At 59.0% G+C, this 139,464-nt stretch overlaps 2 protein-coding genes across 5 annotated transcripts; both read right to left on the reverse strand.

The window, feature by feature from the left end:
- Positions 1–3,473: 3,473 nt before the first annotated feature.
- On the reverse strand, positions 3,474–7,047 carry FADD (Fas associated via death domain). 2 transcript variants are annotated; one of them, XM_044260008.1, is made up of 3 exons: positions 6,709–7,047; positions 4,362–4,658; positions 3,474–4,268 (listed from the first exon to the last, which is right to left on the reverse strand). In XM_044260008.1, exons 1-3 carry the CDS (start codon positions 6,992–6,994, stop codon positions 3,787–3,789), a joined length of 1,065 nt encoding a protein of 354 aa, XP_044115943.1. In that variant the 5' UTR covers positions 6,995–7,047; the 3' UTR covers positions 3,474–3,786. The 2 variants fall into 2 exon arrangements, with proteins under 2 accessions (XP_044115943.1, XP_044115944.1); XM_044260009.1 differs by having other exon boundaries at positions 4,179–4,658.
- Positions 7,048–19,160: 12,113 nt separating this feature from the next.
- ANO1 (anoctamin 1) lies at positions 19,161–97,775 on the reverse strand. Of its 3 annotated transcripts, XM_044260010.1 has the most exons (26): positions 89,592–89,701; positions 77,895–77,993; positions 76,996–77,147; positions 75,623–75,677; positions 72,707–72,758; positions 70,378–70,443; positions 69,843–69,898; positions 68,026–68,067; positions 63,326–63,390; positions 62,439–62,573; positions 58,569–58,729; positions 47,146–47,228; positions 45,224–45,235; positions 44,569–44,640; positions 42,247–42,321; positions 41,217–41,291; positions 39,159–39,360; positions 38,920–39,031; positions 38,058–38,115; positions 35,871–35,971; positions 35,114–35,259; positions 32,548–32,700; positions 27,975–28,027; positions 25,938–26,122; positions 22,344–22,449; positions 19,161–20,728 (listed from the first exon to the last, which is right to left on the reverse strand). In XM_044260010.1, the coding sequence occupies exons 1-26, from the start codon at positions 89,682–89,684 to the stop codon at positions 20,486–20,488; spliced, it is 2,652 nt and encodes an 883-aa protein (XP_044115945.1). In that variant the 5' UTR covers positions 89,685–89,701; the 3' UTR covers positions 19,161–20,485. The 3 variants fall into 3 exon arrangements, with proteins under 3 accessions (XP_044115945.1, XP_044115946.1, XP_044115947.1); XM_044260011.1 differs by lacking the exon at positions 45,224–45,235 and having other exon boundaries at positions 42,247–42,324; XM_044260012.1 differs by lacking the exons at positions 42,247–42,321; positions 45,224–45,235; positions 70,378–70,443 and adding an exon at positions 97,653–97,775 and having other exon boundaries at positions 89,592–89,924.
- Between the last annotated feature and the right edge of the window lie 41,689 nt (positions 97,776–139,464).

Genomic DNA, 139,464 nt, shown 5'->3' on the forward strand with positions numbered 1-139,464 from the left:
AGTGTCCCCGCAGAAGGGCAGCCCCGTCTCTGTCAGCACCGTCGGTGACTGTCCCGTCTTCCCGTGAGCACACGCCGTCCCGTCTGCTTGCCCGCGGGCCCGAACACAACACACGTCACGTGGCCAGAAAGCCGTGGGCAAGGTGACTCAGTTGGGATCGCGGAAACACAAACACAAAACTGAAACGGACGCGGAGAGCCGGCGGCTGAGGAGAGTCGGGGGCTGTCGTCAGACCTGCTCCCGTCTGGGGGACGACGGAGGGCGGGTCCTTGAGAGAAAGGATGGGGCTCCGTGGGGGAGGGGCAGGAGAGGATGTGGGTGGGCGGGCTGGGAAGGACTGGCTGTTAACTATGGGAGGGAGCCCCGCGGGGAGGGGGCTCAGTCTGCACCTTTGGCAACTGGGCGGATCGTGGTACCAAGCACAGAACCGGATGTGTGGGCCACGGGCAGAATAATGCCTGACCGCCACGACGCCCATGGCCTGATCCCTGGATCGGCGAACGTGCACTTACGAGGCAAAAGGTGTGGCCCCTTGGCAGCTGACAGTAAGGGTTTGGGGCTTCAGGGAACCATGTGGCCACACTGGCCACCTGGCACGTGAGGCAGAGGGCCTGGCTTCCTTGGGTGCTGAGTGGGAAGCGGGTTCTAGGAGTGCGGGGACAGGGAGAGCGGGTCTGAGATGCGGGGGCCAGAGGACGAACCGGCAGGAGAAAATGTCCTGCAATCATCAAGACAAACATCAAATGCCCCAGAGGAGATGGGATGGGGGAGGGTCTGCCTCGAGCCTGCCCCACTGCAAGTGTTTGGAAGGGTCCGGAAGGGCCTGTCAGAGCTCTGTGTGCGCGCATGTCCAGAGCCCAGCAGGGCTGGCTGGGGTGGGAGGGCAGAGGGGGGAGGGTGTGAAGCCGGGAAATCTGGGGGGTCCTGAAACCAGGGAGCTGGCTCTTTGTTCCAGGAAGCACTTGACCAAACCCCCCTTCGTTGGCCTGAAAGCATGCACAATTGGGCCTTTCCCCACCGTCATTCTCGGGAAAAGAAGAACTAAGGCAAAATGTGCCTCTAACTCAAACTTTCAAGTAAACCACAGGACTCGTGTGCAAACTTTACTGGAAGTACACATTTCAAGAAAAAGTCTTACAAGAAAATCTAAACGAAACACGAATTGTTTTTCCGGAGGTCACCACGGGAGATCCCTCTAGAAAATGCAGCCACTCTCCGGTCCAGGGCAGGGCGTCACTGGTCCCGTCGCAAAGGTCCTAGTTCCACTCACCTGTCAGTCAGACCCGTCCCAGAACACCTGCTCCCCCGGAGCTGTGCTTCAGCTCAACGGTGGAGAAAACGCTTAGACGTGAGGGTGACAAGCAACATCTCGGGGCGGCCTGAGGCTGGCCCCACTGCAGTGAGAGCCCGAGGGACAGAAGCTCCGGGGCTCTGGGCAGAATGTCACTGCTTATTCCAAGGTGCCTGAGGAGCTAGCTGCTACAGGCTTGGGCAAGCACTTGAGATTTACCAAAATGTCCCTTTTCAGGGGAAGCCACGAGGGGCAGAGTCAGCGGAGGACCCCATGCTCTGTGCCTCGCTGGGGACACTCCCACGTAAGTATATCTGGGGAACAATGAAAACACATTATAGAAAATGTAGAAAACACAGAAAGTATAAATGTCTTTAAAAAAACCATCATTTGGGGAGCCTGGGTGGCTCAGTGGGTTAAAGCCTCTGCCTTCGGCTCAGGTCATGGTCCCAGGGTCCTGGGATCTCACCCCACATCAGGCTCTCTGCTCAGGGAGGAGCCTGCTTCCTCCTCTCTCTGCCTGCTTGTGATCTCCGTCTGTCAAATAAATAAATAAAATCTTTAAAACAAAACAAAACAAAACCACCATTCTCCAGCCCTTGCCGTGCATCTTTCCATTTCCAGGGTCCATGTAAGTGTTTGCGTTTTTACTGTATGCTTGCGTTGACTTTTGTCACACGTCTCCTTTTGCTTCATGAACAAGGGAAACTGTGCTTCCCAAGGGCAGGCTGCGTGTCCCACTGTCGTGGCTCCGAGCCCGGTGCCGTGCTGGCGAGGGTGGAAGCCTCCGGCCCACAGATGTGCGAACTGGCCCAACAGACCGGTGCCTCCATCTGGCTCTGAGCCAGCGTCTCTGGGGACAGCTGCTTGTGCGCGCGCACCCCCATCACCAGGCTCTATGGCTCCGCCCTCATGTGGGGTGGCAGAGGGGGCCACCTCCAGGCCCCGGCCAGCGGTGGCAAGCGGGCGGCGAGCAGAGCCTAGCCACACAGGGTGGAGACACTCCTTGCCCGTCATCTGGAACTCAGGTCCTGGCCTCACGATCGAGGCTCAGGTCTCGAACCCAGTTCCCGGCCTCGCGATCCGCGTGGCTGCTCTGGGACCCTGCTCCTTCTCCCTCACCATGTGGCCAGGAGCTGCTCTCTGTGGAGGTCAAGGATGTGAGTGCCAGGGGAGGGGAGTACCCGGTGCCTTCACAACCATGGGACTGAGAGACGGGCCACAGGAACAAGCTGGTGGCAGAGCTGGGGACCAGGCCCTGTCTGCTCGCTGCCCGTGGGTGCAGAAATCACAGGTCATTAAAGCCTCTATCACAACACGTGGTGTGAGGGATGGCTGGGGGGTCTTTCCGGGTGTGAGAGGCACATGGGGGGATGTAGGGCACAGGTCAGAATGTTCCACATTCACCCTTTCAGTAGCTTATCTCATAAGCCAGGAGGGAACGGGAGACTGCTGATACCTGCCTGTGTTCCAGAAACACGGACATAGCTTTCAGCAAACCTACTTCCCAAAGCGGCCCATCAGCCAAGCTCCTGACATTCATTGACAGTGCTGTCCTGTCTACTATCCACAGAACTAGCTCGGCCCCAGGGCCTGCAAAGCAGGCGCGATGGCTGGCTGGGGGCATGGGGTAAGGACACGGACAGCGCGTGACACAGGGCCAGGCCGTGCCAGTGTGGGCCTGACACGGGCTCAGTGCCTCAACAGCACCCTGAGCTTATGCTCTGCTTAATGCCTGGATTTCTGGTCCGGAGCTTGAGGTCCACAGCTCTCATTTCCTGCGGTGGCCCCAGCCCTCGCCCTGCCTGGCATCAGTACGGACTTGCTAAAGGCGTGCAGGGACTCCAAGGCTGGTCTGTAGCTTAGCAGGACAAGGCGGCCAGGACATGTGGGGCTCTCCCAAGGTCACAGCCGAAGGCCTGAACAAGGGACAGCCACCCAGCTCTCTGATGCCGCTCAGTAGCAGGTGGGCTCAAAGCTGGCAGAAGGTGGCCTCTAGCCGACCAGTCTGTGGGGCATGAATGCTCCCCTGGTCAGCGGCTCCCGGAGCTGTTAGGAGTCCGGCCACCCTGCTCACCGTTCAGCCTAAGAGAAGCGGCCCACGGTACTGAAATCGAGCACAATGGGACTTTCAAGAATATGAGAAATGAAATAATCCTCAAAAGGAATGTAAAATTCTGGGTCATGGAGCTTTCCACCATAAAGGAAAAAGCTTTAATAGGATTACCGTAAAAGCAGAAAGACCACTTTTTAAGATTACAGGATCCTGTTATCAGAATAGTGATTTTGATACAAAACAGTAAACTGTGGCATCATAGAAGTCATAGTATTTCTAAGAACTCCCACTGGTGAAGCACCGAGGGCACCCACCGCCCGAGCACTCAACGAGCCTATCTCGCAGGCCGTTCTCACGAGTCTTACTATCCCCCCCCGGACACCCTCAAGGACCATGAGCCCACCAGGGACCTCCACACCGCCTGCCCTGCTGTACAGGTCTAGCCGATGACCTCAAAGCCTCTGGCCAACTGTGGCAGCAACAGAGTGACCCAGTGGTCACCGTGTGGGCTCTGGAGCCCGACAGCCTTGGCTCCACCCCCGGCTCTCCCATTGCTACGGACTCTGTCCAGCCGCGGACGGCACACGGCCCCCACCTGCTGAGTAACCGCACTGAGCACCGCGGACGCTGACGTTCCTTCTACCTGCTGGGCGTGGATCCAAAACTTCCTCGTGCAGGACCATCTCAGGGGACAACAGACTCTCCCTCTCAAGGGCGATCCTGAGGCACGAATGAAAGGAACTGCACGGCGGCTGAACTCCGCGGGCACCACTCCGTGAAGCCAGCCATGGCTTGAGCGCCGAGGTCCCTTGTCCTGGCTCCCTGCTAGGTCATCATAGCACCGGCATGTGGAAGGCACTTGGTCAACTTTGGTGGTGGTGGGGGGACCCCAGTTCGGGCTGCGTGGATGCCCTCGGGCCCCTGGAGAAGAGCAGCTGGGTCACCAGGGGCCCCCCATGGCAGGCCCATTCGAATCCCAGGACGTCAGAGACTCGGCGGGGCTTCTGTCCCCACCTCTACTGCTCGCGGTCTGGCTCTCATTCTCCCGGGCCTGCTGATCCTCCAGGACGAGGTCGGCCACCAGGTTCAGCTGGCAGGCCCTGAGCGCCCTCACCAGGTGGGACACCGTCGCGTCCTCCCTCTGGGCGCTCTTCCAGACTCTCAGCGACTCCCTCACCTGCTCAGTCAGGTTGCGGGGATACTTCTCCTGGATGGCATCGATCTTGGTGTCTGACACGTTAAGGTGCCGGGCCAGTCTTCTCCAGTCCCTCCCCACGTTATCACAGACGATGTCAAACGCGGCACGCAGGTCTGGGGGAAGAAGAAAAGGATTTACCAGAGGTTTGGGGGACACGTTTGGGGACGAGTAACCCCATATTCCCAAAGCGCTTCTCAGTGCTGCCCAAGTGCTGGGGACACGAGAGGCCCTCCTGCAGAGGCTGGGGTCACGCAGCAGCAGGGGGCCAGGTGAAGGTCAGAGAAAGTCTGAGGGGGGCCTCCAGTCCTGCCGCCAGCCCACCCCATTGGCCAAAGAATGTCCCGAGCCACCACATTCTGGAAGACGTGGAAGGATGCTGTCCTGCAGCCTCCAGAGAAAGCCCGGCTCTGCTGACAACTTGACCTTTGATTCTGGCTCCGGAACTGCGAAGGAATCAGTTCCATGTCACTTCAAGGCCCCGAGTTGTGGTCCTTTATATGGCAGCCCTGGGGCACGAAAACACCCCAGTTCTTATTTTGGAAGCTGCCTGGACTGACCACCAGTGTTTGGTCCGTGGCCACCGTGTCCTCATCGGTGGAAAGGTCACGACTGAGACCAGCAGGTGGGGCACTACCGACCCTCACAGGTGGTTTCTGGAATGGAGGTATCGAGCAGAGAAGAAGGGCAAAATGCAGCTCAGAGGGCCCCAGCAAATGTGTGTCTTCAGCTACAGACCCCCAAGATGCTGTCAGCCTGTGTGCTGACTCCTCCGTCCCCTGCAGGTGGGCAAGCGGGCACTTGTGTTACTGTGACCAATGGTACAGAGAGGGAAACTGAGGCACAGGGAAGAGGACTATTTTCCTGATGACATGCAGCTAGACAACAGCACAGCTAGAAAGTGAAACCCTGACCAGCCCGGTGCCGGTCCACCTGACCAGGACGCTACCCGGTCTTCTGAGCGAGAGTAATACGGGATGGGCCCTCATCAACCCACCCCTACCTGGCGATCTCTGGTGTGCTCTCTTGCAACACACCATGTGTACACGCATAGACGGACGGATCTGTGGTGTGTGCATGGCCTTCTAAATGTATTATGTCCCCAATCTCCCCCTGCTCAATGTCCTTGAAAACGTAGCTCTTCTACGTCCTGTCCTATTTGCACGGCCTGGTGCGTGTGTGTATGCTCACACAGGGGTGTGTGTGAGTGTGTCTGGACAGGAAGTCTGAATCTGACTGATCCCAGGCAGAGCAGTCCCATCCCCATCTGCATCAGTAAGCACGAGTCTTTATGGAGCAACACCCGAGCTGCTACGGGTCTACCCTTTCTGACCTGGTGACCCAAGGGCGGATGCCAGGCAAGAGCTTCGAGCCTATGAGACGTGTCCCCAGAGCACTTCCCAGCACCCCTCCCAGGGCTCTGAGAACACAGGGCTGTGGCTGAGACGCCCTGCTCTGCCCAGGTCTCATTTTCACTCCCGGAGGCCTGTGCAAGCCCCAAGGGAGGGAGGAAAGAGGGGGTGCCTGCGCACAGGGTAGGAAGCCGCGCGGAAGGGCCTTGGTCAGAGAGGGGTAGGGCTAATCCCGCCCGCCCGCCGCGGCTGCCTCAGTTGGCCCCAGCCAGCAACGGGCCGCGCATCTCGGGCTCCTCACTGCAGCTCCCAGCCCCGGTCCTCCGGCCTGTAAGACACCAAGAGGGAGGGAGCGCAGAACCCCAGCACAGGGCTATCCCGAGGACTAGGCCGCTGGGCGAGAGCCATTCCCCGTTCTCCGCGTCAAGGACGCCAGTGGGGCGCTCCCAGAGGCGGAAGGAAAACGAAAGCAGCGGCGGCGCACCTAGCTCCCCCACCCAGGGGCGGTGCGCGACGCCCTCTCCTTCGGGGCGCCCGCGTTCGCCGCAGGCAGGGGGTGACGGAGCGGCGGCGAACTGGGGGTGTGCGCGCCCACGTCTCCCACCCCGCGGTGGGTTAACTCCCAGGCGCTCGGGCTCCCCATCTGCAAAGCGGGCGGCTCACCGGCCTCCCGCGAGCGTCCGGAGAAAATCCGCGCAATCGAACGCGGGGAAGGGCACACCCGGCGGACCGGCCGAGCTACCGCGGGGCGCACGGGCCCGGCCAGGCCCCCGGCTTCCCGGGCCCCGCCCCGCCCCCGGCGCCGCGCGCCCACCTCGCTCCTCCGGCGGGGCCCTGCCCGCCGCGCCCGCCTCGAAGGCGTCCAGGCGCTGCAGCAGGTCCTGGCGCCGCAGCGACACGAGCAGCTCGCGCAGCAGCTCGGTGTGCTCGGCGTCCAGCTCGTTCTGCTCCAGCAGCACCGCGAACAGGTCCAGGCCGCAGCGCACGCTCTCCAGCTTCCGCTTGCCCACGCGGCCCCGGCACAGGAACCTGAGCTCGGTCAGCTCGTCGTCCGACAGGCCGGTGGACACCGAGTGCAGCAGCACCAAGAACGGGTCCATGGCGGCGGCCGCCCGAGTCCCGGTCCGCCCCACCGGCCTCCCCGCTGCCGGGTCTCCGCGTCACTCTGCTCGCGCCGCCGGAAGTCCGCGCCCACGCCCACTCTCCTGCGGTCTCGCGAGAACTCCAGGACACGCGCATGCGGCCCTGGCCCTACTGTAGCCGTTTCCGCCCGGGAGGTGCCCGGCGGCCGCCTGGAGACGTTCCCGGAGAGCTCGCGACCGCCGGCTGGAGGGCTTCTGCGCCTGCGCCCTGCAGACTGTCTACCGCCCAGTGCGGTACTGTGGCCTCGGGGTCCGCGACCCAGGAGCGAGCCGAGAGCGGGGGCCTGCGTTCCCCGGGCAGTGTTACACCGCGGGTGCCGAGAATAAATGCATTTATTGTTAACATTGCTGAGAGTGCCTCTCGGCGCGGGAAAGGCTGGTCCGAGGTTTATCGGACCTTTGAGGTTTAACTTCATTAAAATTTCATTTCTCGGGGTGCCTGGGTGGCTCAGTGGGTTAAGCCGCTGCCTTCGGCTCAGGTCATGATCTCGGGGTCCTGGGATCGAGTCCCACATGGGGCTCTCTGCTCTGCGGGGAGCCTGCTTCCCTCTCTCTCTGCCTGCTTCTCTGCCTACTTGTGATTTCTCTCTGTCAAATAAATACATTAAAAAAAATTTCATTTCTCAAGCGATAGTCATTTATGCGTTCGCATGCCTTTAGTATCAAAGAGCGCCTGCTGTGTGCCAAGCAGTAAGTGCTGGGAACACATTTGGGAGCAAAGAGCGGAACTGTCCACCGGCGGGGAGTTACGTCATCAGCACCCGAGCTTACGTAATACAGATAAGAAAGTCGTGCCCTGGGCCCGAAGTTAGGAAGAGCCAGGGCACAGAGGATGAGGGGATGGGCGGTGCGGAGGCGGGGGCACAAACAGAGCGGGCGGTCAGAGCAGGCTTCACTGCGCAGGTGCAGGTGCGGGACCAGGTGCGGGATCAGGTGCAGGGGCCGGTGGCCAGGTGTGTGGGTGTTGGGGGGAAGGGTGCGGGCGGGGGCACAGCCGCAGCAGAGGCACGTGAAAGCGGAGGTTCCGGGGACAGCTGGAGGGCCGAAGTGTCTGGAGTCTCTGGGGTTGCCAGAGAGGAGAGGGGAGGGGTGGACTAGGAGGGTGCCTCCTGGGCCAGGTGCGGAACCGGCCTTGCGGCCCCGGCCCCTCAGAGGAGCCCCTGCAGAGTGTGAGCAGAGGAGGGAAGCCAGCCGAGTTTGCTTTAAAAAAAAAATTTTTTTTATATATATATGTTTAATTGAGACAATTCATGACCTATGTAACTTACCCGTTTAAAGTGCATTTCAGTGGATTTTACTATTATTCATAAGGTTGTGCAAGCTTCACCATTAGGTGATTTTAGAACGTTTTCATCACACGGAGTAGAAACCTGTTGCCTATTGGCAATTCCTTCCTTCCCCTCCGCCTCTTCCGCTCAGTCCCTGATAACAACTACCCTATCTTCTGACTCTCTGGATTGGACTATTTTGGACACTTCCTAGAAATGGGACCATGCACTGTGTGGCCTTTCCTGCCTGGTTTCTTTCTCAGGGCAGAATGTTTTCAAAGTTCATCTATGTTGTAGCATGTGCAGGTGTTCTGTTCTTTTTTAACGAGTCAGCAGCAGTCCACTGTTGGGAGAGACCCCATTTGAATATATCCAGTCGTCGGCTGATGGACATTTCAATTGTTTCCACTGCTCAAAACCAAAATTCAACGGAGTAAATTTGACGATCTTACTGGCTTTATTCAATGATTCATGAACCAGACAGCATCCCGCGTTGTAAGGAGAAAGTTCTGGGGATCTGAGTGTACAAAACAGAAGGTTTTTACAGGCAGAAGGGGAAGAAAAGGAAGTTTTCTAAGGAAGAGTGGATTGTTCTGGCAAGGTCTATCCTGCAGATCCCCTCACTAGTGCCCAGCAGGGAACCCCAGATTGTCTGGTTTGAGGTCACATTCCTAGGAGAGGGTAGGTAGACGTGGCAGGAGAGTCTTGGTGGTGGGGAAAAGTGACGCAATTCTGGGCCCCTTGTTCCTTTTTTAACAGTGTCTTTTGGCTGTTATGAATAATGCTGCTATGAACCTGGTGTTCCATTTTTAGAGGGTTACTCTGCCGCTGTGTAGAGGCTAAATAACCCTGATGGGAGATGAGGGTACTTGGACTGAGAGCAGGGGTGGGGATGAGAAGGGGACAGACTTCTTTTGATTTGGAGGTGTACGTAATGCAGAGGGACCGAGGACCCTTGCAAAGTTTGAGGGTGCCAAGAATGCAGGAAGTCCCCTGACTGACCCAGGTGGGTGGGTGGGTGGGGGGTCAGGGAGGACCTGGTAGAGATGTTGACTGCACAGTGGCATGCAGAAGACAAGGTTTTTTTTTTAAGATTTTATTTACTTATTTGACAGAAATCACAAGTAGAGAGGCAGCAGAGAGACAGAGGGAAGCAGGCTCCCTGCTGAGCAGAGAGCCTGATGCGGGGCTCAATCCCAGGACCCTGAGGTCATGACCTGAGCTGAAGGCAGAGGCTTAACCAATTGAGCCACCCAGGCGCCCCAAGACAAGGGTTTAGAACAGAGACCTGGGCAGGAGATGTGAACTGGGGAGTATTCAGCAGATAGATGGTGTGTGCGGTGGTTAATTTTAGGTGTCACTTGATGAGAATCTGTGAATCGATGCTCTGAGCGAAGCAGATGGTCCTTCCCAGTGGGAGGGACCACTGGTGGGCCCAGGTGGGCATCATCCAATTGCCCTCTGCTTGAGCACCATCCCCCACCCCACTTTCAGGCATTCACACTCAGACTGAACTACACCCTTGGCTTTCGTCGGTCCCCGGCTTGGACATCGTGGGACTTCTTGGCCTCTATGACCACTGGAGCCAATGCCTAGGATAAATCTTCTCTTGTATGGATCTCTCTATCCTACTGGTCTGTTTCTCTGGAGAGTTCTCACTAGTATAGTACTTAGAGCATTTGCAAGGTGAGGTCACCTCTGTGGAGGGAGCAGACGGAAAAGAGGGTCAAGGGCTGAGCCCTGGGGTGTCCAGCTGTGTAGGAGAACTGGAGAAACCTATGAAGGAGGCTGAGAAGCAGCCCCTCCAGGCAGGAGGTCAATGTAGGAGCCTCAGACCACACCCCTGCTGACGAACCCTGTTTCTTTGTCCCTTAGCACGTTTCTTGTCTCCTGATCTACCATATTCTTGGCTTCCTGCTCTGCATTTTTCACCCATCTCTCCTTCCAGAATGTGACACTTGGAGGCAGGGACTCTGAACCCCCAGAACACCCAATGGAGCTTAATAGGTGCTCAGACAATGTTTCTGAATGAATGAATCTTACATAAGGTGTTATTAAGTTGCATCTCCATTGGCATGGCTATACCCATGTCTGACCCACTGCCTTACTGTCTGAGGTCAGTCTGTTTACCCTCTTTCTTTCTTTTAAGATTTCGTTATTTATTTGAGAGAGAGCGAGACAGAGCGTGCACAAGCAGAAGGAGCAGAGGGAGAGGGAGAGAGGGAATCTCAAGCAGACTCCAAGCTGAGTGCAGAGCCCGACCCAGGGGTCCATCTCAGGACCCCAAGATCATGACCTAAACCAAAACCAAGAGTTGGATGCCTAACCATCCATACTGCCCAGGTGCCTCGTCTGTTTACCTACTTCACATGATCTCTCACAGAGCAAAAGCTTCCACTTTTATCCAGTTTTCTTTTTATGGGTTATGCTTTAGGTGTTGTGTCTAAGATCCCTTTGCCTACCTTTGGGACCCAAAGATTTTCTCCTCTATTTTTTTCCCCTAAAAGTTCTATAGTTTTCTGTTTCCTTCTGTGATCCATTTTGGTTTAATTTTGGAACAATATGTAAGGTTTCGGTGGAGTTTCACTTTGTTTTGTCTTGCCCGTAGGTGTCTAATTGCTCCAGCACTGTGCGTTGGAAAGCCATCCTCTTCCTCTCGGAATGTTGGTGCATCTTTGCCAAAAATTCATTAAGCACGTTTGACTTTCTTCTATGTTCCCTGTTCTGTTCCACTGATCTATGATTCTACCCCTCCCAATGCCATCCTTTGTTGATGCCATATAGGAAAACTTAATTTTGTGTAAAGCAACTCCTCTGACTTTATTCTGCATATCAAGACTGTTTTAGCTATTCTAGCCTCTGTGTCTTTCCATATCAATTCAAAAATAAGCTTGTCTCTGCCCAGAAAAACTTGCTGGGATTTTAACAGGAACTGCATTAAATCCATAGACCAATCCAGGGAGAAGTAACATCTTTCCCATGTGGAATCTTCCAATCTATGAACATGGTATGTCTCTCTACTTATTTGGGTCTTCTTTGATTTCTTTCATCAGCAAATTATCGTTTTCAGGTTACAGTACATAGTTTGTTAAGTGCATACAATAAGTATTTGGTTTTCTTTGGAGTTCTTTTAAATGCTATTCTAAGTTTTGCTTCCGGCACATTCATTCTCAGTATACAGAAATGAGATTGATGTTTGTATGTTGATTTTATATCCCAATACCTTGCCGAGCTCATTTGTTAGTTCAGGAGTGTTTTTGTGTTTGTTTATATCTTCGGGACTTTCCTAGGTAGACAATCATGTCATCTGCAAACAGAGACGGTTTTATTTTTTTACTCTCCAATCCATATGCCTTCTGTTTCTCTCCCTTACCATATTGCAGGGGCTAGAAATTCCCATGCTGGGCTGAATGAACAGCGAGAAGAGACATCCTTGTCTTGTACTGGATTGGAGTTGGGGCTCGGGGGTAGGAAGCTGTGGGCTTTTTTTTTTTTTTTTCAGATGTTCTTTATCAAGTTTAGATAATGCTTCTTTACTCCTAACTTGCTGAGAATTTTAGTTGTTGCTGTTGAAATCATAAACCTTTGAAGAATTTCGTCAAATGCCTTTTCAGCATCAAGTGACATGATCACGGGATTTTTCTTCTTCAGGTTCTGATGGGGTGGATTGCGTGAATCTTTCTTTCTTTTTAAAGGTACTTTTATATATTTGAGAAAGAGAGAGAGAAAGCACAAGTGAGGGGAGGGGCAGAGGAAGAAGGAGGAGAGAATCTCAGCAGGTTCCCCGCTGGGCTTGGAGACCGACATGGGCTCCATCTCACCACCCTGAGATCATGACCTGTGCTGAAATCAAGAGTCGGATGCCTGGAGCGCCTGGGTGGCTCAATGGGTTAAAGCCTCTGCCTTCAGCTCAGGTCATGGTTTCGGGGTCCCGGGGTCCTGGGATCGAGCCCTGCATTGGGCTCTCTGCTCAGCAGGGAGCCTGCTTTCTCCTCTCTCTCTGCCTGCCTCTCTGCCTACTTGTGAGATCTGTCTGTCAAATAAATAAATAAAATCTTAAAAAAAAATAAAAATAAGAGTCGGATGCTTAAAGGACTGAGCCACCCAGGCACCCCTGTAAGGATTTACCTTCGCATGTCTAACCAGCCTCTTATACCGGGAATAAATCCCACTTGTTCATGGCATATAATTCTTCTTCTATATGTTGTTGGATCTGCTTGCTAATATTTTGTTGTGGATTTTTACATTTCAGTTCATAAGAGTAGTTACCCCCCTCCATTGTTTTTGGTGTGTTTCTGGTGTCACAGTAAACCTGGCCTCATAAAATAAGTTGTGAAACGTTCCCTCCTCTTCTCTTTTCTGGAGGAGATCATGAAAAATTGACGTTAATTCTTCAGATGTTTGGTGGATTTCTCCAGCGGAACTATCGAGGCCTGGAGATTTTTTTTTTTAATTTTAAATTATGAATTCAATTTCTTGCATGGTTATAAGGGCATTTAAGTTGTCTGTTTCATCTTGTTTGACTTTCGGTAGTTGGTGTAGCTTTATGAAGAATTGCTTCTTTTCCCCCCTGAACTGTAGAAATCCACGAGCCCAAAGTCACTTGTACCATTGCCTTGTTACGTCTTAGTGTGGGCACCCACGCACATTTGCTTAAACCATACTTAATCTCCAAATAAGGACGATGAGGTCATAATTCCGCCTCACACGATAAAATGCATCGTGAGTCCGCCTGAAAACATGCTAACACCTTCCCCAGCACAGGAAGCGAAGGGCAGGAGGGTGTGTCCTCGTCTCCGGACACCGCACGGGTCAGTACTGTGACGTGAAAGGAACAGTCCTGCGCTCTCAGGATAGCGAGTCCATGGATCTTATGCACATGATAAGGGGGTGCGCGAGGAAAGAAAACAAAACACACGTGCAGACTCACAGGAAAATCAGGAGGAAACACTACACAAACTCACCCCTTATTTTTGTAGTGGCAGGAGGTCCGGGGTCAGAGCTGGTGTTTGGTGTTTGTAACCAGCTCCTTCCACTCCCCACCCACCCGCCCTTTGCCTTCTGCAATCACCCCAGCTGCGTGTGGGTCTTAACCTGGTGGAGTGACTTAACCCCTTCCTTCCTGGAGGGTCCGGGCCTGCCGGTCCTGCCTGGCAGGGGTCGTTGTGGTTTCCCATCGACCTCCACCCCAGGGTGCTGCAACTATGAGACACCCCACAGGACCCGCTCTGGTCCAGACACTCTTCCTTCCTTCCCCCACTGTGGAGCAGCGGTCCCATGTCCCCGTGGCAACAGGGTCAGCCTCTCCACCCCGCCAACACTGGACCTCCCTTCTCTGCCTGCTGGTTCCGGGGCGCCGGGTCCCCGAATGGCCAGGCGGCAGTCTGGCTTCCTGTTCGCCGGAGTCATGGCCGTGTCTCTGACGGAAGCCTCCTCCCTCTGCCACCGAGACCTCAGAGCTCAAGGTCGTGGGGGCAGGAAGCGAAGGTTCGGCTAGTGGGGCTCTAGGGGTGAGAGTGAGGGTGCCCCGGCCATTTCCACCCCCCGATTCCTGGGCCCATGAATCCTGACTCTGGAAGCCACGGCCCCAAACGTGGGACGCTCACTCAGAGCACATAGGGCCTTCGGGGGACACTGCCCTGGCCCCGCAGGGTACCACTCCCTCGCTGGGGCTGGAACCAGCCTTCAAAAGGCCCTTCCGCTGTCCTGTCAGCTGCTGCAGGGGGGTGGGCCACGGTGAGACCGGTGAGACCCGTGAGCGTGGACCCACGGCCCCACCTCTTTCGCCGTGGAGCGAGCTCCTGGTGGGACACGGGGACAGCAGATGAGGCATTCTGGAAGTCCATGATATCGTTTTGGTGGAGTCCACCTGGTTGCCCCAGGAAGGGCTCCATGTCAGGGTTCGTGTGGGCGTCCGCCGCTGGCACACGGGGCACAAAGTGGGGGCCAGAGCCAGGTGGGCGTTGGAGCATGAAGTCCCTGCTGCTGAGCCACACGTGGCCTCCCCCTCTGCCAGCACGGCCACTTTAGGCCGGAGCCCAGGGAACAGTGGCCGGGGTGGCTGGGGAAGGGGCTGCCTGGTACCCCCAGAAGGGGCCATCTACCCGCCTGATGATGAAAGACCGCTGGCGACCTCCCCCCGTGGTGGGCATTCACACGGGGCACAGATATCCACGTCTTACCTGTCCACACACCTCTTCCCCAAATTCCCATGTCATCATTTTCCTGGTCAGGTCCTTCCGAGTCCCTGATCGTCCAGCCGAACCCCTGGCCGCAGCCACGAACCAGCGTGTAATATCACGTCTGGCCGTTTCTCCTTCGGAGCACGGTGCGCCAGCAAGTGCATGACCCAAGTCCTGCCCCCCGGGGACTCCCCTCCACCACATTCTCCGGGGACGTCCAGGGGAGGGGCTGTCCATGCCGGTGGCAGCTCCTGAGCACGGGGCAGACCCATCGGACAGCCGGGCCAGAGCCTCCTCTCCCCGGTCAGCTGACCGGAAGGGGGCCCCACAGACGTACATGAATGTACAAATATCTTGTTGAGTCCCTGATCCGATTTTCTGTATGAATATCTAGACCCAGCATTGCTGGGTCATATGGTCAATCTGTTTTTAATGTTTGAGACGCTGCACCATGCTACATTCTCACCGGCCTCATCAGTAGTGAAGGAGATGTCCCCAGGGCTGGCCTGAAGACAGCTGACGGGCAAACACCTTGCACCTGTGCACACCTTGATTGTAGCCCAGCGAGGCCTGTGTCAGATGTTGGACTTATGGAAACATAAGAAAATACATTGTGTTGTTTTAAGCCCTTAAGTTTGTGGCCATTTGCCCCCAAAGCAACCAGAACATTAACACGGACCCCTCAGGCCACGCTTTTCCTTCCCCCTTGCAGCCCCAGCCGGCAGCCAGCAGAGGGCAGCAGCCACCGACGAGCAGAACTAGGCTCCCTGGTCAGCGGCTGGAAGCCAGGACCCTTGCTCAGGACTGGTCACCACCCGGTGAGGAGGGGTGACCAGAGACTGCTGAGGGCTCGTGACATTCTGAGTCTTGGCCACAGGTGTGTGTGGAAGTCCATTGCACACGTAGGATGTACAGTTTTCTGGATGTCATGCTGCAGTGAATGCGCTTGGGGGGCAGGGAGAGCTGGGAGGGGGCCAGCGTTGGGGGCAAAGAGAAGGGGAACGAGGATGGAACACAGCAAATCAATTACTTGGCAGAGCGGAGTCATCGGACCTCAGCATCTACAAGGTCACCTTTTTCCCGGGGATGCATCCCCGGCAGCCTCCTGGTGGGGGCAGCAGACACCAGCCCATCTGAGGAGGCCCGGTTAAAATGCCAGGGCCGGTCCAAGGCAGTGTTTCAGGCACTACCCACTCCTCTGCCAAGAGCTGTGTCAGTGAGCAGTGGGTGGGCACCTGCCCTGGACATATCTGTGGTCCAGAAGGCATGAGAGCTTACCTTCCATGTGCCCCCTTACCTCCTCCACCAATATGCCTGCCAGCTTGACTCTGAGGTCCACTCAGCTCAAAGGCAGAAAGGTCCAGTTGTCAGTCTGTTTGCCATCCTCATCCATCTGTCCTTCCATCCATGCACCCAAATATCCATCGTTCTATCTATCTGTCCACATCTCCTTGCATCCACCCACCCATCCATCCACCAATCCATTCATCCATCCGTCACCCACCCCACCCCTCCAGCATCCATCCATCCCGCCATCCACCCATATCTACCCAACCATCCGTCCATCCATCCACCCATATGTCCATCCATCCGTCCATCCATCATCCATCCATCCGTCCATCCATCCATCATCCATCCATCATCCATCCATCCATCCATCATCCATCCATCCGTCCATCCACCCGTCCATCCATCCATCATCCATCCATCCATCATCCATCCACCTGTCCATCCATCCATCCAACCATCCACCCACCCATCCATCCATCAATCCATTCATCCATCCGTCACCCACATCCCTCCAGCATCCATCCATCCTGCCATCCACCCATATCTACCCATCCATCCGTCCATCCATCATCCATCCATCCATCCATCCATCATCCATCCATCCGTCCATCCATCCATCCATCATCCATCCATCCTGCCATCCACCCATATCTACCCATCCATCCATCCATCCATCATCCATCCATCAACCATCCATCCATCCATCCATCATCCATCCATCCGTCCATCCGTCCATTTACCCGTCCACCCCACCCATCCATCCATCTCTCCCTCCCTCATTTATTCATTCTTTCAGTGCTTTCTGCTGCCTCCTCTGTGCCTGGCACTGTACCAGTGCTTCTGGCAAGAAGTTAGCCCTTCTTTACTTTGCCGGGGCTCTCACAAAGCATGAACAGGTAGATGAGTGTTGCCTGAGTAGGGGGACACACACCACTTGTGGTAAAGGGTTATTGTAAGGGGCACACAGATGACTCCTGGGAACATGAATGTGTGTGGGGGCTGGGGAGGTGGGCTCCCTGGACTAGAGGCTCTGAATCTGGCCTTGGGGTTGGCACACACCCTGTTCCCAGGAATCTCACAGCTGGTCCTGAATCCCAGGACTAGGACCTGGCCTGAAGCTTCTCTAGAAAGGCAAGTGACCCTAGGAGCCACAGTCACAGCTTCCCCCTTAGCCAGTGGGTGGGCACACTTGGGAGGGCGGGGGGAGGGGGGTTGGTGGACGGCAGAGCGCGTGCCCCATCTAAGCAGAGCAGCCACCACTGGCTCCAGGCACATGAGAGAATGGGACCTGCTGAAAAGCCGCCTGTGTCGTCAAATGGCTTGACTTTTTGAGAACATTCAAATCTGGGTTTATATGTAGATGTACCAGGTTTTTACACATTAAGTCAACTGAAAGAAAAATGGCCAACACTGAACCTATCAAATGGAGATTGTCTTGGGCTGGATGGAGCTCACGGCCGCCTACACCTGGGGAGAGAAGCAGAATCCCCGAGGAAGGTGCCCTCCAACCCCCACCTCAGCCTCCCCTCCCCCACAGGCCACTGCCCATCCCTGTCCTCTGTGCGTGGGCAAGACTCTAGGACCTGAAGCAATGCTCAGTATTGGGGGCCATGGGGCCAGGGTTCGAGAGACGGTTGTGTCGCTGGTTTGCTGTGTGACTGCCATGGAGCCCTGACCCTCCCTGGGCCTCATTGTTCCTGTCTGAGAGAGCAGTGCTGGCCGACCTGATGATCTCTGGGGGGTCCTTCCACGGCCAGATACCAGGTCTCTGTGACATCACCTTCGGTCTTCCTCTGCCCACCTCCCCCAGCCTCATCCAAACCTTATTATCGCCCTCCCGAATTTCTCTGACACCCCTCTCTGGTTTCCCATCCATCCAACTGCGATGTCCCCCGGCAGCGGCTATGACCTCAGAATGTGACTCAGACCCCATTACTGGGCTGGTTAAAACCACTCAGCTCCTGCATGGCATCTACCACCAAGCCTCAAGTCTTCAGGTAACCAGGGAACTCTGTGTGAGTTGGTCCTGGCTGGCCTGTCCACCCGGTCTCCTGCCTCCTTCCGCGCCCTCTCCCCTCCGGTCAGCTCTCTGTGCACTGCTGCCTCAGGGCCTTTGCACTGCTCTTCTGCTGCCTGATCTGTTCTGCCTTCTTCCAGGATTCGACATCCTGGCTCCTTGTTGCTCAAGCCTCCCTGGGCCTCCTGGACCAACCATGTCACACTCTGTTCTACTTTATCAGCATCTCTTTCTGCCTCTGAAACTATCTGGTTCTGGGTCTGTTTTCTGGTTAAGCATCTCACACCCTCTGCAGGAAGCCTCTGCCCTTGGGGAGGAGGGAATGGTCTGCTCTGTCCACTGCTACGTGCTTGAACACTGCATGAGTGGATGTCTACACGGTCTGGGTGCCCGTCTTGGCGTAGGTGCTCAGGAGCCCTGTGCCTGCGGGCAAGTTACCTCCCCAGGCTGAGCTGCTCATCTGTCAGATGGGCCCTCGTGGGCTTCTTGGAGGGCTCATGGAGAGGGGCGGTCCTGCAATGCTGCCCCTGGGTTCTGCCTGCATGTCTGGACTAAGGAAGCGGTTCCAAAACTTTGGGAGGACATCTAGGCGGCAGGTAACCAGGACATTGGGAGTTTGAGCTCTGCGGAGATGTTCCTGGGGACGCAAGAACGCGGGCACTAGGGGGCGCCAAAGCTCTCCCTCGTCCTGGAGGTGCGCGAGGCAGAACAGCCCCGAGGGGTTTCTAGGCACGGACCCCAGCTAGCAGGGCTGCCAGGCTTTGCTGGCGTTGGGTGTGAAAAGTATCTTTCTTTCGTGAAATAGTGCTGATTAGAAGTGGCAGTTTGAAAACGTGTCCCCACTAGCCCAAACGGAAACACTGGCAACCCTAGGTGTGTGCCCAGGAGGATTGGGGACGTTTTAGGTCCGTGGATTCCTAAGTGCCACTGGGCTGAGTTGGTGGGACCGGGGCGGGAACCGGAGGATGCAAGAGGAGGAGGGTGGGAAGGGGTGAGCACGACGCCTCCCCCCAGCATAAACGCAGGCCCGTGCGCGTGCACACACACACGCAGGTGTCAGGAAACACAGCCCATGCGTACACACACGTGCACACACGCAAGCACAGACAGGCGCATGCATACACACACTCACAGAGAGACGTGGACGCCTGTGATCCCTCCCGAATTTGCAGCTCAGCCAGGAGGCTCCGGGGACAGCCTCTCGAGCTTCCCGGAGTGAAGGTCACAGGGACGGTGTTCGAGTGAAGACAGGGGTCGTGTATCCAAATTTATTTAGTTGCAGGAAGGTTTAGTCACGGTCCTTGGTGAACTGGCATACATTCACTTTTTTTTTTTTTCCCAAAAAAAGAGTAGTTTCCATAAAAGGATTTTTGGTCATCACCTAATTTTTAATACAGTATTTATATACAAAAAAACCCACTTCCAACTACTTACTGTACAAGAGAAACTAGAAGCGTCAGACCCCACGACTGTAGCAAGCGCCTATGGATGGCGGTCGGGGCTGGCGGCTGGAGGGGATGGCCTCACGCCGACCGCATGTTCATGGCAAACGCATCTGTTTCTCCCCTCCCTTCAATGAGACATTTCTTTTTAGGTTTCTCTTGGAGCTCGAGAAATTTCAGACAATTGGTTAGTATAATGGCTGCAAATTTAGATCACTCCTGTCATCTGTGAGACTCGTTTTTACAAGCTTTAAAATGGTAACTGTCCCACAGTCACATTCCTGTAAGTAAAAATATAGAGAAGTATTACCAAAATAGAAGCCTTTATTAATAAAAATCTTTGGTAGTAACAGTGTTTTTTAAATTCCTCGCGATGGTATTTGGTTAACTAATAAAATAAACTCCTTCCACCTTGGAGCGACAGAGAAAACCCCTCAAATCCACCCTAAAATTGATTTTTTAAAAAAATCCCAATAAATATTCTAAAGTTGTGACTGTTTTCCCGATGCCTTAAGACTTCATGGAACCTGAAGCCATCTTTAGAAATGCCTCTGGGGTCCTCTCTCTTTCTGCTCATTTTCTGCCCACCTGCTTTTCTTTCTTCTTCTTCTTTTTTGTCCCACCAAGCAGATGAACAGTTCTGAGGCTGGGTCATGGTGGAGGGCCAGGTGTGGGGCTGATAGTGGGGACCCTGATGGTGCGGGTCACCTGTTGTCCTGAGGGACACCTGCTGCCCCAAGGTTCTCCAACAGTAAATTCTGAGCTCACAGGCCTCTCCTTCTGGCCAGAGGGTCTCTCAGTTTCTGAACTAACAGAAAGCAGATGAAAAGCCAGTTGACTTCTCCGACCTGGCGGTAGGTGAGTCTTCTGGAACCTGTGTCAACCTCATTGTTCCGTTCTCTCTCCTAGACGGCACGATGTTTATCCAATGCTTTGCAACACCATCTCGACTCTCTCTAAAGGCATCGGGCGGATTAGAAAAGACGCTTTCTGGAGGCCTCTGCTCACCTTCCATGGCAAAGGAGACCCAAGGTTCCCAAGGACTGTCTCTGCAAAGCGACCGTATTCCCGCGCGTTCTCACCCTATCCCCAGCGATCATTTTGATTAAACTTGAATACTAAAGATAAAAAAATTCCCTGCATATGGTTTTGTGCAAAAACGAGGAGAAGAGAAACAGAAAAAAGACAGAAGAATGTTGTCCTATCGGAAGGTGGTCTTCCACCGGCTGGGGGAGGGTGCCCAGGGGCAGCTACAGGGCACCCCCGGGGTACTCGGGGCTGTCCAGGCAGGCTTTGGGGCCGTGGCTGTTGCACGGCTCGTCCTTCTTCCGGTCCTTCTCCATCCAGGTGTCGAGCAGCTGCTGCTTGCCCTGCTCCTCCCGCATGAACAGCTCTACCATCAGCACCTTCTCCTTGTGCACCTGCTGGCTGATGTCCTTGGGGATGTCGGGGATGACCCAGTCCACGAAGTCGCTCATGAACATGACCAGGTTCTGGAAGGAGTCAGTGTGTGAGGGTGGGGAGGAGGACAGCAGGAGGTGCTGCTCCCCACCTCCCCTGTACCTGCCTTTCACCATACCCGTCTCTGCCGCCCCCCACCCCCGACCTCCCCCCACCCCCCTCCACTGCGCCCACCCCATCACTCCAGCCTGCGACCCGAGACGCCCAGTTTGGACTCCCTTGGCCTCGGTTCCCCCCAAGGTATAAATGAGGCAGGAAAGTGGCCAACTAGCCCTCCAGAAACCGTTGCTGACTTCTATTACGAACCGGAGCTCAGTAAGTGGCAACTTTCTGAATAATTCTGACTCCCTGGGCTGGGAAGCTTAAGAGATGATTGGATTGGTCACGCATCACCAAATACAGTAAGTATCAGGCTTTAAGGAAAATAGAATAGAAATAGCAAGAAAGCCGCGTGGAACTCGGTGTCTGATGATGCCACAGGCCCTTCTCCAGTTTGCAAGGGCTCCCAGGGCCACCCCGCAAGTCTGCTCCCTCCCTGGAGATATTTCTAGTGCACAGATAGCAAATGGTCGGCTTTTACAGAAGAACTGAAATCTATTTTTAAAACTTCTGTCCCGTGATCCCTTGTCAGCATATCTGGCTGTTTGTTACCTGGTGGACTGTGCTGGTGCCTCCCAGACCGCTTCTCCTGGTGGTGCTCCCAGCCCCCAGCTGTGGCTACTGAGGCTCACAGCTGCTTCTTTCAAGGGAACCCCCTCCCGCCTGGCTTTTCTTGGTCTGAACAGACTACGGCCCATGCCCAACCAACATGGGCAGACCAAAGGGGTTCTCTTGCATCCAGGTGGGCCTGGGTGTGTGCTGGGATAACCCACTTGCACCAAATCCTTGTCTCAGGCTCTGCTTCTGGTAAACTCAGCCCCAGACACTTGTTTCCAGACACTTGTTTGCAGATACTTGTTTGCAGAGTGTTATGGAAAGCTGACAGGTGAGGCAGCAGAGGACTGGAAGTCCCACCAGCAGCCACACTCTCTGTAAAGGGGCTTGAACTCAGTCCCTAGGATTCCAGGTGAAAGAGGTACCTGAGTAGAAGGGACTCTGACTGGGCCCATGTGGTTAAGGGGTGCTTCCCCAGCTCTGGGACCATAGCTGCTGCAGACAGCAGCCTGCTCCCCAGTCTTGGGTCCTGTCCCTTGGGAATCACTTTGGCCTCCGAGTGATTTGTTGTCCCCTCCCCAGAGACCAGGTGAGGCTGGGTGCTCTGGTCCCTGGCTGGGGGCTGGAGTCAGCCGGGAACGCACTCCCCTCCTCCTGCCTGTACTGGTCCTGTCCTCGGGTTGTCTCCAGCTACAGAGGTGGTGAGAACCACGCTGGGTCTCCCTTCCTCACTGTCTCCTTCAGTCAAGACCCCTCGTATCTAACCAGGCCTGCCTTCCCCCAGAGAGGTCCAAATCCCACTGCTGGTGCTGGCCCAGGCCTCCCTCTGCCCTCCTAGGACCTGTCTCTGCACAGGGCCCAGGGTTGCCAGGCCTCTAGGTCTCCCAACGCCCCTGACACGGGCCACCTCCTGCCTTGTGACCCCGTTCTGGGCTCAGAGGGCTTCCTCCATGCCCGCTTCTCAAGCCTCCCGGAAACGAGGGCCTGCCGCACCTGGAAGACGATGACGAAAGCCAGCCGGGCCGCCAGCACGGCCCAGAAGTCCTTGGAGATGTCGTACTTGTGCTCTGACCACGGGGGCTCCCGGTAATCTTTGTACCTGCAGAGATGGGCAAGAATCAGCCAGGGCTCGGGGGTCTTCAGGCAGAACCAGGGATCATTCCCGGCGCCCCACGTCCCTGAGCTAGCAGCAAGAAAGCCTCCCCCGGCCTCCTTCCCCTCTTCCCTCCTTATCCACACACGACACTCCGCGCCGCTCCCTGACGTATCAGCGTGGACGCTGCCCACTGACTTCCCACTGGGGCAGACATCCACCCCCCGGGGACCTCCCACTGACCCTCGCTCTATGGAAAGCAGTCTTCCTTGCTTGCCTGTCCACTGCCCTGCCAGCATACACTGTCCCCCCCACCAGAGTGCCCCGTCCCTGTCCCCTCCTTCTCAGAGTCCTGAGATGACCAATCTGTGGGAGCAGGGCAAGGATGACAACCGAGGTCCTATCTCTTCACAGTGCCCCGAATTCCAGGGGATGCTGTTGGCTTTAATGGGGCTGATCCTGTGTTATGCAGGAGAAAGCTCCCCAAAGCCATTAGAATAAGCTTGAGGCAGGGGCGGTTTCTGGGGTTGGGGTGGTAGTTCATCCCCGCTGGTCACTGAGGTCCAGTGGTGGGGGGACCAGAAGAGGGGTCATCTGGCTCTGGGGTCACAGCCCTGGCCTGACCCCAGAACAGTGACCACCTTGCTGTGTGTTCTCGTGCAGTGGCTCAGCCTCTCTGGGCCTCGGTCTGGCATCCTCTGAATCACAGGAGAAGCATTAAGTGAGTAGCTATTATCTTCCAGCTCCCATTTCAAGGGAGCACATTCAGGAACACGCAACAGAGAGGGCCCCTTGCCCACAGAACCTTACTTGTGGAGGGAGCTGGATGGGAGCCTCCGAGGAGCTGCTGGGTGCTAAGCTGCCAGACCAGAGATAGGATCGATCTCTCTGGGAACGATCCTATCTGGGTACCAGCGGCAGAGTGACATAGGACTTGTCCAACCTGCTCTGTGATGGGAACAGGCAGCCCCTGCTCTCCCAGCGTCAGACGCCATGAACACGCGCTCCTCCCTTTGCTTTCTGTGCTCATGGCCAGCTGCACTGGGACGCGAGGAAATATGTGTGAGTCACCTGGCAGACTCCTAGGCATCCCTCAAAGCCCGCTTAGGCCTGTCCAGAGGCCACCTCCCACCACCTGCACTGACCTCAATCAGAGACGATCTAACGTTTTCCTTGCTTAGCTCTGGTACCCAGCCTGCCTGTGCCCCTGGGGAGGGTCATAATGCCCTCTCCGGGGGTGGCTCCGGGGATTAGAGGAGAGAAGGCCTGCCTCAGCATAGACGTAAACGGTAGCCAGCCATGACTGGAGCTCAGCGGTGCTCTGCCTCTCCCCACACCCATCGCCCCAGGCTGGGCCGGGTGCTGCATCTCGTGCCACCAAGTCCTGCGAGAGGCACCTTGCGTGGGCGCAGCTGGTGAGGGCCCGGAGCTCCCAGACCTGCGCTGCCGGATCTTGGCCAACGGAGCGGGGAAGGCTTGGCTGGAGCCCTGATCCCAGGGAGCGGGATGGTCTGATCCGCGGTCTTCCGACTCCGCGGGGGTGAAAGCTACGAGACGCTTATAAATGGGTCTTGGCCGTGAGCCTGGCCTCTCCCCCACATGGCCAGGACCCTGGGCTGATGCATGGGATGGAGATGGAGATGGAGCTGCTTCCTTAGCCGAAGTCTGGGACCCAACGTCCGGCTCTTGGAAACCGAGGCTAACCGTGTAAATACCAGCACTGACATTCCAGAAGAAATTTCTAGTAAGAGGACCACATATCTCCTGTCTTCTTTGCTTGTAATTATTCATCCTCCAAAATGGATTTTTAGCAAAGTAGGTCAAGTGTGTACATTTAGCCCGAACCGTCGAGACGATGTAGGGGGAGCGTCGGGGCTGCGGAAGCAGAGGGGGTCTGGCGCAGAAGCCCGGGGGTGGGGGGGCCGCTTCTGCGCCAGCCTGGAGTGTGCATCTGCTGAAGGATGGGGGCGGGTGTCTGCAGGTCCCTTCTCTGCACTTCCGGCTCGCAGGCTGTCCCCTCTCCGAGGTGACCACACCGGAGTGATTTTGGGGCCCATTTAAGTGCACGTGGAAGTGTGCGGGCGGGTGGGATTCGGGAAGCTGGAGCCGGGCTGGCGTGCGGGCCTTGCCGTGTCCCGTACCCTATCGAGCTGGCAGACGCGGCTCTAACTCGTTCCTTCCCCCGGCTGCACCTGGGCCCAGGGCAGGTGCCGTCCCCGTCCTGACACAGAAGAGAGCACGGTGTCCTTGCAGTGGAGTGGCTCCAGCTCCGCGGGGATGCCTGCTGTCTGCAGTGCTGTGGGGAGCACCCGGGCCAGGACGCCTGCTTCCCTTTACCCCATGGCTCCGGGAGGCGGGGCGTTTTCCATTTCTTAGGACCGTCTTGTACTGCAAGCTGCTTCTGGTTGCTTAGTACCCTAGACACTAGCAGGTGCCCCCTCTCCCCTTTCCTCGGTCAGGGTGACAGAGATATACCAGCCAGCCTCAGGGAACCACGTGCCAAGGAGGAGCCAGCAGGCCTCCGAGCCAGAGGGACCGCGCTTCACCGCACGGGCTCTGGGAGGCGTATTTTGGTCCCTGAGCTCTTCTGTGTCCTGAACCTCAGCTGGGCTGGAACAGCTCCTGCAAATTCCCTCCTCGGCACTTTTGCCCACGCTGTCCTGATGTCGGAGTGACCCCACTGCGTCTACCCTCCACCTGGGCTTCCAACTACGATCCCCGCCTTTATGCTGATCTGTGCCAAGATCCCCGGATAGCAGGGATCGTGCCAGTCCCGGGTCCCCGGACCCCAACCCAGGCTGGCGCATGTGGTAGGGGCCCAGGGAATGGCCAGGTCTCAGCTCTGTCCCCCACGCCTGGCCCCTCCTCCATCTTTCCTGGGGAGCTTCCTGCGTACCCCATGCATCTGGCCAGCATGTGGGGCCCCACAGGTCTGGCCATCTCTGCTGGCCTGCCCAGCATCCAGTACCTCCTCCCCGAGTCAGAGCACCCCAGTTTCCTGAGGACCTCTTCATTCTCTAAGCATGACCCCACATCCTGGCACACGCCCCAGCTCTAGCCCCTACCCCCTGCCAACAGCACTTTATTTAGGGACGGGCATGTGATCCACGGCAGGCCAGTGAGAAACGCGACTTCTGCTGACTTCCGCCGCTGGGATGGCTGAGGTGACAGAGCGTCTTCACTGTCCACCCCAACACAACACAACCATGGAGGAAGGCAAGGCTGGGAGGCCGCACCAGAGCAGGGCCTGACGGCAAACTCTAGGCCTGGATCCAGCCATGCCTGAAGCCGTCCTTGCCTCCTTAACGAAAGGAACTCCTAAATGACTTCCCATTGGCCACCCTGGCTTTTTATTGTTTGTTCGTTTGTTTTTTTCCCTTGAAGCAAGCTTGAGATATTCTGTGACTTGCCCCTAAAAGAATCCTTGCTTGAACTAGGGTTTCCCCAGAAACCCACCACATGTGTCTTTTGGAAAGAAATGCTGAGAGCCATACCTGCAGATCTGCACCTCGTAGCCCAGGTCCAGGGGGTCATTGGGGGCCGTGCCGTTCTGGAAGTCGCTGACGTTGAAGGAGGAGAGGGTGTGGTTGACGAAGCCGTGCATGGTCCCATTCTCGCTGTACATGTAGAGGTATACCAGGCGAGGGATGAAGTCGGACGTGAAGGAGATGACGAACGCCTGGGCCGGGGACAGGGCGGTGAGTGCAGACCCCCGGCCGGGTGCGGGAGGGGGACATGCCCCGAGGGAGCCAGGGTGGCCTTGGCCCTGGGCTGGGGCCATGTGACACTTTGCCCATGAGTCGGCAAGGGGGCCTGGGTGCAGGGAACAGGACATCCCTGAGCAGGAAGGCGGGGGGGCCAAGTGCAGCCTCTCACTGGCTGTGTGGCCTCGGCCACATCACCTAACCTCTCTGGGCTCTGTGTGCCTCCCCTCCCTGGCGTACTTGAGGGGGTATGCGGGAGTGGAAGGAACTTAGTGAACAGTGAGGTTCGGACTCCAATCATGCTATCCCAGAGCCATCTCTGGGGACATCTGGTGTGCTATCAACACCAGAGCAGAGACTGGAAGCCTGGCCGCCTGGGGTAAGGTCCAGCCCTGCTGCTTTCTGGCTGTGTGGTGTTGGGTAGGTCGGCTGACCTCTCTGTGCCTCGGCTGTCTCACCTGTACGGCGGGCAAGGACAGTCCCTTCCCTGAAGGCTGTGTGTGCACAAGGGGTGGATGTGTGTAAGGAGTGTAGAAGGGCCTGGAATATTCTAGAGGCTCGAGAAATGCTAGCTGCCATTACTGCTGTTGCTGGCTGTCCCCATGAGAGGTCCAGCTGGTTTCCAGCTGCTCACATCACCCCTGTGCTCCAGACGGCTGCACCCCGTTCCCAGCTCGCCCCCTCCCCCATCAAAATGTGCGCTACTGCCTTGGAGCTCTGCGCCCACCAGCCCAGGTCAGGAGGAGGGGCTGTCGCTGCCTAGTGTGCACGCTCTGCCCATCGCGGCCTTTTAACAGGGGTTCCAGAGCCTGGACTGGGCAGGGGGCTGCCCCCGGCAGGGGACGCAGTGTCCCAGGGCTCTGAGAGTCTCTTCGCCGGGGCTGAGTGTCACCTCCTGTTCTGTGCGGGCCGGTCCCCAGACCCACAGGCCCAGGCTGTGTCTGCTCCTGGGAGTGGCGGCCCGTGTGTGGAAGTCAGCTTCTGGGGGCTGGGGCTCAGCCGGCAGGCGGAGGGGTGAGGGTCACAGGCTGGGGACACCGTGGACCTCCGAGGCTGTCTGACATTTGTTCTCACGGCTGGGGCTCAGCCTTGGCTTTGAAGCATGTGCGAGGGACCCCTAGACCACTAAGCCCAGGGACATCCAGGCCTCGGAAGAGCCACGCAGTCCTGGATGGGCAGCCGCAGGGCAGGTAGTGGGCTGGATCTCGTGACAGAGTGGCCCCTGCCCTCCTGTCCTGCAGGGGCGGGGCAGGGGCAGGAGAGGCCGGGAGGGCGGCACTGTGTGGCAGGAGTGTGTGGACGAGGGGCTGAGGAGGGGGGCGGCCCAGGCAGGAGGCTGGGCAGGGAAGCAAAGTCCTCAGCAAACTACGTGTGTGCAAGAGGAGGCTGGTGGGCTTCTGCCCCTCGTCTCCGTGTTTCTGCATTTCCTGAGCCTTTAAAGAACAGGCACGTATTTCATATAAAGCAATAAAGGTAACCTCTAAAAATAAGAGCAGAATGATTGCTAAAGAGTCTCTCTCTCTCTCTCTCTCTCTGTCTCGTATCCTCAGGACTCTGGGGAGGGAGCGGACTTAGGGGCCCGGGTGGGCGTGGCGGAGAAGTCAAGGTTATAGAAGAAGGTCAAGGACAAGGTGTCATTCCCACCCACAGTTCGTCCCAACCCCTCCTCATGACCAAGGGACGTGTCTGAACAGGAGATGCTTCCACCAGTCTGGGTGGCACCGAAGCAGGAGCCAGAGACCCCACGTGGCTTCCCCGGGAGGGGCGTCCAGCTCTGTGGCCCCCAGTGGGTGCTCCTGGGCAGCAGAGGCTCCCCATGTCACTTACGTTGATGATGACAGCCAGTTTCCCAACGCCTCTGAGAATATTGTACCAGATTCCTGGGGGGAAAGAGAAGCACAGTGTCGGGCCGGCTCAGCCCGAAGCTGTCAGGACCCCGGCCAGCAGGCGAGCGGGGCCGGCTTGGTCCTCTCCCCGGTGGTCAGATGTGTGGAACAAGCAGACGTTCTAGGGCTCGGGGGGAGGGGATCCCGGCTGACGACAGTGCCTCGGCCACTCCTGGCTCCGCAGGTGTTCAGAGCCAAACTGTCACTTCTCCAAGGGGCGCTTCGAATCAGCCGCTCCCTGAGCGGTTCTGCAGCCCCTCCCCTGAACCCGAAACCTTAGACGAAGTCCCCAGAGGGACAAAGATTCCATTTGGATGCGGCTCCTGCCCAAAACGGTCCATACAGGAGTGGAGACCAAGCCCGGGAGGCTTCCGTGTCCTGCACCGTTGCTCCGGGACCGAAGACGAATTCAGGGACAGGTCCCTAAATGTATGTCCGGGTCCAAGAGCAACGCCAGGGCCCTGGGCGGGGGATGCTGGGGTCATGACCTGAGCATAATGACTTGATGGCCGTGAGGCGCGGGACACTTCCTGTCTGCGTGCCCCCCGTTTCTGCCACCTCGGGGCCTAGCACTGCCCCCAATGCCCGGGGAGCAGGGGGCTCCCCAGACAGACACATGGTCCTCCACTGGCCTCCCCAGCAGAATGAGGCCAGCAGGGCCCGGCGAGGGCCTTATCTGAGGGCCCCTGCGGGAAGCAAAGGGGGCCTGCCCCCTGCCCCCTGCCCCATGGAGAGCCACTGGAGCCGTGAGGACACGTCCCGGGTTCTGTCCGTCTCTCCACGAGAGCAGTGGTTCTCAAGCCTCCTTCCTGCTGGAACACGCGGCCCACGCGCTGGTACCAGGCCGCCCCGTCGGGCTCCCCTCAGGAGTGCCAGTGGGGATGCAGGGAAGGGAATGGTCCTCGCAGGGGAGACGCTTCCGTACGAGGTCAGGCTTCCTGGGCTTCTCGCCCGGCTGCTCGGCAGGGGAGCCCCTCTGCACCTGGCGCCCGGGGAGGCTGTGTACCGCACATCCCTGCTTCTCTCCCGGGCCTCGCGTGCGCCGTCTGGCCGCTGGCGATTGGCACTGCTGGGCCGACGTTTGCTGAGTGACTGCAAGAGCGTAGACAGCCCTTTCCCCCTGGGGCTGTTGGTCCCAGGCCCCGGCTGCAGGATGGAGGTCCTGGGGCCCCGGCCGGGCACATGGCTGTTTCGTCCTGCTCACGCGCGTGCTGCTTGACAACGCTGACTGGTGTTTACAGACCACGATGGCACATTTTTTGAAAAGTCTGGACTTGCCGCTGCTTCGGAAAGAGCCTCTATCCCAAAGGGCGACCTGTTTCGTTGGCTACAGTGGCGCCCCCTCCAGGCCAGGCCATGCACTGTGGCTCTGTTGTCCCCTCCGGGCACTCACTCACCCCACCGGGCCTCCTGGCCCTGCAGGGTCTGGGTTTGCGACCTCCAAGACCGGGCGCTGGGGCCTGGGTGAGAGCCCGGTGAAGGTGAAGCGTCCGGGGCAGGGGGCTCCTAGGGGAGGCGGCGGCCCGAGGAGAGGAAATGGGTCTTGGCCTCACTGCCCAGGAACAGGCCCGTGGGTGGAGGGAGGGGGGTGTGGGGAGTGGGAGTGACCAGTTTGGGATGCCGGGTGGGCCGGAGAGCTTCTCGGAGCCCAGGACGGAGCCCACCGTACAGGCCCCGGGGCATCTCTACGTCCAGACCCGAAGTCCCGTCGGACCCCACAGCAGAATCTTAGGGTCTTGTACAAAAAGTGCCTAACCAGGATGCCCGCCCCGGCCCTGGGGCTCAGCCCCTCTGGGAGCCTTGGCCTCCCCTTCTGTGTTATCGGGACGCACGCCACAGAGCACACCACGCTCCAGTGATCTCCAGGTACGGAATGAAAGCCTTCAGGCTCCCTGTAGGAGAATCTCCAAGGGGGAAGGGAGACACTCCAGGGTGTCCCTGCTGTCCACGGACGCCACAGCCCATTTCCAAGGATGAGACAGGGAGGTATTCCGACACCCCGGACCATGCCTGGAGCCGAATGCAGGCAGGGGCCACTCACGGGAAGGGCTCGGAGAGAACACGTGGGAACAAGAAGCCCGTTCGTCCACTGTCAAAGGTCAGGGCCAGAGGCTGGAGCCGGGTTCCCACTGGCAGGGAGCAGGGTCCCCACCGTGACTCACCCAGCCTCCCCTCCCAGCCAGAGCCTCCCCCTGCCACCCCTGGCGCCCTGGGTGCAGGCCGTGGGGGCCACTGGGGCCCACACGGATCACAGGAGGAATACAAAGGCTTGTTCAGGGAAAGGTTACAGGGGAAGAAGGGCAGATTATGCCTCCAGCCGAGCAGGCAGGAACCGGGAAGTGAGCGGCTGACCCATGAGAACAGGGAGGGAAGGGGGGCCGCGGGCATAAAAAAGGCAGACACCCGCCTCCCAGCCTTGGCCAGTGGGGGGAGGGACCATGCCAGGGACAGGCAGGGAGGGGCCGGGAGGTGGCTGGGGCGCTCCCGTTCACCCTGCTAGGTTTGCAGGCTTGAGAGCGAGGCCGCAGGGGAAGTGGGGCTCTGCCAAGGCAAACATGGCCACCCCGGCCTCGCCTGGGGCCTCTGGGAGCCTGAGAATCAGGCCTTTGTCAGGGAGAAGTGACAGCAAGGAGGCCGCACTCCCGTCTTTACTAACACTGGGCAAAGGGCTCCAGAATCCCCAAGGGCTATCCAGGGAGCGCCTCGGCCAGCTGCCCTGTCCATCCTTTCCTTTGGGGCCTTGGGTTGCAATGTAAGCTTTCCTGGGCAAACTGTCTGCTCGCGGCGTTGCTGCAGGAGCGGGCGGCCCGGGGGTGGGGGGCTGGGGGCGTAGGGTCTCTAGTCCCAGCTCAGCGTTGGTGACCACCTGGCCTTGGTCTCCCCACTGGGAAGTTGGGACCAAGGATCTGCCCAGGCCTCCTCTAGAGGTCCCCGGGAGGACCCGATGCCGAAAGCCCCAAGAAGTGATCAAGTCCATGCACCGCTCACGGAACCCTGGGGACAATGTCACCTTCATCTGGGGAGGGGACTTGTGAACGCGGCCTGGGGCCCAAATTCAGTGCACTGGGGTGAGAACGGTGCCCTCCGTGGTCCACGGAGACCACGGCCTTTATTCTGGCCACGCACGGAAGCCCCGAGCTGAGCTCGGACCCGGAGCAGCAGCAAAGCCAGGGCTGTGGCGTGAGGGGCAAGGGACTCACCCCACAGCCAGGGCTGTGGCGGAATCAGGCACCTGGAAGCCAGAAGGGACTTCAAAAGGGCAGTTAGTTCTTTCAAAGCCTCTTAAAATCACAAGTGAAATCTTCCAGGAAAGTGCAGCCTGGAGAGCATCTGTTTGCAGAGTCTCTGCCCGTTGCTTGGGTCGTCCAGACAGGTGACAGACAGACCGTGACAGATGCACCTCAAGATTTGAGCCCCGGCTCTGGCTGGCGCCCCTCCCTACAGAACACCAAGGTTCCCCGGCCCGTCCCAGAGCTGGGCCCTGAAGGAGTCCCCACGGATGTCACGGTGCCAACGTGGGCTGCAGTGAACCAGACAGAATGACTGACACATGTGACACGTGGCCACACGTGAGTGCATGAATGGCACTTGGGGACAGTGCGACCTGGGAGAGCAGCAGGCCCGGCCACGCTGCCATCAGAGGCCAGGGCGGGCGTGGACCGAGGGGCCCCACAGACCCAGGCAGGATGGGACGGCCGAGGGGCCTTTCTGACAGGGACGAGCCCAGTGCCAAAGGCTGGAGAAGCTGCCGCCGCCTTCCAGCAAGGGGATGCCTGCCCGGCTATTGCCTTCAACGTATTTCTGTCACTTTTCCTTCTCATTTCAAGATTAAATAGGGGCTTTTTTGCATGCCCCTTGAAAACTGGGTCCTGGTTGAATGAAGTTGACTCATTTTGAGATGATCTCTTTCGCTGGTGACCCCTCTGACTCCCCGAGCGATAGGTGTCTTGCTCCCCAAAAGGGCGCCATCCCTTCACCCCTGCCTCCCCGTGCGCCACAAGGAGGAAGCCCTCACCGGCACCGGGTCAGAGCATTCTCTGGACTGATCATCGGCGCAAGCCCTACAGAGCAATTCCTGCGCTGCTGGAAGGGCCCCTTCCTCCTCCCTTTCCTGTTTGTGCACGTTGAATGACTACATGACACCCTTCGTGGAGAGGCGCACTCAGCCCCGAACACGAGCTTCCTGCCCGTCTGCTCGGTCTGTGCTCTGGGCCATGAGCAGGAGGGCGGGGCGCTGAGGACCTCAGTGCATGCACCTGGGGGACCTCCTAGTACAGCTGGGTGTCGAGATATTCAGACACCCAAGGCACTGATGCTTTCCGGAATGAGATGTTGGGGTGGGCGTGCAGAGGAGGTCCCCCGTCCCCCACGCTGAGCCCCTGAATCTCCATCCCAGAGCCCGTGGGGACCCCGTGGCCAGACCCCAGTCTGCCCGATCTGGGTCACGCTCTGGGGAGCAGGACCCCCTCCCCAACCCAGCATGTTCTCAGAACCAGCTCCCTAGAGTCACTCACCGATGTCTTTGGCTCTGACGGCCACCGGCCTTCGCAGCTCAGTGACGAACTTTTTGGCGTCCAGGCGGATCTCGATGATGTTATTCAGCAGCGCGAACAGCGGGGCCAGGGGGAAGGACGCCACGAATAAGGTGACGAAACCAAACTGGATGACTGCAAGGGGAGAGGGACGGTCAGGGCGCCGCGTGCGCCACGGCGGGCCCCCACGGCGGGTGTCACAGCTGGACATACGGGGGGGCGGGGTCTGGCTGGCTCCCTGTCCCTGACATGCCCCCGTACCTGCATCCGGGGGGACCTGGGAACACTCCTGCCACAACCCCAGGCGACCCGGGCCAGGAGGGGGCTGTGGGGAGCATTCCAAATTTTGCTCTGGCCCCCAGTGTGGGCTCGTGTGTAAGGAGCCTGCAGTCACTATCTCACGTCTAAGCTCCGACAATCATCAGTGATGGGGAAAAGGCCCCCGTGAGCACGAGAACCCGGCCTCGGTCACCCAGGTGGGGCTGGCAAGGGCCTCGGGCGCAGTCCCAGTGCCCGGTGGCTAGGGGTTCCTGGGACCTGGGGGCCTTGGCAGTATCACCGAGTGTCGAAGAGCCCCCACTGTCTCCTTCCATCAGGCCTTGGGGAGCTGGGCGGGGCCCACTGTCCAGGACAGTCTGACCCCTCTCGGCCCATCCTCATCGCCGACCCTGGGGCTTGGACCTCGGATGCCGTGGCCGGCACAGAGCCGGGCTCCCGGGAGAGATCAGGGAAAGGCTGCAGCGTGGGGGAGGCTGGCTCAGGAACCGTACAGCCTGTCCCAGGGCTCTCGCGGCCTGCCAGCTGGTAAACAAGGAAGCCGGCAGAGCGTCACCGTGTGCCTGGCAGGCTGAGCGTGGCCATTGTTAGAGCCACCGGTGGGGGGCTCCGCGGGAGCCTCCGTCTGGGAGTGGGGCTGCTGGCTTCTCATTTGCCCCGTGGGCCTCCACGGGACCCTTCCGTGGACAGGCGTGTCTGTAGGCGGCTCTTGGCGGGATGGAGGCTTCGGATCAGCTGGGCTGTGGGCTCCAGGTGGGCCGCCGAGCCTGAGGCTGTGGGGTCCTCGCTCCCGAGTGACGCTGCCTTCTGCTGCCGTCCAAGCAGGGAGGGGAGCTGGAGATGGCCTGGGCCCGGCGCCCTCCCCGCTGCCCCCGTCCAATCTCAGGCACTGTGTGCTCCAGGCACCCAGAAGAGTCGGTCTGCGAGAAGAAGGCCAGCAGTGGCCGTGGCATAGCGTTCTGAGTGGCGGGGTACTACGTGGGTCCCCGGGTGGGCGTCTCCCTGGGTGGGCAGGGGCCCATCCCAGGAGACCCACCACGCCCGACAGGGACGTGGGATGCAACTTCTAGCCACTGCAGAAATTAAACTCTGGGGGAGCCTCTGTCTGCCAGCCAGCCCCAAGCTGTTCTTCCTGGTGTTTGCCTTCCCACTGGCCTCAGGCAGGCAGGGGTGGCCTTGCTCCTGGACCCCAGGGCTGAGACCCGACAGCCAGGGAAGGAGCAGGCCCACGGGGGTCCACGGCGGCCCATGGGGTGAGGGAGCTGCTTGCCCGCCTCCGGTTCACCTTGGATTTCGTTCCAAGAGAAAACAGACAAGGTCATCTGAACATGACGTTATTTCCAGTTTTTAAAGTCTGAAGATTCTTTTCCTTCTGAGTCAACGCAAGGTGCTTCTTGAATGATCATGGGGACACTGGATGTGACTTTTACGGACCCACTGGGCCAGCAGGAGAGAGGCCTCCTGGGACAGCCTATCCCTCAAAACTGGGGTTTGCTCAAGTACTTGGTAGAAATGCAAGGTCCCAGGTCACACCGTGCACAGACCAGGGGTGGGCTCCAAAACTAGCATTTAAAATGTGCTGCCCATGGTGGCTGGGGGCCTACACTTGGGACCCCTCTGCAGGGAGCCGTCCTGGCCTCCTTTACTGGTCTGTTCAGTCAGCGACAGACACTGAGTGCCAGCGATACAGCTCATCTGTTCCGGAGTCGCGGGTTTGGCAGGGGAGAGAACAGAACTTCCATCATTCTACTGGGGGGCAGAGGTAAAGCTAGAGTGCGTGCTGGTGACAAGAACCGGAGCATGGGGAGAGGCAGAGGGCCACAGTGGTGCAGGGGAGGGGCTTCCCTTCTGAACCCAGCAGTCAGGAAGACCACTCTAGTGGAGAACATCCTGACCACAGCCCCAGAAAAAGGGAGAGGATGAATCATGCAGGTATTAAGGGGAGAACATTTGGTAGGGCATGGCTAGTGCAAAGGCCCTGTGGTAGGCATGAGCTCTGGATGTTTGTGTAACAGCAAAGAGGCCAGTGGGGTTGGAATGGTGGGAGGAGGCGAGGAGAAGGCGCAGGTGGGATTGGGGGGCTCCAGGTGGCTGTGCGAGCTGCGTGTGCCCTCTCTCCCCCTCCCTGGTGCCCCCTGCTGGGAATCAGGGCCAGCTCTGGGCATCGTCCTGTCCCGGGACACCGCTGCTGGTGCCAGGGCTCCATCCGTGGGTATCTCCTGTGCTCTGGCTCGGTGCCCCCCCGAGGACGGGAGCCCCGCGCCGCACTCACTCATCTCCATGTACTCGGGCGTGAGGCCTGCGAAGGGCTCCAGCGTGTAGTCCTCCTCGTAGCGCTGCCTCCGCTTCACGTACGGGTCATGGTCGGGGGGACTCTGGCGTCTCAGCCGCAGGTACCGGATGAACTTCTTCATTTTCCTGAGGGAGACACGGCGGCGTCACTTCAGCCACGGGTCCGTCACCCGCAAGCTGGGTCTCCTGTTCTCGGAGCCGGGACCCCTCCGGGTCCTCCGTCGAGGACTTCCTGGGCCGTGCACCGCCCCCCCCCCCGAGGCAGGGTCAAGGGCCATCGTTTGGTTTTCGACATAAGGAAGCAGGTGCAGGGGGGACCCCGGGGTCAGGGGTCCGCAATGCCCACGCAGACGCCATGGGCATTGCGTGGGAGGGGAGTGCGGAGAATCATCGCGAACGCCCTGATTCTGGGCAGGCCGGCTGCCCTGGAGGCGTATCGGGACACGCTTCTCGAAGGTCAGGAAGCAGGGCCTCGAGGCGCTCTGGCAGCCAAGCCCAGGGGGCCGGCCCACGAGTCTGAGGGTACCTGTCAGGACCCCTCTCCTCGTCCACCATGGGGTGGCTGTGCCCTGCCTCCCCTCCTGTCCTCACCTCCAACCCCGTCCCCGCTCCCGGCACCCTGTCCTGGCCCAGGTCCCACCTCACGTGCCCCCCCGACCACCATGGGAGCCTTCAGGGGACCCCAGGGCCTCCCCCCGACCCCGCTCTGCTCGCACCCGAGGCTGGACGTTACTCACGGGATGCCGATCTCAAACAGATTGTTCTGGATGAGCTGTTTGCCCAGCATGATAATGCTGAGCTGGATACAGAGCTCCATCAGGCAGCCTCCCGGGGCACACTGTGGGACAGAGGGCAGATGCGTCACAGCCACCCCCGCCCGTCGTGGACCCCAGAGAGAGGACCGCAGCCCCCCGCAGCGAGGGGAGCTCAGCCCTGCTGCTGTGGGTCACGTGTGTTCTCCACAAATGCAGGTCTCCGTGCTGACCCCCAGAACTACAGAACGTGGCCTTGGTTGGGAAAGGGTCTTCGCGGATGTGACCGAGTTAAGACGCGGTCACCCTGGAGCAAGGGGACCCTAAGGCAGTGACCGGGGTCCTTATAAGAAGAGAAAACACAGAGAAATGAAGGCCGTGTGAACACAGAGGCAGAGACTGGAGTGCCCTGGCCAGAAGCAAGGCAGGCCCAGGAGGCCACAGCCCCCAGAAGCCAGGGGTGAGCCCCGAGGAACCTGGCTCTCGGAGGGAGCGCAGCCCTGGCTGCTTGATTTGGGACTTCCAGCCTCTAGAACCATATGAATACATTTCCGTTGTAGGCCTCCTGCTCTGTGGTACTTTGTCCCAACGGTCCCCAGAAGCCAGTGCATCTTGTCCACATCTGTCAGGGCTGGGACGAGGCTCGGAGAGGGGAGCTCATTGCCAGGGAGTGGGCAGGGCTGGGGCTGGATCTAGAGGCTCCTCCTACCCGCCAGGGCCACTGTCCGGTCCCACGCACTGTGGCCTAGCCACTGGCCCTGCACGGCTGTGGCAGCCTGGGGCCTGTGAGGCTGGTCACCCTTCTGGAACCTAATGTCCCTGTCCTTTGTGGCTTGCCTTGCCTGAGGCTGGGTGTGGGCAGGCGCAGGATGGGCCAGAGGCTTCACTTGCCCGAGTGATGGGAGCTTAAGGGACGCCGGGTGACCCTCTGGGGCACAGCTGACCCCTCTATGTGCCCAGAACAAAACTTTTTATACTGTTATCACAGATTTCATGTTGGAGAGCCACCGTTTCATTAAAAAAAATAATGCCTTTTGTTTCATTCTAATTTACAAAGACATTTCCCCAATCTTTCTAACCATTTAAAATTTGATACGGTATCATTTATGGAAAGACTGGGATCATATAATGGCAGAGCACTTCATGGGGTTTTTTTGCAAACATCTGGGTTTGGCAGGGGAGAGAACAGAACTTGCCTTGTGGGTGAGGCTTACATCTGGGGATGTTCAGGGCCTGGCACTCAGGGGCTTGAACCTCCTGTCTGTGCCCCTTGTGGGTGAGGCTTACATCTGGGGATGTTCAGGGCCTGGCACTCAGGGGCTTGAACCTCCTGTCTGTGCCCCAGGCAGCCAGATCACCCTGTACCTGAAGCCCACCCCAATGTTCTCTACCCCATTTCACAAGGTCTTTATCAAAAGACCCACCGATTGTCTTCCAGTAAGCCGAATTATGTCGGGCGTTGGAAATGCTGACCACTTCTCCAGCACCTCGAAGCCCTGGCTTGGTTTGGGGGAGACTGCTGGAACAAGTCCAGTGGCCAGGGCACTAACCAGACCCATGGTGGCTGCAGTGGCTGAGCAGAAGCCAAAGGTCAGCAGCACTGATTTAGAGGGAGAAAGGCGGGCATTTCTCCGTCACAGTAAAAGACTGAAGTTGAGGGGCGCCTGGGTGGCTCAGGGGGTTAAGCCGTTGCTTTCAGCTCAGGTCATGATCTCAGGGTCCTGGGATCGAGTCCCACGTCGGGCTCTCTGCTCAGCAGGGGGCCTGCTTCCCTTCCCCTCTCTCTGCCTGCCTCTCTGCCTACTGTGATCTTTCTCTGTCAAATAAATAAATAAAATCTTTAAAAAAAAAAAAGACTGAAGTTGAGTTCTGTCTCATCCCCTCTAATCCAGCTTAACAAAAAAGAGAAGGAACACTTAAGATCTTACATAGAAAAAGAGAAAAATGAAACAGGTGTCATTCTTTTGGTGACTCCGAAGAGACTTTCCCCTTTTCAGGTTATCCTACATGGAAGGGCCCAATAAGATCAGAGCCCCGTCCCAGCCGCGGGTCAACGGCAGGGGCCCCCTGCCCTCCCCGCTGGGAGGAGGGAGACACTAGTCCAGAATGTCTGCTTCCCCTGAGTCCGCTGTGTGGACGGACCTGGGAAAGCAGGACGGAGCACAAGCTTACCTCTTCCATCCGGAAAGAACGGAAAATGTACACGTAGTCTCCCGGACGCCCGACGAACCTGCAACGAGTCGGGGCAGTGGGAGGGGAGGGGCAGGGTGGGGAGACCCCGAGGTGGGGGCTGCAGCCGGCTCGATGTGCCCACGGGCTTCTGGCACCTGAGACACGACCTCCGCGGTGTGCTGTGGCCGCGTGTTCCGGGGGCTCCCAAAGCCAGGGATGCGTGACCAGGCAGGACATCAGCAGGAAGCCAAGAGGGAGGGGGGCCAGGGTGGCGGTGGTGTGAGGACAGAGGCAAAGCTGCCCGGCATAGGCAACACCACCTGCCATGGCCTTGTCAGGCTGGGGAGGGGTGGGGACCTCTGAGGGGCTGCTCTGTGGTCACGGATGATCGCAGGGAGCCTGGACCCTTTGGCTGGGCTCTGGGACCCATGATGCTGGGGAAGAAGCCTTTGGAGGAGTTCTGGGATCAGACTGCTAGCTCCAGGCAGAAAGGGTGATGGGGAGTCTTGGTGGGTGGGCCACAAGCCCCTCCAAGCCTGGAGTGGCTTGGGGGGTCTGGGCACTAGCTTAGAACACCAACTTGGCCATGGCTGTGTTTTTTTAACCCACTTCTGGGGCCCTAATCCCCTCAGTCATCTCAGCCTACTATGGGAGCAGAGGGAGCTCTCTGCCCAGGGTCTCCGAGGCTCTGGGCCCCCTGTAGGAGCCTCTCCAGGAGCTCAGTGGCCTTAGGAGCCATTCTGAATGCTCTGCCCTGGGCCCGGGGCCTCCACCCTGCAGGGAGATGGTAAGGAGAGCCTCTGGCCGCCCCGGTAGGAACAAGGTGGGGACACGAGCAAGTTTTAGTAACGGCTGTCCCTACCTGCCCTTGAAGAAAGCCACGTAGAAGATGGGGGTGTAGGAATTCACGAACTTCAGCAGGAAAGCCTTGAAGATCAGCCTCTCTTCGAAACTCTTCTCTGTCTTTGGAACCTCTAGAAGGAGGGAGAGGCATGTGGGCAGGTGCTCAGCTCTCACCAGCACAAAGCTCAGAGGCTAAGTGACGAGCCCGAGGGCGCAGAGCAGGGAGGGGCCGTGGTCGCCCCGGGGAGGCGCACTCACCAATCTTGGTGAGCCAGCGGGCTATGCAGCCGTAGACCTCGTCCAGCAGGATGATGACCACCAGGTTGATGATGACCGCGGTGGCCGTGACTGTGACCCGGATGTTGGACCGCACGGACGGGGAGGAGTTCATGGCCAAGGCGGCGGCTGTGGAGATCCTGTAGATGATGACTCCCAGGACGATGGCAAAGGTCACCGCGATCTGCAGAGGGAGAAGGGCCGGCTTCAACCAGGACGGGCTCTGGACTGGCCAGGTGAGTCCGCCGAGCCGGACACTCCTGGGATCTCCACCGGCACCAGCCGTGGGCCTCCACGCCTTCTCTCCTGCCCACGGACCCCAGCAGGGCACCAGGTGGCCGAAACCCAGCTGGCCTGGATTGTGCGAGGCAGGCTGACTCGGGGGGGAGGGGGTCTCCCCAAAACATGGGTGGTCCTGAGCGGGAGGAGAACTGTCCCGGAGCTGGGTGGGCGCGGGGTAGGGCCGCGGGCCTGGCTGGGACAGCCTGGGACCCTTCTCTCAACCTCTCCACGAGCCACCCGCACACCTGGCTTCTCGCTCGCCTGGCCAAATCCAGAACATTCCCTAAAGCTCGGGCGGGCGGCTGCCTGGGAGGGGGAGTGAGCCCTGCCTAGGCGGGTGAGTTTATTCCGTGTGGAGCAGTCTGTCTGCCTCAGTTTCTCTTACTTTTCCTCAAAGGCCCTAACTCGCTGGAGACAACCCGGTCCTCACGCGGCCCCGCACTGGGGTGTGGATGCGGGCAGATTCCAACCCCGGGACGCACTGAGGACAGGGATTAGCTGTGCCCGGCGGTCACTCCCACCCAAGTCCAGCCGCGGGCCAGGCTCTGGGCTCCTGCTCCCCTCTGTGACCTGTGTCACCTCCTCCCGAGTGGGGTGCGGAGGGCAGGCCCTGTCCTGCTAAGATGTTCCCTCACAGCCCCTGGGATGCCCCGCTGGGGCGAGGGCCTGCGCTGTGTCTCGGGGCTCGGCTTGGAAGGGGGCAGACGGCGGCCATCAGAAATCTAGGAACGCTCCTCTTTGAGACGTCGGGTCTGTCCCTCCGCTTCTGCACACGTCTGTGGGTGCCTGACGGCGGCCACACCCCGCTCAGGAAGCCTGGGCAGCCCAGCCACACCCTGACCACACTCCCAGGCTGGCTCCGGGAATGAGGGCTTTCCTTGGAAACTCCCTGGCTCCTGCCAAGGGGCCCCTCCCAGGGGAAGGCACCACCCCGGCCTCAGAGGCGGCCTTGTGCCAGCATGTGGAGGGACAGACAGGCGGCTGGCCTGCTGGGTGACTCAGGAAGGAGGGTGTCCCCTGCTTCCTGCCAGAGAGTGTGTGTCCCCACGACAGGCGAGCCCGCCAACAGTCTTAACCCCTGTGGGCCGTGCCCTCTCTGGACTAAATGAGCCGTGGGGGTCTGGGTTCACCTTGGTGCTCCTGGGACTAGGAATGTGGGGAGCGGGGGCATCGCAGGTCCCAGACAGGATTTGCTCAATGAATGAAGTTCCTGGGTGGGGGGGGGCAGAGCTGTGACTGATTCATCCCTGAGGGAAAACCAAGACCAGCCCCTGCTTCCAGTGAAGTTTGCACAGGGCTGTGGGGCCCTTGGGGCAGAAGGCTTGACTGGCAAGGGGCCTACCGCCTCCGGCCTAGTGGTCGGCAAGGGGGCCACGCCTACGGCCTGTCTCCTCATCAGGAGGGGGACACATCGGGATTGTGAGGACTCAAGGAGACTCCCTGCATGGCCCCTGGGCTGCTGGACACACGCTCGGGCCCTGGTTCATGGCCACCCCAGGCCCTGAGTACCCAGGCCACAGGACTAGGGCACATGCAGGGCTCTAACTTAAAGCTCTGGGCTGGACAAGAGGCCAGTCATTTTTACAGGGACCCTGGGGTCCCTGCAGATCCCTTGGCCCCTTCCCACTTTAGGGGCAGTGGTGGAGCCTGGGATGAGAGCCAATGCCATGTTGACACTGGGTTCTGGTCCAGCTGAACACCACACTGTGTCCCCGTGGGCGGCACTGAGCTCTCCCACCGCAGCCTTCCGGAACTTACCATGAAGACAATGGACACCAAGTTAGTGAAGTAGGCCGGGAACCGGTCTCTCCAGGTCAGCTTCACCTTATCCGTCTGCAACACGAAACAATGTCGGGTCACCTGGTGGGACCCGTGCTGGCGGAGAGATGCTGTGTGCGCGCGCGGGCGTGTGCGGGAACAACTGGACAACAGAAACACTCAGAAACATCTTTATGAAAACACGCCCGCAGGTGACGAGTGAAAGCACCCACCTAGCGTCCAAGGAAGGGTCTGGGGTCTCCTCACCTATCAGACGATGCCGGGGAACAGCAGCGATACTCGTGTTAGACCACGAGACCCTTCTGTGTCCCCGGCACCCCAGCGCCAAACGCTTTCCTCCATCAGACTGTCGGCCCCGCGTCTGGGGGACGCCTGCGTCCGGCCCCAGCCTCACTTTAAGGCTGTTAGGTCGGAGATGTTTTTCGCCCTCCGCCACCCAAACCATAATAGTTATTTTCCCTGCACGGGGCAAGCCGAAACAGGCCACGAGCATTACAAGTTAAAACGCCGATTGCCGCATAGCAACGGGGCGCCGCGGTGGCACGGGGCCTGCAGGCTCTCGGCTCGGGGACGGCCCCGGCTGGTGGGGCCCTTGGGCAGCAGCTTGTCACTAACCCGTGATCTTTCCAGAACGAATGGAAGTGGATGATTAAAACGGAGAGATGCACGCATTAGGACAGAGAACGCGGACGAGGGCGGGAGCCCGGCGGTCACCTCGCACGGGCAGCATGCGTGTTAGCAGGAAGACGGGGAACCAGGCACGGGCAGCCGTGACAAGCACGCACCACGGGCTCCCCCCCGCACCCCCTCCACGGACCCACGGAAGCCATGCAGTGGCATCACGACCCCCGTCACACGCAGCCCCGTGGGGGTGGTGGGAAGATGAAGCAGCGTGGACGCGGACGTTAAAGAAAAAGACAACAGTCGGACTCCGTCGAGGAGAAACCACGACGGACGTGGACGTCTGCAAACAGTCACGACGCGCGTTGCCCCCGCAAGAGGAAAGTACCAATTTCACCCCCGCCATGGCGGTCTTAACCCTCTGCCTCCATTTGTTTGTTGACTCCTCTGGAATATGCCGGCGCTTCTGAGGGCGGGTGGAGGGAACAAGAGAGCACGTGGGGTGAAGCGGGACGAGGCCCGGGCCCCCCACCGTGTCCCCGCGGGCCCGCCCTCGCTGCGCTGCCGGCCAAGGCCGACGGGGGTCCCGGGCGTCTGGAACCGGTGGGAGAGGGCAGATGCCCACGTTCTAAAGGAAAGGGGGGCTACAAGGGTGTGGGGACGGGAGATGGGGCTTTCGGGCGGACTGCCCCAGTAACGGCTTTGGGGGGCTCCGAACGGCTCCCCCGGGGGGCGGTCCCTGTGACTGCAAGGGTGTGTATCACGGGATGCCATGCCCGTTCCCCTGTCGCTGAAGGGTGACCCTCCTCTTTGGCGACTGAATCGGGTGCCATTCCCAGGGGGAGGGGAAATTAAAGCCCCACATTAAAGCTGGGAGCCAAGTGACACAGAGGAAGAGATGAGGGGTGTGGCCTGCCAGGCGCAGGTGTGAAAGGAACCCTGTGCCCTCGTCGCTGGTGACTGCAGCCAAGGGGTGGGTGGTGGAGTCTGGGGGGTGCACCTGTGCTTGGTCACGGTCTGGACTTGAAAGGACGGACATGTGTCATACGAGAATGACATACTCATCCGGGCTCGCGCTAGGGGGAGCCGCCATAAAGAAAAACCACGGGTGGACGGGCTCAGGGCTGTACGTCCTGACCCGGGCTGGGGGTGGGGGGTGCTGCCCTGGACACAGGCCTTACTGACCCAGGGGGAGGCCGTAGGACTTCGGAGCCTGCAGTTTCCAGAGCAATCGCAACCCCTGGCCGCGTGGATCCAGCAAACCCTGTCCGGGTGCCACGGCGAAGGGAACAGTAAACCCAGGGGCTCTCCTGATCAGCGCCAGAGGCTAGGATGCCGGGGGCCGGGGCGCTCCGTGCTTGTCCCGGGGCATATAAAACCCCCTCGTTAGGAACCTCTAGAGGACTGCCAGTGTTTAGGCCGTGAACATAAGACTGCCGACTCGAATGAGAGCTTTGGGGTAAGTCACTTATTATAGAAAGATGGTGATCTTCAGAACATCACAAAACAGTTCCCTCTCATTCCCGCATCTCTGAGGGAAACCAGGAGTTGGCCATCTGCTCAGGGATGCTGGGGGCGGGGGGCGGTGGGACAAATCCTCCTGTTTCACAGCTTGACATCAAACACAAGGGGTGACGTAAGAAAATGGCAGGTGTCCTGTCGAAAAGCTGCAAACTACCTGGTTTGACAGTGAAATGCTGGCTGACGCTTGGGATACCCTCGGGGCAGCTCGAGGAGGGAGCCCCATGGCAGAGTCGGACAGACTTTAGCCTGTGGAACAGACCTGGCCCCTTATTTGTTTTTATAGATAAAGTTTTATGGGAACACAAGCAGGGCCATTTGTTTACCTGCTGTCTATGGCTGCTCTCAAGCTACAGAAAGAATTGAGTAGTTGTGATAGAGGCCTGCAGAGTCAGATATAAATGCTCTGGACCTTGTCCGGGGGGCTGGACCCTGGTCTATACTATTGATGAGGACACAGTGTTTGCTGAGCCCTTGGTCTATACTATTGCATGCGCACAGTGTTTGCTGAGCCCTGGTCTACACTGTTGGTGTGCACACGGTGTCTGCTGAGCCCTGGTCTATACTATTGTATGCACATGGTGTTTGCCGACCCATGGTCTATACTGCTGTGTGCATACAGTGTTTGCTGAACCCTGGTGTATACTGTTGCGTGCACGTGGTGTTTACCAAACCCTAGTCTATACTGTTGTGTGCATACAATGTTTGCCAAACCCTGGCCCACACTGTTGCGTGCACACAGTGTTTGCCGAGCCCCTGGTCTATACTGTTGTGTGCACATGGTGTTTGCTGAGCCTCTGGTCTATACTGTTGGGTGCACATGATGTTTACCAAACCCTGGTCTATACTGTTGTGTGCATACAATGTTTGCCAAACCCTGGCCCACACTGTTGAGTGCACACAGTGTTTGCTGAGCCCCTGGTCTATACTGTTGCGTGCACACGGTGTTTGCTGAGCCTCTGGTCTATACTGTTGGGTGCACATGATGTTTACCAAATCCTGGTCTATACTGTTGCGTGCATATGCTGTTTGCTGAGCCCCTGGTCTATACTGTTGGGTGCACATGGTGTTTACCAAATCCTGATCTATACTGTTGTGTGCATACGGTGTTTGCTGAACCCCTGGTCTATACTGTTGGGTGCATACAATGTTTTATTGCTGGGAAAGCCAGCTGGCAAGGCCACCATACCTCTTTGTTCTTGGATTCTTTTCTAAGTGATTTTTCCAAAACTCTGGCTTCATATTCAGCTCTGGGATGGTCCTGTGAAAGAAACCAAGTCCACGAGAAGCCTCGTTAATTGTGTCTGAGACCCTCGGCATGAGCACACACACGACAGATTCAGTCCTTACATTGGCCGTGGGCACCCTCTGGGGGCAGTTCGTAGCTGGCTGCTTGAACTATTTCCGTTAGAGCTCCCTGTCCGTGGCCCACCCAGGATTCTCTCTCTGGGTGGGAACCCCAGCCCACTGGTGTCCATGACCCGGGGGCGGGGAGTGTGTGTGAGGCTGCCCCCCGCCCTGCCTCCCGCTTTCTCACGGTGAACACCCAGCCGTGAACTGGCCCCTGAGAATGTTCCACCCGGAGCTGTGGGGATCGGAGAGACGGCAGTAAGTGTCAGCGAGCAGGGGCAGACCAGAGGTGCCAGGCCTCGGGGGAGCCCAGAGCAGGTCAGCGAAGGGCGCTGGAACAGAAGAACTGAGGGGTACGAGAGGCCCAGCGGTGGGGGAGGAAGCAGAGAGCCCCGCCCGCGGTGAGGCACAGACAGGCGGGTCAGTGTGCGAGAAGGCCCCTCTCCCAGGGAGACAGGCTGCGGGAAGAGAGACGAGTGACAAAGAATCCAAACCTTGACAGCCTCCTTCGGGGAACCAGGGCGTTAAGAACAAAAACAAAAAGAGTTCGTTACTTTGTGTTGTTCTGTCAGAGGCCGCGCCCTCTAGAGATCGTTTTCTGAAGAACGGGGAAGAAGGCACACGGACACAGGAACGAGGCGGATGTGGGGGCCTGGGACCTGCTGAAGTCGCCCCTGAGCGTGTCACGGTTGTCGCTCGTGGGCTTTGCAGGCCCCAAAGGGCGCGATGGGTGAGACCCAGGTAAAGGGCCCGCAGGCCGGCCAACTGGACACGGGCTTCCCTCTGCGCTGGGCCCCAACCCCCAGGTCAGACTCCGTGAGGCTTCCCCCGAGTCACCAGCTCCCCAAGGGGGCCCTGGACAGCCACGGGGGGCGGGAGTGTCCCTCAGGGGACTCACTGGATCCTGCCAGGGACCTGTGCCCGCTGGCTCTGATCACTACCCCAAAACCAAGTTCCTGAGCCGTCAGGGCAAGGAGATCGTGGATGGGTCCCCTGGGGTTGAACAGAGGAGGCCGTCCCCCCACCTTGCCCTGACCATATGGCGGAAAGGACATTCTAAATCTTCTCAAATAATACGAGGACTGCTTTCCGTTCTACTCGGATCTTCCTAATACAAACAGTTACAGGGAAGGTGGCTTAGCCAGGGGGATGCCTGGCCCTGACTGGGCCGCGGGGGCGGAGCGCCGAGGTCCATGCATGACCGGACCCCCGAGGAATGGCCTGGTGGTGGACCGGGGCGGATGCGGCCACTTGTAGAACGGGGTGACAGGACCTGCTGTGGATGAGGGCTGTGTCTGGGGGCGGCGACCCGGGTGACCCGTTCTGGGGCATTCGCACCTGCTGGGTCCTGCTCCAGGCCTTCTGACCCTTTAAGACCCCCTCAAGACCCATTGAGAGAGGACGAGGAGAGGCAAGGACACGGAGGCCCAGGGCTTGCTCCAGGTCACACGGCGAGGGTGGGGGCAGTCTGGGATGGGACCCTGCAGCCTGGCCCCTGAGATCTGTCGTCGCCAAGCCGCTGCACCCCTCCTGGCAGACCCTCGTCCCCTCGGCTATGGACGACATTGTTAGGACAGAGCCCACGTGCCGCTTCCTGGGCAGACCGGCCCTTCGTCCCAGGAGGGAGCGCGTCATGGGGGGCATACGAGAGGCACGCAGGAAAAAAAAAATCACTGGAAGAAATTTCCACGTCATGATGAAGGTGCCTGAGAGCTCTCTTAAAAAAAAAAGCACTAGGGGCATCTGACCGGCCCAGTCTGTGTGGAGTGTGCGGCTCCTGATCTCAGAGTTGGGAGTTCGAGCCCCACACTGGGGGTAGAATTTACTTAAAAAAATAAAAAATAGACATGTGCTTTATAAAGTTAAGGAGAGGTCGGGGGCACCCCTGCGGGCTCTGCTCCGTGGCCTGGCGGTGTGTGGGTGCCGTTCTCCTCCTTACTCCCACTCACCCCCCGGGGCACTCTGGCCGGAGCTGGTGATTCAGGGATGGGGTAGTGGCAAGGCTTCTCCTGAGGAGGCCTCGGGCAGGGACCCCCTGCCAGCCCAGTGGCCACTCGCTCCTGAACGCTCCTCCCCTTGGTGCCCAGAGACACACAGTGCCTGGCTGCCCTCCTTTTAGGAAGGGCCTCGCTCCCACTCCCCCGCCGGGTCCGACCACAGGTGGAGAGCGGGCTCTGGGGGTCAAGGCTGAGGCCATATTGGGCCCTCGGCCATGAGGGCAGCAGCAGTCCCCTCCCAGACGCCCCAGGCTGTGCCAGACGTGTGGGGTCCACACAGGGAACCCAGGCACATGTCCACTGGAGCTTCGAGATCTAAGACTCCAGGAGACCCCAAAATGGTGCCCCGGCAGCTGCTGGTGACTTAGCCCCAGGGAGAAGGGGCAGGGCCCAGGGAGCGTGGGGACCAGCCTGCTCACCTCCTCCTCCTCGAAGCCCGTGAGGTCCCAGTGGTACCTGAGCCGCATCTGTTTCCGCTTCCAGTGCTCCATGAAGGTGGCGGCTGTGGGTGGGGGGAAGAGCCAAGTCACCCAGGACACAAGAGCTCCCTCGTCCCCGGTGCCGTCCAGTCATCAGGGACCAGTGCGCCAGACCAAGTGCTTTACACCAGTCCACCCGTTCTGCCCTCCTGCAGACCCCACGGGACACGGACATTCACTATCCCATTTTACAGATGAAGAAACTGAGGCCCAGGGACATCAAGTACCAGCCAAGGTTACTCAGCCAGCCGGTGAGGGGCCAGGCAGGCTGGTCCCAGAGCCCCTGCTCCTAACACCCTGCTCCATCGATCCTGAGGACCCCCGGTCACAGGTAGGGGTGCTGAGGTCACAAAGGCGAGGCTGGGGTGAGGCGAGGCCAAGGCCGCTCACTCAAGCTTCACATCCCTGCGGCCAGTCTGGCTGCTGAGCTGTACTCTTAGCTGCCTTGTTCTACTTCATATTCCCAACGGACTCCATATAGTTCAAACGCTGCCTCCTCCAGGAAGCCCTCAATCATCCCTCTCAGTATTGGGAAAAACCCAACCCCGCTTGGGACCTCGCTTGCTCACAGTGTCCCCTCTCCCCGTAGAGGGGTCGTTCTGGTGCGTGGGGCGGGGACGCCGCCTCGTCTGTCTGGATTTCCAGCCCACAGCCCCGCATGGACAGGTGCCAGCCGTGCTCGCGGACGAACGAACGGTTCTCGGGAGCGCAGAACCACGGACATGCCCCGGCCGAGTCTGTGACTTTTAACGCTCCGGCAGAGGCCGAGGGTGGGGGTCAGGACGGGTGCGGTCGTATGGTTAATGAGCGCTCAGGGGTCCCAGGGGTAGCTGCCGGCACTGCTGGGAGAGCCGCACCGGACCCTCCTTCAACCCCAGTCGTCGCGGGAGGAGGAATCACACGGCTTGTCTGAGAAGCAGGGGCATCGAGATAGAGGGGAACGGGGTCCGGCGCTCGCCCGGCGGCAGTGGGGGTGCAGCTTTGGAACGGGCAAGAAGCGGGGCTGAGTCTGACTCGTCTCTGGGCTACGAGAGCTTCTGTCGGTTTGCCTCCCTCCCTACGAAGAGGTGACAACAGGGCCCCCGCGACGGCCAGTTTTGGGCACAGTGGGTGCAGCCGGGCTGGCCGGGAATCAGCCGCCTCTCGAGGTCTTTCAAGGCGGCGTGATTCTGCCCTGGGGACTGGGCGCACAGGCTGTGCAGCAGCGCAGAAGACAGGCGGAGGACGGAGAGAGGGTCGGGAATTAGGGACAGCAGGAGCCCGGTGCAGGCTGCTGGGACACAGACATGCTAGATCCAGAAACAGCCAGCGTCAAGAAGGGGGCGCCTTCCTGGGGGTGTCAGAGCCGTGGGCACGGCAAAGCCTCTGCCAGAGAGGCCGGGAAGCCAGGGTAGGATGGGGAGAAGGACCCGGCCCTCCCCTCGGCCGCCCTCTGACCTCTCCCTGGCCTTCCCATTGGCAGAGCCTACGGGGAGATGGGACAGCAAGGGGACAGGGAGGCAGCCCCACGGGGTACAAGGTGCACTCAGCAGAGAGACCCCGAGCGGCAGTGCCGTGGGGAGCCCGGCAGCGGGAGCCAGACGCTCGCCGCGAGGGAGCCGGCCCCGGGAGCAGGCCGGGGAGCAGCCCCGACCGCGGCTGCACCACCTCCCAAGAAACAGGACACGGGGCAGTTTCCTCCGCCTCTTCCCACATGTCCTCCAGCTGCTGCGGAGGGAGGAGGAGGTCCGGCCTGCCTCACACTGACCTGTTCTGGAAGGCGCCTCGTGCCTTCTCTGTCCCGGTCTTGCCCACCCGGGCAGCCCCTCCTCTTGGTCCTGGGCCGAGCGAGAGCTGGAACGTGCGGGAGGGTGACTGCAGACACCCAGGGGTTGGCCCATTTACCCACCTGTCCCTGCCTCCTGGGTCCTCCACCTGTCCTCCCCGCTCGCTGGCTGGCCCTCCCCACCTCCGTCTCTCGGGGCCCCTGCCCTCCCGTCAGCAGCCCGCGGTGTGCTAATAACGGAGCGACCTCGCAGGGGGCTCGCCACGGACCGGGCTCTACTCTCAGGATTCAGTGATGCCGGGAACCTGACCGTCGCCGCCACGCTATGCGGTAGGACGATTTCTGTTCATGGATTTACAAGCGACCCGGAGACTCGGAGGGTTAAAGGCCTCACCTGAGGCTAAGTAGAGGTTACGGGCAGGCCTGGGGTCTGAACCGAATTCTATTTAGGCACAGAGTCTACACTGAAGCACTGTACCATCCAGCCTTATGTTAAGGGAGTAACGACCACAGCCGTACTGCGTGGTCTGGTCAGAGCAAACCTGGATTGCCGTCGCATGGACGAGCGGAAAGCAAGGCACAGAGAGTCTGACTGCTTGGCCCAAGGTCACACAGCTGGGCAGCTGCTCTTTGACCGAGGTACGCTTGCTTAGAGCACGTGCTGTGAATCTTAAGACAGATTTCCTTCCTCTCTCTCTGCCTGCCTCTCTGCCTACCTGTGATCTCTGTCTGTCAAAAAAAAAAAAAAAAAAAAAAAAAGACAGACAGATACAGGGACGTCTCCCAGAGGTATCCCAGCCAAGGACCAAGACTGGAGCCTGGTGGTCAGGTGTGGAGATGGTACACGGCCAAGCCTCGTGTGGCTTGATTATGTTTAAGAAATAAAGACCTGTGATATAACGTGAATAATGTTCTGCTTCTTTAAAAACCTAAAGCACTAGGACGCCTGGGTGGCTCAGTTGGTTAAGCAGCTGCCTTCGGCTCAGGTCGTGATCCCGGCGTCCTGGGATCGAGTCCCGCATTGGGCTCCTTGCTCAGCAGGGAGCCTGCTTCTCCCTCTGCCTCTAGCTGCCTCTCTGTCTGCCTGTGCTCTCTCTCTCTGATAAATAAATAAAATCTTTAAAAAAAAAAACAAACCTAAAGCACTGGGGCCAGAAGGCTGGAGCGGAGCAGACCCCTCTGTGCATTCTAGTTCAGGTGCGTCTTCTCCACTTGGCCACAGACCCCACTGCGCCCCACGGCCGGACTCCGCAGCTCTGTTTGCACAGTTTGCTCTGGAGCAAAGCGCTACAGTCCTGGAGCTCAGGCTTGGCCAGTGAAGCGGAGAGGCGGAGGCTCATGCTGAGCGCAGGGGGCAGGCCCAGTGTCTCAGCTCAACGGGCATCGTGAACAACAGGGCCAGGCAAAGGCAGGGGGACGCTCGGCTGTCCGTCCTTGACAACTGCGCTCCCGTGCCTGCGCCCCCATTCCACCTGCGTGGGTGGTGGTGGGCGCTGCCAGGTCCCCTTGCTTCCCTCAGAGGTCCGGCTTGTGGGTGGTTCCCGCCCCCTCTCTTTCCGCTGCACCCTCTGGCCCTCCATGCAGGAGTTACGCACTCCTTCCTACAGGTGCACAAACGGAGGCTCTGAGCGATCAGGGGCCAGCGGACAAGGCCTGGACCCACGCCTTCCGGTGCCAGGACGGGCTGGGGCTGGCGTGGAGGCTCCCCCGGCCTGGAGGCAAGCTATGTGCTGAGCCTGGTCAGCGTACAGAAGAAACGGCCTCGACGACCACACAAGGGGGGCCCAGAGACAAGGCCCAGGCGCCCGAGTCCAGAGCCCCGAGGGCAGCAGAGCACACAGACAGACACCTACGAGCGAGTCCGGGCGAGAGCAAAAGCAGGTGGTTGAGCCGTAATTCATCTTTCCTCAAACATCTGTCCCAGCGACACAATGCTAGACAAACACATTCTTGTGGGGCAGCCCGGAGGCAGCAGGTGAGCGCAGGACCCTGGGTCGAGCCTGGATCACATCCAGGCAGGAGCTTGGGCGCGTGACCACCTGGCCTCTGCAGCCCCCGGTTCCCTGTCCGCACGGGCGGCTCGAAGACAGAGCCTGCTGGAGGCCATCACGAGGCAGCCCACAGCTGCACGTGGGGGCCCACGGGGTGCGTTCCCGTGACCTGGCTCCCGCGGGAGCATCGCCCTGGGTCTGGCCAAGAGGCTGACCATAGGTTCAAGGGCCACATGGGGTGTAGATCCCCCAGAATGTTTCCTGTAGATCCTGAGACAGGAAGCAGCAGACTGTGGGGTACCAAGGGCCGGGGGCAGGAGGCGGTGGACTGGCAGCCTGCCAGCATGGAACCTTAAACACGCCAGGGTCCAAAAGCACCGACCCCTCCATCGTCTGTCCTACTTCCCTCCATCCACCTCTCGTCTTGTCTCACCTCTGCCGCCCGGAGCCCTGGGGTCAGGCAGGCCTCAGCCGCATCCTCTGCACCAGCCCAGGGGCGCCCCCAAGAGGAGAGACCTGCTCCGACCCTCTGGCTCCCAACACCCCGAGTGTCCACTCGCCGCACACATCTCCTCCTCCGAGGGGGGACCGGGGGATGCCTCTGCCCAGAGCTGCAGGACCCGCAGGGGCTCTCGGAAGAGATGCGGCTCGGGCACCCTCCTTACGTACCCTCCGAGCGGGCCTCCCTTGCGAGCTGCCCCGGCTGTGGAACTCCAGCGAGAAGCCCACACCGGCTCCCGCTGCACCCCCACCTGGCTCGGGGTGCTGGGCGGGGCACGTCCCCAGGGGCTTCACCACCCGCCGCGTCTCCTTCAGGTCCGAGCCACCTTCCCAAGCTTCTCGCAGCCGGGCTCAGATCAAACAAACTCCTTTGTTCTGCACGGAACCGACAAGCTGTTAAAACCCCATTATTATGCCATAATTTCAGAAAACTGATCACAGCAAAGAGCTAAATGGGGCTCAAAGCTGCTTTGTGGGACACCTCGTTGGAGGCTTTGAAACGTCACACGTCACAGGCGGGAGCAAGCTGGAGTCTCTGGGGCCGGCGTGTCCGTGCCCGAGGCCAGCGGACCCCACGGGGGAGGGGACGTGAGGCCCTGTCACTGCGCCCGGGGAAATGTCAGCAGCCGGAGGGCAGGAAAAGAAAGGACATGGGAAGACCGACCAGGGGGAGAAGGATCCCCCGGAGGGCAGTGAGCAAGTCCCTGAATAAGGGATTGAAAGGGAAACCGGCGTTGAGGTCTCTGCTAATCACGCTTGCAGGTGACTGTGGAGCTGCAGGACCGCGGGGCCACACCCTCTGCCTCCGCCCGGCCGGGGCTGGACCCCACGGCCACCTCCCGAGCCCCACAGGCTTGTTCCTGTGGCTTTTGTCTTGATTTATAATACACTCCTTTTTTTCCTAAAGGGAAGTGCCTCCTGGGAGCAGTTTGGCTTTTATGTTATTTTTTTCCCCAAATGAGAGTGTGTGGACGCAACTCGCACTTGACAGACAGGCGCATTGTTGTCCCCCAACCCCATCCCCGGCCGAAGAGAAGCTGGAGGCGGTGGGAGGGGGCGGCAAGCAGCAGAGGCAGATCTGCCCCTTTCCCTCCATCCCGGGGGATGCAGTCACGTCTGTCTCTCAAGGACAGGGTGCTGGGAAGGGCCCGCCAAGACCTCTGAGGCTCTCTGCGTACAGTAGGTGCTCAGTAAAGGGGGAACCCGGCACACTGGCTTCCCGGAGCAGGAGCACAGCATTTGATGGGATCCCTGTGGGCTTGCCCGGCTGAGCGGCGCCTGCCTGCCTGCCCCCATGACCGGCTCCGGGAAACCCTCTGCTCCCCCAGGAGGCTGCGGAACAGAACTGGGAACAGGTCCGCAGGAAGAGGTGACCAGAGCACTAGTATAGATCTGGGAAGCCGGGGCCGGGGCGGGGTCCGTCAGGTCACTGATAGATCCCATTGCTGTGTGTGACCTTGCCCAAGCCACACCCTCTCTGTGCCGCAGGGTCCTCAGTGGAGAGAAACACCCCACCCTCCTTCCAGGGCTACTGGGACAGAGGTCACCTAGGCAGGGCTCCAAGCAGGGTCTGGTGCACAGTCAGCCCTCCGTGCGGGGTTGCAGGGGAGGGAGGTATGTTTGGGGACAGATGGGGAAGCCGTCCAGGTCAGGAGTAAGAAAGGCCCCTGTGGAGCAGGCACGTCCGCGGGAGCGGGTTAACCGTGCGGGCAGACGGAGGGGGGCCCAGCGGCCCAGCGGCGGAGCATGGGCGGCCGGAGCCAGAGTGCTGGGGCTCGCGTCTTGCCTCTGCCTCGCCGTTCCGGTGTAAGCTTGCGAAAGTTGCCTCGATTTGCTCATTGGTCAGACGGGCGATAAAGCTGTCCACCTTCTGCGGTCACCGGGGGCACGCCTGAGTCATGCACCTACGACACTCACCACGGGGCCGGCAGAGCGCATGGCCCGGCTCGCGGAAGCGGGTGTTCCTCCAGAGCGGGTGAAGGGACACGACCTCCAGAGGCCCCCAAGTGCCGGGTTTGAGCCCTGGCCTCCTCGGTCCAGGCTGTTGGCACACGTCCAGTAAGCAAGTGCTCGCAGAGCCGACGTGAGAGCTGGCACCAGGCACGGCCCCGAGTATGTCACAAGGAACGGTGCGCTCGAGGCTCCCGGCACAGCTCCAGGTGGCTTGCGTTATCCCCCCATTTTATAAATGGGGAACCTGGGGCCCAGGGAGCAGAAGCCACTTGCCTGAGGCCACACAGCTGCTAGGGGACGAGCTAAGAGATCTGAACCTGAGTCCGGCCCAGGACCCGGCGGCTCCGGTGACTGCTTCCCTGCGTCCACCCATCCTGGCACAGAGTCCACCCAGCTGAGTAGTGGCTCGGACCCAAGCGTCCGACCAGCGGCTTGTGCAAGCTGAGCTTCTCTGGGGGCTCGAATGTGCGGCCGGGTGGGCCTTCCTGGCTCTGGGCAGGGACCCAGGAGGCTGTGCGCCCACCCAGCAGGTGTTCCGGCTTCCACTTGGAGCTTCCTGGGCGCCGACCAGCTGGGGACAGCTGAGCAGCGCTGAGGTCTTGAGGAAGCCAGGGAGGCTGAGAATGAGGAGCAGAGGGCAGTGGGGGGCACAGAGGTAATTCCCGGCGGACCCAGGGTCCAGAGAGGCGAGGGTGGGCAGTGGAACCGCACAGAGCTACCGCCTCCCTATGCTGTGCAGCAGCCCCAGCAAGGGGTCCCCCAACACAGTTTGAATGCCCCTCGGAGCAGGGTGCTCACCACCTAGTGCAACACAGGGCTCACTGCTGGAAATCTTTCCCCGTGCTGAGCTGGTGCCCTAGGGTTTTGTGCGGCCTCATTCAGGAGACGGCCTTTGCCTGCTAAGAGACCTAACAGACGGCATTTATCGTGAGGCTCTGCTTATTTCTGCCTGCGTCTGCCTCCCACTCCGAGCACGCGTCTTGGCACGCAGGGGCCGCCTCCTTGCTCCGCGGCCGCACCGCACAAGGCAGAGTCTAGCACAGTCCACAGCTCCCGAGCTCCCGTCTTCCCCGACCCGTGCGCACTGATGCCGCTAACAGCCTGGGGTGCTCAGTGCAAAGTCCATATCCTGGCTGCCCGGTCACGGCTACGCAAAGAGGTCTCACACCTCCTTGGCAGAACTCCTGTGTCCCCCAAATCCCGCAGACGAACCCTCAAATGGAAAAATCGGTAAAAGGGCTGCTACCATTTCAAAGCAAAGCCAGGACTAGGAGAGACAGGGGAGGCGTGCATCATGCAAAACCTGTGGACCGGCTCAGTGGCAGGGCGGGGGGGGGGTGAGCGTGGGTGGGCTGCCAAGGGCCCCGCGTCCAGGCTCCTCCCTCGCTGTACCCTCGTCCCGGGGCAAACATCCCGTTGGGTGGGAACCCAGTGTGAGGCCCTATGGGGAGACGGTTGGGTTTTAAACATTTAGGGCACAGACCCTTTACTCGGACAAGTGGGGACAGACGAGCCCAGAGCCACTGCTACTCGGTGGGGAGGGCAGGGCCAGGCTGGTCTGGGCAGGAGCTCCCCAGAGCCGGGCTGGATGGACAGTCCCGCATACTCTCCGTCACCCGTGGTGCACAGGCTGCAGGCAGTCAGGGCCGTTCGGAGCCCAGCGAGCAAGGGACAAGCCTGGCGGCCTCCTCCTGACCGCTGGGTGGGGGAGGGGACAGACCCACCCCGGTCAGATCGGGCACGGCTTGCGTCCCCCCGGGGGTGATGTCCCGAGGAGGAACGCGGCGCCCCACGCGTGTCCGGTGCACGTCCCTGCAGGGGACAGCGAAGGTGCTGTACTGATAAGACAAAACTGGTGACGGCCGGATGCCAAGGGACCTTACAGGGGCTCTGCAGCCAGAGCCGCACCCGACGCCTGGCGCCGAAGACTCGCCAGGGACGGCTTTCAGCTGGAGGCCCGGTGATGACAGCCTTAGACGGCTCCGTGCTGAGCTCCAGCCGCTGCTGGCTTCTGTCGCCCGGCAGGAGAGGGTGGGCCCTGTCGCCCGAGGAGACAGGCCGCGCACCTATAAGTTATGTTCTGTCCAGAGAGGCTGGCCGCAGAGGACATGCGTGCGCCAGGGACGCAGTGGGCCTGCTTCCTCCCCGCTCCGAGGCCAGGTCCAGGCGGGCTGCGCCCCGGAGGCCGATGCTCCCCATCCACAGTGGGGCAGGGGCTGTAACTCTACCCCCCCACGCTTCACACGAAGCCGGCTCAGCCAGGCCTGCTGCGTCTCCTCAGCCCTGGGGACTGGCCCGCGTGAGAGTGGAAACAAGGCACCCGAGTCCTTTGCAATGACCTAAATGTCTTTTCTCTGTCCGGGGGCCCTTTGTTTGGAGGGGCAGTAACCTGGAGTCTGGGGCTGGGTTCCTCTTCGAGCTTCCCGTGGGGAAAGTGGGAATGGGTGGGACAAAATCGGGGAGCCCGGGGCCGGGGAAGGAGGTGTCAAATTCTCTTGACTGCTGCTCTGGCCCTTGCCACTAGCCCCCTTTCCGGCATGGCCGCCCCACAGCCCCCTTGGATTAACCTGGCTTCTTACCATTGGCCCAAGCGCCTGTCACTTCAGTTTCGAGTGAGAGCCCCCGGGGCCACTGTCCCGGTCGGAGCTGGGTCAGCCTTCCCTCCACTTCCTCCCAAGCTGCCTCTTACACTTGCTGTCTCTGACTCAAGGATAAAACACAAAAACACCTTTCATGCCGCAAGCCGACCGCACTGGCTCCTGATTCCTTCCGGTGAGAACACTGAGTTCTTCCCCGCGGGCCCTTGCTTGGTCTCTGGGATTCCCCGCACTCTCCCCACCCCCCCGGCTCCCTCATCAGGCCCTGCATCCCTACCACTGGGCCTTTGCACATTCTGCTCCTGTTTGAGTCCAGGATTGTAATCTCGCCAGGGCGGCGGAATCATCAGTTTGCCTCCCGGGCTTCCCTGAACCCAAGCACATCATAAAAGTGGCTGATCACCGCCCCCCCCCGACCGCCCCGCAAAGGCAGGGACATCATGCACACTTGTACTCCTCATGCCACCCCACACGGCAGGTGGTACCCCCCGTGGGTGTGACGACAGTGCGGGAGCCCTAGAGAGTCAGCTACGCCCTCGGGCCGGGCTGAGGCTCTGTAGCCGCCCCTCGTGGGTCACCCTATGGACCACCGGTGGTTGCTGGCCTGGCACGGGCCACCCGGGCTCAGAGACCCTGCAGGCGCCAGTGCAGCCGGCCAGGGGCCCACTGAGGGTGCTTGTGGAGAGCCACGCCCCAGCCAAGCAGGCAGAGGTGGGTGGCTGCAGCGCGGGGCCCGGGGCACGAGGCCTGGGGGTGGGAGACCCACAGGCAGGGACCTGCTCAGGACCACGCTGCTCTCCAGACTGGAGGGTGGCGGGCTGGGCGGGGTGGTGGGCGCATCTGAGGGGAGGGGCTGCGGCTCACAAGCTCAGCAGGACCATCCCAGAGCCGGCTGCTGCTGCCTGCCGCCCCATGCCCCCACGCGGTTTCCAGCAAGTGTGGCAATGTGACTGAGGAGCCAGCCCCACTACTCAGCCTTCCGTGCTCCTCCCACTTCTCCGGAGACACCGTGCAGCTCCTCTGCACCCCCCGCCTCCAAACTCACAGGTTCAGCCCACCCTGAGCTCCGGCCGCCCCTCCAGGCAGACCGGGCCAGGCAGCAACCTCAGCCCCTCGGGGATGCTGGCCACTGCCCCCCCCCCCCCCGCCCGCTGACAGCTCTCTCAAACACCCCCTCAGGTCTTAATGGACTGCCTCGGGCGGGGAGGGAGGCTGCCAGGCTGGGCAGAAGCCAGATCAGGCCCGGTGAGGACCCCGGGGTCAGCCCTGACCTATCACGAAGCTGGTTCTGCTCCGCGGTTTTTTCCTGCGACGGCAGACCTTCCTGAGCCTCCAGCCTCCGGGGGCAGCGGCTGAGCTGGGAAGCCCAGGCCCCAACCTCACAGATTCTGCGATTCTGAAAAATGCTCCTGAGTCGAGGCTTCTGGCGTGACACGGACAACCCGTTCCGCTCAGCACTGGGGCGCTGCGACCAAATTCTCCGTGACTGGATCCTCACACGTCTAGGTCACACGGACCCGTAAGAGCCACGCATCTGGCTGGCCGGGGCCAGTCTCCATCCCCATTAGTACAACAAGCAGCTTCTCAGCCCCCCACGGCCCTCCACACGCCCACTGTGCACGGGGCCGATGCAGCTACGTGCCGCTCTGGGACGTGCCGGCAGGGCTCTGCCCGGCCCCTCCGCTTCTGCACTGAGTCCCCGCACTGCAAACACGCGGCACCCCCGCCCACCGCATCTTCAGAACTCCGCTGAAGGCGCTCACACCTCTTCCGGGAAGTCTGTCCTGACTTCTTCCCGCAGGCATCCTGACCCTTAGCTCCTGTGCCCAGTTCCATCTCCTACTAGATGGGAGTCCCTGGGGACAAGGATTGGGGCTCTGGTATCCAGGGGACAGCTCCGCACACAGCTGCCCAGGGCCCGGATTCTGAATCCTCCCCTGGCAAGGGGGTAACACAGGACCACAGAGGAGGGAACAGGTCAGTTTGCTAATCCAAAAACGTCTGCAGAAATGCAACCAGACACCACTTACCCACCGCCCACGCCCCCGGCATCTGTCAGGTGCCAGAGCAGAGAAGCATCCTGAAGGATGAGCCCCATGCCTTGGACTCGGGGTGGCAGGTGGAAGTAAGGGCACCGGCTCTGGAAACCCCACATTCCTTCCTTGCCTTGGACACTCAGGAGCTGAGTGACCCTGGGAAACTCAACACTAACTGTCTCTGGGCCTTGGTATCCTTCCCCGAAAAGTGGGCACGCGGAACCTGCAGGGATGCTGCGGGGACCTGGTCCCAGGAAAGACGGCCCGTTTCTAAGAGCCGACACCCCCTCCACCTTCCGTAAGGCGTGGGTCAGAAGAACCAGTCTGTATCCAGGGCCCAGCCCAGACCCTCCCCACCTGCAGGCACAACGGGGCACCGTCCCCCCACCGAGCCTCCCTCCCATGCCCAGTCCAGGCCAACGCAGCCTGTGCAAAATGTCAAGGCGGAAGGAAGGCCATGGAGGGACCGAGGCAAAGTCGCCCCTGCCCCGTCGACGCCAGGCGGCCAGGCTCTGCTTACCCCAGAGGGCCATGAAGACGGAGAAGAAGACGGTGGCAGGGTTGTCGAAGAGGTGGCTGGCCCGGGCAGTGGCGCACGCCGAGCTCATCTTCCAGTAGCTGCAGGTCTTGTCGCACAGCGGGCACATGGTGATGTTCTGTCTGTGGTCACACATCTCCATGCTGCAAGACGGGGGCGGCCCGTAAGTCCCCGGGGCCGGGACACGTAGGGACTCCACGCTGGGCACCGCGCCGGGGTGGGGGTCGGTGAAGTGACCCCCGTAAGGCCCGCTAGCCGGCTGCAGCCCACGCCCGCGTCCCCCACCATGCTCTCTAGGGCCGCCTGCGGACACCGTTGACACGGGCGGTCCTGGGGAACCTGTGCTCCGAAGGGCCTCGGGGTGCTTTCGCGCCTGGTACTGCTTTACGATTCTCCACGATTTCGGATGGGGCTCCTGCATTTTCGTTTTGCATAAGGCCTGCAATTTCTGCAGCCCACCCCAGATGCAGGCCCGTCCAGACCGCTGGGTGACCCGAGAGGGGCGTCTGAGTGCCCACGTCTCGGGGTCAGGGTGGACCGGAGGCAGCAGGACCCATGGCCTATGTGGGAGCCGCCTCTTGGAGAAGCAGAGAGGCAGCAGCCAGCGTCCTCTAACAGCTGGGCTCTGTCCGGGCTTGTTCTAGTAGCGGGAGCTGCCCAGGGGTTCGTGATGTGAGGAAGACAGCAAGAGGAACAGGGGAGGCCACAAGATGGCTGTGCCCTCCCGTGCCCTTGCACGTCCCAGGCAGAGCGCACGTGGGCTCCGCCGTCCTGGTGGGGCAGCTGGCCTCAGGGCCCACCCAGGCATCAGCCTCAGGGGGGCTCTGGACACAAAGGGGAGACAGGTGGCTGGGCAGGAAGGACATCGACAGGCAGCCCGGGGGTGGTGTGTGTGTGTGTGGGGGACATCCACTGTGCAGGGCTCGCTCGGAGCCGAGGGTGCCTGGCCGGGACAGTGGATCCTGCTCAACAAGGTTCTTATCCTCTGGGCTGACATGGAGTCTGGGGCTGGAGCCCAGCTGCTGCGGAGGGACCGGAGGGGAGCAGAGCCTCCCCACCCCCCAGCTCCCTGGCACTCAGGCTCTCTCCCGCTAATAGGCAAGTCACTGATGATACTCAAAGGCTGTCAGTTGTGGAAGCAGGAGCCCCCATGGGCACCCACCTGGCCCAGACCAGCTACAGGGACCCCTACAATCCCACCATCACTGATGAAGAAATAAGCCCAAAGAGGGGAAGTAATGTGCCGAGGGTCACACAGCAGAGTGGGTCTTGGGCCCTGGTCCTTCGTTGGTTCTCGTCTGCGGCCCACAGACCTCGGGCTCTCGCCTCCTGCCCCTGGGTCCTCCCTTGGCTCTTCCTGCCTCGTGTCCCTTTAGCCTCAGACTCAGTTTCCCCTTCTGGGAGATGAGGAGAGAAGCCAGAGTAAGGTGTCCTCCCCCCCCGGGCTCCAGACTTCCCTGCATTTTCCCCTCCCTGCTAACTCGGACAAGACTCTGAGCTGTAGACCCCAGGCAGGAGCGCACTTTCCCAGACGCGGAAGAGCGCGGAGGGGGGTGTTTCTTTCTTATTTCTGTGCACGTGAACTCAGGCACACAACCATGCTTGGCCCACAGCAGGACACCTGCTGGAAGGCTGTGGGGACCCCCTGTGCCAGCATGGTGGGCGTCCCGGCTCTCTCCTCAGTCACGCTGGGAGAGCCCCGGGTGCCAGGCACTGTGTCAGGCACGGACGTGCAAAGACGGTTGTGACAAGGAGCTGCTGCCTCGGAGCCCCTGGGGAAGTGAGTGAACGGGTGTGCGTGCGTGTGTGCGTGTGTGCGAGAGGGGCCAGTACACACGGGCCAGCTCTGGCTTTACGGCTGGGCTCTCCCCTTCATAATCTGTACGGCCTGGGGAGGGTGACTCAGATTCCTTGGGCCTCAGTCTCCCCATCTGTAGAAGGGGCGCTGGGGACGAGAGCGCTGTCGGGACACTGGGGAAACTGGGGAAAGCCCACAAAGGCCTGGGAACAGCGGGAACAGTGGTGCTCACCGTTACGACCCTGGGGGTAACCGAGGCCAGACAGCGGGCGTAAGCCTCTGTCTCCTGCCCCCTGCTGAGCTCCCTCTCCTCCAAGGGCCCTTCCGGGGGGCAGGCGTTGGGGGGCTGATAAAGGCCCCCACTGTCACTGCACTGCCCAGGGCCCCGGTGCCCTGGCTGGAGGATGGGGTGGCCCAGAGCCCTGCGGGGGGCAGGGGCAAGGCCATGCAGCTCTGCCCGCTGCCAGGCCTCTCACCCGTTGGCACGAACGAGGCCAGCCAGACAAAAAGCCTTTTTCTGCTGGTTTTGCACCCTCTGCCTCGCCCTTCCTCAGCCACAGCCAAAATAAAGGCAAGGAACGGGAAGGTCTGTTCTTGGGAGGGGATGGGCCGGTCGGGGGTGGCAGCTGGGACCTCGAAGGGCAGGGCCTCTGCCTTCCCTACACACGTGGACGGATCGCACTCCAGGGGGGACACACACCTCCTGCTTCACCCAAGGCACCAACCAGGCAGCGGCCGAGGCCGAAAGAGGGCGGGCATCCAGAATCCGCCGTGAGGGCGGTGCACGTCCCTGGCCGTGTGTCGGGAGGAGGCAGTGCTGGCCTGGCCTCGGGGACCTCGGTGCCCTAGTGGTACAGGCGTGCCCGGGCAGGGCCCCCTGGCTGAGACTCCCCGGCTACGCTCGGGAGGAGGAGAGGGAGGAGAAGCCCCCGGGGGCCTGTCACTTGCCGCGTCCCTTGGGGCTCTGGAGCTAAGGCCACATCACACCTGGATTCCCAATAGCCACTGTCAGACCCAAGCACAGTGGCCTCCTGTCACATTAGCCAACAAAGGGACAAGCTTCCTCTGGTCTGTCTGTACCCAGAATAGCCCTGAAGGGTACGTAAGCCAGATTCCTTTAACGTTTTGATCCCGGGTGGGTGGAAATATTTTAGGTGTTACTCATGCTTCAAAGCACCATTTACACCACAATTTGCCGGATATGGCCTTTCCGTGTGGCAGAGCTGTGACGAGCCAGCCGCCTGGCCAGGTAAGGGACTCGTTTGATCTTCGCTGATCGGAACTACAGATGAATGTTCCAAGCCACAGCTCTGGTTTGGAAGCACAGGCTGAGTTGTGAGCCACAAAACTAAATGGATGTCCCCGGGCTCCCCCGGTGAGCCTCCGTGCTTGTAGGAGGCAGGGCCACAGGCCGGGCAGCAGTGTCCCTGACCGAGGGGGCCTGTCGTCCGGAACACACAACACAGTCACCCCTGGCTCAGGGCTCGCGGCCCTGGCACACAGCGGGGAGGGACAGGGCACTCCCGAGCCCCCGAGGACAGCAGCCTCCGGCCTCCAGCTCATGCTCCCCAGCACGGGGCCATCTTGGGGGTCCCAGCTTTCTCCCAAGAGCTCCCCTTGCTTGGCGTAACCCTTGGGGGGGGCACCGCGGCAGGACTGTCAGCTCTGTGAATCCCCCAGGGCCATAGGGACGGGATGGGGGTGGGGAGCCGGGGGCCGAGTCCATGCACGAGACCTCGACAGGGCCCTTTGGCTCACCTCCCAAACTCGCTAGGAAGCGGCAAATTTCCTGGTCCCTCAAGGACTGGAAACTCCTTTAAAAGAGGGCAAAACACCTTCCAAGAAGGGAAAGTTGCCAGATGCTTATTTTGCGTCTCGCTCCGGACTGGAGTGCGCCTCCCGGGGCGTCTGTGCTGGGAAAGGCCGTCCCTGCTCTCAGACAGCGCTCGCCCCACCCAGGGCCGCGGGTTCAGGGGCCTGTCGGGGCCACGGGCGCAGGAGGAGTGCGGCCCCTCCGGGAGCAGAGGGCGTGTGCGGGGAGGAGACCCGCCTACCTGGGGATGTTCTCGTCGACCGTGGCGCATCCGTACAGGAAGACGATGATGCCGACCACGGAGGCCGGGATGAGCATCTGGGTGTAGACGCCCAGCCAGGCGAAGTACAGGCCGATCTTCTCCCCGAAGTACTTCCTGCGCCACAGGGCAAAGCCAGACAGAGACAGACTTATGCTCACGGCCTGCCGGTGCGGACAAGTGGCACCTCCCCGCCCGGCACGGAACAGCTCGACCTGGCCCCGCGAGCCCCCAAGCAGGACCTAGAGAGTGGGGTGGGGGGGGTGGCTCTGGGTCGGCCGTCGGGGGCAGGGGTGCCCCTTGCCCTTCTGTGCCCCGGGAAGCGGGTTGTTCCATTTGTGAGGCCCAGAATGGAGCGTGCGGGCACAGTGGGCTGCCTAGGAGGTCGCCAGCTCTGTCCCAAGTCCCGCCCCGTCTGAGGGCTCCGGCCTGGAGAAGCCAAGAGAGCAGCCCTCCTCACATTCCACGTCCCTGGCGCCTTGAGGGGCTTCAGAATTTCCATGGCCGGACTCCGGTCTGCAGGTCCCCACAGGACATACATCTGCTCCCCTTCCTGCCCCGGGAGACAGGACAGCAGCCTCCTCCCCCTCCACCGGCCATGCAAGGAGCCCCAGGGGCCACCCAGCGGGGTCGAGCCGGGCTGGGGATTCAGGAGAGGAGGATGAACGTGATGGGAAGAGCCCAGCCCCCAGCGAGTCTACGGGCCTGCGGGGGACCTGGGGCCCCTTCCCAAGCTTCTCAAGTTCAGGCAGGTTCCCAGCTGATAAGGACTCAGTATGGTCAAGACCAACGGACATCCAACCAGGGACTCGCCCCCCACAGCCTCGGAGCAGCCGGGCTGCTCCTTCTTACCCGGCGTCCTCTCTCACCTGACCAGGTCGATGGGCTGGTATTTATAGAAGACCCCGTAGCTCGCCCACTCTTGGTACAGGAGCTGCGGGACAGCAAGTGGTGAGGGCTTTTGAAAACGGAGCTTCCCTTCCCACAGCTGGTGTACCCAGCTGCCGGGAACATCATTCATTCATTCAACAAACCCTTCTTGGGAGTCGGCTGGGTGCCCGCTGCTGGGCTGGGCACGGCACTGCGCTTTCGGAGGGGAGCGCGACGGACACAGCCCCGAGTCCCGGGGCTCCCGTCCTGGCAGGGGAGACCCACACGAAACTTTCAGCTCCGGTAAGGGTCCCAAAGAATCCCCTAGCAGTGGGAGCTGAGCTGGGACGGGACGGAGCAAGAATGGGCTAGAAGGGACAGAAGCTTCTGGAATCATTATGGAAGCCTCACTCTTCACGATCTGATCCAGAATTGACCTAAAATGGCCCGACCATGTGAGACTTGTCCACTCAGGGTTCTTGGCGGTCCCCGGCCGATGCCGTGTCATTCTTTATAAAGGACAGAGACCACCACGCTCTGCAGCAGAGAAACACCAGTCGCAAGACGTTGAACATTCTCCTGCGACGCGGAGAGAGCTCGGCGCTTCTCCCCTGGGATGAGCCGTCTGATTAACAGGCTCGGTGAGATAAATGCAATCTACACACACCCCGTTACCCCCAGGCTCCGGGCAGGGACGGTAATGAGCTTGGCGGGTGGAAGGCCTTGCATGAACATGCAGGGAGTGGCTAAGAAAGACACCACGTTGGGGCTGGGGGTGCTAAGGGAGAAAGCCCACCCACGCGGGTCGCTGATGCTTCCCCAGCCTTAATGCAAGGCCTAGGTCACACGGCTGGGACCCCCTGTGCCTGGCCGCCTGCCCCTGCCGGCGTCAGACGGGGAACGGGAGGGAGGCAGGTGGGGGATGCTGCCATGAGCTCCCTGCGGGGTAAGCCCTGGCCGGGGTGCTCCGAGGTAGCAGCCGGCGTGGACGCATGAACCTGCCTCCACCTCCCCGGAGTCGGGAGCTAATGGCTTTTTGGGCACACACGTATCTTTGGGTAATTCTCCAGAAATGAACAGCGTGCACGAAAGTTCGCTGGGAGGGGTCCGGCTCCCACAGGCCAGGGAGTCGGCTGAGAGGGGTCCTGCTTCCACAGGCCAGGGAGTCGGCTCCAAGAACTAACTGCACAACGCACGTGCTCGTTTCCTCAAGTCAACACACGCACGTCTGTTCTGATCTCCGTAAGAGGAGCGGTCTTTCGGTTGTACGTCTTTCTGTGAGGGCTACGACAAGATGTACTGGGCAGGGTCTGTGTCCTGAAGGACTAACGGCAAGGCCAGCTGCTGGTGCAGACCTCCGCAGCCTCCTGAGGGAGAGGGGTGCAGGGCGGCTCTCCTCTGTCTCAGAGGAGAGAGGCGTGAGTTAAAGGCACCACTCCTGGGTGGGGATGTGGGCTCTGCTGGGCCTCCAGTGGGCGTCCTGGGCACTGAGTCTGAGTCCCAGGTCCTGGGGAGGGGTCCGGTTAGGGCCCCTCCACTCTGAGCCCTGCTGGGCATCCAGGGCAGACCCGTCCCCTCTGAGCCCGTGGCCTCCATTATTCTGGTGGAGACTATCCTACCTCCAGGGTCAGAGGGGGACCCCAAGGGCTTGTGTCTCATGAAAGCCACAGCCCAGTGGAGACTATCCTACCTCCAGGGTCAGAGGGGGACCCCAAGGGCTTGTGTCTCATGAAAGCCACAGCCCAGTGGAGACTATCCTACCTCCAGGGTCAGAGGGGGACCCCAAGGGCTTGTGTCTCATGAAAGCCACAGCCCAGGGGCTCACCACGTCTCAGCAGGCCTGGTTGCACGGACAAGAAGAAGCCCCAGGGTCACTCTGCAAACAGCAAAGTCAGATGACCACACAGACCACCTCTGGAAAAGCAAAGTGGCCCTCGCTGACCTGGGCAGCTTCCTCCCTTCCATGAAATCAAGCCACTGGTATAGACCCCACGCAGGCCAGGAGGTGCCGAGAGATGGGGGCAGGAGGGAGGAGGGAGGGATGGAGGGGACGGGAGGCCCTTCTCAAAGGCATAGCCTAATCATGCTGACCCCTATGTCCCCGGGCCTGCCCAGAGACATTGGCCGCGGCATGGCAGCCACTGTTCATGGATACATGGGACAGCTAGGGGTACACCCTGGGTCTCTGCCCAATTACTTTACTTCAGTGGAACATTCTTCCTGCCAAGAAGGGAGCATCGACCCCCCTACGGCTGGCCGCCCAGAGAAGTCAAACTCAAGATTTCCCTGTTATGGTTAGCAGAGCTCCGAGGGGGCATCCCAGGCTAGCAACCAGGGTGGAAGGTGTCAGGGCCCTGGGATGGGCCACTGGGGGGTGGTGGCTCCGGTCACAGTGACCCTGGACCTCAGAGGAAGCCCAGACCTCCCATGTGGGCCCACCCGGCTGAGGGGACCTGTTATGGCACCGACACTATCTTTCATTACCACGTACGGACTTGCCCCTTGCCGTCTCTCCCTAGAATGGAGGCCCACGAGGGCCAGGTTTCTTGGTCCACATGATCCCCAGAGCCCTGTACAGGGCCTGGGGAAGATAACAGGGTCCCAGTAAGTACCTATGGAAGGAAGGAAGGAGAGGGAAGGAGAGGGGGAAGGAGGGCAGGGTCCCGTGGCTCTCAGTCCAGCATGGGGATGGAGATGGCTCAGTCCATGCCTGGAGTCACTGCCCTGCTCCATGTCCCCACACGAAGGAGCACTCCTGCTCCCAAGGGCCCTGCGAGTCCATGACTGTTCTCACCATGCTCAGCCTTGGCCCTGGCCTGACTCTTTGCTCAAGTCTTCCTACTTGTGCTCCTCCAGCTCAGCACAGGAAAAGGGCCTTGGCTTGGCTGCACCCCAGCCTTTCCATCCTGTGAGGCATCCAGGGCCAGGCACTGGGGGCTTCCCTGCCACGGATGGGACCAACAATGGGGACCCATAGATTTTGTCACTGCAAAGACAAAATACTCACAACCAGGTCACTTAATATGGAGCCGCATGGGAGAATACGGTCTCCAAGGCTCTGAGTTAGGTCCCAACATGTATCTGTAACATTTCTCCCTCTCTCCTTCCCTTCCATCTAGACACCCCCCCATCATCCATCCATCCATCCATCCATCCAACTACCCGTCCATCCATCCCTCTCTCCATCCATCCATCATCCAACCATCCATCCATCCATCCAAGACTCCTGCGACTACCCCCGTGGGACAGCCTGGTACTCACACCTGGGATATTAAATTCAGTGGGGGTGGGGGGAGTCGAGGGGGGCAGCATTCCAGGCAGGGAACAGGTGGGTCCTAGAGTCGTGTTTGCTGGACCTGGTGCCCAGTGGTGCCCAGTAAGTAGCTCCTGAGTAAGTGAATGAGATCATTTTGGCAGAGATCTGAGTAGCCTCAGATTAGCGAATCAGCCCGTGTGGCTGGTGCCTAGGGAGGCAGGTGAGAAGGAGGCCGCAATGGCCTGTGACGAGGAGGACTGAATTAGGCCTGAAATGGGGTCACTGTGACCAAGGAGGAAGCATCTGTAGGTGGAGGAAAGGCACGAGACACACAGCGCAGGGGGACAAAGGAATGAAGGAGGGTGGGCTCCGAGGCCAGAGTTGGCCCAGGCAGGCCTGGGGAGGGGATGGTGCTTCTCTAGTGGGATCGAATCGGGGGAGGTTCTGCAAGTCACTGGGTCTCAGACGAATGCCAGATGTTCCACTAAAAATAACCAAATATGTCATTTTTGAGCTAAATCAGATAGCATCTTCAGCTGGATTCCCGGGCGGGCAAGTTGTATCCAGTACCAAAGGCTTCAAAACACGTACGGGGGGCCAGCGGGAGGCAGGAATGGAGAACATTCCATACACAGAGGTTCCCAGCCTGAGATCTGGGACAAGGCCGCCATTGTGAGCTTCCCAGGGAAGCGTCTCCACCCGCCGCTTCCGAAGGATCTGCCCTTGAGGGGCAAACATGGGCACGGGAGGTCTGTTCCGCACGCTGAAGGAAGTCTGCAACTTGTTTGGGAAGCGGGAGGCGGCAAGGTGGGCGCAGGGAGGAGCCTGGAAGCCAGGCGGTGGCTTGTGTGCGGGACGGCAAGACGGCAGGGAAGAACCTTCCGGAGTGGGGAGGACAGAGAAGATGTGGCTGTGGTGGGGGTGGGGACACAGGGAGCCTGGGCACATAGGATCAGGGAGAGCACTGAACAAACAGATCACTCAGTGTCTCCAAAGGCATAACCCAGGGAATACCGGCTCAGTACCGCTTCCATTAGAAAGCGCCCTGGGTCAGATAAGCTGAGAGGCACTCGGCTGAACCACGTCCACGAGTCTCCCCAGTGTGCAGAGGAGGCCATGGCTCTCTGTGGGGCTGGCCCCGGTGGCCCAGGAGCCGTGCGTGTTCCATCAGGCCAAACGCCTGCCAGGGGCAAGCTGATCATCCAGGGGAGATATAGGCTTTGGGGCAGGCGACGAAGGCCACAGTAGAGAAACACACCTTCGCCTTCACACATTCCCCACAACCTGCCCGGGCACCTCTCAGACCCAGAGGGAGGGGCGCACTCCAGCGGGCCGGGGTTCCGCCAGGTCCCCCCACGCGTGCGGTGGGAGTGTTGCTGCCCTGTGGGTCGCCGTGTAGCCCCGTCCCGCCCGCGGCCCCCTGCCCGCTCCGCATCCACTCACTTTTCTGTCGTTGAAATCCACGTTTTCGCCTTCATAGTCTCCCTGCTCGGGAGAAAAGGAAAAGCGTCAGTGCAAACGGGGGTCACAAGGGGCTCAAATCCAACACTTCCAAACGCAGTCAGCGCCGGTGGCTCTCGTGGGCATGGCAGGATGACCCCAGACGGCAGCAGGTCACGGCCCAGGGAAGGCTGTCGGGAGCCTCCACCTTGCTCCACTGGGGGGAACGTGCGTTCCACCCGCCTGGAGGCCCCGGAGTCTGGCCCGACCAGGCAGGCCTCCGTTTCACTCCCAAGGGCAGGAAGCTTTCTGGTCACCGCGCAGAGATCAGTGACCCCACACTCCCATTTCGCACATGGCCAGACTGAGGCTCAGAGAAGCCAAGTGGCCCTGACATCTCGGGGTGGGGGTCACCGGCCCAGCAGTTTGTGAGCAGGACTGGGGAGGGGGCTGGGGGACAGCTGCACTTCTGGAGCCAACGGGCCAGGTGAGCACCCGCCGGTGGAAGTGTGATGGGGGCGACGGAGGCCCCTGCAGCCAGGACCGCTGGTGGGCACCCGCGGGGTCGGAGCCCTGCCCTTGAGAACACAGCAGGTCGCAGGCCGAGGCAGCGGACTCCGCACGCCCACGTCAACATTGCACTCAGCGAGCACTTGCCAAGTGCCACAGCGTTTGCGAGACTCATGCCCAAGGAACGGCGGCCAAGCAGGAGTGTTTCTGCGGGGCAGGGGACATGGCGGGGGAGGCAGATGCAGGGCCGGGCCGGGGGAACACGAGGGCTTTGTGTGGAGGCTTTGCCGGCCCTACGGGGGGAGGAGCTGCGGGGCAGTGGCTGTGGGGAAGCGCGCACAGGCGGAAGGAACGGCATTCCTGAAGGCACAGAGGTGGGGACCCTCGGTCAGTGGGCCCAGCTCCCCACAGGGGACGAGCAGGTCAGAGTTGGGGGTCTGGAGGGATGGCCCTTCACGGTCCTGGCAATCAGGTCTCTCCAGTCCAGGGTCTTACTGGAAGCCCTCTTGTTTCTGCCCCCTCTGACACCCATTGGGAACCATTCCTTGCTCGCAGATGGGGACACGAGGCACAGAGAGGACAGGGGCTGCCTTTACTCCCGGCTGTGGAGGGACATGGCCAGGACGGGCCTCTGGGTCCCCTGACGCCCAGCCCCTCCCCTCTCTGCTCTCTCCTGCTTTGTGGCTCCTAGTCCTTGGGGCAACACCCATTTTGGAACGTTCTAGAGGCCCCCAGTCCGGGGTTCCCACACTACTCAGGCCCCACAGTGCATTCCCGTGCCCCTCTGACCCTAGCCCCCGTTTCCATAGCGACAACAAGAGGCGAATCATCCCTGTCCACCCCAACTGGGCCAGCACGTGGCCGTGGCCACAGGCTATATTTGTCGGGGGATACCAGAGGGATTTGGAGATCCAGCTCAGGAAGCTGGCTACTTGCTCTGCAGAAATGGATACATGCAGAGTCCCGGTCCCTCTGCCAGAGCGGGGGCGGGGCGACGGGGGAGACCCAGGCAGGGCACGCATTTCGTGGACAGGCCGGCCACAAGGTTCACACCCTTGGGTGAACCGGGACAGGGTTCCTGCCACAAACGTCCCTGCCTTGGTGGGCTCGCTCTGCAAGAAGGGAGGCCAGGGGTGCAGACGCTCCATCTCCCAGCCTGGCTGGGAAGGCCTGCAAGCCGCTGACATTTGCAGGAGGGCCAAAGCAGGAAGCCGAGACCGCAGGATAATTAGAGCTCCCTGGGGGTGTGGCCCGCGGGGATTTGGGGCGTCCAATGACGCAGGCGCGAACCCTGTGTCAAGGTCACTTACATCGTGCAGGGGGTAGGCAGCTGAGTAAACGCCATTGGCCAGCAGGCTCGTGATACCTTCGAAACAAAGGCAGAGGGAGAATTACGGACCAGATACGTCTCCCGCCACTCTCTCTGCAAACAGAGCAGTCCCAGGACCATGTCAGTTGCCGAGAATTTTCGCGAAGCCTGCTGCACCGGGGCACAGAGGGCCAGGCCACTGCTCTGGTTTCCTCCCCAGGTTCCACCAGGAGACGGTAAAACATGCTCTATCGGCAGGATTAGGAAGACACAGAGAAAACCCCAAGAGACAGTCACGCCTGGGAGGAGGGAGGCACCCGAAGCCTGCGATTTTCCAGCTACCCACACCTGCTCGAGGGCAAGCCTGCAGAGGAAAGAAGGTGGATTTCCAGGGGTTAGAGAAGCTGAATCACGAGGGAAATACGGGGGGAAATTGATGGTGTCGGAAAACACACATACAATTTGGAATTAGATTTCAGGTTGATTGGAAAAGCCAAAGGGGGGGCCTGCAGGCCCCGCAGGGGGGCGGCACTTACCATATTTACTACATTTTCGCCTTTTATTTAAAAGGGCAGAGTCCTTCTTTCTTCCCTCTCCTTGCCCTGTTTGTACATCGGGCTATTAGTTACACGAAAACGTCTCAAGGGACCAAAGCTGCATTCGGGGGAGAAAGCATTCGCTCATGGCGGTCCACACGCCTGGGGGAGGCGAGGCGGTGGCCGCGGCCTTGACGGGGGCCAGACCCTGCCCTGGATGCGTTGGGCAAGTCACCACACCTGAGCCTCCGTGCTGTGCTGGGAAGGCCGAGCCGGCCGTGCATGGAGATGGAGGAGAGGGGGGCTCCGGGAAGCCTGATCTCGCGCACACCCTTGCGGGTCAGTGCTGCCCCAGAGTCTCCAGGAGCCCTTTGCTGGTCACGGAACCCCTGGCCTGGTCAAAGAGGCTTTGCAGGTGGTGAGCGGGGCAGCTGTCTCAGTGGCCTAGCCGGCCCAACCTTTACGACGCCACTGGGAAATGGGGGGACGTGTCTTCCTGAGGCCCACCTAAAAACAGACCATCTCCTCTGTCAGTGATCTGGAAAGATCAGGGTGCCTGAGGGATGCTTTGAAATCTAAACCAGAGGCAGGTCGGAGCATCCCGGTAAAGCCCACATGTGTGAAAATTCAGCTGTAATAAGAGCAGACGTGGATCTAATCCAGGTTCACTGCCTCCTCACTGTTCTAGAACACTCAACACAGGAATGCCACAGGGCCTTTGCACAGGCCTGGATCCCTCATTTTCTTCAGATCTCTGCTCAAGCATCTGCATCTCCTCCTCAGAAAGGTCTTTTTCAATCATTGTTCCTAAATCTCTGCAGCAGCCTTCCCAGCCCCTACAAGATGATGTTCCGGCTTTACTGATTATTATCTGTTTCCTTCCCCAGAACGTAAGTCCCCTGAGGGGACAGAACCCATCAGTACTTTCTGCAAGTTGAATGAGTGAATCTGGAGGTGAGTAGGGCTTTCAGAAGAGGCAGCGAGGTGGAATGGGGGTGCCGACGAGGACCCCGATCTATCGGCCCTGTTAGCAGGTCCACCAGAGAACGGTGGGGAGCACTCCAGATGCGTGCCCCTGGAGATGACCCAGAGCAGGGATCAACTCTAGCTGGGAAGTTCCCAGACCCTGGGCTCTTAGCAAACCTTTGGTGCAACCATGCTCTGGAGGGGACCCTACAGAGACCTACAGGACTTAGGTCTAGGACAGAAGCCACACTTCCTCCCACCCCAGGTGACCAGGGCCACTCTGGACACTCTCGCTGCTCCTAAGGTGGGCTGGGCCTACAGCGGACACTTTCCTCAGGCTCCTCCTGACCCCTGGATGGGAGCCCCCCATTCTCACTGACCTAGGACACAGGCTCAGAGACTGTAGGTCTGAAAGAGTCCCTGTGACTGGCCATCGGCCACACTGGCTAGGACACTTGCAGCCCACCTGACCCTGAGTCCGTCATCTCCTCCCTGTGTCCTGGGCCCGGCCCCCAGTGCACCCCCACACTGCTCTCCCCGCTTACGTCCCGGCAGGCATTCTCCCCTCTGCAGGAAGCCAAGTGCGCAGGGAGTCTCTCCTGGACTCACAGACCCCTGCCCACCAGCGCGGCCCCGTGGCCCCGGAGGGCGTGCGTGACGCACAGCTCTGAGCGGGCGTGCACGAGCTTACGAAGGAGGAACCCTGGCAAAGGCTTTCCTTTGCTCTGAAGTGTTTGGTTTTGGCGACCTGAGCCCATAGTGGCCGGCGGAGGCGAGGGACCCCTGCTGGGGCGGGAGTGGGGTCAATGGGATGCACTTTGGGCAGGGAAGTTCTGCACCCGTGGCTTGGGGTGTGATCCAGAAGGTGCCTGGCCAGATGGATCTGTGCCAGGTTCTGGATTCGGGCTGTGTGTCGAGGACGGGCCTTCCAGCAAGGCCCGGTGTGGAGCTGTGACGGTCCCCAGTGGGGAGCCTTGCCCTCCAAGCTGGGAGCACGTCCGGTGCGGGTACTGCTTTGGGCCACCACCACCCCCGCCAGAACCCCAGCGACGTGCCCCTGGACTCTAAGGGTCAAAGAGGGTGACGGCGCCTTGGTCACCCCTACAGCTTCCAGCAGCCAGATTTACCACCCCTGCAGGGAGAGGCTCAGACACCCCCACGAGCGCCACAAGCCAGAGAGAAGGACGCCCCGTACCACGGCCCCGCGGGCCTGGAGCAGCCCTCCCGTCTGACGCAGCTACCCGGGCTTAAATCAAAACCATCTAAAAACCCCCAGACCAGCTGCCCGCCTCCCACGTTGATGATGGGAGGCGAGATTAGGGCTGGGAGGGGCGCTGAGCTCAGGCCCCAGCAATGTCCTCACCCATGCTGTACTTGGCCTTGGTACACGTCGTTCTCTTCAGGATCTCATAGACCTGTTGGGGAGACAAGAAGGAGGGGCAGATGGTTACTCGAGGCAGCCGTGGCACGCGGAAACTGTCCCACGACGGCCGGAAAGGGACGTGCTCGCGCATGACCTGCGACAGCCGCCCGCTCTCCTCTGAGGACAGAAGGCAGGCCTTCCTACGGACGCGTGTCCCCAGCGCCGAGGGTGTGCCGTGCTGAGGGAGGAGCTGCCGGGACAGGAGGACGCCGGTCTCTCCCTTCCTTCCCTCTGTGAGGCACCGACGGCATCCTGCTTTTCGGGGTTGAGAGTTGTCCCTGGCACCCCATGGGACGGGCTGCTCTCCTTTCCGGCTGGGAAGGCAGGTGGGATTCCAAGCTACGGGCACCGGACTCATAGGACCCCTCCCGGGTGTAGCCCTTGATGCTCAGAAACCCGAGGTGGGGGCAGGTTCTGGGAGCCCATCCCGCCCTGCTTCGGGAGGCGGCAGAAGCCCCCTGCAAGGTCCCACGGCACCCCAGCCCCGTGCCTCCTTGACTAACAAGACATCTCACTTGGTGGCCTCGAGAGCCCCAGCTCAGGAGTCTGCCTGCCTCTGGCCCTGGCGTCACCACGCGCAGGTGTGTGGTCTCGGGCAAACTACCTCACCATCCCGTGCCTTAGTTTCCCTACCTGCAAAACGGGGTGACCGTGACGGTCCCTCAGTGAGAGCGGCACTCTTCCCTCCAAGCCCTCAGCTCCCCCACCGGCTGCCAGCGGCCCCCGGCCCTGTCCCTCCCTCCTGCATCTCCATCCATCTCGGCTCTGGCCCCACAATCTGGCCTCCCAGCGCTCTGCTCCCTCTCCAAACCCTCTCCCGAGAACCAGGGCCTCCCCCCTCGATGTCCTTCTGCGAGAAGCACTTGGTCCCCGAGATCTACGAGGCTGCAGGGCCGTGGCCACCCCCTGCTCTGCCTTCCCCCCTGCTCTTGTTCCCGAGCACTCCCTCCCTCCTGCCATAAAGGCGCCCACTGCCTCCTGCTTCCTCCCACCAATCACTGCCACTGACTGCATTAGTGACCCACTCGGGCCATATCCCTGGTCCCCCGCATCTAACTGGGGGCCCCATCCTGACCTCGCTGACTCTCCTGGAATTACTGCCTCCCATTCATTGGGTCAGGGCCTCATTCATGACCACCTCTAAGCCTGCACCTGCCTCCACCTCCCCTCCCACAGCTGGCCACTGGCCCTCATCTTGCTCGAACAGATCTGACCACATCCTCAACCTCGCTCTGCAACCGTCTATGGCTCCCTGGCATCTGCAGGCTGAAGGTCTGTGTCCCAAGACCAGCACGATCAACCCTTCCTACTGATCCTGATGCCTACCCACTTGCGTGCTGGGTGACCCCGATGCCAGGAGCACGGGGAAGGAGGCAGGGAGGGCCGTTGGTCTCCATACCTTTGCCTAGAATGACCTTGCCCCAGCGCCCAATACTGTCGGGTCTCCAAGGCCACGGGGCCTGACTACCCAAGGACAAAGTTTCGAACTGTCAGTTTCTCTGGAGCCTCGGCCGGTTTACAAACCAGCCTTCGAGGTCTCTGGGAGAGCCCCCGAGCCCCCCAGAGTAAACCAGACCCTTCAGTGACCAGTCACTGACAGAACCACTTTCTGCACTTTGGGATCACGGACGGAGCTCTGTTTCATAGCGGACTCCCCGTGAAACGGGGTCTGGAGCTTTCCATCCACCTATTCCGCACCCCCTCCCCCCAAGAGCAAGAGCAAATTCACAAATTTGCACAGCCGCAGGTCATGTGACTTCAACAATCATGTTGAAACACACACGTGACTCGGTTTCCGCAGCCGGTCATTCCTCCAATCCTCTATTGCCTAAAGATGCAACAAAAGTCAAAGTGGCTGCTTCTCCCAAGGGGTGGGTCTCCAGGGGAGCTGTTTCCCTCCCCACCGGGACACCTGTCGGCCCCGAGACGCTCCAGCTGGCTGATGTCTTCCCATCAACAAGTTCCTTCTTATTTACTACGATGAGCTTTAATTGCTAAGATTAATTAGTAACACGCGTCACGTAAACCACTGCACTGTGGCCCAGGCCACCCCACACGGAGGGGCACCGTGGCGCTCTGAGCGGGAAGCCAGAACCATTCTGATGCAGGCTCGGTGCCTCCCCAGGTCACGAGGATGGGAGGGGACAGAGGGCAGCAGATGGGACCCGGATCTGTCTTCCTGGCAGCGGCCCGAGCCCCACTCACCAAAGCAACCCGAGCCTCCTCTGGCCACCTGCTGGCCTGGGGATGTGGCCGTGAGGGGCAGTTATCTGCTCAAGGTCAAGTGGCTGCCCTGCACCTCTGCCCCCCAGGCTGGGCTTTTGGTGGGGGCGGCGGCAGCAACAGCAGAAAAGCCTGGTCCTGAGCTGTGCATGGCCCAGCTTGGCTGGTGGACAAGTTGGCGGCCGATGGATAAACATTAAACCAATACCTTAAAGAGGGCAGGGCGGCCTGGTCTGATTTCAAACTTCATTCTCTCCTCTGGCCCAGCCCCGGAAATCTGCCTCCATCTGCCTCCGCCCCTCCTGCCAGGTCCGCCCCTGTGCGGAGAATCTGCAGCCGGGACCCCACCAGCTCTGCTAAGGGCCCCACGCAGGAAGGCCGGGGACAGGTGCTGAGGGGTCTGGAGTCCCCCTGCCCTTTCCTGTGGCTCCACCTGGGGGAGGAAGGGTGGGGCTTCCCCTGCTCCCCCCACCCCCCAGCCGCCCCCCTCTGCTTTATTATTCTAATTATCGCTGTCACAGGCAATTAGAGCCGGCTTCCACCTGGAGGAGCTTTGCTGAAATGAAATTATCACCCGCTTCTCCCAGGGGCCGCCTTGCTGGGGAGCCAGCGAGTCCCACAGGCTGTACTTACTATTGTGCTCCGGGTTTTGCTGTCGAAAAAGGAATCCTTGTCAGACAGGTCAAATCTGTTGAAATAGTGAGAAGAAAGAGACACACAGTTCACGGGAGTCGGCTCTCCGGGTTTCCAAGGCCCTGGGAAAGCACACGGTCCCCGTGAGCTGTGACCATGACCCTAGGCAGGTGTGCCAGGGAAGCCCTGACGCTGGGCCTCTGGAACAGTCCGTGTCACTCCCCCAGGCCCCTCTGGGAGGCCTGGATACCCACAGCTCCCCCCAAGGATCTGACGATGCCCTCAGTCTCTGTGTCAACGCTGCCTATGGTCGGACTGTGCCGTCCCACCACGAGATGCTGCCGATCCTGAAGACGACCTCCCAGAACTCCACAAACAGGGTCAGTCCTGAGGTCTCGGCCCCCACATATTTTGTAAGGTTGCCTGAGTGCAGAGGGGAGCCTCTGGGAGAGGTCGCCCACTGCCCCAGGCACTCAGGGTACAGCCGGGGTGGCGGGGGGCGGGGATCCCAAGGACGATCAGGAGGTAGGAGAAATAACCGCGGAGGCCAGCACTTGGCCCCTCCCCGTGACTCACACATTTGCCAGAGCCGAAGCCCCAGCTCTGAGCTGAGAAACAGCTCTCCGCATCCCGTGAGACCAGTGGCATCCTGGAGAGCCCCCCCCTGCCCCCGCTTGTCATCCACGTCCCTGTGGGTCCTAGAGCCCAAGTTCTCTCTGTTCCCACCACTGCCCACACTCCAGCTCTGAGCAGCAAGGCCCCACAGACCCAGAGGGCGATGCCCCACTGCCCCTCGGGAGCAGGGTAGGATGGAAGGTTCCAGAACAGGTGCAGCCCTGCCAGGCAACCCTGCTGGCAGCACGTCCCCTGAGCCTCCAGCCTCCAGCTGTGGCTGCCTTTGTCCATGCCTCCCAGAGCTTGGCCCCTTTGGGAGGCCTGGTTAGCCAGACCCTCTCACAGGAACACGGACCCCAGAGGGATGGGGCCGCAGGGGGGCGGAAGGATGCCCAGGTCCCTGCTTTGGGGCTTTGAGACAAGCCGCATACACGCCCTCCCTTGAGCCCGTGTGTTTTCCTGAATGTCCCCCGACAGGAGGACAGGACTCGTCACCCATCCACTCCTTAGTTAACAGCGATCTTGGAAAACATCCTTGAATCTCTTCTGTACTCAAGACCTATAAACTGTTCAGAAAAAGTGCTTCAGGGGCGGAAACCCCACTGCTTGGGGAGGACGGAGAGCTTCTCTGGCCTCAGGGGACTGTCCTACAACCTGCATCTCCCTTGTCATGTACCACACGGTGGGGTCCACACAGCAGGGCCCTCCAGGAAGGGGCAAGACGGGTGGGATGGGGGAGGGGGGAGATTCCCACTTACAGGTGCTGCTTCTCCCGAGAGAAGGGGTAGGAGAGTCTCTTTGTGGTCTGGGGTCTGTGCTCGGCCACCTTGGGCTGGATGGGGTCCGTGATTTTCTGGAGCACGGAGCTGATCTTCTTCAGGAGGCCCCGGGGCTCATTAATGTGGTAGAGCTGCAGACCGGATTGGGAGGGGGCGTCCGCGTCATCGGCCGGGCCGTGACCCTTGGAATCTATTCTCAGACGGTCACAGGACTGTCCACCCCCCTCCCACTCCACCGAGATGGCACGTCCTGGGAAGAGAACTCAGGGAGGCAGAGTAGCCCCCAATGCGCCCGGTTTCCAGATAAACCCTCCAAGCTCTGACTCTGAAGACTGTCCCCACAAAGTACAATCACAACACGTCCCAGGAAACCTACCTCTGGTCTCTGCTTTGTCTCAAAAGAGGTAGCCTACAGGGTCTCAGTGGATTTGGGGGCCAGGGGCTGACGGACCCCCGAGAACAGCTTTGCCCCCACCCCCCGCTTTCCTTTCTGCACAGGAAAGAGAACACGGCCGCCTCGCTGAGCTCAGGAGCCCGGTGTCGGACGTGCCTCAGCCCGAAGTGTTCAGAGATGAAAAAGAAAGTCCCCGCAGGCCGGGCAGCGTGATTAGAGGGGGCTGGTGGGTCGGCCACGACACCACGGGGAGGAAACACCGAGCGGGAAGGCTCAGCGCATCTGTGTCTGCTCACATCCCTCCCGCATCCGCTCTCAGTGCGTGTGGTCTGGGGTCTCCGAACACCCCCCGCCCCAGGCTCGGAAATCAGGATGTGGGCGCCCACTGCCTGCCCCCTGGGTGGCACCGAAGGTCGCTCGGTTTCCCGCCACCGAGGTTCTCGCGGGTACCAGCGGACCTGGGGGGCCGCGCCCCAGCACCCACCTTCTTTGTGGGCATCTTCAGCTTCAGGAACTCGGCCTCCCTGCACAGCACGTTCCAGGGCGCGTGGATCTTTACGAATCCGACCCCGTGAATCTTGGTCTGGGGGGAGAGAAAGCCTCCGTGAGCGTGTACAGCTCCGGGTTGGAGACCATCGGCAGGAGCCGGGGTGACAGGTCAGCGGCCCCTCAGTCACACCCCCGGGCACCGCCTCGATCTGCTCCCAGAATCTCCCCCTTGTGCGTGGTGAGAGGCCAGCAGGGCCCGGAGGGGGTCCCAGGGTCCAAAACTCCCGAGGACCTTTGAGGAGGCCACGAAAGAGGACCTTTCACAACCGAGAGCTCAGGCCCTTGTCCCCAGTGGGTGCACTCGGTGCCGCCTGTCCCCAGGCAGGGCTGAGGAAGTGAAGGTGACCCCCTCTGGACACCTTCCCTCTGTGGGGTCAGGCACCCAGCCATCCCCTGGGGTCCCTGGGCAGCCCAGGGCAGGGGCTCGAGGGTGGGCCTGTTCAAGCCGGGAACCCCCCCATCCCCGGAACTGCTGGGAGCTTGGAGGAGTCGCCCCCACTCTCCCCGGGCCCGCAGGTCTGGATAGACAGGAGAACGGGAAAGCTGTGTGTGCAGCAAGGGGTACCCCCCAGCTGCACAAAAGGATGGAACGCGGCCATGTGCTGCGACGCGGATGGACCTGGGCCTCCCGCCCCATGAAACCCGCCCGGGAGCTGCTGTGTCGCCTCACGCGTGCCCTCCCCAACAAAATAACGGGAGTCGGCTCTGAGGCCCGGTCGCTGTGTTTGCAACCTCATCCGGGTAACGTTTCCACAATGCACGGGCCCATCCGGTCACCGCGTGGTGACCTGCCGCGGGAGCCGTGACCGTGCTTGATTTTTCCCGCACAAGGTCAGGGCAGCGCGGGGCCCGCAGCGCGTGGTTCTGGCGGGGGTGGGGACCGCGCTCCAGAGCAACGCCGGCCCCGCTCGTGGGCCACAGGCACGAGCCCCCGGTGACCCTCCATTCTTCTCTGTCCCCCATTCCCCAAATTTCGTGTTTAGGGGAGACTGTCTGGAGGCGCCCACAGCAGCAGGGCGGGGATACGAGGCACGTGGCTTCAGCAGACTTTCTAAGCAGCCCAAGATAACAGGGTGCCCCGTGGCGTTAGTGCCAACACAACAAAAAGCGAAGAAACAGGGCTTGTCCCTGAGCCAGAGCCGTCCATGGCAGAGGGGCTCGCGGTCCAGCAGACTCCTCGAGGGGACCCCACGGCTTAGAGCCCAGGCTGCCCCAGACGGAGGCCCCCCCCCCGGCTCTCCCTTCCAGCATCCTGAGGTGTAAGGGACTGGCCGGGAGTCCCGGGGGAAGGGAATCAAGCTGCGGGAGGGAGGGTGTCGCCAGCGCGGGCCCAGCCCCGGGCACTGGGGTCGGCTGACTCAGGGCTGCCTCTGGCTTCCAGACCCCAAGTCACGTCACTGGTCCGGGAATGGGGATGGTCCATGGGTTCACTGCAGGTTTTGGGGGTGGGGAAAGCAATGGAGCCAAAGTCAGTTGAGGATGAATTTTAAGAAAAACTTCCTTGTGGGCCGACCACGTTCACCCATCAGCCCGGGACACCGAAGCTCGCAGCCGCCCAGGAGACGGCGGGCAGCTGGGCAGCGGGCAGAACGCCCTGGGTCAGGCCCACAGACAGAGCGACAGACGGACCCCCGCGGCACCCCACCTGGGGAAGGGGACCACCGCTGGGGCCCAGGGGAGCCGTCCTGTCCTGGGCCCAGTCCTGCTCAGGGCCTCCGCTCCCCAGGGCCTCCGCTCCCCAGCCCCACTGCCTGCAGCAGCACATGTGTGTGCCCCACACGTGTCTGTCCACATGGTGCGCGTGCCCCTCACCTGGACGAAAGCCACACACGGGAACCGCGGTGGTGAGGGGGCAAGACCCACGGGCGCTCGTGACGCATCGGTCCCCCTCCGTGCCCTGCTGCATGTTTGCTCAGGCGGTCCTCACCACGAGCCTATGGGATGGGCCCTACCGCTGTCCTCGTTCTGGAGCGAGGATGCCGAGACACACTCCGCCGGCTCATCGGACGAGTGTCCTGGTTCCGTGTCCTAGTTCAGCTCTAACAAGCGACCACTGGGCGTAAGACAATGCAGACTCATTCCTTCATGGCTCTGGAGCCGGAAGTCCTAAACCGAGGTGTCCTTGGGGTCACGTTCCCTCTGGAGGCTCTTCCAGCTGCTGGGGGCTCCGAGTGTCCTGGTCTGTGGCCACACCCCTCTGGCCACCTCTGCTACCACGTGGCCTCTCCCGTGGGTCTGTTTCCAATCTCTCTCTCTGCTTTCTCTGCTAAGGACACTGTCAGTGCACCGAGAGCCCCCCTCAGCCCAGAGATCCTTGACTTAACCTGCAAGGACGCTTCTTCCAAATAAGGTCATGTCTGCAGGTGCCAGGTAGACAGGGCTTCCCGCGGAACGTGCTCGCCCCGAATATGCCGCCGAGAGCCCCACGGGCCTTTGTGCAGGGAGCCTGTCTACATGGTGAGAGGCACTTCTAGGAAGCACGGGCCCGGGAGCTGGGGCCTGGAGCTGCCTCCAAGGAACGAGCCAGGACCAGGGCGCTGAGTGCGGAGACCCGAGGGGCGAGCGCTCAGAGGTGGGCCGGTGCGGGGCAGCCTGGGAAGGGCCTGGAGTCCTGGCATGGCCCAGGGCGGGGCACACAGTGCACAGGCTTGTGAACAGACCATGCCAGCGAGAGCTGGAGGACCCAGCCCCAGGGGCCAGGGGAGGGGGCAGCCCAGATCCTCCTGCTGTCTTCGGGGGGGCCAGTCCAGCAGGCACCAAATAAGCCCTTGAGATCGGGGGCCTGAGTTGGCGTCTGCCTCCATCCCTGTGTGCCCCTGGCAAGCGGCGTGACCTCTCTGAGCCCATGTCCTCGTCTGCGAATCTCTGCAGCATAAGGCTTGCTTCACAGTCGGAGGCGGCCCGGGGTTCTTAGCATTCCAGCCCGGCCCCCCAGCTGGCAGGAAGGGTCCGTACAGGGAGTGGTTACTGCTTCTGCTCTGGACCATCTCTCCGTGGCCACCGGGCAGCCGAGGCCACACTGGCTTACGTGCCCATTCACCCTTGTCCAACAAGCTCGAGGCCGCCTCCCCAGCTCAGGGAAGACCCGGAGGACAACAGGACCTGAGAGGCAGCAGCGCCCCCCGGCCCAGGTGGCTCCTGCACGTGGGGCCAATCTCATGGGGCGCCCGGAGCAGGGAGAAATGACTGTCGGGAGCCTGCACACAGCTGAGCCTGTCTTTCCCCTTCCAGACCCGGGTCTATTTCTGGGCACTGCTCACCCACACACAGACCCAAAATATATTCTTCCCAGTCCCATGGAGAGTTCTCTCGCCGGTGGTCACGGAGCTGGTGCCTGCGGCCGGCCTGCCTGGGAAAACGCGCTCCTCTGTAGACGTGAGCAACGAAGTCTCTCCAGGAAACATCTGGCGGGATTTGGGAAAGGGGTCGTGGGACCAGTTCGGGAAAAGCACATACGGGATGTTCTCAAATGTGGTGCCAGGCCTGACCGCCACCAGGTCCCAGCGGGAAGAAAGCACAAGATGGCCGGGTCCCCCTTGCCCCAGCCAGGCCAGTGATGTGGAATTACCTGGGAGACCGCAGACCTGCCGGGGTGCGGCCCGGGAGCGCCAGGCCAGCTTGACGCAGGGGCAGGGCCCCCGGGCGCCCAACGGACATGCCCACCAGGCCGGGAGCTCTCCCGGCGCAAACGGAGTGGGTTCAAGCTTCCATTCTGAGTCCAGCTCACAGACCCTGTGACCTGACCAAAACTGTTTCTGGCATTTTCCTTTCAGAAGCAAGAAGAAAGGCACAAACGAAGCCAACATAACCGCCCCACAGGGGATTGGTGGTGGTTGAGCACCCCTGGGGCTCCCCCCACATCCCCACGGCCACCTGTGGGCCTGGACGTTCCAAGCTGGCGGGCTGGACCAAGTATTTCCGCCATCTGGCCATGCCCCCCACCCCCGTGGTGGCTGAGGCGTGGGCTGGGGATCGCTGGGAGGTTTGCATCAGGGAGGACCCTCCGTGGGCCGGTTCTGCTAACCCTCGGCTCCCCGGAGAGCTCCTGGCAGCACCGTCTCCTCTTCCTGCCCTGCGGACCCAAAGGCCGCTTCCTGCCCTGGGCACCTCATAGGGTAGACAGAGGGAACTAGGGGACCCCGGTTGCCACTGCCGCCAGGGGAGTCTCCGCAGCTGGGCCCGGTGTGTGTGCCCGAGCCACGGGCACAGTGCCATGGGCCAGCAGGGGTGCAGAGACCCTGCCTGAGCTCCTTCTGGAAGGGGAAGCCCAGGAGGGGCTTGAGCCCTGATCCCTGACGGCCGCTGGGCCTCGATGTCCTCAGCTTCCGACAGGGACCCTGCCACCCCTGGTGGGAGTCGTGAGCAGGAGGGCCCAGAGCCCCCTCCGGACCCTGGCCTCGGGATGTCGGGGCTGCCCTGGGGGAGGGGGCCCGTGTTCCCGGCACCTGGCCTGTGTCGGCGTGGAGAGGTGGCCCACGTCACGTCCCAGCTTCTGCGGACCCTGCCCACGCCACCCGGGAGGAGCGGCTTCAGTCACTCAGGGACTGTCCCATTGTGCGTGGGCTTGACGGGGCCTCGTTGCATCATCGGGGCAATGCGTCGGGGTCGAGGCTCAGGCGCGCGTGGGACCAGCCGACGCTGCCCTTGCGGGCGGCAGAGAAGCTGTGCAAGGACCGGGCAGGGGCATCTGCGCCCCCCGCCCCGGCACGGGTCCGGCCCAAGCCCAGCGTGCTGAAGGAAGACACGACAGGGAAGTCACCCGAAAACAGTCACTCACAGTCCTGCTTCTGCGACAAGCCCGTGGAGGACTCACCCGCCCTCCGTGGGAAACAGTACAGCGCGCAGGACAGAGAGTGGAAGAAAATAAGGATCGGGGCAGCAGAGGGAAGGGCCGGGTGCTGCTGCGTTCAGAACAGCGACCAAGGTGGAGTCATTCCAGGGCAGCCCCAGGCCTGCCCCTGGGGAGCCGGATCCCCCCCGAAAGGCCTCCCCACCCTGGGTCGCTAGTGCCGAGCAGAGCTGGACGAGTGGGGGGAGGGGACTTCTATCCCCTGTGTGCAGGGTCCTGGGCTCCAAACTCCTCAGCCCCAGCATATCTGGGAACCACAGCCCATGACCTTGCTTCAAGGTGGTTCTGGCTCTAATGCCCTTGGACGTGTGACCGACGAAGCCCCAAGCCTCTCCAGACAAGGGCTTCCGCCCGGGCCTCAGACCCCCGGGCAGGGCAGGTCCACTGGGAGGGGAGCCTGCACAAGGGGCCGCCTGCACAAGGGGCCCCCTGCACCGGGGGACTCTGAGCGGATTACTGGGATCACAGACCGTTCTTAAGAAAGAAAAGTCAGGACAGAAAGGTTCTGCCAAGGACAGGAAGCCACTAAGAAAATGACACAGCCACTTTGGAAAAAGACCAAACAGAACTTCCAGAAATAAAAAAGCACTGTAAGGAACATTAAAAACCCAACGAACGGTGTTTGAAGGTCCTCCTCTGCCCCTTAGAGGGAGGGGGCCGCGGACGCTGGGGAGGCTTGCCCCGGGGGCCCCCGGAAGGGAACAAATCTGGCCCCAGCTGCTGCTGGAGCATCTGTCGACCTCTGTGACCTCTGGGGTTCACTCTGTCAAGCCACCAAAGGGTTAACAGCCAGCTGGCAGAGTTCTCGATGAGCCGGAAAGAGCCTACTTGGGCACACCACAGGCCTGGGGACATAAGAGGACGTCAGAGCTGCAGCCCGGGGCCGAAGCTTTTACCCCCAGACCCCGGCACCCGAGGGGAGCCGTGTGATGGTCTCGGGGATGCTTTAAAGACGCAGTTTTGAAAAGAATGTCCAGAATTCCCTTTAAAAGTGTGCGTCCGCAAAGCCAAGGCAAGCCCAAGGGAAGCTGGGCAAGATACGCAAAAGCCTCCACAGAACATGCGCGGTATGTAAAACCTTTAAGGCCAAGGAAAGGAATGTGACATGGTGAAATTATGAATGGAGAAATCACACCTAGAGGACTAGACTAGGGTCCCTGACACCCCACTGTGCGGAAGGCCCATGGGGGAGGGGCTCAGCGCAGGGGCAGGGTCTGGGGCTGGCTTGTGCCCCATGCTTCAGGGCGAAGGGCATGAGACGGGACCACCCCTGCAGGGCCCCGCCGCCCTGGTCTGTGTGCTCCGTCGCTCAGAGCCCGGGCCCGTTCCTGCCACTTGTGCAGGGGGTCTCGTTCCTGGGCTGCCACTGCCTTCTCACGGCGGGGACAGGGGGAGCCCACACAGCAGGGGGCGGGGGTTTGCTCCCAAACCCGTGAGTCCCCCGGGGCCATCTGCCATCCTTTGTTTTCACACGTGGAGACGCCAGGATTGGACCTCAGGCTTCTCAAGTTCAGGACCTGCACCCACCAGGCCCCGGGGCGCTGACGAGGGTCTGCCCCCAGCCCCTGCAATGCTCAGGGCCATGCGCGTCGTCACAGTTGGCCAGACCCCAGAGCCGCCTCGGACTCCTGCCTGGGACACCTGCTGGAGACGGCAGGAAGCCTGGATCCGCCCTCTCCGTGCCCATGGCAACCCCTCCCACCACCGGCCGCGGTCACCTGGCTTCTACGTGGCGATGAAGGGTCTCCACGCCCCAGGGGACCCTGCCCTGCCCAGATTTGCCTTCTGAATCCCGTCCAGCTGGCCGGAAGCTGGGGACAGCAGCCTATGCCGGAGAGCTACAGAGGAGGTTGTATTCACGTCCCCCCGGATTCTCCCAGCACTTCCGGAGGACAGAAGTACCATCACGTCCATTTCACAGCTGGGGAAGCTGAGGTCCAGAGAAGGGGAGCCACTTGCACCCAGGCCGTCCCACCAGGAAGTGGCCTAGAGGGTCTGAAGCACACGGGGGCTCGGAGGCTGGCCTCACGGCCCCGTTCGCGCCCCAAAGCTCGTTCTGGAAACAACTGCTCCTCCTCGGCGTTGGAAAAGCAGCCTCCACACTAAGGAGGATGGGAAACTCTCACTGCCCGAGGCCCACGCCAGCCACAGGGCAGGGATGCCGGGAGCCTGCGTGCAGGGCTGAGCCCCGAGCGGCAGCATGAAAGCAAAGAAGACCGCAGGGTTCCCGCGTCCGGAACCTCAACAGTTCTGCCAGAGCCGGGGTCAAGTTCAACCTCGGGGCACAGCCGGGATTCTGGTGTGTGGCCTTCTCGGCAGTGACCCACGGACATAAATAATGTCCAGCGGGCTTTGAGGCCAGACTTGGAGAATGCTGATGGGTTTCAGTTGCAAGCAAGCGAGCTCTCCTCCTTCTGACGGGAAGCCCGGCCGCTGACCCCACGGCTGTGGGACAGAAGGAGGGACGGAAGCAGAGACACTCCTCTCCCTTCCTGCCACTCCCGGTCATGCTGTCCCGGGGTCTCTGACACGGGACCTCCCTCGGACCCTCGTGCGTGAGACGGACATTCGGGGCCACCCCCTGGATGGAGGCACCGAAGCCTGTCTGAACACCCCAAGGTCTCTCTTCAGGGAGTCTGGGAAGCAGTTTTCAAACTGGGTTCCTCTGAGCCCACAGGGCCTGGGGAGGGGACCAGGGAGGGAGGATGGGGGACCCACGGGCATAGGCTCAACCTCTGTCCTGTACCCTGGGGTTATGAGTGACAGTGGGTCTCCCTGGCTTGCTGGGCTCTTGGCCTAGTGTCCATGTGGGGCTACCTCCGGGGTACCAAACGGCAGATCAAGGCTTGCGTGGACACTGGTGGGCCCGTCTCTGCAGGTGCCTCTGCTGGCTCATGGGGGAAGAGACCTGCACCTTCCTCACCCCTCCAAGGATGGTCTGGGCTCAGCAGCCACCACACACCCTGCCAGCCAGTTAGGAACACAGCTCGGGCCCAGCCCAGGCCTGCTGAGTCGGAGCCTGCACTTGGACAGGACCCCTGTGGTGTACGGGACACATCTGGGCCCCGCAGCAGGGCAGCCTGCCCGAGGCTGGACCCCACCCTCCAGACCACCTGTGCTGATGTGCCCCAACCACGAGTCACCACCTGGACCCCTATGGGTGCCTCCAGGGGTGCCTGCGTGAGTCACCCCACTCCTGAGGGAACCAGCCACTCTGGGGGACTCTCAGCTGCTGTGGTGGGGTGAAGGGGTCCCCCAAAAGAGACATCCGTGTCCTCACCCCAGAACCTCAGAACGAGACCTTATTTGGACCTTATTTGGACACGGGACTTGGCAGGTGTAACCAAATTAAGACAAGGTCATGTGGGAGGAGAGCAGGCCCTAAGTCCAACGTCTGGTGTCCTTGCAGGAAGAAGGGAGATGCAGAAGGACATACAGAAGGCGGCCGCATAGGGACAGAAACAGAGCGTGGAGAGGCGCCTGGAGCCCCCCAGAAGCGGAGAGAAGCAGGAAGGATGCAGCCTGGAAACCTTCAGAGTGAGCCCAGCCCCGCTGAGATCTGGAATTGGGACTTCCAGTCTCCAAACCTGTGCGAGACCGCATCTGGGTTGCTTTAAGCCCCCGGCTGGTGGTCTCTAGTTAGGGCTGCCCCGCAGCACTACCCGTTCGGTGTCCCCCAGTGCCCTCAGACGGGAAGGTCTTCCACAGTTCCTATCACGGGGTGTCCTCACCACAGCAAACCTCTGGACCCAGGACAGAGACCAGGACACAGATGCCCCATCTGCGTGGGGCCGGCAGCCGGCTGTGTCCAGGAGCCACGCAGCCTCGTGCACCCACTGGCCTCTCAAGGAGCGAAGGCGGGTCATCTCTGTGCCCCGGTGGCCTGTGGGCAGCTGCCCGGTTATGGTCACAGAAGGCTGGGCCAGCAGAGTTCAAGAGGGGCCCCCCCTCGGCCCAGGAGGTCTTACGGTTTATTTGCCGACCCCCCATAAGGCTCCCTCTCCCTCCTCCTTTGCTCCTGCCTCCCCATCCAGCCTTTGAAGCAGGATTTCTCCACCAGGAGCGAGCTTGGCTTCCAGGGACAGCTGGCAATATCTGGGAGCATTTTTGGTTATCCCACCCCTGGGGACGCTTCTGGGAAGGGCTGCTCCAGACTTTCCAACAGCAATGGCACTGGGGAAAAAGCAGCCCCTTTAAAGGCCGATTCTTTGCCTCACCCAGCGTCGGCGTATCTGGTGGAAGGCACGGATTTTTCTCCCCACAAACGTGCACATAAGCCCCGATCCCGCTGCAAACCAGGTAAGACTGCACAACTGGAGTCTCCTGGGGGCTCTCTTGGGGGCTCTCCTATTTCCCGAACTGCAAGCTCTTCGCTCCTTGTAACCGGAGCACCCCCCGCCCCGGGAATGACTCACTAGCCAGGGCGTCTCTCCCCGAAATCAAGGCGACGGCCACGAGCTGTTAATCACACTGGCAGGGGTCCACGCACAGACCTCGGAGGCCGCCTCTGACCCGGGTTCTGGTCCTGCCTGCCTCGCGGAGGGTGGGGGAGAGCACTGGGCTGCCGCAGACGGAGGGTTTTTCCAACAGCCTTGGGCCTTGTTCATGTCCCACGAAAGGTCAGGAAGCACAGGGGCCCTCGTAAAGCCCCGTTCCTGACGCGAGAGCCTCCGGTGGGCACAGCCCAGCCCTGGTTTCAGCCACCTTGGACACTGCAGCGGTGCCGTGGACATCTTTCATTTTTAAAACGGCCCCAGTCAGCCGTGGGAAAGCCTCCTGTCGCTACAGAGCCAAAGCATCAGTGAAATTCGTGGGTCACTTATGGGGAAAATGGGGTCTTCTTTGGTGACAGTGACCACTGTCTCTATGTTGGCTTTTTATTTCAAAGTCACAATTGAGAAGATCAAGTTTCAAGAAAGATACATGGAATGTCCCAGTCGACTGGACTTGGAAAGGCTCCTGCTCTCACCCTCCGCAGGAACCGTGATACACGGTTTGGTATTAACAACAGCCCAGGAGACTCGGCCACGGCAAGCACCTTGCCCTTGTCTCACGATCACCCACTGGCGCAATGCTACTGCTGTGTCCGTGCTGTGGAACGGGAAGCTCGGGCCGAGCAGCCAGCGAGACTCAGGAAGGACAGGCAGAGGCTCTGGGATCTGTGGGGGCCAGGGTTCCCTCCCAGGCTCCCGGGAGCCTTCCAAGTACAAGGCTCTGACGCCGTCGTGGGGAAGGAACGAGGGAGCGGAGAGTGCGTCGTTCACGGAACGGACCAGGCAGGTGCAGACCGCAGCCCCCGCTCCCAGCTCTGCACGCGGGCGCCGCGGGCTCTCCCGACTCCCGCGGAGCCTGTCTGTCCCTCCAAGCTGTGAATGGCCACATCAGGGCGAGGTCTGCATCGTGGCCACAGCGTTTACACGGGAAGCCGGGGGGCTGGCAGGGACAGGGAACCAGAACCGTGCCCGAAGTCAGCGACCCGACTACTCCCCTCTCCCAAGGGGCCTGGGCTCAGGTCACGGACAACCCCAAAGGCCCAGCGCATCTGCAGTGGAGGCGGCTGCCCTGCCGGGGAGAGACCCCGCAGCCGCAGCGGGACTCGACGCTCGCACACCCTCGCCACTCCGACGGGGACCCCTCCTGCGGCAGAAGTGCACACCCGCCAGACAGCCGAACCCCGGCAGGAGACGCCACCCAGAGAAATGCTCCGCGTGCAACACAACACGAGGCCCCCTGGCTGCCAGATCCGCGGAGAGAGGGGCCCCACGGAGCAGCTCCGGGGTACTCAGGGCCGGCACTAATGACGGGGCGCAGAAGAGAGCTCACACCTGCTCCTCCGCAGACCGGCTGGCTGGCCAACACCCTGGGGCATCCTTACCACCGGACCCAAAGCGTTCATTACTTAAGGGCACAGTGGTTCTCAAGGATGAAACGGCGAACAGGCCAATTTTTCCTTTAAACACCCCGGCTAGCTCACGGCTCCCCCAGGCAGCCCACTGACCCTCTCCCCGCAGTTTAGAGACACCCGGATTCTCGGTTAGTCCACACAGGGACCCTGTGGCCGGCAGCGGGAGAGCCCTGCAATGCTCACGGCAGGAGGCCCCGCCCCCTGCCCCCCCGCCCAGAGAGGTTAAGGAGCAGGCAGGGGTGCACACAGCGAGTGTGCTGAGAGGCTGAGTGAAGCACCCGTCCCATGGGCTGTCCAGGCCCCTGCCTGCCGCCTGGGCCACCCTGTGTGCTGGTGAGTCAGCCCTTTACTCTCCCCAGAAAACTTTCCTTTGAAAGATTCTCAGGCTTTGCCAGAGACAGCTGCTCCGGGAAACAGTGAGGGTCGGGGATTTCCGAGCACCAGAGGCCCCCCACCCCCAGGGATTGAGCCAGACCAACCTCCCCACTGGACAGATTGAGAAACTGAGGCCCCAAGAAGGGCCAAGGTCGGCACCAGGAGGGCTCCGAGGAGAGCTCTGTCCTTGGCCCCTCTGGAGGGGCACGTCTTCCCAGGAGAGGGACTGACCGGAGCAGGACGTGCCGTGACTCTGGAGGTCATCGCCAAGAAGACCTTACCCTTCCCCAGAGCAGATGTCACCAGGGTTGGGGGCGCTACTTTGGGGCTCCCCAAACCCCAAAACTTAACATGTGATTGCTCCCCCAATCTCAACAGCAGCAGCCTTCACATCAGCCGTTCTGGGAGCCCCGGCTAAAGCCAGAAGGGCCCCTCCCCACACCACCTTCTGGAAACAGGCGGCGCGCCCAGCCCACGAGCCCGCAAAACGCAGGGATAATTACGCCCTCGTCTCGCTCCAACTCCAGGCCGGCCTCCAGGAGGTTCCCCTCGTACTCCTCCCTGCGGAACCGCTTGTCGTCCTCGTGGTAGTCCATCGGGGGCTCGGGGCCCCCGGCCGCCCCCACGCTCCCCTTGCCGGGCAGGGGCTGGTCCCGGCGGGTGCCGCGGGTGGCCGGGGCGGCATCGCTGTGCTGCACCCTCCTGGCCAGGGTCCTGCTGCCCGAGGGCCTCTTGGGATGGTACACCAGGATGTAGTCCACCTTGCGCCGGCCGTCCCGGAAGTAGAGGCCGTGTTTGCACTCGGCGTCGGGGTCCACAGAAAGCGAGTTCAGTAGCTGCAGTGGGAAAGAGAGGTCGCTGGCCGTCAGGGCTGGGCTCGCGGAGGGGAGCAGGGACCAAGCTGGACGGCCTCCTCCACCCGCCTGCCCGCCTTCGGCAAAGCCGCACTGCACGCCCGTCCCACGAGAGCACCGCCTGGGGTGGGGGCAGCCACGCACACAGTGGCCCTGTCTTCGTGGGGGTGACGTCTGAGAAGGAGACGTGCACGTGATCACACATAGGCCAAGCCGGACCCTCCGAGCTCGGACGGGCCCCCGGTTCTGTGGAGCCTGAGCGGGCTTCCCGGGAGGGGCCAGGCTGCTTGCAGAGACAGTGGGAAAGGCTGCAAGGCCAATCCCCCCGCCCCGCACCTACCCACCCCCCTACCAGAAGTGCTCCTTATTCTCTCCCGCAGGGTCTGGGAAAGTGCGGGCCGAGCCCACGGTCTGCACCAGCAACTCTCAGCCTTTGAGGGCCAGCAAGGTCATGTCGAAATGGCCACGGGCCCACGACGGCCCTCACCTGGCCTGGTTCCAGCTCGGCCACTAGCTAGCTGCCTGTTAGGTTGGGTTCCCCCAAAAGCAGTCCCCGAGTTGAGCGTCTGCGTTCAGCGGTTTACCTGAGAGGTGGTCTCAGGGGCTGGATTGGGGGCGGGGGGACAGGCACAGGGGGAGGGTCTGACAAAGGGTCACTGCCTTGGACAGCTGGGCTCCCAGGTGCTGGTGCCGGAGGGTGAGGAAGCTGGGTAAGCTTAACCACCCACACCGGGGCGTTAACTCCCCGCCCTGCGCGTGGCTTCCACCTGCTCCTGCACCAGAGGGTGCCCTGGGGGTGGGCGCAGAGAGGTGGGGAGGGGCCCGGCTCCTTATCTGCCTGGGGGCTTCTGGCGGGGCCAGTGAGATAGAAATGTGGGCCTGCGCATTAAAATTTGGGACCCCTGCGCGGCTGCGATCACGCGCCGCTGTTGCTAACGCTCAACCCCGTGGCTGGAACTCCTGTGGGATTTTGCTGGTTACGGAGGGCGGAGGTTAATCCGCGAGCTGGTCTGCGGCAGTAAGAGAAACAAGTAACGTCATGTGGGAAGTACTCTAACGGGCAACCCCGCACCAGGGACGGTCCTCAGAGCCAAGCCTCACTGGTCCTGCCCCTGATCTCCTGGCTTCCACCTCACTCCCGCTAACAGCCCGAGACCCGCGCCGTCGCCCGAGAATGAGGTCCTCCCGCACGGAGCGTGAGGCCGGCCTGTGGCTAAAGGCAGGCCCCGAGCCCCATGGCTGGAGGACAGAGCTGTGCCTGGAGGGTCTCCCCACAAGGTTGCCTGGAGCCCTGGGATGGCTGCCCCCACTGTGGGGGACTCCTAAGGGCTGTGGCGACAGTAGGGAGAAGCAGCAGGAGTTCCCCACTCCAGGACCAGGACGCCCGGAGGGCAGCGGACCCCATGTGCGCAGGTGTCTTTCCAAATGCCCGGCTCAGGGGCAGGGGAAGAGAGGAGAGGGAAAGAGGCAAAGTGGGGGGGGGGGTGTGAGTGCACCTAGAATATGGCAGCTGCCCAGGGAAGGAGGGAGACGGGCTTCAGGGCTGGGCCTTTTGTGGGGTCTGTCTTCCTTTACCCCTGGCAGGGGAGAGGGAGTCGCGCTCCTGAATCTCAGGGTCCCTGGTCGGTCCCAGGACGCTCAAAGCCTGACAGGCCCCAAGAGCCGGCAGGGGCTGGATGTACGCCGTCCATGCCCACCCATGGTACCACGGGATCCAGTGCTGCTTTGGCCGCCTTCATGGGACCCCACAGTGTAGGCACCTCACTAGCCGGCTCTTATAGGTGTCTGTCCAGAGCCTCCGGGTGTAGAAGGGCAGGCAGGGTCGGGGAGAGGGGAAAGGAAGGCCCAGCCCAGCCCAGGACAGCGTCCACGGAAGACCCCAGCATCCTGGAAGACCCCAGGACCCTGTTGCAGGAAAGGCGGGAAAGAGGGGTTCTCCTCGGTTTGTCAGCGAGGACACGGAGGGTCGGCGAGGTGGGTCACAGCACAGGTGGGAGGCTGAGCCCAGCCCGGAGTCCTGTCTGCACACCCAGGGCACTGCCCAACTCCCCCCCCCCCGCCCCCAGGAATAGGGACGTGAGTAATGGTCTTGCAGGGGGCATGTCCTCTCCCTGAGCCCTGACCCAGTGCGGGGGCGGGACGGTTTGGGTCTGCTTGACCTGGAGAGAGCGGGGCTCACACCTGCAAAGCGCTCAGCCCGAGCTATCAGGGCCAGATCCCCTCTGGCTGACCCCAGGAGCTGTCTCCAAGCTTTGTGCCCAAGGACACAGCGAGGGGGGTCCTGCCCCAGTGTTCCCAGAGCCAGGAGGGAGGGTCAGGGTGGAGGAGACGTGTGGGGCAGTGGGACGCCTCAGGTAAGTCTGGGCTTGGTCCCACTCTAGCTACGAGGCCTGGGAGAGATTCTGCACCTGCTCTGGGCCTCGCTGTCCTCCTCTATAAGATGGGAGGGCAATATACGTGTCCCTCTGGTGGCCAGGACGACTGTCGGAGGCACAGGACGCCCGTGTGGGGTGGGTTCTCCCTCTAACTAGCAGGCCCAGCCCCTGGGGGCCACGCGGCCCCTCCGCCCCTCCCACCCCCCCGCAACCAATCCCAGCACCAACAAGGGCTGGTTCTCCTCAAGACCACAGGAGGGTCAGAGAAGGGGGCTGGCTAAGGTTTCCCTCCTCCGGGGGGAGTGGGCAGGAAAGCCAGACCCAGGGCTGCGTGAGGTGCAGGGAAAGAAGTCGCAGCCAGGCAGGGCAAGTCCTCAGGGGGCGTCAGACGGGGCGGACGCAGGGTCTCCTGGTGGGCGCCGTGCAAGGACACACCTGCCTCCCGGGCACTCCGACTCCCAGGGCCTCTGTGAGGGGCTCATCCCAGTTTCCAAATGGGGAACTGTGACCTTGTGAGCCGAGCCAGGCACCATGTATAGGTCCTGCCTGAGCCACCTTCCCCGGCTTCCTTTCCCCACAGCCCCGGGTCTGCCTGGACTCAGGACATCCTTGTCCCCTGCTCCCCACCTTTGCACACGGTCCACTCCCTACCTGTGTGCCCTGCCTCCCTTCCCTGTGCTTTGTAACCCTATCTACCCTCCCAGGCGGGTGGCAGATCCCCAGCCTCCGTGCTCTGGAGGTCCCCGAGCCCTCGGGCCGTGCAGGTGTCTTGGGCCAGGGACACCCCGAAAACATCTGTTCTCAAGCTCTTGCTCACAGAGACCTCGAAGCAGGGTGTGGGGGTCCCCAGGCAGGCCAGGGACTGCCCTAACTCACCTCCATCTAGAACCTGCCACACACACAAGCACACGGAGGACTTGGTACCTGGTGGGGGCCCCGTACGTGCCCCTGGTTGGCGGGAATATTGGCTGATATTGAACAAAATGGGCAAAAACCCCCCAGTAGAGGGAAGGAAGTTCAGAGTGAGCCCAGCAGGTCAGAGAGCAGGGCAGTTACTCTGGGGTACAGTCAAAACTCCTCCACCATCGTGAGATAGGAAAACGGTTACCAGGTTCAAAACTGAACAATACCCACTGGTCTGTTGGGGCCCGATGGGGAACCTTGGGGGCCTGACAGCCTGGGGGAGAGCAGACATATCCCCTAAACCTCTCCCTCCACCCGGAAGCCTGGAGGTGGCCCAGAGGCCTCGTCTGCAATGACTGTCCTTCCACCTGCCTTCTAAGACCCACTGTGCCCTCCCAGGTGCCCAGCACAATCTCTTGGTTCTTCTGGAGCCCTCCTTGTAACGTCAGGGTCAGGGGGGATAACCGATCTTCCCATTCAACACGACTTCCCTCCAGGGTTACTGGAGGATAAAACATGCCCTGTATGTGGAGTTTTCAACAGGGCCTGGCTTGTGATGAACCGCCAGGAGACGTCTGCTCTAGCTCGGAATTGAGACAAGCACAAATAAAGAACTAGGGGAGGACAATCTCCTGGTCAGAGTGGACCACAGTTGAAAGAGGGTGACAGCACCGGATCCAGACTGTTAATTTACCAAGGGAGCTGGAGGCGTGGCTGGGGCCAGCAGGAGGAAGTGCAAAGCTCTGCTGGCCTAGTGTTAGAGTCCCCCGTTTCCCTCCCTGGCCTGGCCCCGTCACTGATGCGCTCTGTGATTCCGGACCAGGTGCTTCCCTGTCTGGGTCTTAGTTTTATAAAACGGGGGCGATCCTTTCTCAGTAAGCATAAGGGGCTAGCAGCCTTTAAGCAGAAAGAGTGGGGTCTGTTTCTACAATACTGTACATGGGCGAGGCAGAGCCCAGGGTCTGGAGAGGGAGTCTGGGCTAGGTTTCGGGGCAGCTGGAGAGGCAGTCTCCCCGGTAGCCCTTTCCATGGAGAAGTGGAGTGGGTGCTGTTCTTGTGCAAGATGGGAAAAGAAATCAAGATTTAACTTACAGCAGGAAAGATGCAAGTTAGACTCTATGTAGAACTTTCCAGTTCAAAAGCTCGAAAAAATCTTCAAAATGTCCTCTCCGTACCCTTAAGCAGCACCTTTCCTGAAGGCAGGGGCCTCCCGCTCACCTTTCTGACGTGGCTTTGGAATGAATGAAGGCGTGTACCTATGCACACATGACAGGAGCTTGGGCTCTGCACGGCTGCTGCGGGGGTCGGTCACTTGATCAGGGACACCAGGGCTGAGACGCAGCCCGGCTGGCACCTTAAACACAGCGTCCCCCAGCTCAGAGCCTCCTTTGTTCCATCTGGTAGGTGGGGACAAAAATGTCTCCTTGACTCGCATGGACGGGAGTCACGGGAGATCTGAAAGTGTTTTGAGGATCACGCCCGGATGTTGGCGGGAGGTACTCCCAGAAGGAGCATCCTTGAGAGAGACGGTAAACATGGTAGAAGAGAATTGGCTTCCTGGGGTCACACTGGAGGGCATCGGGGGACAGAGGTCCACTCCGCAGCGGGACTGCCCCCAACACCACAGGCAGCGAGAGGGCCGTCTACATTGGGTCCACACTTGCCTTTCCAGGCTCCCTTCCCCAACTCTGAGAAGAGGGCAGAAGAGGGGTGTGGAAGGAACCCCGTGTCCACACCGTGGATGCTGGACTGGGACCGGCACTTGTTTATCTGGCTTCTTGCTTGGAGCTGGAGCTCCAGGAGCCAAAGTCACACGTGTGTGTGAAACAGCCAGAGCCGGGACAAGTCTACACGATCATGCTCCGAGAATCTGTTACATTCCCTTGCTCCTAAAATGGGGAAAATGAAATCAGGAACCTTCGACGTTTCTTTCGGTTTGGGGACTCTTTGAAACCATTTGGGAACTTCACTCTCATCCTCCAAATTTTAAAATCGAGTCATGGGCACTACAAGTCCGTGTAGGATCCTCGGGCACACCCCACATCCTGTATACAGGTCACCCCCTACTTGCCGATCAGCAGAGAGGGGCTCTTCCTTTGCAGGCCGGCCGAAGCCAGCACCCAGTCCTCCCCTCAGGGGTGTCTGAGTTTGCTGGAGTGTGCGGATCAGGGCCACTGACAACCATCAGGAAGAAAGTAGAAATTTTCAAAGATAAACACAAAGAAAACTCAGTGAAATAAACTGTGTTCAACCTGGCCCCTGGCCTTTGAAGTCATTTCTTGCATCCTGCTGTGCAGGAACAATGAGGTGATTTTTATCCTTGAACTTGGGAATGACAGGGAGAGGAGAGGCCCCTGGCGCTGGCTGGCAAGCGTAGCTTCCTGGGACAGGACTCGGGACGGCCGGCTTCGACTCCATCGACACAGCAGCGGCATGTATGGACTCCTGTCTGGGAACTCCTCTGGCCGCTGCCTGCACAGAGCCGCCTTCCCCCGGTGACTCAGGGTAATGACTGTGCAACAATTATTGGCTTGAACCGCGCTGGGGATGCCCTTGGAGGCTCTCCCAGGGCCCCCTGCTCCTAGGGCCGCCGCTTCCTGGCTGCCATGTGGGACACTGCCCGGCCACCTGTCCCTCCTGCCCCCCGACTCACAGCCCTCCAAACCTGCCCCTAGTAAGAGCTATGTGCAAAATCAAAATCAGCCATCTCAGGTCTTGTCTGTGAGTTTCCAGACCGTGGAGACCTCGAATGGAGGGCCAAGTCTTGGCAGACCTCGTGGCCCTCGCCAGGGTTTGGGGAAGGCAGTTTCTGGGTCCACGTAAACAACAGCCCTGAACTACAGGTCCAGAGACCACCGATAAGGGCTCCCGTGCTTATTTTGGGTCTAACCCATCATCACGTTGAATGCCAGCTACCTCTGGAATGTCCACTCCTCTCCGTCTCCTTGGGTGTGACTGTCTCTTGTGCCTTCTAACTGGTGTCCCTGCATTCCCACCTCTGGGTCTTCCCATGGGAGATTTCCTTGTCTGAGACGCCCCACCCAACCCCCACTACGGGTAGAACCAGCTCCGTGTCCAGGATGTCCGTTCCTCTGCAGGTTGCCAGTGGCCACCTGCTCCGGTCTTGGCCCCTTGCTAGCTCCCCTCCCAGCGCGTGGGTGGCTCCCCTCTCCGCCTCCGTATCCTCACCGGGAGAAACAGCACCGACCCTATAGGGTCATGGAAATTAAGCGAGCTTATCCTCAGCCTCAGGCCGGCTGCTAGGCTGCTAAGGAAGTGTCCCTAGTGGCTGGCCCCGGCCCCCTTCCATCACCACCTCTCAAGCCCCAGATGGACACGCCTCCCTGTCTCGTTCCCTGTGGGTGCCCACGACCTGGCCCACAGCAGGCACACAGCGTTTACACGGCGTTGGCTGAAACGGTGGCTCTGAGCGGCTCAGGCCAACGGGTTTGTCACAGGCAGACACCCCTTTTGATCCACACTGGCTCCCAGTGCCCGCCCCCATAGCCTCTCTGCGGGAGCTCAGCGGCAGAAGGGGTACAGCGCCTGAGTGAGGGTCCCCACCTTCCCCGGAACGCAGCCAGCTACACGGCCAGGAGCCCATCCCACAGGCACCTCCACAAAGGCCAGGCTCTGCCCTCCCGAGGCGGCCGCGGCCAGAGCGAAGAAACAAGGCGGGGGCCTCAGGCAGCTGCTTTGGGGGAGGGGGGTAGAGAAAGGAGACTTTTCTCCCGTCCAGACTGAACAGGCTGGGGTGCCCCCGGCTTCAGCAAAAGGCCCTTCTCAGCCCCTCCCTCTTGGGGCAAACTTGGTTCCAACTCTAAGCCACATCCCTCACTGGTGAATTCTGCCCTCCAGGGACCCCTCTGACTTCTGGATCTGGACCGAGGAGAATGGTGGGGGTAGCAGACCCCAGATACAGGTGTCCCCAACCACGTGGCCAGCTGCTTCCCTCTTCCACTCACACCAGGCAGGGCGCCCGCGGGGGGCTGGACCAGCCCAGAAACAAGTCCGGACCCACCGGCATCCCCTTGCTGCCCGAGGTTGGCGGGGAGGGCTAGGCGTTCCCGGGCGGGGACACGGAGTCCCGGGAACTCCGTGCTCCCAGGGCAGGTGAGGCAGTCGCCGGCGGGTCCAGCCCCAAAAGGGCGCGGCTGTCGCCAGACCGTGAGGCCCCGAGGCTGCCACCCTCCCGCCGCTCCCCCCACCCCCAGCCCGCTGTGACCCCCCCCCCCCGGGGCCGACCGGCACCCACGGGAAGGGGGTGTCCCACCCGGGGCCCAGCCTGGCGCTCGCTCGGGCTCGGGCTCCGGCCCCGGGGTGCGGACACGCCGCGACCGCGGGTGGGCGCCCCCCGCGCGCCCCGGGCCTCCCCGCGAGCGCGCACGGCGCAGGTGAGCGGCCTCCCTCGGGGCGCGGGGCCCGCACTCACCGTGCCCTCGGACGGCAGGTAGCCGATGTCCTCGATGGCGCAGATGTTGATGATGTGGACGCTGCGGTCCTCGGCCGGGAGCGTCGAATACTTCTCGTTGACCCTCATCGCGGCCGCCTGGGCGCCGGGCCGGCCGGGCGGCGCGCCCTCCGCATCCACGGCCGCGGCGGCCTCTGCGGGCGGACGGGGCAGCGTTGGCGCGCTCGCTGGGGGCCGGGCCTCCCGCCCCGCCCGCCGCCCGCCCGCCGCCCGCCCGCCGGGCCCTGCGCCCCGCGCGCTGAGGCCGCCCCCCTGCGGCCCCGGGCGGCCCCGCGCCGCTGCGCGCTGGGGCAGGGGCGGCGGCCGCGCGCTCAGACTTTCCGAGGAAATTTAAACACAGGAGGAACGCGCCGCATGCCCGCCACCCCTCTGAGCTGTGTATTTATCCGGGGAAGGGCCCCCTTGGAGTTTTGGGGGTGGCCAAGGTTTCCTACCAGGGGCGGAACTTCCCACCTCTAAGAAAAGTCTGTGTCAGGCCACCTTGCAGGGGAGAGAGGCTTCGGAGGTCGTCGTGGGAATGCCCTCCCTGCCCCTTCCTCCTCCTCCTCCTCCTCACCCTGGGGGACTTCTGCTGTCCTTCAGACCTCACCTCCTCCAGGGAGCCTCCCCTGCTTGCCAGGGCGCACCCTCTCCACGGGCCCTGCTCCCTCTGCGGCTCCCCCCTGGTCCGGGGCTGTCTGAGTCTGCGGTATGGAAGGCTTCCTCTTCTGTGACCGGGAAGGGGCAGTCCCTCACAGGGGAGCCTGGGCCTCACTTCACAGGGGGCCGCAAGGAAAGGGCCTGGGGTTCAGGCGGAGCTGCCTGCACTCCTTGTGCGAGCCTCTACTGCCTCCCTGAGGGAGGGATGGTGACTTGAATCGCTTTCACCCCAGATGACCATGGACCTGGCACGTGGTAGGTGCTCCCCTGGACGGGTTTTTAAACCATCCCTAAGGGAGGATGACACGGGTCTCCAGGAGTAGCCACGCTCAGGTTTAGCTCCCAGGGGCCACCCTGGCCACCCTGCCTGGTGGGAATCAAGCTCCTTTTCCTCTGCCTCCCTATATCTTGTTAGTTCTTTGTGGTGTGTGCCGAAAGCTGCCTTCTCCAGGCAGTCATCCTGGATTGCCCCTCACCCAAGAAGCCCAAGGATGGTATGTACCTTGGCCACAGACCTCCCTTTACTCCACCTCATTTTACACTATGTTCATACACTTGATGCCCAATGGTTGCTTGTCAAAGGGCCACTGAGGAACATTCTGGGCCTGCAGAAGGGATCATAAAGCTGGCTTGCAAGGTGCTTTGGGCATGCCTTGGGTCCAAGGGTGGATTCTGGAAACAGGATGCGGTTGGGGGAGATGGGGTGGGGGTCTCGCTCCAGCTCCGACACCTTCCAGCCCTGTGACCTGGGTCAGGTGTCCTTGGCCTCACAGAGCCAGCGTGCCCTCCCGGTGTGCGTGAAGCTGGGGCTCAGCACGGCGGGGGCGGGGGGGCTGCCGTTACTACTGTAATCTCAACATTCTCATAACCTCCCCTTCTCCCTCCCCTCCGTGTAGGCTCAAGTTTGTGACGCTCTTGACCCTTGTTAGCAAGATCTGTGTGTTCTGGGGCACGCCTCGCCCGTGGGCGCCGAGCAGCCCTCCAGGACCTTTGCTTTGCATCTTGGACTGCGAGCACAGGTTTGGAGAAAGTGTGCCACACTGGACCTGTCCTCACCACGAACAGCCCTCCGCGACTCTGAGAACAGTTCGAGCTGAGAAGAGTTCGAGCTTTCCAGCCTGGGAAGAAGCTCACGCGCTCTCTCTCTCTCTCTCTCTCTCTCTCACACACACACACACACACACACACACACACACGCAGAATTATGTAACTTCATTCTCTTACCCTTGTTGGTAAACAACCAAGATTGTGTAACCGTAAAGCACTGACTTTCTAAAGTTATTTTCAAGTGACGAAGGATCTTGCAGAAGTCTACCAGGTACGACTGTGAAAGGGGAGCAGAACCGTGATTCCTCCATTCCGGGTGCCCTGACACTCCCCAACGCCTGGACCGTGGACGGAGAGGGCTCGGAGGCGGGGTACCCAAGCCCCTCTGGGAGCTGCTGCAGAGAGGGGGGCAATCTCTCAGGCAGGGCGGTGCCCGCCTCCCTGCTCTGGCTTTCCCCAAGAAGCCGGGTTTTACCCACTTCTGTGATGTAGGACTTCACCGGGTCCACACACCTGCTTGCTCATAAGGCATCAGTTTCCTGCTGCATATGAGTACATCTCCTTGCGCTGCCCCTCTCCCTGCATTGTGTGTCCTCCTGCCGCCCCCCAAGGCTCCCAGGTGAACAGCGTGGAAATGCTTTTGGCAGGCGGAGGGGACCAGTTAGGGACTGATCCTGTCCCCAGGGCCACAGTGGCCTGGGCTGTGACAGCATAGGTCTTGGGATTTCAGGGACCAAAAAGTAAGAACAACATTTCCCCAAACCAGGGAGGGAAACGGGGTTCTACTCCGCTGAGCTCTCCCCCAGGTTGGGGCATTGCAGCCTCCCCTGCCTGGTGCTGAGCTGGTTTCCTGCCTCACGCCATCTCCTGTGGGCCAGCCTGCCGGGACCGTGTCTCTGCTCCGAGTCGCTAATTGCTTCTGAACTGGCCCTCTAGAAATACTCTCCCATCAGCTTTGCTCTCTCTTTTGGAGTCAGTGATTCTCATCATTAAAAACCCAAAGGGACAGAGCTCACAGGCAGGATTAATTCCCTGCTCATGAATGAGCAAAAACCAGCCTCATTAGTCTAAATGGGGCATTTCATTATGGGAAATTCTGGGCCTCCCGGCTCACCCTACTGGCCACGGTGCCGCCGTCTCGGGCTGTTGTGACGTCAGCCGCCGTCATGCTCTCGTGTCTTTGCTGACGTTGTCATAATCTCCAGGAGTACGAGCACCCGGCTGACGAGGGACGCCAGAGGGGACTGAGCCGCAAGACAGTCTCCCTTGTAAGAGGCTCGGAGGACCCTAGCAGACAACATCGGTTTCCCCTCCTTGACCCTGCCCACGAGAAGGAACGTCTTGCTCTGTGCCCTGCCCAGCTGCGCGGGCCAGAGCACTCCCCAGGCTTGTCAGCCTTAGGGAAAAGGTGAACAAACCAAGCTTTAGAGAGAAACCAATCTTTTGAGAGGCGAGCCCCTCGCTTGCTCAGGCCACGGTGAGCCCCCGGGTCAGGGATTATTCGAGCCACAGCCTTGAATAATGCCCTGGGGCTGGGCTTCTCCGCAGTGCTGCTACCATCTGGGGCTGGATCTCTGTCTGTCCTGGGGGCCATGCCGTGCCCTGTAGGATGGTCAGTGGCTTCCCTGGGCTCTACCCACTCGATGCCAATGGCATCTCTCCCTCCCACTGTGACAACTACAAACGTCTCCAGACACCGTCAGATGTCCCCAAGGGCAGGATGGCCTCCAGGGGAGAGCCACTGTGTTCGGGCTTACGGTCGGCCCCTGCCTGCACCGTCCAGGAAGAGCTGGGAGGCCCGGGACGCTGATCTTATCGCCCGAGTCCTCAGATGGGAGCCCAGAAGCCGGGAGAGGTGATGTGCTTGGCTTCAGGCGTAGCCAAGAGGCAGATCTGGCTTTCCATCTGGGTCTCCTGATCATCCCAAACGGGCTCGTTCCATGAATTCAACACACACACGCAAGCATGTGTGCACACACAGAGGGATCTGAGGGAGGATGTTTGGATTTTACAAAGTGTGTGGACGGCCCTGGCTACTCTAGATGGGTAGAGGGGTGAGCTGTACTGTCCCTGGGCTCTGGCCGTCCCCGCCACAGGCCAGCTGTCTCCCCAGCATGGGTCTGTGCGCTCAGAGGTGCTCAGTGCACACTGTTGACTCACGCCGGCAGCCGGACGGGGGAGACCGCACGGAAGGAGTGACGCGCTCATGACTCAGGCCTGTTCTGAGCTCAACGGCCCGTCCCGCGCCCGCGCTCCCTCTGCACCCCCGCGGGGGTCCACTGGGCATCCCGCGTGGGGGAGACACGAAGCCAAACAGGTCCATGAGCTGACATGCTAAAAGCGCTTTGGGGTGTAACTTCCCCGGGGGAAGACACGCCTGGGGGAGGGGGTCGTAACCGAGACGGGACTCCTGTCACTTCCTTCCCTCGCATGACATCAGAACCCGGAGCAGCGGGCAGGGAGACTCCGTGGGCACGGAAACCGCCAGCCCAAAGTTCTGGAGCGCAGCCAAAGCATGAAGTTCTGTCTGGGGGACTTTTTCTCCCCCCCGCCCCCCGGCCCCCTCCAACGGAATCCCTGGACATTATTTCCTTCTGAGCTTTTTCAGGCGCTTCATGTGTTTTGCTAACCCAGCTCGCCTTCTGAGAATTCCTAAGAACCCGAAAAGCAACGCCCGCCGGATTAGAAGCCGCCCCCCCCCCCCCCGCCAGCCGCCACCTCCTCCCGGAAGCCTCTCTGGTCCGGCTCCGCTCCGCTGGCCCCGCTCCCGGCTCCGTCCCAGCACCCAGGCTCATTTCTGCTCTACGGTCCCGTCTTCTGCTTTATTTCTACCCTCCACCCCCTTCCGGTGCTTGGCACAAGCACAGATCTCCCTGTTTGTGTTTATTTATTTAACAAGCAATGGTACGACACTTGCTATAAGCCAGCATCGTGCTAAACTCTGTGCAAATATTGACTCGCGTTCTTCTGGTGACTACGACGCTCTGCACAGCGGCCTCGCGCGGGCGTCCCTCCGGCCCAGCTCCCGCCTGCACGGTGTGTGTGTGGGGGGGTGGTCCAGCCCGAGTCTCAAACCGCTCCCCCGTCCCCAGCGCCCCTTTGGCGTCACGGCATTAATCCCCCGACAGATGCCCGGACATCGGAAACCCTGCCCGCTATGGGGGCTTGAAACGGAGACGGTCCCCCCCACCCCGCCGCGGGCGGAGGCCCAGCCGGCCGCCAGACCACCGGGCCCAGCTCTGTGGAAACTCCACGTCATGGCTACAGCTTCTCGAAAGGAAAGTCTCGAAACCTCGTTTTGCTGCTTTAACTCTTCTTCTCGGGGCCGGGGAGGAGAGCTCCCGCCGCCCGCCCTGGCTCCGAGCAGCAGGGATTCCCTCCCCCAGAGCTCCAGCAAGAACAAAGGACGCCCAGCTCCCTGCAGTGAACTCCAGGGCCGCCCCCCCTCGGCCCCCCCCAGGCCTGACCCACTTCACATCCGCTGAGCCTTCCTCCCGACTGTGTGGAGGGCGCCCCAGACAGACAAGGACGGGGTGCTCGGGGTGAAAGCGGCAAGGCCTCCAGGCTGGGGGTGGGGATAGGCATCAGGATCCCCACGCCGTGGAGAGTGTGAACATCTCCCCCATGCATCCCCACAGCCCTGCGTCCTCTGTGAGTGTGTGTGTGTGTGTGTCTGTGTGTGTTGGGACTGTAAGTGCGTTGCACCTGCCCTGCATCGGCAGGGAGGCTGGACCCCGACGTCCCGGCCTCTGGCTTCCTCTTGGACACAAGTGGCTACTGATGGTTCTCCCGAGGTTCCAATGAGCTGGAGCTCCGTGGGCGGAGCACAGGGCTCAGGCGTTTGACGGGCGGACCCCACTGCCGCCCTGCGAGGCGGCCCCCCGGGCGGGAATGAAAGCTCTTCCGGGGTTTCGTGGGTCTAAGAATGGCCTTTCCCAGCAAATTGTGCAATTTGGTCGTGCCTCCAAGGGCACGTGACTCCGCGCTGGCTTCTGTGTGTGTCTGGACCTCTGCTCGGTCTGGGGTCTCCCTCCTGCGGTGGAGCTGTTGGGCTGCAAGCTTCTCTAGGGTGGACCGTGCGTCCAGGGCCTGCCCGGCTGGGCACGACAGCCTGACGTTCGTGGGACACACAAGTGAGCAAATGAAGCAGGGGCCTCCCCCGGAAGTCAGCAGGTCTCCCTGACACAGCCCTGGGGCTCGGACCGAAACCTCCTCCAGCTTGGGCTCCCCAGACCTCATCCTCCTGCGGGAACATCTCTGCCCGGAAGCAGGGGCTCCTGGACCCCATGGGACAGCGCTGGCCACGAACAGCACGAAGTGAGCCATGCAGGGACCTGGGACATGGGACGTGCCCGAAGATGCATTGCAAGACTAACATAACGAGGTCCAATTATTGAACATATTTAATGGCGCCTCTTATGCAAAAATATTATGAGTTCAACGTGTCACCACTCCAAAAATGATTACCAAGATCCTTTACCTTTCATGCCCTCCCAGGTGTCTGCAATCTGGGGTAAGGTTGGCACTGACAGCTCGTCGGCGCTCAGACAAGCCGGGCCCCCGGGGCTCAGAGCTGCGTGGGGTCGGGGACGGCGCACCGGACGGCGAAGCTCCAAAGCCTGCCAGGACGGCTTGAGAAAACCCCAGGCGGCGCGGCTGCTCCTTTCTGCCCTACATCCTCCCGAGGTTTCTGCGATGAACCCGAGCGAGTCTCATCAGCGGAGAAGCGTGACTCCTACACGGATCCCACGGACGCACCCAGACCCCACAGGCTCGCTCTGGGCTCCTCCGTTGTTCAAGGGCCAACGGCCAACTTCTTGAATCTTTGCACGCAAGGAGGTGGGCACCCCGGAGGGGGAGTCTGGGGCTCGCGCCTTCCGCTTTTATGCCAGCCCCGCGTCCGCTGCGTCCGCTGGTTTACCCGCGATCACTGGCTCCCTCATTCATTCACTCATGCACGTGCGAGAGAGAGAGAGCCGAGCACGAGCAGGGGCGAGGGGCAGAGGCACAGGGAGACGCGACTGTTCACTTACGTGCACGCACGCGCTCCTTGCCCCACCCCCGGCCTCCTAGTACCTCTACCCTGCTCATACCTTTCCCAGCTCTGTTTCCCTCCCTAGATGTTATCGTCCCCTGTCACCGGCACAGATCACCCCCTTGGCTAGGTTGTCCGCTTTGGGCCAACCTGCCGTGAGTCACCGGCTGTATTCTTCCCGCCTGAAAACCTCGGGATCTAGGAACAAGGAAGAGCCCGGAGCCAGTCAGGCAAGGAGCGAGGGCCCCCAGCACTCTCCCTTAAGAAGCAAACTGCTGGGAGCCGGGGACAGCGAGCGAGAGAGTGTCCCCTCCAGGACCGAGGTCTGTCTCGCAGAACGCCTTCGGGAGGGCAGTGCATCCTTCTGCTCTAAGCTCCCGGCGTGGCGGTGAGGCAGGACACACGCACGTGCACACAACGCACTCAGCCTCGTACCCGGGCACAGACAAGCAGGGACCAAGGCGTCCCCGCAGGGCGACAGACCCGGAGCGTGGGGCCCCCCCGTCACGTAGACATGACGAGTGACTCTGATCCACGCAGCAAGCGGCTCACAACGCTACAGGCCCTCCAGGACCTGGGGTCAGATCCCTCCCCCGCGCCCTCCTGGGTGCCCAGCCCCGGCCCTGCTCAGCTCCCCTGTTTCCTGTGTGAGAACTGCTCCAGCTGAAATCAGACTTTCTGGAAAACCCTCGATCTCCGTTTTGGGTTTTTTCCCCTTGTCCCTTCCAGCCGCCCCCTAAGCAGCAAGGGAACCCCTCGGACGGGGAATGTGCTTGTCTTTCACTGCATGACTGGACTCTCAGGGCGCGAGCACCTTGCAACTGTCTTAACCACCTCTCCTGCCTCCGCTTTCCTCCCCGCTGGGGGCGAGCCTGACCTCTGACCTCAGCACTGACTTTGAAGCCCAAGACCCCTTCTTGCTCGAGGGGGGGGAGGCTCCTTCCTGCCACCTCTCTTAAAAGAGAGCCCGTCCTATCTTCCTCGGGGCAGGGGGTGGGGCGGACATCAGAGTGCCTAGTTCCTTCCAAAAGGAAGACAAAGGGAATGAGGAACTCGGGATCGTTGCCCAGAGATGGACCCGTCCGGTGTGAGCGGGCACACTGGAATCACTCCGTAAGGCGAGTCTGTCGGGGTGGGGGTGCATCCTGCTGTCCAGGGGGCTCCCTCAGCACGGAGCACACACTGGCTAATGGCCTCACAGGAGTGAGGTTGCCTTTCCAGAGAGCCTCCCCTGGCCCTAGCCCCCAAGCCCCCTCTTTTGCTTCTGTCCCTTGTCACCTGTCCCTTGCCACCCTGTCACCTTGCCATTTTCTCTCTGTGCTAGGAGAGGGGACTTCTGTCCATCTTCCTTCCTGCAGCCTTCTCAGCACCTACTGGAGCCTGGCAAAAGTATTTGTCAAAAACAGGAAGGAATGAAGAACGTGTACTTCTCAGGGTCCCCAGATCCCAGCCCCGGGGGGCAGGGGCGAGGACTGGTACCGACAGGCCAATTTCTATCGGACACTCAGACAACCCCTGTGCCACCTGTCTTTGTCGCAGGAGGGCTGTGAGGTCGCCGCGCTAGGGCTCTTCCCGGGAGCTGGGAGGACAAAGTCGTCGTCTTGACATTTTCAAGCTGGTGGAGCAACTAGGGAAAGCTCGGGAGGCCACTGGTCCAGCTGCCACAAAAGCACTGTGGGCCAAGCTCCGTGCACAAGCCCCGGCCCGGGGAGTTGCAGGGCCGGGCTCTCGGTGGGGGGTGGTGGTGGTGGACGGCACCCTCCCCCTCTGCCAGGGCCGTCAGTGTGTTTCTAAGGTCCTCGCAGGAGCTGCCACCGAGCTGTGAGCCACGGACACAAAGGGACACAGACACACAGCTCACAGCGGCCTGGCTATGGAAGTACTGAAGGGTCTGGGAAAGAAAGGTCGTGAAGGTTCTGCCGAGGGACTGACTTCTCAGCTGAGCCCCAGGAAGTCCAAGGGAGCCAGGAAGCTGCAGGGGAGGGGACACCGCAGGAGGAGGAGGCCATGAGGAGGCTGGGCAGAGGGGTGGGGAGCCAGAGGGCCCGGGAGGGGAGGGCAAGGCTGTGGCTTCGTCCATCAGATGGCTGCCTCTGGGGCACTGCCACCTGCGACCCGGTGTGACATGGCTGCCCCAGAGTAGGGGAGGTGTTAATGGGGTGCGTCAGGGCAGGCTGCAGGGGCACAGGAGCATCCAGAGAGTGGGGCAGGCACTTTCCTGCAGGTGGCCTCTGTGGGCCTTGCTGCGAGGCAGTGTTAGAGCCACTCAGGAGAGACCTTGCTCCCAGCTCCCAGGAATGACGTGCGTTGGTGCTCTCTTTTCACAAGGAAGGGGCACCCCTGCCGACGGACGACCGGGGTGACTGGCGTGGGCAGCAGGGCAGCCCCCCATTGGGCATCAGATGGTCCTTCCTTGCTTCTGGGTCCTTCTGCACGTTCCTCGGGCTGAGCAGCTGCATCCATGCTGGACGACAGGGCTGGGCTGACCCCTGGGGTGTCAGTGCCTCCTCATGCCTCACCAGGGTGAGACTGTGCCATGGGCAGCCCCTGGGGTCCCCTGACCACCCCCTCCCGGGGAGAGGAATGTCACCATGGTGGCCTGTCCTGCATCTCGGCACCTAGAGGTATTTTAAACTCCCCAGGAGGGCAGAAGTCTTCACTGGGCCAAGGTCAGGATGCCCCTGACAGACGCGCCCTGAATCCCCAAGGACAGGAAGAGACAACGTGCCTGGCGTAGAGCAGGTCTCCGTAAACGCCCGTGGAAGAGACCCTCCCAGGGGACTTTGAGAAGTGTTCACACATCTATTGGAATGGAACTTTCCAGAGAATCCCTCCAGGTTCCTGTACGCCTATGGGGTGACAAATCACACAGGCTCTGGGGGCTGAATAACCGGCAGGCGTTGGGGTGGTGGGAATAGGCCCAGGTCACCCAGCATGGGTCCCACAGGTAACGCAAGCTTGGTGCCTGAACCCCGCTGGTCACCACTGCGATGGCACGTGTGGAGCTCAGCACCTGTGTGCCGTGACAGCCACTTACCGTCACAGACGTCCCAGATTCACGCGGGGCTGAAGAGGACAGGCGTTCGGCCGTCTGGGGCCCCGGGCCTGTGTCTCACCATGCACGCGTTCACAGGACGCACATCCGTTCGTGCGTGGGCGTCTCTGAGCACGAGGCTGGAGATGTGGAGCGAACCCGGCAGGGGAGCCCCGCTCCCGCCCGCCCTGCACCACAGCGGGGGGAGGCAGACAGAGAACAAACGGGAGTATCGGCCGGCGGCGGTGGTGGTGACAGGGGACGGAGTGTGGGGTGATCAGGAAGGCCCCGCTGGGGAAGGTACAACCCAGCCGGGGCCCGCAGGCTGAGAGGAACCCCCTTCAGAAAGAAGGTTCGGGGAGGAACATTCCAGATGGAGGCTACAGCCCGCGGCCGGGAGGAGCTCTGAGGGGCGGGCCGGGCTGCAGGGGCTCTGAGCCTGCTGCGCTGGAGAGGAGCTTAGAGGTAGGGGTGCAGGCTGTGCATTTCCGCCAGGGACCCCCAACAATGTGCAGGGCCTCCTCTAAGAATGCCGAGCACAGAGCTCCCGAGGACTCCGGAGGCGGCTGATTGCCTCTGAGGCAGCCCTGCGTGTCTCAGAGGGAACCTGTTCCCCAAAACCAGCCGCTTCCAGCTTTGGGCCCCACACGGTGACTCCTTCGCAGCAACACACTGCGGACGAGAGTCAGCTGTCCTGCGCGTGCCCTCCTCGCCCGGCCCAGCCCCAGCTCTCTCCACACCCTGTCCTTGGTTATACTGCAAATCCCTCTCCACCGTGTCGTTTGTTCTGGAACATGGGCAGCAGGCGGCCTCAGCCAGGACTCAGGGGTAGCAGTCCATGAGCATGAATGCCTGGCCTCCGGGGAGGCCCTCCGTCCCTAACCCTTGTTTCCTGTAACTACTCTGAACGTCTACACAGCAGCACTAAGCTCTTCACTGACCCAGAAAGCAAACATCCTGAGAAAAGGGAAACTACTGATCAAATTCATAATAACGTGTAAATGACTACTCTCTTCCAAATAATTTTAATAGGCAAACTGGGCAAATGACACCCAGCCCACGGACTGGTGGGGATGAGGGATGTGGAGAAAGGGAAAGAACTTTCCTACAGCAAAGGGAAAGGGAAGGAGGAAGGGGTTTGGGGGAAGGAGACAAGGAAAACCTTTATCACCTGCTGGGCTGGCAACGAGGCCAGGCTGCCTTTCATTGCCCAGGGCCTTGACTTTGGCCACCAGCACAAGCAGGGAAGGGGCTGATCCCTGGGGGCAATTTTAAAGTTCATCTCAGTCCAGGGTGTCCATCTGAAAAATTTCTCCACGCAAAAACAGAACCGAGAACAAAGGAGGAAAAAGGGTTCAGAGCAACAACGGGAAACACAGGGAGGGAGAAACCTGTTTCTCAGATAAGCATCTGGCCTTTGGAGATTTCCTCATCTGGGGGGCCAAGGCCAGGGAACCAGCACTGGGGGGAGGGCGGGTCGTGGGGTCCTTCCCCACAGTCGGTGCCTGAGCGCGGTCCCCCCTGCTCCAGCTGCTGGGCACAGGCTCTGCTGAGCGCTCAGTCCTGCCGCTGGGGACTGGGGCTTCAGTCCCGTCAACCTGATGCGGGCAGCCCGCGCGGCAGCAGGGAGGACCCAGGGTGCTATGGAGGAGCCATGAACCTGCCTTTGTGGTCAAAGACCCCTCTGGGCCACACCCACCGTAGAAACAGCCTCTGATGTCACACCCCTGGGGTGGGGGTGCCGCCAAAAGGCCACGCCCACCGCTTTCATCCATCCTCCTCCAAAGTGGGAAGGCTTCTGCTTCCAGATTAAGAAAAAAAGAGGAATCAAAGAAGGGAACAGAAAAGAAGAGAAAGAAGAGGGAGGAGAGAAACCCGAGCGGCTCACAGCGGGCCGGAGGCTGGGGAAAGCCCAGGGGCCAGCCCTGAGCCAGCCAAGGTCACACCTTCGTCCGGCGGTGGCCCGATTTCGATTAAAAAAATGACCCAAAGGGGGGAAAATGACCTGATAGGACCCGGTCGTGTTTCCCCAGAACAAACAGGGCTCTGGGGAAGTGGGTGGGTGGGTAACGGAACCACAATGGCGTGAAGGCGGTCTCCTTATCACGGGTAAGGAGACACCGAGAAAACTGGGTGAGCCGTCAGGAAAGCGGGGCTTCCAGACAGAGGGTAATGCCCGAGTGATAAGACCGGCATTAACACAAATTTACTCTTATCTTGAAGAAAGGCAGACGTCACTCAGCTAGAGGGATGTCTGCAAGGCCGCTGCTCACCAGAGCTCCGCTGCAGCTGGGCTGGCTCCCATGGGATCAGGGGCTGGGCCCCAAGAGCTGGGATCCGCTTTCCTGTGGAATGCTTCCCTCCCCTCTTTCTTTCAACAAATGCACAGCAAGTCCCAGGTGCACTCCGGCCTCCGGCACCTCCCTACCCCAGCCAAGTTCAGGGTCTTGGCCAATATTTACAAAGTGGAGTCTACACAGCCACTGCTTCACCTGGGGAGCCTTACAAAATCCTCACATTCAGAGATTTCCCGTTCCGAGGGGCTTGGAGGGCAGCTGGGTCTGGGGTCCCCTAATCTCAGGAGGACAGATGTGCACACAGCTTACCGTGATGCTGCTGGACCAGTAACTCCTGATCGATAAGGGCACAGAGTCCATGGAAGCCCTGAGAAAGGGATGCTGGACAAGGCAGCGGAGAGATGGCCACTTCTGGGCCAACCGCCCTGCCTCACTGCTGCCTGATGACACCTAGTCTGGAGCCCGGGGCCCCTCGGGAGGGGTGGGGGTCCTTATAAACTTGCCAGCTCTCAAATGAGAGCCCTGAAAGGCTATGTTTCAGGAGCCCAGCCTCCCCAAATCCAAAGTCTAGCCTCAAATCATCTCCAACCCCTAGAGAAACGAGCAGATCTGTCCATTTCTGCCCACAAAAGGCACAAAAATCTTCTTTGGAAGACGTGGGCATCAGCCAGAGCCATCCCCTTTATCATGCACAGCATCCACATTTCCATGAAAAATCACAGCAAGTGCCAGGAGGCCAGGTCAAATAATCAAAACTCAAGCGAAGCAAACAAATGACAAGAGAAATGGACTGACAGCAGACCTAGGTGTTGGAGGCTGTCAGACTCGTATGCTAACCTGCTAGAGGATCTAAATGAAAACAAGGAGAACTTCAGTATGAGAGCTGGAATCCACAGAGGGCATCGGACGGGAATTCTAAAGCCCAAACAAGAATTCAGAAGGTGGGGAGAGCAGCAAATTGGAGAGTGGACAAGGTCAGTGAACTTAGAGGCCGGTAGAAAATCCTCAAATTGGAGGGCAGAGAAGACCAACAGAGACACACAAGTTTTGGGGACCATGCCTCCCATAGGTGTGGTCGGAGTTCTGGAGGAAGAGAGGGAGGGGAGGTCTCCTTCCTCAAGGACACGAGGGGCGGTCCAGTCTTCAAGCGGAGATGGACAGAGAAAACCACATGTAGGCACCTCACAGGGAAACTAGTGAAAATGAAGGACAAGGAAAAAAATCCTTAAAAGCAGCCAGAGGAAAAAAAGTATGTTTTCAAAAGATCAATCATAAGGCTAATAGCTGACTTTCCCGAGAAACGGGGGAAGCCAAAGATAATAAAAGAGCATATTTAAATTGCTGGAAAAAACAACCACCCACTTAGGATTCTGTGTGGAGAGAAAATACCTTTCAAAAACGAAGGTGAAATGAAGATGTTTTCAGATGAACAACATCTACAAGGATTTGTGGCCAGCCAGCCCACACTGAAAGGAACAGTACAGGGATTTTTTTTTTCAGACAGGAGGGAAGTAATCCCCATAGGAAGCATCATGGGTGGGCATCAGAAAGAGCAAATGTGTAAGCAAACCTCCACTTAACCCAGCAAGAATAATGTCCTGTGGGATTAAGATATGAATAAAACTGATACATGACAAAAATGAAACAAAAGGGAAAAGGAATAAATGAAGTGAAAGGCATTTAAGGTTGTACTGTGTTCAAAAATGGCAAAAGCACGATTTTAAGACAGACTCTAAAAAGCCAGGAAGGAATACATTTCACAATTTCTGATGCAACCACCAGAGGAAGAATAAAGGAATGTACACCTAGCCAGCTAATCGAAAAGCAAGTGGACTCCAACAAGATTTTATTAAACAAAAAAGAAGGAGGTTAAAAAAAGTCCCAAAACCAAATGAGATAAAGAAGAAACAAAAAGTAGTGGGTATAAATCCAGATGTATATTAATAATTATATTAAGTATAAATGGGCCAAATACTCCAATTAAATGACATTATCACGCTAGTTTTTTTTTTTTTTTAACTTCAGCTCTCTACTACCTACAATGGACACACTTTAATATAAAGACACCAAATGCTCACATGTTGAAAGACGGATAAAGTGCAGACCACGGGAGTACAATAAGGAAATCTGGCGCAGCTGTCCTAACATCCAACACCATAGACTTCCAAGCAAGAAGCTTTCCTAGAGATAAAAACGGAGGTTTCATAACAGCAAACCCACTCAGCAGAAAGACAGAACCACTGTCAATTACGTTCTTCTCCTACTAGGTGAAACCAAACCTGACGGAGTTGAAATAAGGAATAAATCCTCAGTCACCACGGAACTTTAACACCTTCCACAAATGGTAGGACCACAGACAGAAGAATCCGTGGAACTACGGGGTATGGACTCCCCAGGTGCTCACATACCATCTGCCCTGTGGCCTGTGTTGGGCCTTCAAGATAGTCTCGACACGTTTTAGAGTACCGAGCTCTTGAGCTCTTGTCCTCCGAGGGCAGTGGAAACAAACAGAGACTGATAACAAAAACATAACTAAAAAAATGCCCCAATGTTTGGAAATCAAGTGATACTCTTCTAGATAATCTGCAGACCAAAGAAGACATCAGAGTAAGGGCTGAGATATGAAGATACGCGATCCCATATAATCATACACAGCTGGGCCGTCAGGTGAAGGCAGCTGGACGGCCCTAAAATGCACACAATCGGAAAGAATGCTGAAAATCTATGATCTAAGTGTGCATACCAAGAAGCCAGAACAAAACAACAGAACAGCGTAATGCAGAAGGAGGCAAATAATGCCGATAATGTTATTTGCTAAATCGGTGATTTAGAAAACTAACATGTCTTGGAGAAATTAACAAACCTAAAAGTCAGCTCTTGGGAAAGACTGATGATTTTGATGAACCTCTTTCAAGACGCAGGCCTGCCCCTAACAAGAGTAGCCTGTGTGACAAATGTCTAGTATCTATGTTAGGAATCAAGCGAACAAACTATTAAGTAAATGTATTCTCTTCCCCTCCTTTGAGAAACGAACCTTCTCATGACAAAGAAGGTGAGGTTCAAATACAGAAGTCACACACTCCTCGCAGATAGGTGCCAGAAGATGGGGTGATGGGGACACGGTGCCTGCCCACCACCCCAACACCCTCCCATGCCATGAGGAGCCTGCCTGTCTAAGCTCCCACACACAGCTGCCCTGCAGTGGCCCCTGGGGCCCATGAGGCTTCTTTGGAGGCTGAGCGTCCAAGCACAGTCTCAGAAGGGAAGTGTGTGCTCAGATGGGCCGTCCCCTGGGCCCAGATCTTACCCACGGAGAGACACAGATGAGAAGAAGGAAGGCCAGGGGAGGGTCGTGATCAGGGCCCTTCTTCGGGGGGAGGAGGAAGGAGACACGAGTTGTCAGCAGCAGGAATGAGGAGGCAACATCACTCCTACTGCCGTAGACATTACAAAGCTAACATGAGCTCATCACGAATAACTTAATGCAAATAAATGGGAAAATTCAGATGAGACAGACGGTTTTCTAGAGGAATGCAACTTCCCAAAATTTTCCTAAGAAGAAATAATCCAAACAGTCTTTTATCTATAAAATACACTTGATGTGTGATTAGAATCCTGTGCACTAAGACGATTCTAGATCCGTAAGGCTCCACTGGTGAAACTTTCTAAACATTTCAGGAAGAAACAATCCCATCTTCCACAAACTCATCCAGGAATAAAAAGGGGCTTTTGTCCAATTCATTTTAACTGAGGAAAAAAAGGCATTATGAAAAGGGACTTTATCCCCCATCAGCACAAACGCAAACGCAAACGCAAAGGGGAATCCAGGGACAGACCTACAATACACGGTTCTTTGATTGACTGTGAAGTCACCGCTGGAGAAGAGGGCCATTTTGCCAGTGAACGGTCTGAAGCCAGCAAGGGGGCGGACTGTCACAGGAAGAGAGATGAGCTGATGATCTCCTGCCTCACACAAAGCGGAGTCCAGATGTGGGAAGTAAAACGACAAAGCTTCTAGAAGACACAATGAGAGGCAGGAGAATGGGGTGTATTTACACCATGCCGGTGCTGGTAATTAGCCATGTGGTCCTTCTCCATCCTAAGGGCCTCCAGACACCCCTCTTAGCTTCCCCTAACCCTGCTAGTATCCCCGTGTGACAGACGGGCGCCAGGTCAGAGGCGCCAATGAACTCGCTGGGGCTCACGCAGCGGTGAATGGCAGAGGGGGATTCGAGCCCTGGTCTCCTACCTACAAACACCACGTCCTTTCTGCCTTCCAAAGTTAACCACTCCCGAGGGGAAGCAGAGCCAAGAACCTCAGGCATATGCTCATGTAAGTACTCATCATCTGTAAGGCGCCTTCGGGTGCATTGTTCTGGAATGTTCCAGATGGGTGGAGAAGGTGCAGAGTGTGGGCCTCACCCTGAGGAGCTTCCTGGGAGAGAGAGGACCCAGACCCATACCTGTGGGGCAGTAATTCCCCAGGAAGGAGGGGACCACTGCACCCTGCGGGTTGGGGGGCATGGGCGGAGGTCACCAAGAAAGGGGAGAAGCACCAGGGCTGGGGAGAGTCAAAGAAAGCTCCAGAACAAGGAGACATGGGGCTGGGCTAGGGGCTGACTAGGGATCGAGGGTGGGGGCAAGAAGGAGCCATGCTTCCAGATGTCACCAGCCCTTCTGGGTCAGCCACCACAACTCGGGTCCTGTCCCAGGAGCAGAAACAGTGTGTGCTCACACCTGCTGCAGATGCGAGCTTTGGGCTAGTTCTGTCAGGAACTTCACCCCAGCAGGTCTGTCCTCCGCAGGGAGGGAGGGGCCACACCTCAAAGAGCCCAGGGGCCGCGTCTGTTGCTTAAAGCACAGGCAGGTAGGTATTTGTAGAAGACGAGGTGGGCACATCGATTCCTTGTCCATTCATTCACTCCCTGGACTAGCTATCCCCATCACTCCCTTTTAAAAGGCTTTGGTCCAGTGAGGATCATTCAACATAAATAATTTAAAACCTATCCCCAGTGCCCATAACAGTGCCTGGAACATAGCAGGTGTTCCAAGCACCACCTACTAAACGAGAGAACAAACCACCATTCACTCAACACCAAGTAGGTGAGAGATGTCGCGTGTCACACCCACTCTTCTGGTTCTCTTCAAGAAAACCTGTAGGCACGGACTATTATCCCCATTTGATGGATGAGGAAACCAAAGCAGAGGGAGGCAGAGTGACTCAGCCAAGCTGTAAAGAGCCGAGGTGTCCAAGCACGAAACCGCCAAGCCAGAAGCCCCCAAGACGCCTGCTGCCTCCGCTGGTGACAATGGGGTGGTCTGGGAAGGTGCAGGCCGTGATCTGAGCTCCCTGATCTCATTTCATGCCAGGTCCTGGCTTCCTCGGCTGCGCTGGACTTTTGGCACCTTTCGGACCTTGGATTTCCACCTCCCGGGTGTCGCAGCCAACGCTCAACATAAGCCACCAGGAATCCGTCAGAAGCCATGACCAGTGGCGACGACTGTGAAGCAGTCATGGTTCAGGAGGAAAACATCCTGCTCACCCGGGAAGCGTATGCCCCAGTGGACGCACATCAAAACACGAAGGAACAAGGCAGAGCCCTCGACATTCAAGTAGAACCTGTTTCCACTGGCAAGCATGGTGCCCAGAATCCCGTCCGTCCACTTTCTGGTGGCAGCAAGGCCCCCGGGTGTATCATTTCCTGGTGAGCAGGAACTGACGGCCAGTTTGGAGGTCACCCCCAGCAGGGGCTACCCAGCGCCTAGCGGGGGGAGATGGGACTGGGCCACCTGTCGGTGCCCACTTCTGGGGGTGGAGAGAGGAGAAGAGAGGGAGGGACGGAGGGCGGGAGGGAGAGGGAGGGGACCAGATCCAAGGGCAAAGTTTATTTCCAGTCTTGGATTTCCTGACCTTTAATCTCACCTGTAATCAATAAGCCACACCCAGCTCATTGCTTCACCTCGAAAACTTGATTATACACACTTTAAAAAAAAAAAAAAACACAAGATACACACTCCCATGGCTATTTTGGAAGCAAGATGGGGAAGAAAATAGAAATGGGTATCTTAAAAAAAAAAAAAATTCTGCATGAACCTTAAACTTTATTCAACCTTAAAAGAAGCTAAAACATCTAATAAATCGATTCAGTTTATAGAAACTAGATAGATTATTAAATAGGAAAATGTTTACTATGTCTCAAAAATTCAAGTCCACCAGTTCGTCCATTGGGTAAATGTTTATCTAAAAGTTCAGGGGCAAAGTTAAACAGTTGAAATAAAATGGAATTAAGCGTTAATATTTTGTTTTACTTTGAGTACAGATGGAAGACAAAAATAATAGCTCATAAAACGGAAAGTTTCTATTTTCACCAAAATATTTGGAAAAGCTATTTTATTTTTAATTCGGATACCTAGATTCAATGTAACTTCTGCTGGGGAGGTTCTCAGTTGGTTCCTGGGAACTGGAGTATCTGGAAACCGGCTTTGGGTATTATTTAAAACATTCATTCCACAAAGATACAATTTATCTCAGAAAGTGTCATACCAGCCAGAACCCGCCTGTAAACGCATTGCTTGTAAAATCCCAGGGACTGCCTCCCCGGGCGGGAGAGGCTCCCTCTCCTTCAGCTGTCACAGCGCAGGTGGAAACAGGCAACCCTGGCTTGGTCCCCACACCTACAGGGTCTTGTAACTGCCTCCGCCCCCCCGATAGCCCAGCTTTTCCTGCGGCTTGTGTTTATGATGACGATGTCACACGCAGTCATCAAAATCATTTTAAAGAGTGTCAGGGGAATGCCGAATTACAAGGAAGATTCATGACAATTCCAACAACTGGACAGAAAATGCTGTCTTCTCTCTCTGTTTTTAGGGGAGAAGAAAGTCTTCAGAGACCCAACAGGTAAACAAAAGTTATTCTTATTGGAAAGACTGTTTGGTTCACTTTCCTCTGTCCTAAGTACCAAGAAAATCTTTTGTCTGTTTTCCTGCCTTCTGTGTCTGCTGTGACATCCTGGCCTCCTCCCTGGCTAAGCGTTCTCTCCCTTTCTCACCGCTCAATGGTTCCTGCCTCTTGGATGTGTCTCCATCTACCGTGGCCAGCATTCTTGTGTTTCTGTGTGTTTACTTTTTTGGTTGTTATTTCTAGGATAGTTTCAGATTTGCAGAGAAATTGAGGCGATGGGACCGGGTACCCAGATACCTGACAGCAAGGGTCTCCTCTCATGAACACTCTGTATTAGGGGATACACTTATTACAATTAATAAACTCATCTGATGCGGGATTATCCAACACAGTCCACACTTCATCCAGATCGTCTTAGTTTTCACTTAATGTCTGTTTTCAGGTTCCAGAATTCCATCCAGGACACTGCATGACATCATTATTATTTTGGAGCCTCTAGGGGTGTCCTCTGTGGCCAACAGTAGCCCCCATGTCTCGCTGGCCCACCCATTAAGCTCTGAGCACTTCTCTGTTGGACCAGATGCTCCAGGCTCATACCGGTCCTTTCCTGCCCTGGGACCTGGAATCACCCATGTCTCCCAGGATCCCCAGTGGTCTCCTTGCTCTTAATTTGCCATGTTCCTGGAAAACACCATGAGCCCTCTTTGAGTTTCCACCTTCCAAATGTCTGACCCGCTTTTGCGATATCCATAGCCTTCCCTTTGCATTGTTCCATCCAGGTAAGTTCTGCTGAGCTGCCTGGAACCCAGAGGTCCAGAGCTGCATGCTTTGTGAGGGTGCTCCTGGAGACGGCCTCTGGGATGGATGTCAGTGACAAGCAGCTATTGTGTGTGTCACACTTCTACATCGCATGCTGATGTTTGATGCTCCAAGCAATTAGCAGCTCATAAACTGCCCCACAGGGGATCCCAGGGCACCCCAGCTAACCCTGGGTGCTTTCATGTCATCTAAAAGAACAGAAGATTGGTTTCAGCAAGGCTGGCCAGCCCTGGGTGTTCTCTGCAGAACCTAGTGAGCCCCACCTCGTTTTCATGGTTCCTTTCTCATGCATTCCTTGAGTGGTGGCTGTGTTGGTTGGCATCATGGCTGATCTTACTTCAAGATAGGATCCCAGTGATCTGGGAACTGAACTCCCCATCCTTCTCCTAAACGTGGTCTCTGAGCTGTCATCTCAGGAGACATCACAGAGTCCAGAGCAAGAAAAGACTGGGTAGTGTGGTAAGGAACATTCCTTTCTCTCCAAGGGCCAGTCCCCAGATGAATGAAAACCTTACCATCTTGCATCCCTGTACGTCCAGCACCCCCGTAGGACTGGGAGTGTAAATTCTTTCTTTCCTGAACCATGTGAAAGTGAGTTGGGGACTAAGTGCTTGCATGTGTGTTTCCTAAGAATAAAGACGTTGTCTTTCATCACCTTGATGCTGTTGCCAAATTCAGGCATTCTACACGGATATCAGCGCTAACCAGTCCCAGTCTGTGTTCAGGCTGCATCCCATTCCAAGCCTCCTGTGTTGAGTGCCTTCCCTGCTGAACCAGGATTAATCCACAACGAAGCATCACAGTGAGATGTCAGTGCACTCAGCCTCTTCTGATCTGGAAGAGTTTGCCAGTCTTTCTCTGGCATTCTTGATCTTAACAGTTCTGAAGACTATAGAAGAATAGCCACTGCTTTCCCTTGATAATCAGTGGGAAATCTGTGGGGGGGAATGCCTGTGACCGTGGAAATACTCCGTTCCTCATCAAACTCTATCGACACTAGCATTAGCTAGTTCTGTATTAATGGTTTGATGTTCAGTTGTAAGCAAGGTCTTTCTCTCTTTCTCTCTCTCTCCCCAACCCCTTGGATGCGTAGCTCTCTATGTTACTCAAAGAATTATAATCTCTTACAATTTATTTTGATACTCTAATCATTCCGGACTTGGCCAGTGAGAGCCCCTTGAATTCAAGTGATGTCTCTGTCTCTTTTGTTACGACATTCAATTAGGTCTTGTTTTTTGACCCAGATAATCTCTGCCTTTTAAATGGAATGTATAGACCATTTATATTCAGTGTAATTATCAACGTTGGTATAAATCTACCGTCTTGTTACATGTTTTGTGTGCATGCACGTTCTTCCAGATTAGTTGGGCATTTGTATAATTTCATTTTACCTCTACTAGTGAATTCATAGTTGTAATACTTTATTTTCTTTCACTTTTTCTAGTGGTTGCTCTTAGGTTCACAATATGCCTTTCACACTTGGAATAATCTCCCCTCAAATACTACTCTACCACTTCATGTATGGTTTAAGAACCTCTTAGCCACAAATGTCCATCTTGTCTCCCGTCCTCTTACTTCTGTGTCCAGCACCTTACCCCCAAGTGTATCATAAACCCAATAATAGGTTACTATTGTTTTTACTATAATGCCCAATTATCTTCCAAGGAGATTTTTAAAATAAGAAAAAAATAAATAAAGTCTTTAAAGAAAATAAATGGGATGCTGGAGTGGCTCAGTTGGTTAAGCTGCTGCCTTCAGCCCAGGTTATGATCCTGGGGTCCTGGGATTGAGTCCTGTATCAGGCTCCTTGCTCGGCGGGGAGCCTGCTTCTTTCTCTCCCTCTGCCTGCCACTCTGCCTGCTTGTGCTCTCTCTCTGTGTGTCAAATAGATGAAATCTTAAAAAAAAAAGAAAGAAAGAAAATTTTATATTAATCCACATACTTGTTATTATTTGTAAATCATGGCACTCTTCAATCTTGCCATGCATCTGAATTTCATCCATTTTCACCTTCCTTTGGCTTGAAGAACCACCATTGCTTGTGGTACAGGTTTGCTGGTAAATAGTCTCTCAGTTTTTGTTACTTTGAAAACGTCTTTACTTCACCTTCATTTTGGAAATGTACTGTTGCTGGGTGTAGGTGTAGGCTGGCAATTTCTTCCAATACTTTGAAGACATCGCCCCACTGAAAGCTTATGTTTTGGTGTTAAGTCTATAAACTCTTAACTTTGTTTCTCTTTGCGCAGACCATGTCCTTTTTCTCTGGCTGCTTTTACACTTTTCCCTTTGCCAGTTGTCTTCAGCAGTTTGATGATGACTTGTCTTAGTGTTTTTCCTTCATGTTTTTTCTGCTTGGGGTTTATTAGCTTTGTAGATCTGGAGGCTTGTAGTTCATACCCATAATGGGAACTTCCTGGCCATTATTTCTTCTAATGCTTTTTCTGTCCCCTTCCCCTCTATTTCTTGGACTTCTATTACATGTATGTGGGACCACCTGATGTCGCCCCCCAAGTCATAGATGTTCTATGTATTTTTCTCCATCTTTTCCCTCTGTGCTTTGAAGAGTTTCTATTGGTATACCTTCAACGTCATTAATCTTTTCTTCCATGGTTTCTTATGTGTTGTTAATACCATTCTGTATGTTTTCCAACCACAGAAGTTCCACTGGGGTCTTTTCAATGTCTTTCATTTTATTCCTTGTCTGTTCATGATTCCTTCCACTTTCTTGATTACGCATATTGCTAATCGCTGTCTTAACATTCTAATCCTCCTACCTCATCATTTTGCCACTTCTGGGTCTGTTTCTATTGACTGAATGTTTTTTTCCTCCTAGGGATGCATCATATTTTCCTGCTGCCCTGCTTGCCCGGTAACTTGGTATTTTTAGGTTGCTGGATGCTAGATTTTGTTGTTTAATCCTTTAATTAGTGTTAGACTATTCTAGCACGTAGTTAAGTTGCTCAGAATCACTTTTATATTTTCAAAGTTTGTCCCTATGCCTTGACAGTGCAGGGGCAAAGCAGCCTTGAATGCAGGTGATGCCCTTCAGATGACCCTGCTACGTGACGCCCCCTGGATCACAGGATCCCCCACCTCAGCTGGTGGGAATATGAGCTATTCCCTGACACCCTGGAGTCCTCAGAGGTATTTTCTGGTGGGTTTTGTCCCAGATTGGTCTGGCGTCTGGGCAGATCAGCACTTGGCCAAAGACGCGCGTGTAGTCTGCAGATGTCCTCCCCTCCACGGACTGAGCCCCTGGCATCGTGATGTTTAGAAAGTTCTTTCTCTGTTCAATTAAATATTTGCTGACTGCTGCTTTACAACTCTGGCTTGCTCTGCCGTGTTGTGTTCTCCGAGGCCTGCAGAATCTCAAAACTCGTTCATAACCCTGTTCTTCACAATCTTTCAAGGCAGCTGTGCTCACTTCTACTGACAGGTCGGTCTAGATGGAACACGGTCCTGAGTCCTTGCATGTTCTGCTGTCACCAGATTAGGCTTCCACAGACCAGGGCCTTCAGCCGGACTCTGAGCAGCTGCGCCAGCAGGTGGGCTCCTGTCCCTGTTCCTACCTGCCCCTCTGGTTTTGCACACGAGAACAGCTCCCTGCTTTCTCCCAGGGCTGGAATCCAACACTGCCACGGAACGAGCTCTGTGGCCGTAGACGAGTTTCATAACCCCTGTTAACTGCCCCGTGTCCTCACCAGCCAGTCGAAGGAGCTGTGCTCGCCCCGGGGTCACTGTGAGTGTCGGATTATGATCACGGAGCCCAAGCCCTTGTGAGCACCCAGCAGACGTTAGCTAGTACTGTGCTATGTGACAACTATTTCACCGCACGATTAGGGTGGATTTCATGCTCAAGAAGTCCAAAGTCAAAACTGAGGCTCAGAGAGGCTCGGTATGTTTCTGAGTCCCACAGCTAACACACGGCGGAGGCAGGTCTCACCCACGCTTCTGTGACCCTGGAAGACACTCTTGCCATCGGGCCATCCAGTCACATGAGCGTGGCTCCCTCTCTCCCACCTGCTTTCCCAGTGTGGGTGTTCCCAGGACTGGCCCTCTGCCCCCTCGCTCTGCACACCCTTTCTGGGCCGTCATGCCTCGTGCATCATCCCAGGTACCCTTGCGTGTTAATGACCCCCACATCCAGATTCTTCTCCAGACCCACACCTCTCCTTCCCAAGACCTCCTAGACGGCTCTGCCAGGGGGCCCCACAGGCACCTGTCCCAGACTTCCCTCCCGTGTCGGGGGCACCTCCATCGCAGGAGCCCCACAGGCTCCTACGCCTACGCTGGACGGAAGTCAGGGCGGGACACCCGGTGCCGTCCTCAGGACACCCAGGAAGCTGGGGCTGCGTCCCAGGTAGGATGGCAGGACTAAGGATGACGGGTGAGAGACAGAAGGAGTCACAAGTCATTCATTTGATCATTCACTGAACAGATAATGCCCGCAAATCACCAATCGCGATCTTTGAGGCTAGGACCCCAAACGCCTAAGACGGGACTCCCCTCCCCTGCGGGAGAAAACACGTCGGAAACTCCGTGCGCTCAAGCGTCAGAGCTGGTGTAGAAGGCGGCCAGGGTCCTCAGCCCTTCCCGGCTCATCCCCAAGAGCAAGGGGAGTTACCGACTATGCCTCACGTACCAGTGGGCGGGCGAGTGGCTGGAATGGTGGTTCCAAAAGGTACGTGCACAACCGAGGGACACCTGGAGGGCTCAGTCAGTTTAGCATCCTACTCTCGGCGTCGGCTCGGGTCACGGTCTCAGGGTCCTGGGACCGAGCCCCTCACCGGGCTCTGTGCTCAGCAGGGAGCCTGCTTGGGTTCTCGCTCCCTCTGCCTCCCTCCCCTGTACTTGCGCGTGCTCTCTCTCAGGTGAGAAAGGAAGATGTGGCCCCTAGATCCGGTGGTCCTGCCCCTTCCGGCTCTGGGGTACAGTGCGAATGACACATTTGTTAATTCTGCAAGCGCGGACCCAGTGGTCCCACTCTCTGCTGGGCCCCGGAGCCGCCGCCCACTGCCTGGGACTCTGGCTCTCTGTCCTCCTCTTTGAACTCACACCCTATTAGATGCAAAAGCCTCACCAGTTTAAGTAACGGCCATGCAAAAACATGACCTTTTTCTCTGTACGATTTGGAAAGAACAGATTCGCCCCTGCTCATCTTCTCAAGGCCTCTCCCCTTCCACGTGCAACCTCTGTCCAGGTCTGTCCTTAAAAACAGGGCAGGGGCTGTTTCTCCTGCGGTGGAGGCCACCCCGCTTTGCGGCGGAGAGGACAGAAGAAATGGCAGGCAGGGTGGGCAGAAACCATTGTTGGATCCCTCCCTTTTCCTTCCATGATGAATAATTGATGGCGGTTTTGTACACGGCATTGATCGGGAGAGGTGGAAAGCTGACTCTCTCTCCTGGCCCGTTGGTGCCTGAGCCGACCTTGGGTTCTGCCCCTTTTGCCTCCCCCCACCCCTGCAACCAGCCTCTGGATTGCACAGACACCAACGGCCCATGAAACTTTCTGGGTCCTTCGGCTAGGAGGGACTGCTCTGCCTTCCAAGGTCCAGAGGGAGCATGGCCCTGCAGACGCCTCCATTTGGGGCTCTGTCCTCCAAAGCAGTGAGAGAATAGGCTTCTGATGACTGAAGCCGTCCGTTCATGGTCATTTCTGGTGGTCACGGGAAGCCAGCCCACGGTCCCCGCAGGAGGACCCGGGGACATTCTCGGAGGCCTGTGCCGTTCCCTGCACAGCTCTGACCTTTATCAACAGAGTCGCAAATCGCTGACACGGTCGGTACCGTGTGCTGGGGGGAGGGGGGAGGGCGCCCCTCCCTAGGAGGAGCTCTAGGAAGCCCTGTCATAGGCTGTCGGGTCCCCGAGCCATGGACGGGGATGCCGAAGTCTGTGCATACGCACTTTTCACCACTTGTGGGCCACTGGGTGGCCCCTTTCCCACCCTCAAGTGGAGGCTGACCACCTGGGCCCGGCGCGTGGTGCTGACTGTGCGTTAGGAGCCGCGGACTGCGTATGGCGGGAGGCGCAGCTACCCTGTGAATTTGGCGAGGGACACAAGCATGTGGGGGGTGCTCCCCTCGCTCACGCACCTGCCAGAGTCCGGCCCCGCTGCCTTCCATGCATCAAGACCCGGGGTACGGCAACCTCGGGGGGCTGCTGGGAAGAGGCAGCACCGGCCTGCCTTTGCAAAACCCAGAGCCTGCAGGGACCGAAAGGCTCTGGGCCCCAGCGTCTGTTCCTCCAGTCGGGGAATAACATGAAACACCTCACGACCATCCTCCTCTTTAAACAGCACTGCACCAGTGAAGGGTTTTTTTTGACTCCATGAAACTCTGGACCCTCTTGCGTCTTGCAAACTTCTGGAACAATCTAACCTCAGGCGAAGAAGTGGGGGCACCCTGCTGGCTTCCAGCTGTCCTGGGACACGGAACCCCAACACACACACACACACACACGCACACACGCCACGCGTGCACGCACCCACATGAGCATGGGCTCCGGGAACACAAACCTGCCCTTCTGCTGAGCTCAGCATTTTGGAAATGGGGAAAGAGAAGGACCGTGGCCAGACCGGGAGGAGACTGGACCTCCACAGCCAAGACAAACGCTGAACTGTAGGCAGAGCCTGAGAGTTTTCAAAGGTCACTGAAGTTTCAATGGGGCAGATCTGCCTTTTAAAGACACTTCATTTTTACATACAACGGGTTCTAGGACATACCACTCTGCCTTTGGTCAACAGGATGGTTGTCATTCCGACATTTTGTGGTGAGGGAAACTGGTAGTACCTGAGCTTAAATGAAATAATCTGTTTTTTAAGAAACCAGAAGTACTTTCTACCTTTTTTTTTTTTTTTTAACTCCATGGGTGTATTTAACTTCGTTATTTTAGATAAAACCGGAAAACACAGGGGTTCAAATACAGATGACTTAAAAATTATACAAATGCCAAAATGACATGACACAGAGATGAGAGTTTTCACAGGGTGCTTACGACGGCGCTATAAAAATGTGCAGTGACAACGGGAGCTTCCCCACTTTGAGCTAAAGGTGAGCACTGATTCACATCTTGCCCTCATGAGAGGTTCCTCTGCATCCCAAACACCCCTGGGAATGGCCCATCCCTCGAGAGTGGGCCCGAGTGTGTGTCCTGCCCGGGTGGGTCTACGTTGTTCCTTCTAGGCACAAAAATGCCAACTGCTATTGGTTCATTATAACCTGTGGTCCTACTAAGCGCAGAGCCTTGGTTTATGAGCCGAGGAAAGGGTTCCCACCTCCCTGTGGCTTACGGGTTAGTGGTGGAGACAGAGCATAAACCAGCTGCCGTATGATTTGTCTGGAAGTGATGAGTGCTATGGAGGAAAACGAAGCAGGAAAAGCACAGACACGGTGTCCGAGGGGGGTGCAGTTGGGGGTGTTGTTATCACAGCTGGAGATGTCAGGCTGTCACCATCATCACCGACATCACCCCCATCACCATCAGCACCACCGCGAACACCGTCGCCATCACCCCATCATCACCCCCATCACCATGATTCCAGCAGGTATCAGGTCCTTCCCGCGTGTATGAAACGGTGCGAAGATTTTGGATGTTGCTGAATCCTGGCCACCACCTTCAGGGCTGGATATTTGGTCACAGGCCCTTGTTTGGAGAAGGAGCCTGAGACTCGGAGAGATGAAGTCACTTGCCTAAGGTCATCCAGCTGATAAGGAAAAGAACCTGGGCATGGAATTTCAGTCTGAGGCCCCAGCCAGGCTCTGAAATACCACTCTGGCCTGTCGGGTTCCCTGAACAGCCCCAGAGAAACCTTTATTTGAGCTGTCCGTCTTTTTCCCTCCAACTGAGACCCTCTGATGCTTTTCCATCATCTTGGGAACCCAACATCACAGGGCCAAATCCTTGCAGCTGCCTGTCCCCTGCCTGCTGACCTCTGAGTGCCTGGTGAGGGCTGCTGGTAGCCCCTCGTGCTCTCTGCAGGAGAATAGACAGGGTCCTCCATATGTGAACCAAGAGGACCTGCTCAGATTACATCCTCCTCTCCAGCAGAAGCAGCTCTGGCCACGGTCACACCCACCCCTGACGCTGCGGTCAGCCCAGCCTGGGTTTCTGTGGACCACCCTGGACAGACGCAGCTCAGACAAGGTGCTGGCAGTGGTGGCAGCTAGGAGCTTGGGGTCCTGGCTCAGAACTGAGCCCGAGTTTCCTCCCCTGTGAACTGTAGAGGGCCATGAGCCCTGACCTCCCAGCTTCCTTGCAAGAATTAGAGCAGAGGATGCTTTTGGCACAAAGTCAAACCTGTCAGATGAGGGAAGTCCTGGCCCCTGTGGATGTTTCACTGAGTTTCACTGAGGAACCCCTTGAAGAGGAGCTACTGTCTATGGGGTGGGCCCCGCCCACAACGTGACGGTCCTCTGCCCAGCTTCCAGTCCTGACTTCTGTTTTGGCACTCTGGTTTTCCTTGAGGAATGACCGGCATCCTCTCTTGGTCCACGTGGTTCAGAAGCAGACTGCCTCTGGTCAGTCACAGTGACTAGGCCATAGTGACTCACCCACAGATGGCCACAGACCCACATCAGGACAATCAGAGCTGACCCTGGAACTCTTGGTAGGAGAGCCCTGGGGACAAGTGCTTTCTGTCCACTGGGGCCACAAGGGGTGGAGACTAGAAGGTACACCTGTCATGTGGCCACCGAGGGAGAGTTTGCCTGAGGGTGGGCCCAGCCCAAAGAACAGAAGAGCCACGAGATGGAGAACGATGAAACTCTGAAGACATCGAGTCCCTGGATCCAGCTATGCCTGAAGCTGGATTAGGTTTTCTGTCACTTATAACCCAAACGTTCTTGAATGGAATACATTGAACCACCTGCATTCTCTTGCTCATGGTCTGCCTGGTGAACTCCCCCAAATTTAAAGCACAAGTTTTAACCATGGGCCGGTTTTCTTCCTTGCCCTTCCTCTCTGGGCCCCCAGATGGCTTGGGAGAGACACACACTCCTATGCAGATTCTGGGAAGGAAAGTTCCCCATGAGTTCATTAACAGAGCCTTTATTATTTTAAGCCATTTAGCGATGGTTTAAATATTTGGCATTTCTTAAAATAAACAGATCTTCCCAGACAGGTCGTCTTGTAGTCTGGGCGCGAGTCTGTGACTCCGAAACCGGAACAGAACAAAAGCCAACCTCTCTAAGCCTGGAGGCCGGCAGTGACTGGGCCATCTCAGCGCTGGGTCCAATCCCACCCCTGCTGGAAAACAAAGTGTCCACTGTGTGCCCAGTCCCTGAAGTTCAGGAAAGACTGCACTGCACCCCTTCCTTCTGGGTGCCCCTCACTTATCACAGCCTCCAAGAAGACGGGCCAAGATATTGAGGCCACTTGGTTTAATCCAGAACCCCCCAAGCTGGTCAGTTCCAGAGGCCAGAGGCTGGGGCTGCCTTTCTCCTGGGAGTGGGAAAACAGCGCCAAAAGACACAGGACTATGGAGCCTTGGAACCCCTTGCCCCCAATTCCTATTGAGTTTCCTGGGACTGCTGGAATGAGTCACCAGAAACTTCATGGCCGAAAACAGCACACATTCAATATCTTACAGTTCTGGAAGTCAGAAGTCTGAAATGGGTCTCGACAGACCGCATGCAGGCAGTGGCAGGGCCGTGTTCTTTGTGCGGGCTCGAGGGGACCCGGTCTCCTGGCCTTTTCCAGCTTCTAGCGGCCACCTGCCACTCTCCGCTCGGGGTCCTTCTCCACGGTCTCCGTGACTTCTCTGGCTCCGACCTCCCTGCCTCCTCCTTCCCCCATTAAGGACCCCGTGAGGTGCCCTGCATCACCCAGAATGAGCCCCCCTCTCGGGGTCAGCTGTGGATCAACCTTCATTCCATCTGCAACCTTGATTTCTCCTTGACACCTAGACGCAAGATCTCAGCTTCTAGGGATTGGGGCGTGGGCCTCCCTGGGAGGCTGCTCTCCCGCCTGCTAAGCCCTCTAAGTGTGGACGGTCCCAGCATGGGGGAAAGAATGGAGTAGAGGACCCTGCCCCTCACCCGCTCACGCACCCGCGCGTGCGCTGAGTGTTTATGGAGAAGCTACTGTGTGCCAACCTCCGCTATGGACGCTGGGGATACTAGAGCCACCTCCTCCAAGGCCAGACCAAGGCCCTACCCTCATGGGTTTTGTTTTGTTTTGTTTTTAAACTGGAGAATAGTCTTTTAGTTAAAACGGAGAGGCTAAGGGAGCAGAGAAGCCCACCTGGATGGGGCCCAGAGGGTGAGCTGATGCCTCGCCCCCCCCCCCACCCGGCCGTCCACCTGCCAGTCTCAGAAACCCTTGTTTATCTCTGGCCGTTCCGCCACGAAACGAAATGTCAAGGGACAGGAAGTGGGGAGAGGAGGCGGAGGAGATTTTTCGGGGAAGAAGCAGCGTTCTCTCCGTCCGGCTTCTTAAGAACACAGAGTAACACACCTGCCCTCGGGTCTGTCTCCCTGGTTTTGTTTTTGTTTTTTGGACGTTCCCGTCTTCGGGGCAACAAGCTCTCATGTGATGGCAGCTCGGGTTTAAAATACTCCGAGTGCTCTCCGGGATCCAGTTCACACGCTCCCGCCTCCCCACGTCAATGCGTTGGGAAGTGGCGGGCTCCATGGCCCGGCCCGGGCGGGAGGGCCCGTGGGGCGCGGGGTCACGATTTTACGGACGCTCACCCCGCGTCCCTGGAGCCCTCCTGGGCAAGAGCCCGGCCCCTGAGGCCTCGCCCGGCCACTGGCCCACACGTAATAAATCTCACCACTGGGATTTCTCCACCGATCGACGTGGGAAAGCTGAGGGAGCGGCCGAGGAAGTGGCGCATCAAAAATAACGAGGTGCTTTAAATGGACCGAGGTTCCGGGGGAGAAGGTGAACTGAGCGGTTAGTTTATTTTAAAATATACTTTGTTTTCCATGCTGTCTCAGTTAAATCTCTTCTGATAGAGCTAAAAACAAAACAAAACAAAACCAAAAAACAAACCAATAAAAACCCCTTCTTTTTTCTAAAAACAGAAATCTGCATGCTTAAAAAAGAAATGGGGGGCGGAGGTGAAAATATAGGTCAAAGCAGCACCGGGCAAGGCCCATGGGGCCTTGGGCACGGCCGGGCCAGACGAGAAATGTGGATACTTGAAAGTCCCGTCGAAGCCCCGAGCCCGGCCTCGAGTGGGACGGCGGTGTCTGGCACATTGTAAAGTTCCATCATCTTTCTTGATCTTTTCGCAGATCGGTGTTTGTTTGTTTTTCTTTTCTGCGTAATTCTATGGTGACACAGTGACGCTAGGCACTGACTTGAAGACTGGGAAGATCGGAGTTCGAATCCTGCTCCCCCTGAGCAGCCGGGGGAGCGTGGGCAAGTCATCTCACTTCTCTGAAAAATCAGCCACACTCCCCGGGCGTGCATCCCGGGTGCTAACGCGCGGTTCGTCCGTGAAGGGTGCGCTCCGCCTGCCGCCGGCCCAGAGAAGGCTTCCCGGGAAGAACCGTCCGCAGCATTCGCAAGCGTCGCGCCCCAGGCGCACTCACGAGCTGGCATGTTTTTCTAGCAGAGACGGCTCCTGCCTTCGTTCTCTGCGTGGAGAATCATTTGTTTGGTGGCCGGTTCTGATCGAGGCTAGTGACCCTTGCCGAGAAGGTGACCAGTGCCAGCACGGTGACCCTGAGCTAGCCACCAAGCTCAAGGCTGCAGCAGAGACGAAATCAACGTGACCGGAGAGGAGTGTTTCTCGGGAGAACGTTGATGCGTGAAGGGCGCCTCTCCTTGCCCGAGGCTCAGGGGAGACCCAGGGAGTCTTGGGGGGCTTGGGGTGACCCCTGTGCACTCAGAAATTGGCTTTGCTGAGTGGGGACCGTCCCCCACTGATAGTGAACATGGGAGCGGAGAGAGCAAGGGGGTCAGGTTGCCAAGGACGGGAAGTGGGCCTTTGGGAGGGAGCCTTGCCGGAGTGACAGGATCCTGTGTGTTACCGTCAGTGCTGATGCTCGGGGTGGGGGTGGGGTCCGAGCGGGAGGCTCTCGTTATGACCGGGTCAAACCCACAGAAGTACCCGCGAAAGAGTCAGCTTCGAACATGCACCCGGTGGGAGATTACAAGTTCAGCTGGGCGACGCCCCAACCCACCCCGCTCAGCCCAGTCCCGAGGGGTCCCGGGGGCCCAGGGTGGGGTGGGGAGAGGGAGACAAACACAGCGGGGAGGGGAGGGAAGGCGGCTGCCCCCCCCCCCCACACCCAGGCCTCCAGCCCGAGGCCGGCTGGCTGGTGGAAGGGAAACGTGCTTTGGAGGAAAGTCTTACATGGGACTGGACATTCGAGTTATCCTCCTGGGACCAGTTTTTGTGACTAAACGTGGCTGGGAAAGCTTTTATTATGACAGTGACCAGAGAGTCATGGGACCTGCTCTGGACTTACCCCGGGGCTGGGAGGCCCAGCTCTAGAGAGGCAAACAAGAAATCAGAGCGAATCGTGCGCGTTCGCTGTGGCCCACGACCCCCACCCCCCACGGCAGGGTCCCGGCGACCGCTGAGATGTCGCTGAACCCTGCGATGGGAAGGGACGTGTGTGAGCTGGTGTGAGCTGGTGTGCACAAGCGTGAATGGGTGTGCACGGGTGCGAAGGGGAGAGTGGGTGTGAGCAGGTGTGAGATGTGAGTGCGTGTAGCTGGTGTGAGGGGCGTGAGCGGCCTGACAGATGCCAGCAGGTGTGAAGGGACGTGGGCGGGTGTGAGGGGGTGTGGGGAGTGTGAGCTGGTGTGAGAGATGAGGTGTGAGCAGGTGTGAGCCTGTGCAAAGGGGTGTGAACGGGTCTGAGGATGCGAGGGGATGTGTGAGGAGTGTGAGAGGTGTGTGGGGTGTGAGCTGGTGTGAGCTGGTGTGAAGGGGTATGAGAAGGTGTGAGTGGGTGAGCGGTGTGAGCGGGTGTGAGTCCGTGCAAAGGGGTGTGAGGAGTGTGAGAGGTGTGAGTGGGTGTGAGCGGTGTGAGCGGGTGTGAGCGGGTGTGACAGGGCTCCAGCACCCCAGAGCAGGTTCGAAGGAGCAGTGGGGTGGGTGGGGTGGGGGAGAAGGAAGGAGTCCCCTCCCGCTGGAGTGCTGGGTACTGCTCCTTGAACTTACTGGTGTCCCCACTTTACTCTCCCCCAGGACACGCCTCACGCTTTACGCCTGTGGGTGGGCGGGTGGCGGGGAGGCTGCTTTTTGTCCTCTGCGTCTCAAAGCGCGTGAGAACGGGCACACTGTGTCAATCCCTGCCCTGAGCTCTGCCACACAAGCTTGCGTAGGTCTGTCTCCGAACACGCTCTCCGCGTTTGTCAAATGAATGGATAAATGCATGAATGGCAACGGCACACCTCTTCCAGGAAGCCCTCCCAGCTCCCAGGTGAGGACAAGTCTCCCTGCCACACACTCGCACACGGCCCCGCAACAGCACCGAACGGTCCCATGGGCCGAGCCCCGCCTCCTCGCTCTGGACAGACCGGCAGGGGGTGCAGCCCGGCCGGGTGCTACGGCGCGTCCCGGAGCTGGCGTGTCTCGAGGGGAGTGAAGGATCGGGGGCTCAGCTGGGCACGGAGGCACGCGCTTTTATACAGAAAGGCCTTCACCGAAGTGGGAAACAGACTCAGAGCTCTCTAAGAATCTCCTTTGGCCCCCCAGAGTTTGCTTTCATGACTCGCCGTGCAGGTGCTGGGCGGTGCCACTGGGGTGCGGAGACGACCGTGGAGAGCGCGGTCGGGCACCTGGCCCTGGTCCAGCCCTGGCGAGGCCCCCCCACCCGCATCAGGACCAAGGCGCACTGGGGACGCGTCGGAGCGCTCGCTGGGGAGGGCTGCGTGGGCTTGGAGGACGGCCCAGGAACCAGGCAGCGAGCGCAGCAGACAAAACCCTTGCCTGCTGTGGCCTGCCTCGCGGTGGAGGAGAAAGGCGGGAAATGAGGTGTGCAGTGTGAGAGGCCGTGAGAAAGCCGGGCAGGGTGCCTCGGGATGCCCATCCCCGGGCAGCCAGGGCCTCTGCTGAGAGAATGTGCCCAAAGCCAGAAGCCAGAAGCTGGCTCCCCTCATGTCTCCTTTGCCCGTGGGGGCCGGGGCACAGCCAGTCTGTTCTAGACCTTGACGGCCCCCCCCACCCAATTTTCTACAGGGCTGGCGGCCCCGGCAGAAAATCGTCCAGGAGCACAAATGAGGCTGCCGTCCGCAGGCACCCTGCCCCACCACCCCCCCCGGAGCTCCGGGCACAGAGGCAGCAGGCCAGCGCCCGAGAGCGTCCTAGTTTTCTCTCTCGTACCATTTTCCACCCTCGGCATCCTGGGTCTGCCTCCACCCTTCGTAAGAAATCAAGACACAGAAGTAGGGCAGAGGCACAGGGGCTCAGACCACCTCCTCACTCCGTCTCCAAATCTGGGGGCAAAGGCACAGACAGACAATTGCGATTTCCTCTAACTCACTGCTCCCCAGAGCCCTCTCCTCCGCGCCGTCTTATTTCCGTGAACGTGCACATCGGAGGCGCCGCGAAGCGGAGCCGTTTCTTCCGCACCGGTCTCACCAGAGCCGACAGCTCTAAGGGGACATCCCGTCACCTTCCTGCCACCTCACAAGAAGGGACACGGGACCACCTATCCCTGGAGGGGTCCTCTCGCCTGTGGGACTGTGAACATGTCTCTTGAGCTTGGCGGGGTCGTCTGGCCCCTGTCTTGTTCCCTCTCCCGGGATTTCTGCGTCCCAGAGCCCAAGGGCACCACAAACGGCCAATGCTCTCATCTTTCCGTGGCAAGCCGGCGGCAGAGGCAGTGAGCTCTGACGGAGGTCAGCGGAGCCGGGGAGATGGCACTTGAGCAAAGACAGTGATCAGTGTCCTGGTGGCCCGTTGAGTCGTGTGGGGACCCGCAGTCGGGCGCTGCAAGGAACCCAAGCCACGGCAGGCTCCGCGCACGGGGCAGCGAGTGAGGTCCCCTCCACCCTCAGGGGCACCGAGGACACAGTCCTCTCCCTCGGCAGCTGTAGGGGAACACACACGAAGATGCTTCTGAACTTGGAGGGGCCACACCCTGGCGCCCCTCTGCATGACAGCGCCCCTCAGGGCAGGGGCCACAGTTCGTCCCCTGGATTCTCCAAACATGGCCTGCCCGTGGGACGTCCTCAGTAGATCAGTATCTAGCAATTGGGCCAAACAGGACAGGAAAAAATTTCCAAGAAACAAACTCACTGGCATTGAACCTGCGTTTTTCTCCTTGGCGTGAGGATTTTAAGAAAATGGTCCCAACAAAAATAAAAACCCCACCAGCGGCTCCAGGAACAGACAGCGAAAGTGCACGGGGGCCGGAGAACGGCTCACACCTCCTCCAGGGCAGAGGGCCCGCTCGTGGAGTTAGGCACGCGGAGCCAGGGGCACGAGGCTTGCCAACTGCCATCGGCCCACATGTGTGAGTCCCCTGGGCCGTCACCCCTTCTCCTCTGGACTCCCAGGTCAGCCCCAACTCTAGCCTCCCCATCCTGGCCCCCGTCTCCTCGCAGTCGCCAAAGTGGTCTTTAAGAAGACAACGAGGTGGTGTGGACACGGAATGTCTGGAACGTTCTTGCGGTGCTGATGTAGAGATTTGGGGGAAAGGGGCAAGGCGTAACGCACTAGCGCGCCACCTGGGTCTGGACCCGGCGGGTCTCCTCCCGGGTGTGCACCTGCCGGGGACGATGCCCGCGCGCACCAAAGGAGCCGCAGGGGTGCGACCAGACCGCGCTGCTCCCTATGGCCCCAGAGGGGCACCCCCGGTGCCAAGACGGGCACACCATGCTGGGTGGCACAAAGGCGCCACACAGGAATGACTCGAACTGCATGGCACGGAGCCACGGGTGCCCAGACCCGCCAGGGAGGAAGCCAGACGCCAGAGAGGGTGTGCCGCGAGGTTCCACAGGCATCCAGTTTAAAAAAACGGCAAACCCCTCCGTGGCGCTGGAGGACACGGTTTGGGGGCAGCGGGGGCCGGGAGGGGTCACGAAGAGGCATCCCATGCCTGTCCTTGGTCTGAGTGCCAGTTACGGGGGCCTGATCACTTTGTGAAACTCCGCCGAGCTGTCCGGCTGTGGACGGAATCGGGTCCCCACAGACTCATTCACATGCCGAAGCACGGACACCCAGGGCGACTACACTTGGAGGTAAGAGTCTTTCCGGAAGAAATAAAGTCTAAATGAGGCGAAAAGCATTGGGCCCTCATCCGGAGGACAGCCGTCCTTGTAAGAAGAGAGAGAGGGAACTCGCCCTCCGCACACACATGCAGGAAGGCCACGTGGGCACCAGGTGGGAAGGCAGCCGACTGCAGAAGAGGCCTCGCCAGACTCCGATCCCCGGGGATCCGGAGCTCAGAGTCCAGCCTTGGGGTTCGGAGACTGGTGTCTTGTTCAAGCTGCCCGCTCTGGTGGTGGCCCAAGCTGACCCCTCTGTGTGTACCCGGATGTGTGTGCTTCTCTTCATGTGTGGTGTGTTTGATGTAAACTTGATTCAAGAAGGCAAAACTGGTTACAGTCCTCTTCTGTTTGCGATCCTTCTCTGGCTTCCCATCTGTTTCTAGGGTCACATTCATAGTGTGGTCTTGAAGGCCCGGCACGATGGAGCCCCCGTTGGCCTCTCCAGCTTTGGACCACATGGCCACAGCTACTCTGACTTTGTCTCTACTGTTTGAACATGCCGAGCCCTTCCCGCGCCTCAGTGCCTTTGCACTTATTAGTCCCTCTGCCTAAAACACTTTCTCACCTTTCTGCTGGCAAACTCCTACCAGTCCTTCAGGTTCCAGCTTAACCATGTTTTTTTCCATGCAGAAATCTTCCTGATCCCAAGCTGGTAAACTCTCAAAGCACCTGACTTTTCCTTCACTGCACCCATCCAAGTTGGAAATAAATGAAATATTGCTGCCTACTGTCTTTCTTCCTCACTAGACTGTGAACTTTCTGAGGGCAAGGACTTGTCTTGTTCTCCACGGGGACCAGAGTGCCTATTGTGAATGAAAGGATGGATTGATGGATGAGTGGATGCATGTGTGGGTGCATCCCCCTGCCTGCCCACCCACACATCCATCCACTCCAGGTAGGTGGATGTTTGGATGGACGGATGATGGATGTGTGGGTGGATGGATGGATGGATGGATGATGGATAATGGATGGATGATGGATGGTTGGATGGATGGATGGATGGATGGATGATGGATGATGGATGGATGATGGATGGATGGATGGACGGATGATGGATGGATGATGGACGGATGGATGGATGATGGACGGATGATGGATGGATGGATGATGGATGGATGGATGGATGGATGGTTGACAGATGGATGGACGGATGCTGGATGGACAGATGATGGATGGATGATGGATGGATGACGGATGGATAATGGATGGATGGACGGATGATGGATGGATGGATGGATGATGGATGGGATGGATGGATGATGGATGGATGGATGGATAATGGATGATGGATGGATGAATGGATGGATGGATGGATGATGGATGATGGATAATGGATGGATGATGGATGGTTGGATGGATGGATGATGGATGATGGATGGATGATGGATGGATGATGGACGGATGGATGGACGGATGATGGACGGATGGATGGATGATGGATGGATGATGGATGGATGGATGGATGATGGATGGATGGATGGATGGATGGTGGATGGATGGACGGATGATGGATGGACGGATGATGGATGGATGATGGATGGATGACGGATGGATGATGGATGGATGGACGGATGGATGGATGATGGATGGATGGATGGATGATGGATGGATGGATGATGGATGGATGGATGGATGATGGACGGATGATGGATGGATGGAAGGATGATGGATGGATGGATGGATGAATGCACGGATGGATGGACTGATGGGTGAGTAGGTGGGTGGATGGATGGGTGGGTTGATGGCGGGGTGGAGAGATGGTGGGTGGATGGTTGGTTGGATGGATGTGTGGGTGGGCAGGTGGGTAGACGGCTGAATGGATGGATGGATGACAGATGAATGGATGCATTTATGAACTAATGGATAGATGGGTGGACATCAATCCCCAGTAAAAACATCTCCCACAGCAACAATTCTGCTTACAATTGTGTTATTGTAGCCATCTACCGAAGCTCTGAGGCGTGTGAACACTGCAGCAGTGAGTCAGAGTTCTGCGGTCTGCTGATTTTTTAGGAAATGATCTAAGAATACATCTCTGAGGCTTTCATCGATGAGGCAAATGGTGGACTTCTTTAAATATTTATGCTTCTAAAGTGCTAAAATTTGGAAACACCTAAAAAATACTGCTAACTGTGATATATTGCCTTAGAAGGCCTTCCAGCTACATGGAAAGGGGAAAAAAGGATTTTTTTGAAAATGGATGGAGGACAAATCCCCAGCACCAGAGAGGGGACGGGGGGAGACTGGTCCTTGGGTCCCGGGTGTGTGTGCAGCCCGCACACGGCAGGTGCCCTTCTGTAAGATGCAAGGTCAGACGGGCAGAAGTCGGCGAGGGGGCGATCCCAAACCCAGCACCTAGCTTACCGGGCTCTCAATGTTCCGACCCCGTGGGACTCCCAAAGGTCATGTTCCACCCAGCCATCGTCCCTCACCTGCTCTACTCCAGCCAGAATCCTTATCTTCCAGCTTCTCCATCTGGTCTCCCTGCCTCCAGGGCCCTGGGCATGCTGTTCCCTCTGCTTGGAAAGCCCTTCCTGTACATTTCTGCCCAGCTAACTCCTACCAGAGCTCCTACCATGTGCAGACACACATCGAGGCACCGGGAGTGTGGCAGAGAGCCGGACAGACTGCTTCTGTCCCCAGGGATCTGTCACGCTACGTGGGGGAACGACACTCATTACAAGCACAGATGATGGTCAGACAGGCCTGGGACACAGAAATCGGAGCAGCGGCCTCATCTGTGGGCCATGCAGGGCGGAGTGAGCTCTGCAGCCTTCTGGAAACCACACACCTCAAGGAGCAGTGCTGGGCAGGGTTCATGGGTGAGCAGCTGGGTTCATGGGCGTGCTGGGTTCATGGGCGAGCAGCTGGGTTCATGGGTGGCTCAGGGGACATGCGGCTCCCTGCCATGGCTGAGCTGTGTCCCCCAAACGCCTAGGGTGGAGTCCGGACACCAGCACCGCAGAAGGTGGATGTTTAGAGGTAAGGTCTTTGCAGAAACAAACTAGGTAAAACAGGGTCACCGGGGTGGCCCTGATCCCATGGGACTGGGATCCTTATGAGAAGAGGGGATCAGGACAAGGACACACATGGAGGGACAACCCCATGAGGATGCAGGGGAGCACAGCCGTCCGCACATGAGGAAAGAGGCCTTAGGGGGACCCTGCCCTGCCCGCACGAGCTGTGGCCTTCCTTCCGGGCCCGTGAGCCAGCAGGACTGTCCTCTGGGCTGGGGGTCATGGGGGTGGCGTGCCTGCACCGTGTCCTGAGCAAGCCCCCGACAATGGCCTCTCTCCGGCCCCATATCACACTGAGGGGGCTGATGACTGCCAGTCCTCGCTTGTCCCCACCTCGGATGCTGCCCTACGTGTCCCCCGTGTGCCTCCTGGAGCTCTGCTGACAGGTGCAAGGAATTTCTGGTGAAGCTTCTGGCAGAGATGTTACCCCATCCTGAGAAAAGGCTGTTGGGTCTCATTACCACATCCTGGCTGCTCAGAGTTGGCTCGGATGAGGTCCCTGCCCCAAGGGCTGCAGCACGCCCCGACCCCCTGATGGGTGGGCTCCCGCTTGTCACGACTCACGCTTAGTGAGGCAAGGGAACCGCCCCACCGTGCCATCTGTCCTTTGGTCCCCAGTTGGCATGAATTCTGCTGGGTGTTAAGAGAGGTAACTAATAAAACCTGCAAAGTCATGTCATTTCCAGACATGTAGGGACATGCGTGGGGCACACCCGTGGCTTCCAGCCCCAAGGGGACTGTCTGGGTGCCTGTGCCCACAACTAATCTCCCCTGGATCATGACTTCATCTCACTCTGGATGCTGGCTGGGCCACGCTCATCCTTCAGTTCCTCGATGCCCCCCCAGTGAGATGTGTGGCACATGGACACTAACCGCGGCATCCCCGTGGGCTTCCTAGAGACAGCGTCTGCTCCCAAAGGGGTTGCGGGAGGTTGGCTGGGACAGATTCCACGATGAACAGTGACCCAGACAGTGCTTAGGACAGCACTTGGCCCTGGCACTGTCTCCCTTCATAAGGTCTCTATAGCCATCACCAGCCACCAAATCTTTGCACAAGGTTGAAGAGCAAGTGGGAATGGCTCAAGGCACATATTGCCAAACACAAGGACAAATGCCACACCTTTCAGAAGGAGCTAACAGCTCGCAGTGTAGTAATGGCATCAAGACAGACACACACGCCACAAAGACAGAACAAAGAGCCCAGAAATGATCCTCACGTAAGCAATCAGACAAACTTCAACAGCGGAGCTGAGACCCATCAGTGGGGAAAGGACAGTGTTTTCAACAAATGTCTCAGGAAAACTGGACATCTGGAGTAAACGCAGACTCTTCCTCTGCCACCGTATCCAAAAATGAATTCAAAATGATCAAAGATTTGACCATAAGACTTGAAACTATAAACGACTTGGAAGAAAACACAGGGCAAAGCTTCATGATACAGACTTCACAATGGTTTCTAGGATGGGACACCAAAAACACAGGCCACGAGAGCAACAATAAACACATGGAAGTACATCAGAATTTAAAGACTTTCATGTAGAGAAGGAAACCATCTACAGAGTAAAAGGCAAGCGATGCAATGGCCGGGGGTTGGGGGGGAGGGAATATTGTGCAACCCAAGTATCTGGCAAAGGATTAGTATCCAGGTTATATAAAGAACTCCTACAAGTCAACAACAAAAACTCAAAAAGTCTGATTCATAAAACAAGTAAAGGACCTGATGAGACATTTCTCCAAACGAGCTACGGAGGCCAGATGCATATGCATCATATGGACGCACAGCCAGATACGACCCCATGCCCGTTAGGACAGATACCGCCAAGATGCCAGAAAATAGCGAGCGTCGGTGAGGAAGGAGCCCAGAGCCCTTGTGCATGGCTGGTGGGGACCCAGAATGGTGTGGCCACGGCGAGCACAGTGCAGCTGTTCCTCAAAAAATGAAACATAGACTTACCCTATGACCCAGCAATCCCACTTAGAGGGATACAACCCCCAAAGAACTGAAAGCAGGATCCCAAAGACAGATTTGCACACCCATGCTCACTGCAGCCTTATTCCCAGTAGCCAAGAGGTGGAGGCAGTCCCAGTGTCCACTGGAGGATGAGCGGACAGAGGAGACGAGGTCTAGCCACACAACGGAATGTTATTCAGCCTCAAAAACGAAGGATGTTCTGACACCTGCTACCACATGGGTGAGCCCCGAGGGCGTGATGCTCAGTGAAATGAACCAGACACAACAAGACTCATACTGTAGGATTCCACTTATAGGCGGTACCTAACATCGGCAAACCGTTAGGAACAAAAAAACGGAATGGTGGTTCCAAGGGCTGGGCGGGGCGTGGGGAGAGGGCGCCGTATTTCTCTTCAGCGGGTGCAGAGTTTCCATTCTGCGAGAGGAAACGTTCTAGAAACGTGGCGCGGGCTAATATGTCCATGGTCACGGCTACCACACACGTGACAATGGTCAAGATGGCAGATTCCACACGATGTGGTTTTTTCCACAATTAAAAGAGCTGAAGGCTCTTTCTAGGGTGGGAACAAGTTGGCAGCAACTGTTGGTAAACAAAACAGACGTGGTCTGGAACACAGTTACGTGGAAAGAGAGAGGGAGAGTTTATAAAATGGAATCACTGGCCAGGACTGATTGTGTGTGAGTATCCCAGACGCTTGTACATGCAGCTCGTTGCTTGTCGCTGAACCCTACTAACGAGGGTGCCGCTACTTCCCCACTTACAGAGGATTGAAGGTCCCACGGCTGGGAAGGGGTGGGGTCAGGGGTCACGTCCATGTGGCAGGACCAGGCAGGGAGC

This window comes from Neovison vison, chromosome 7 (genome assembly GCF_020171115.1).
Source record: "Neovison vison isolate M4711 chromosome 7, ASM_NN_V1, whole genome shotgun sequence".
In the NCBI taxonomy this organism is placed as follows: Eukaryota; Metazoa; Chordata; class Mammalia; order Carnivora; family Mustelidae; genus Neogale; species Neogale vison.

What these genes read in the sequence shown, in the direction of transcription:
- FADD (XM_044260008.1), bottom strand. Translation starts at nt 6,994, where the DNA reads ATGGACCCGTTCTTGGTGCTGCTGCACTCGGTGTCCACCGGCCTGTCG. An exon ending in GGCCCCGCCGGAGGAGCGAG is followed by an intron (nt 4,659 to 6,708) that starts GTGGGCGCGCGG and finishes TTCTTCCCCCAG; the next exon opens with ACCTGCGTGCCGCGTTTGAC. An exon ending in CCAGACCGCGAGCAGTAGAG is followed by an intron (nt 4,269 to 4,361) that starts GTGGGGACAGAA and finishes GCTCTTCTCCAG; the next exon opens with GGGCCCGAGGGCATCCACGC.
- ANO1 (XM_044260012.1), bottom strand. Translation starts at nt 97,760, where the DNA reads ATGAGGGTCAACGAGAAGTATTCGACGCTCCCGGCCGAGGACCGCAGC. An exon ending in TGAAGATGCCCACAAAGAAG is followed by an intron (nt 77,148 to 77,894) that starts GTGGGTGCTGGG and finishes TCCGGTCTGCAG; the next exon opens with CTCTACCACATTAATGAGCC. An exon ending in AACTGGCTGTCATCATCAAC is followed by an intron (nt 26,123 to 27,974) that starts GTAAGTGACATG and finishes TCCCCGGCCCAG; the next exon opens with GCGTTCGTCATCTCCTTCAC.